Source organism: Oncorhynchus mykiss, chromosome 4 (genome assembly GCF_057628025.1).
Source record: "Oncorhynchus mykiss isolate SJ-2025 chromosome 4, ASM5762802v1, whole genome shotgun sequence".
Taxonomy (NCBI): Eukaryota; Metazoa; Chordata; class Actinopteri; order Salmoniformes; family Salmonidae; genus Oncorhynchus; species Oncorhynchus mykiss.
The window spans coordinates 11,884,771-12,002,443 of record NC_143025.1 but is presented as its reverse complement, the minus strand read 5'-3'; the positions used below and the strand labels follow the sequence as shown (position 1 = coordinate 12,002,443).

Genomic DNA, 117,673 nt, shown 5'->3' with positions numbered 1-117,673 from the left:
TCAACAAGCAGCGTTCTATAAACAGAAATGCAAAACCGATAAAACCAAAAATAATAGATGTACTCAGGGGGAAAAAAAGAGTAGGTACATGTGAGTACATTGATAGAATGTGTACGTCTGCTTTGATGGCAGGTTTGAAACCTGTTATCAAAACGGCTATTGTGGGGGTAGTGGACCAACGTTTTCGTTTGGATGAAATAGTGCAGGAGGCTTTGAGAGTGGAATCCAATTCCGCTCACTGCAGGAGGCTTTGAGAGTGGAATCCAATTCCGCTCACTGCAGGAGGCTTTGAGAGTGGAATCCAATTCCGCTCACTGCAGGAGGCTTTGAGAGTGGAATCCAATTCCGCTCACTTTGCAGCCGTGCGGTTAATATGGACACCGTGGTTTTAATGGCCAAAGTAAGACGAAGAAACAGGGAGAGAAAAGAAGCTGAAAAATACCAAAGCATATTCAACAGAAATTGTATTTGAATTCTATAATTTTGCGTTAGGATATTGAATTTTAATTTCATATTTTAGAATTTGTAATGCACAAATTGAATCATAGAATTCATCATTTGAACTTGTATTTCATGATTTGAAACTGAATTGAATTAATATTTCATTCAGTTTTAAAATTCAATTTCAATGTAATTTAATATTTATATATTCTGTTTCAATATGGTAGATATTGCATTCACTGTCTGTGTATCAACTTTACAAGCAACTATTCAAGTTTATCAAAGTTTCATATATTCAACTTCACAGATGCATTCAGATATCTATATTCAGATTCAAAACCAGAGACTTAAAAAGTAAAACCTGTTTTTGCTTTGTCATAATGGGGTATTGTGTGTAGATTGAAGAAAAAAAACGATTGAATCAATTTTAAAATAAATCTGTAACGTAACACAATGTGGAAAAAGTCAATGGGGTCTGAATACTTTCTGAATGCACTGTAGATGTGTCCCAGAGCCATACAAAGAGATGTATCTGTTACGCTGGTTAGGCAGCCTTAGTTGTGGAGCACAGCAGTGCTAGCAGCAGTGCTTTGAGTCAGGTACCAAACCACCATTTCTAATTGAACATCGAAAACCAGATCGAAAGTAATAAGTAGAAATTATAATGGCCCATTATTTGTTAATAACTGTCCTTTTTCTGGCCAGGATGCTCTTGATGGTGAAGCTGTAGAACTTTTGAGGATCTGAGGAACCATGCCAAATCTTTTCAGTCTCCTAAGTTTTGTCGTGCCCTCTTCACGACTGTCTTGGTGTGCTTGGACCATATTCGTTTGTTGGTGATGTGGACACCAAGGAACTTGAAGCTCTCAACCTGCTCCACTACAGCCCTGTTGATGAGAATGGGGACGTGGTCGGCCCTCCTTTTCCTCCAAGTCCACAATCATCTCTTTTGTCTTGATCATGTTGAGGGAGAGGTTGTTGTCCTGGCACCACACGGCCAGGTCTCTGACCTCCTCCCTATAGGCTGTCTCGTCGTTGTTGATGATCAGGCCTACCACTGTTGTGTCATCTGCAAACTTAATGACGGTGTTGGAGTCATGCCTGGCCGTGCAGTCATGAGTGAATAGGGAGTACGGGAGGGAACTGAGCCTGCACCCCTGAGGGGCCTCCGTCTTGAGGATCAGCGTGGCAGATGTGTTGTTACCTACCCTTACCACCTGGGGGATCCAGTTGCAGAGGGAGGTGTTTAGTCCCAGGGCCCTTAGCTTAGTGATAAGCTTTGAGGGCACTATAGTGTTGAATGCTGAGCTGTAGTCAATGAATAGCATTCTCACATAGGTGTTATTTTTGTCCAGGTGAGAAAGGGTAGTGTGGAGTGCAATAGAGATTGCGTCATCTGTGGATCTGTTAGGGCGGTATGCAAACCGGAGTGGGTCTAGGGTTTCTGGGATAATGGTGTTGATGTGAGCCATGACCAGCCTTTCAAAGCACTTTATAGCTACAGACGTGAATGCTACAGGTCGGTAGTCATTTAGGCAGGTTACCTTAGTGTTCTTGGGCACAGGGACTATGGTGGTCTGCTTGAAACATGTTGGTATTACAGACTCAGACAGGGAGAGGTTGAAAATGTTGGTGAAGACACTTGCCAGTTGGTCAGCGCATGCTAGGAGTACACGTCCTGGTAATCCGTCTTGCCCTGCGGCCATGTGAATGTTGACCTGTTTAAACGTCTTACTCACATCAGCTGTGAAGAGCGTGATCACACAGTCATCCGGAACAGCTGGTGTTCTCATGCATGTTTCAGTGTTACTTGCCTTGAAGCGAGATTAGAAATAATTTAGCTTGTCTGGTAGGCTCGTGTCACTGGGCAGCTCTCGGCTGTGCTTCCCTTTGTAGTCTGTAATTAGTTTGCAAGCCCTGCCACATCCAACGAGCGTCAGAGAAGGTGTTGCACGATTCGACCTTTGTCCTGTATTGATGCCTTGCCTGTTTGATGGTTGGTCGGGGGCATAGCGGGATTTCTTATGGACATCTGGGTTGGAGTCCCGCTCCTTAAAAGTGGCAGTTCTACCCTTTAGCTCAGTGCGGATATTGCCTGCAACCCATGGCTTCTGGTTGGGGTATGTACGTACAGTCACTGTGGGGACGACGTCATCAGTGCACTTATTGATGAAGCCAGTGACTGACGTGGTGTACTCCTCAATGCCATCAGAAGGATCATGGAACATATTCCAGTCTGTGCTAGCAAAACAGTCATGTAGCTTAGCATCTGCTTTATCTGACTTGCTTCATTGACATTCATTTTCAGGTTTCTCCAGAGATGTTGGATCGGGTTCAAGTCCGGGCTCTGGCTGTGCCACTCATGGACATTCAAGCACTTGTCCAGAAGCCACTCCTGTGTTGTCTTGGCTGTGTGCTTAGGATCTCTCTGCACTTTGCTCTGTTCATCTTTCCCTTGATCCTGACTAGTCTCCCAGTCCCTGCCGCTGCAAATAATCCCCACAGCATGATGCTGCCACCACCATGCTTAACCAAAGGGATTGTATTGGCCAGGTGATGAGCGGTACTTGGTTTCCTCCAGACATGACCCGTGGCATTCAGGTCAAAGAGTTCAATGTTGGTTTCATCAGACCAGAGAATCTTGTTTCTCATGTTCTGAGAGTCCTTTAGGTGCCTTTTGGCAAAATCCACTCTGGCCACTCTACCATAAATGCCTGATTGGTGGAGTACTGCAGAGATGGTTGTCCTTCTGGAAGGTTCTCACATCTCCACAGCTCTGTCAGAGTGACCATCGGGTTCTTAGTCACCTCTCTGACCAAGGCCCTTCTCCCCCGATTGCTCAGTTTGGCCGGGGGGCCAGCTCTAGGAAAAGTCTTGTTGGTTATAAACTTTTTTTAAGAGTGATGGAGGCCTGTGTTCTGTGTTTTTGGGGACCTTCAATGCTGCAGAATATTTTTGGTACACTTTCCCCAGATCTGTGCCTCAACACAATCCTGTCTCTGACCTCTACGGGCAATTCCTTCGACCTCTTAGCTTGGTTTTTGCTCTGACATGCACTGTCAACTGTGGGACTTTATATAGACAGGTGTGTCCCTTTCCAAATCATGTCCAATCAATTGAATTTACCACAGGTGGACTCCAATCAAGTTGTAGAAACATCTCAAGGATGATCAATGAAACAGGATTCACCTGAGCTCAATTTCGAGTCTCATAGCAAAAGGGTCTGAATACTTCATTTCTTAAACATGTTTTCACTTTGTCATTATGGGGTATTTTGTGTAGATTAATGAAGAAAAAATATAATTTAATCAATTTTAGAATAAGGCTGTAATGTAACAAAATGTGAAGAACGTTAGGGTGTCTGAATACTTTCTGAAGGCACTCCTATATACAGTGTGGCTCTGGGTGTAATGATGGATATTGTGTTGGTTTCAGTCTGTAAAGGGTTGGGTGGACCAGAGATTGGTCAGACCTGTTTGTTTCAGTCTGTAAAGGATTGGATGGATCAGAGAATGGCCAGACCTGTTGGTTTCAGTCTGTAAAGGATTGGATGGATCAGAGAATGGTCAGACCTGTGGACAGAAGCTACTGTAGTCAGACATGCAACTAGGAATAATGTAGAAGAATATCCACGGTATTTGGTATAGTAGAAAATATCCATGCTATTAAGCATAGAAGAATATCCATGGTATTAAGTATAGAAGAATATCCATGGTATTAAGTATAGAAGAATATCCATGGTATTAAGTATATCCATGGTATTAAGTATAGAATAATATGCATGGTATTAAGTATATCCATGGTATTAAGCATAGAAGAATATCCATGGTTTTAAGTATAGAAGAATATGCATGGTATTAAGTATAGAAGAATATGCATGGTATTAAGTATATCCATGGCATCAAGTATAGTAGAATATACATGGTATTAAGTATAGAAGAATATCCATGGTATTAAGTATAATAGAATATCCATGGTATTAAGTATAGAAGAATATCCATGATATTAAGTATAATAGAATATCCATGGTATTAAGTATATCCATGGTATTAAGTATAGAAGAATATCCATGGTATTAAGTATAATAGAATATCCATGGTATTAAGTATAGTAGAATATACATGGAATTAAGTCTAGAAGAATATCCATGGTATTAAGTATAATAGAATATCCATGGTATTAAGTATAGAAGAATATCCATGATATTATGTAAGTCCATGGTATTAAGTATAGAAGAATATGCATGGTATTAAGTATATCCATGGTGTTTAGTATATCCATGGTATTAAGTATAGTAGAATATACATGGTATTAAGTATAATAGAATATACATTGGATTAAGTACAGTATAAGTAGAAAATATCCATGGTATTAAGCATAGAAGAATATCCATGGTATTAAGTATAGAAGAATATGCATGGTATTAAGTATAATAGAATATGCATAGTATTAAGTATAGAAGAATATGCATGGTATTAAGTATATCCATGGTATTAAGTATAGTAGAATATACATGGTATTTAGTATAGTAGAATATACATGGTGTTAAGTTTAGTAGAATATCCATGGTATTAAGTATAGTAGAATATCCATGGTATTAAGTATAGTAGAGTATCCATGGTATTACGTATAGAAGAATATCCATGGTATTACGTATAGAAGAATATCCATGGTATTACGTATAGTAGAATATCCATGGTATTAAGTATAGAAGAATATCCATTGAATTGAATTAATTTTGGGTAACAGACATATACAACAAAATGTACAATGTGAACCCAGAGGATATCACTTGAAAGTATTAATTAAAACGCTTGTTTCCAAAGTGGTCCTCGATGGTAAAACAATAACACATATAATGATGAAAAGGCAAGACAAAAGTACGAACAACCATAAATACATACATTTATATTGACATGCTAAAAAGTGGCACTACTCAATGCATTTTCCCCTAACTTTAAAAATCACATTAAAACATTATTTTCATACCTATCATTCAAATAAATACACCTGACATTTAGCGTATACCTGATAACATTTTGCATAACCTGCATTCTCTTTTTCAGCTTTTTTGATAGCCCACTATACCAAGCAGAGCAGCATAATGAAAATGACACTGAATGAAGGTTGAGACAAGCAGTTTCTTGACTTTGATGTTAAAATATCTGGTGTTACCCATATAACAATTAAAATGTGTTCACCATTTTAGCAGCAATCAGGTCTCCAGAAATTGATTGCTCTAGGGACACACCAAGATAAGTCACACTTGTTTTAGATTCAATCTCCTTGCCTGCACAGTTTACCTTTATCTTGTCAGCCCTAAGCAATCTAAGTTTTGTTCCAAACAAAATCAATTCAGTTTTTCCCAAATGTCACAACAATTTGTTGTCAGTCAACGAATCTCTAACAAAATGCAATTCCTTCCTGATGGTCTCCTCTATGTAAATTGTATCCTTCCCTGATACCAGTATGGCTGAGTCGTCAGCATAAAGTAGGAGTTTGCAATTTACTGTATCTGGCAAATCATTAACGTATATAAGAAATGAGAGGCCCTAAAATGGATCCCTGCGGTACTCCACAGGATATTTATTTGGCCTCTGACAGAACATCACCAACATTACATTATTGTGTTCTGTTGGTCAGAGAAGACCTAAACCAATTCACTGCTACATCATTTAGACACTTGCATTTCAGTTTCATTAGGAGAAAATTATGGTTCACAGTGTCAAAAGCTTACTGCAATTCTAACATGACCATACCTGTAGTTCCCCTTCTCACTTTCCTGCTAGATGTGGTCAAAAAGGCAGATAAGCTGTTCTAAAGCCAAATTGGAGTTCATAAAGAAGTTTGTGCTCGAGAAGTTATCCCCAAGATGATTAAAAACTAATCTCTCAACAACTTTGGATAAGGTGCTGAGGATCGTCACAGGCCTGTAGTTTCCTATATTTGTTTTACTGCTCTTCCTGTGGAACGGAACCATGATATTAAGCAGTGGTGGAAAACGTACCCAATTGTAATACTTCAGTGAAAGTAAAGATATATTAATAGAAAATGACTCAAGTAAAAGTTAAAGTCCAAGTAAAATAACACTTGTGTAAAAGTCTACAAGTATTTGGTTTTAAACATACTTAAGTATCAAAAGTTAATGCAATTGATAAAATGTACTTAAGCATCAAAAGTAAAAGTATAAATAATTTCAAATTCCTTATTAAGCAAACCAGACAGCACGTTTTACTTGTTTAAAAAAAAAAATTACAGATAGCCAGGGGCACGCGCCAACACTCACACTATTTACAAATGAAGCATTTGTGTTTAGTGAGTCCGCCAGATCAGGCAGTAGGGATGACCAGGGATGTTCTCTTGATAAGTGTGTGAATTGGATCATGTTCCTGTCCTGCTAAGCATTCAAAATGTAATGAGTACTTTTGGGTGTCAGGAAAACGTATGGAGTAAAAAGTACATTATTTTCTTTAGGAATGTAGTGAAGTAAAAGTTGTCAAAAAAAAAAAAAGTAGAGTAAAGATACCAAAAAAAGCTACTTAAGTAGTACTTTAAATGATTTAAACTTAAGTACTTTACACCACTGGTATTAAGTATAGTAGAATACCCATGGTATTAAGTATAGTAGAATACCCATGGTATTAAGTATAGATCTGTGGTATTAATGTTGAATATCCATGGTATTACCTCACAAATCCATGGATTTTGTTCCTAATCTGTGATCCTCGTACTTACTCTCACACAAAGACAAGCACTCACACACAAATACAGTAAACAGACAGTCACCACTAAGATAAATGAAATGCCAATACTACTATTGTCAGTATCAACCACAATGGAATAAATAACATTTACAGTCCACATCAACAGGGTGTTTTTGTTCAAAGAGGAAGAATGGCAGTTTATGGCAGGTTAAAAAAAGGTGGCCAATATTGAATTACAGTTCAATAATAGTTTCTTAATTAACAAAATCCAATTAAAACGAATGTAATACTGAAAATAACTATTTATGCCTTCATTGCCATTGATGTGAAGCCAATAGGAGTCTATCTGTGTATGGGCAATTATTAATGTAAGGAATGAATCGGCAAGGCTATTTATTATCAAGGTAAATTTTAACTTATTGAGGTTGACATACTATCAAGCAGCATGTCAAAATAGGCATTCATTTGACCTTTATTTTCCCACCTCTGTAAACTATTCAACCAAATGTATTTTAAACATGTTTCTCCAAAGAAGCGATGCCACCGGGTAGCCTACCTAACTAGGTAGAAAACGAAATACTGCACACATTCTGCTAATATTCAGGAACAAAAACTCTTCCCACTTCTCCCAAAGCACATCCCATCTAGAACTGTGCCGTGGTTGTCAATAGGTTATAATGAACTAATAACGAAGAGTGGATTGTCCACAGAATGTCTGGTTCAGATTCTTTCAAGTCTTGTCGGTTGTGCTGGCTGCTCCTGTCAGCTACAGAATGCCACAACTAGAAGTGGGTCAAAATCAAAAGGCTACATTCTAATTGGATTAGCTATTGTCCGGAAATTGTTGGACTGGGTGTGTGTTGGGAAATCCGGAGGTCTGACAACACATTAAAACAGACTAAAACTGATTCACTGCAAGATTTATATATACACACACGCAAACACACAGATCCACACACAGAAAAAGCTTCCGGGCCTGCTAAGAGCGTGCAGGTAAGTGTTGCTGGTGACCGGGGGGTAGAGGTAGGCTGTCTCCTGGTAGTACTGGCAATGCTTGACCTCCAGGGGGCACTGCTACTGTAGCGCCGCCATCTAAAGACAAGTTAACACATCATCCCCGTGTTTGAAACAGATAGGGGCAAATCCTAACTTCCTCTTCAGTCAAATGTTGACTTGGTCTCCCATTGACATCAATGCATGACTACTGAAGTGGAAGTTGGGATTCGACCAATAGTTATTATTAATGATGGTAATACCAGTCTATGAAAGAGGATATTATAACTGAAGGCAACTTGAACTAACCTTTAACCTCAATGGCGGCGTTTGCTTTTTCCGATTTTATTATCTGCATGTGTTCCACAGCCTGAGGAGAAGACAGACAAGAGAAGAAGTTATCCACCAACAACATGGGAGAGTGATGACTCAGTTCAATTTTTTTTTACAATTAACAAAATTGTAGATGAAACAGCTCTCTTTTGTTGAGGGTGAGCCAATGTCACACAATAAACAGTCAAATTACAAGTCACTTATTTATTAAGTTGGTTACCCCTCTAATACTGAAGGTACTTGATTCTACTGTGTCAAAGCTCTGCTGCTGTGTGCTGCAGATGCATTTTGTGTCAAACTGGTACGTTAGTTGTTAATGGATTGTTAGCTGTTTATGCTAACATTTTGTAAATGAAAACATTGCTATGTGCTACTGTTTTATGTTACCTGCTGCAGCTCAGCTTTCTGGGCATTGAGCTTCTCCTGCTGCCTCTCCAGCTCCTCCTTCTGTTTCTGCAGATCTGAGTTCTTCTGGTTGAGGTTGCTCTCCTCCTGGGCCAGCTGCTCCTCAAACAACTTCATCTCCTCGTCAGTGTACGCGGGAGCCTGCTCCAGAGTCTGAGGAGGAGACGAGAGGAGAGGGTAGAAGCTCCATTACTGCATAGCCTCTCAGAGTTAGGATCAACGACATGTCTGTACTCTTGACCACCTCAGGTGGCAGCAGGTGGTGGCGGCCTATCTCTTACCTCCCAGCTGTCTGGCTCTAAGAACTCTTTCTTGTTTGTGGACATCAGGAACTCCTCCAGGGAGACCAGTCTGTCCTTGTTGGTGTCTACCTGAGTACAGACGAAAGGAAGTCAATGTCAGCAAGTAGGTTGACTGAAGAAGCAGTGGGGTAAAATCCGGAAAACTGTTGGCTGTGTGAATGACTCAGTGACCCCATCATACCTCACCCCTCGTATCAGCTCACCTCATTCATGACGTGTTCCCTCATGCGCAGTCTCTCCTCCTCCATCTCTGTCATGTCATCCTCATCTAGATTGGGTCTGTACATCTTCTCCAGCTACAAAACACAACACACATATTTCAAAACTAGGCCTGCTCCAGCCACACACACACACACACACACACACACACCTCTTTAGTGAACAGGGCTTCAAGCTCCTGCTCATCAATGTAGCTGTCTCCATTGGTGTCTGCAAGACATAATTTCTCAATAGGGTTCATTGTGGTTGGTGTGTCATTTGAGAATGTGAGACAATATTATTTTATTATACTTTTGTTCTGTGTTTTCAAGCTGTGAATAGCTTCTGGTGAGGACTTACCATGGAGTTTGAAGAAGGTCTTGGGGTCAAAGTCATTTGGGTCCAAACCATCTGACTCCTTCCAGACCTCTTTCAGCTGGTCCTGACTGCCCTACACACACACACAATTTGTAGCCTGGTCCCAGATCGGTTTGTGCTGTGAAGCCAACTCTTATGGTTGGCTACAGGTCTACAGCACAAAAAGATCTGAGACCAGGCTAATGAATTTGGGGTTTAATGTCACTGAAATGTCTGGGGGGGGGGGGTTGATTATCAAGGTAAATGCCTCACAGGGTGGTGGATTTTGGGTTTAGTTACAGTATCAAGGCAAACGTCTTACAGGGTGGTTGATTTTAGGATGGTCTGCGTGTTTCTTCCTCAGCTCTTCATAGTGCTGCTCCTCGTCTTTGCGATGCTCCTCGTCAAGGTTCTTCAAGTGCTCCTTCCTCTCGTGCTCCTTCATCATCTCGTACCTCTTAAACTCCTCGTGACGCTTCTGGTCATAGTTCTCCAAGTCATTAGTAGCCTATATATATCAACCAGAAAAAAATAAAGCATTCTTATTCTTCCTATAGCAACCCTAATTTTACCAGGTAAGTGAACATTTTGATAGATCTGTGTAATGAGAAATGATTTGATTAATTATTTTCCAGTATTTGATTTACTGGGATCTGAATTGATATGTAATAAATCAAAAGCAGCCGGTGGCACCCTAATTGGGGAGGACAGGCTCATAGTAACGGTTAGAACGGAACAAATGGAATGGTATTGAACTCAAAACACATGGTTTCTATGGTTTCATTCCATTTACTCCATTCCAGACATTAGTAAGAGTCCTTCTCCCCTCCGCAGCCTCCTATGTAATAAACATGATTTTATGTTCGGGGAGACGCATACAGATACATTCTCTTGGGCAGGGAAACAGGACTTAACCATGTACATTTAAGTACCATATTTAATTAGGTCGTTTTCACTTGTGAGTCTACAATTATCTGTTGTAACTATGTATGCATGTTCTTACCTTTGACCCGTTTTAACTGCCTGTATCAAATGTGTGTCAGTGTTGAATGTTTGATAGTGATTGATGCCAGAGCTGCAGAAGGTACACTGAAAATATCTCTGTGACACAGTGTGATCCTGTAGTCGCTGATGTTGTGACTTTGTACAAGTCTCTCGGGCTGATGTTTACAGAATATTTGGTACGGTCTGATTAATATAGGTGCCTTCTCAGAGGACTGTTAGACGTGTTCTATGCTTGTGTTCTGGAGGGGTCTCCCTGAATTATTGTATTAAACTGGATTGACTTCCTCAACGACTGCTCTCCTTTTTGTTCACCTGAAAATTGGAATTTAAATAAATACTATACAAGCCCACTGTTCAGTGTCAGAGACCAATAACAACTGGGGAACGAGACCATTAGAGAAGAGAGTGAGAAAGACATGTTCCTGGTGATTAGTTTTAAGTGCAAATGATGGTCCTCTAAACGTTTGTTTTTTCTCACCAGGTGTAGCACATGTACGTGGTGTGCATGGTTAGGGTGAACTTTCCAATACAGCCTCTATTCAAACACAGCAAGTTAGCTTTAAGGCTACAACCCCTTTGGGCTGTTGGCTCAAAATGGATGTCCTCGTTCACCAGAGAGTTGCTTATTCATTCAAGAGACAAGTGCAGAGCAAACATTTTGGTTGTAAGGCCATTGTCAGTGTGTGAACTTTTAAAACTATTTTTCAGTATAGAACCTGGTTTAATTTTGGTACATGCACCACAAGTTCTGAGCACGGTGGTTTTAAGAACCGTTGTGCGGCCATTTTAAATCATTGTATCATGGTGTAGTGCAAAATGGTGTAGTGCTGGCGAAATCAGCTCCAAGGGATTTTCATTTTGGGAAATCTGTTCCCAAGTATTCACACGCATAATAGAGAGGCATGATGTTATACAAATGTAAGCAAGGTTTGAAATTATGCTTTAGTCAAATATATATATATATATATATATATAGTCAACATGGTCTTGCGGTCAATTTGCAGTCTACAAATTATATGTAATTATGTTCCGGTCCTTCGACCATCCACTCAAGAAAAAAAATTGTCCCGAGACTGAATCTAGTTGATGATCCCTGGTGTAGTGCGCATGGACAACATCCCTACCGATTGAATAAGCTTATCCAGGTCCTCCACTTCAAAGGTGTGTGGGTTCATGTGGTTCATGTACTCAAACTGCTTGAGCAGCGCCTTGTGGTTCATTTCTGAGGGGAAAGAGTAGAGAAGGCTCTAATTAGGAGGGAAACTAATACTATACGAGTTAAGTGGTTACAAGTCCCTTGCTGAAAACTGCTGACAAAATGGAGGCTGTATATGATGAGGTAATTGTGTAGTTACAGCTGACGTTTATCCGCAATTCAAATCCTTGTAATTAATGATAGTGACCTTTTCTCTGAAATGTTCCATATTAAAATCCCCTCTTAATAATTAACTAGTCACACCATGTTGACTGATGACACCAAGCAGTTACTGACATTGTGGACATTTGTAGTGCAACGCTAAAAGAATGTGCTAACATTTCACAGGCAGTTGAGAGTTTTTTGATGGCCGACTCAACTGCACGTTAGCTTTGGCAGTGACCACAGCCAAGTATTTCTGGCAGTTCCAATGTAAGCACGGTCTTGGTTGAGTGCAAGACCATGCTCGGTAGTAGAACCTCAACCCCTCTTCGCAAATGTGTCAATATAGACATTTCACAACATGTGACTTTCCTATTTACTTGCACAATAGCCTCAAGGCACTTCCACTTTCCTATGTGACACACTATAGCAATCTTAGGATGTTGGTGGTGCACTGCATCATGTCCTGTCAACTGGACAAACATTCCTGCTCATAGGATGGCAGCCATTTAGACAGGAAATTACATTTTGAATAACAGATACACCAGCGCACCATGCCCTCCCTCAGCGTCTTGTTTGGCTTTGATGAGCGTCCTTAGCCTGTTCACCTCCTGCCTCTTCAGCTCGTCCAGTTTGGTCCTCACTTGATGGCCGACAAAGTCCAGCTCTTTGGCCAGCTTGCCTTGCTGCTCAGAAACAAGAGCAGCCAGACATTTTAGGGCCAATAACAATCAAAGGAAACCGACCAGGCCAGCTGGATCGTGTTCATTAGGGCATGGAACGAACAACAGCTGAAAATGTTTTGCAACAGGAAAATAAAATGAGCATTTCTTATTGGACGAGTACAGGTAGCCCATCTCTGTTTCAGTACGTTTAAAAATATATATTTGGTGTCTAATGAACACAGCCCTGCAAATGCTATAGCTAATGGGGTACCTTAATGTCCTCCATGTCTGTATTGTGGAGCTTCTCTCTGAAATGCTGGTCCTTCTCCAGGAAATCAATGACTTCCCTGAGGTAGCGGTCATAGTGAAGCCCGGTGTCCTGAAAAAAAAAAAAAATCTAAATCCACATTGTAGTAAGTAAGTGGAAAGGGGAGAGGTTTACATTGGATTCACATGTGGCCTATGATATGTCTAGACCTCCTTCCATTTTCTGCAGTGGTGTATTTCTTTAAGAGCCTTTCCTCTTTCTGACTCATTATTCATGCTCCAAGTGCGTACAAAAACAAATCACGACAGCTGTGACGGAAACAGGTAGTTTCGGTACAATTTTATAAATGCCGACAGATGATGTTCGTTCGACATGGTGGGATCTTTTTGAGTCTGTAAAATGTAGTATGCGACAAATGGCGGTGGGAATGCCTTTATGCACAAATATTAATATAATAACCATCCTATCGAAGTAAACTTGGAGTCATGCAATGACACAACTGTAATAAATTATGATGAACTTCACAAAAAATAAAAATCTCGATCTACACACAATGCACCATAACGACAAAGCAAAATCAAGTTTCTAGCAATTTTTGCAACAAAAAAAATAAGAAAACGGAAATATCACATTTACATAAGTAGTTACAACCTTTACTCAGTGCTTTGTCCGGGCCACTCAAGGACATTCAGAGACTTGTCCCGAAGCCACTCCTGCGTTGTCTTGGCTGCGTGCTAAGGGCCGTTGTCCTGTTGGAAGGTGAACCTTAGCCCCAATCTGAGGTCCTGAGCGCTCTGGAGCAGGTTTTCATCAAGGATCTCTCTGCACTCTGCTCCGTTTATCTTTCCCCTCAATCCTGACTAGGCTCCCCAGTCCCTGCCGCTGAAAAACACCCCCACAGCATGATGCTGCCACCACCATGCTTAACCTGGCACCATCCCTACGGTGTTCTTCAGACGTGACGCTTGGCATTCAGGCCAAAGAGTTCAATCTTGGTTTCATCAGATTAGAGAATGTTATTTCTCATGGTCAGAGACTTTAGGTGCCTTTTGGCAAACTCCAAGCGGGCTGTCATGTGCCTTTCCAGAGGATTGGCTTTCGTCTGGCCACTCTACCAGAAAGGCCTGATTGGTGGAGTGCTGCAAAGATGATTGTCCTTCTGGAAGGTTCTCTCATCTCCACAGAGGAACTCTAGAACTCTATCAAAGTGACCAACAGGTTCTTGGTCACCACCCTGACCAAGGCCCTTCTCCCCCGATTGCTCAGTTTGTCCAGCTGTAGGAAGGGTCTAGGTGGTTCCAAACTTCTTCCATTTAAGAATGATGGAGACCACTGTGTTCTTAGGGTCCTTCAATGCTGCAGACATTTTTGGTACACTTCCGCAGGTCTGAGCCTCGACACAATCCTGTCTCAGAGCTCATGGTTTGGTTTTTGCTCTGACACGCACTGTCAACTGTGGGACCTTATATAGACAGGTGTGTGCCTATCCAAATCATGTCCAATCAATTGAATTTACAACAGGTGGACTCCAATCAAGTTGTAGAAACATCTCAAGAATGATCATCTGAATACTTTCCGAATGCACTCCTATATACAGTATGGCTCTGGGTGTAATGATGGATATTGTGTTGGTTTCAGTCTGTAAAGAACAGGGTGGACCAGAGAATGGACAGACCTGTTGGTTTCAGTCTGTAAAGGATTGTGTGGACCAAGGGTCTGAACACTTATGTAAATACGTTTGTTGTTGTTTTGTTATTATAAATGTGGGAAAAAAATCTCCAAACCTGTTTTCGCTTTGTCATTATGGGGTACGGTGTACATTGAATACATTTTAGAATAAGGCTTTAACGTAGCAAAATGTGGAGAAAAAAAATCAAGGGGTCTGAATACTTTCCGAAGGCAATGTAGGTACTGCAACACACACACTCCACTATCCACTCACTACACTCTGTGGTGCCTCCAGTTTCTCCTCTGGGGTTTCCACTTCAGTCTTGTCCACAGCGATGGGCACTGCTTCCACACAGAACCACAGGCTCAGGAGGAGCACAGTGTAGTGGCAGAAGGCTTTACTCCACAACATCTGTGTACAGAGGAGAACATCACATAGCTGAGGTTAATCATTGACTACATAAACAGCTGCTTCAAGAGAAACTATGAGAAATGGCTAATGGTCAAATAGACACATTTCACGGTTGGTTAAATGAACTGACACTAATCTACTATTTCACAGACAGAATGGCAAGATATACAGCATCTATTCGAGCCTATAGGTAAGTCATTGATATTGTGTGTTGCCAAACGATCTCTTCATATATATAGGGCATATTAAATTCCTAAATGTTTCATAGGTAACATGAAGAAACAGGGTTATACTGCATTGTTCTTCAGTAAACATCACCCTCTTACAGTAAACTCACTGGCCTGGGAAATGTGGCCGATGCTTTTGGAACCAGTGAACCCCCACCTCACTATTGACCAACGTGTTGACAAATTAAACTAGTTTAATCTTAATCCCCACAGTAACCTCAACCAGAATAAAACCGTGGTGACTGTGCCACTCCCTTGTCTATGGGATAAAAGGGGTGTTCAGCAGGACACGTTTTGGAACGTTCAGATATGTTATGCAGAACAAAAGTGCCTCTCTGACATGTAGAACAAGAAATCATGTTGGTTGCATTTCTATCTGCAGTGTTCAACAACGTTTAGCAACTGAACATAGCCCAGTTCTCTTGGGCTTTGACACCTGAAAGAGAACCCTGTCAACCTGTTTAGGTGTAACATCATGACCACATCAGCAGTAGCAGTCAATAGTGTTGCACTTGTTCTGTTACATATGTTATCCAGCCATCTAATTTTACCAGGTTCATATTGTGGTTCTTTTTTGATAATATTCTAATGAACTCTGGATATATTTGGAAGATATACAGGTAGCAGCATAATAACTATCTAGCTAGGTACTGAAGTGTTGAACAAGTAGGGTGTGGATAGAGCACGCACGATCTCCAACTACTGAAATGTAATTTGTCCATAATAGTATGATACTACATTTAATTGAAAAGCTAAAAGAAACAGAAACTTACTTTGACAGTGCCCACCTTTTCAGTTTTTTATTTTTATTTTTTACGTTTGCTATAATTCATCCAACCCTGGAGACAATTCGAAAAGACTGGAGTCTGTTTACAGATGTCATGCACTTTACACTGGCCAGCCTCTTCCTAGTAAGACCAACCGAACGGCTAATTGCCATGGTAACGCCCCGCCCCCAACCATCCTCATTGGGTAGAAATGTTCTCTTTGCTCTGTGAAAAAGTCGCGTTGGCAGCCAGTTGGGCAGAAGTAGTCAGTCAAATTGTTTTCTTGAAATTGTTGGTCAAGGTGCTGTGAAGCAAGATGTACGTGGCGTTTACAAACCTGTGTAAAGCAAGTGGGCGGAGTTACATCAGAGCCAAAGAGATGCTGAATTGGGACGTGGTCCAACCCATTCCAGTCTCAACTGTTGCCTGTATTTGAGTCATTCTGGGAGTCAAGAATTACAATAGTAATTTGAATGCAAATGTAAATGTCTTAGAATTTCTCATGCCGTGTGTCTTGAGGTTAAGATGATACAGCTATTGTTTTATTTTATTTGAATAAGCTGTTCTGTTTGTTGTTTTTCTCATAGTAGTTAACTCTCAAGCTAAGTAAAAACATCTGACTACAAATGGAGCATACAAAATAAAATTACTAGCTGTTCATATTGTTTGTGATCCTGAGGACAGTGACACCAAATAGCCAATCACGCATAAATAAACAAATTATAATCAGAGATTCAGATAACATCAACATTGTCCAAAGATTTTCCAGTATTATTTTTCCTTGTCATCTTTCTGTTTTGTGGCACATGGTGACGCTATTTCCCAATTTTGTATGATTTTGGTGAAACGTGATCAAACCAAACTACCTCAACAGGAACTGACGTTGTGTCTGCGCGAGCGAGTGGATGGATAAAAATTGCAGCTTCAGAAAAATGGCTACAAACATCGTACCGCTAAAAGGTGAGAAATTATATTTATTTACTGATAATATATGTATGGAAAAGTTAAGATACCGATAACTATATTTGGCCAAAATGTGTCAGGTATTCGGGCTTTGCTCGCGCTCAAATTCCTGCGTTTCTTCCTTGTTGTTTAACTTTGTTGGCAGGTCACGGAGTGCTTTAAATTATTGAATCAGTGTTGTGCAAAATTCTGATCAACGAAGATAAACGTTTGACGCCTCCAGAGCACATTATTCCAAGACAAATGACACGTAGTTATGCCACCGTCGCGTACCAAAATTTATTCGATGTTTAAATTGATTTCTCACTCTGTCTGGCTATTTGAAGTTAGTCACTGTAGCCAAACTATATTGACAAGTTTATTCTCTGAATTATCTCTAACTAGTTAATCAACTCTAAATTATTCATTTCAATTTGTGAAATCCTACTTGACACGTGTGCATATCAAAGTACGAATTGTATTTGTGGCAACAGTAATAGGATCGGCTTCAAAGTTCAGCTCGAGTCAGGTGTTACAGTTACAAAAAATATTTATTTACCTAGGCAAGTCCTTTTAACCTGTATACACACTGTATATAGAATTTCTGTTTTTCAATTGTGTTATTAACTGTACGTTTTTATTCCATGTATAAATCTGTTGTTTGTGTCGCACTGCTTTGCTTTATCTTGGCCTGGTCGCAGTTGTAATTGAGAACTTGGTTTCAACTAGCTTACCTGGTTAAATAAATGTGAAATAAAAATAAATAAAGAGATCTATGACAGCAACACAACATGACAACACAGCATGACAGCAACATGGCAGAAGCACATTGTAGCGGTACAGACAACAGCACAAAGGGCAAGAAGGTAGAGACAACAATACATCACACAAAGCAGCCACAACTGTCAGTAAGCGTGTCCATGATTGAGTCTTTGAATAAAGACTGTCCAGTTTGAGTTTGTTTGCAGCTGGTTCCAGTGAACCGAAAAGATGAGACCCAGGCATGTGTGTGCTTTGGGGACCTTTAACAGAATGTGACTGGCAGAACGGGTGTTGTATGTGGAGGGTGAGGGCTGCTGTAGATATCTCATATAGGGGGGAGTGAGGTCTAAGAGGGTTTTATAAATAAGCATCAACCAGTGGGTCTTGCGACAGGTATACAGAGATGACCAGTTTACAGAGGAGTATAGAGTGCAGTGATGTGTCCTATAAGGAGCAGGAGGATTTTAAAATTAAAGTCGTTGTTCAACTGCATAGCAAGTATCTTGGTGTTAAAGATGATCATTATGGTTTTGTTAAACTTAGCCTAGTTACAGCAGAACAGTTGGTAATGTTACTACAGAAAGACTGGAGAAGCAGGTGCTCCTTTGATTGTCCAATAACTATTTGCCCAGTCATCAGAAATGTTTCCCCGAAGGAAAGGCAGGATCTGTGTCTAGCTAGTTTTCCATCCAATTGGCGACAGATTTTCATGTGACTATTTAAAATATCTGCACAAAAAAAATAAGCCCATTTTCCCACCAGTGGTGTTTCCACGCAACAGACTTGTTGTGGATAAAAATCAGTGCATGATGACATAGTACACCCACTGTACTTTTTTCACTTAAGTTTTCATGTACCGAATACAAATCTAAAGTTCAATGTGTTTCCATCACATCTTCAACTCTACCGATTAGTTTTGTCACAAACTGTTGTGTTGAATAGCAAATATGCCTACTCTGACACGTGCTCTCTAGCCAATAGCTTGCAGATACAGTGTGGGTAGGCTAGTCCACATGAGGAGATTAAGGATAAGAGCAATTCATATTTTTATTTGTCTAACGGCCGTCAAGCATCGATCATGTCACCAGAATAAGACCCTCGATATTTATTGGAAAAGAACATCAAGATCACTGTGCACTTTCACCACCCAGTGAAGGTCTTCATAACTTGTTTAATCTATAGCCTAGTAAACTGCTTGCTTTCTCAAGTCATATGGTGGTTACTATAGTAATATTTGCGCATAAAGGCATTTCCACCATTTCTTGCGTAATAAACTGTAAGACACAAAGTTCCCACCGCGTCGAATGAATAAATTGTCTGCATTTATAAAACTGTAGCAAAACTACCCGTTTCCATCACAGCTGTGATATTTATTTATACAGTATGACTTTATTCGAGTAACTGTGGATGGAAATGTTGCTTGTGGCAGAGTTTGCGTGTGGGAACCATGAGTATCGAAGTGCACATGTACTGAGGTTATGAACTGACATTTTGAGTTAGGCTATTGCCACTTTGTTGCATACTTTTACCTCTCAAATCTCATCTATGTCAATAATATGTGACATTGTAGTTGTGTAAAGGGTATTGAGACTCTACTTTTAAGCGTGGACTCTAAAGTCATGTCAATGTGTTTCTTTCTTGTTGCACCAGCTCTCTGTTGGACCCAAAGCAGCAGGAAGCTCAGCATTTTAGATTTAGCCCAGCCATCACTGTACAAACTGACCTGGTTACTCATTCCTTTCTTAAAGATGTTGTTTTGTACTTTGATCTGCTGCCCAGTAGATTCTTAGCTTACATTTTTATTAGGCAATTTGAAATGTAAAAGAGGCTATTCTACTCAATCGAGTGAACAAATGATCTCTGGAAGTTCCAAACTCAGAATGTAATTTGGTGCCGTGACCCCTCCATTCTTCATAAATGATTCTAGTCAAACAGACATTTCCCTAGTAGTAGGTAGCTTCGAGTATCGTTTGTCTTTTTAACACGTTTTACTTTAATACGTCATTAGGGAATTTAGCCTAACATCGTTTACAGCACCACAGATACGTTTTACTTTAATATGTCATTAGGGAATTTAGCCCAACATCGTTTACAGCACCACAGATATGTTTTACTTTGAGCCTATTCTCCAACTGCTTTTTTATTTTAATTTCACCCTTTCCCTTTTAAGTGCTTCTAAAACATGATGCCCATCTCCGGTCATCTTTTGTTCTGTAGGTTTAGCCTGCCTTCCTGCAGCCCCACATAGTAGCCTAATGTGGAGGCTAAATGTAAGAGACATTTGGGTACATTCTGTTTACAAACTTTTTTTTTTTGCGATTCATGTCCATCCATTTATATTAGAGAATGTCCGATGTGTATTTTTTTTTAGGGGGCTTATCATTGAATTAGAAAATGTTGATGACAATTTTCCAGGCAGCCATTTATGCATTACTGCATCAATTTTAATATCGAACAATAAATTGTACTTAGATTGGTAAAAACAAACAACGTAATGGTAATAATTGTTATATGAATGGCAAATCTCTTGATAAACGGGGTAAATTAAGATGGCATTGGCCTACAATACAGGTGAATGCATATTCAATAGGAGTGTGTGCGTGCATTGAGTTATTGAGCTTGTTTTGGCTGATCAGTGGAGTCTATGGTGCCACAGATGATTAACAATCTGTTTGCCTTCCATTGGACTTCCATTAGCCTACTAATCAACAACATTTCCATAGAAACATCACTCTAGCATTTCACCCCTGTGTGGAAGGACGTCATATACTGTAGGCACTGCTGTTAGTTTGAGAATATAAAATAACATCTATTCAATGCAGATGCTTTCAACGTAATGTCATGATTTGTGCTCATGGATGCTTATTTAGTGTTTTTATTTCACCTTTTATTTAACCAGGTAGGCCAGTTGAGAACAAGTTCTCATTTACAACTGCGACCTGGTCAAGATAAAGCAAAGCAGTGCGACAAAAACAACAGAGTTACACATAAAGAAACATACAGTCAATAACACAATAGAAAAATCTATGTATAGCGTGTGCAAATGTAGAAGAGTAGGGAGGTAAGGCAATAAATAGGCCATAGATAAATAATTACAATTTAGCATTAACAGTTGAGTGATAGATGTGCAGATGATGATGTGCAAGTAGAGATACTGGGGTGCAAGAGGGTAAGTAATAATATGGGGATGAGGTAGTTGTGTGTGCTATTTACAGATGGGCTGTGTACAGTGATTGGTAAGCTGCTCAGACAGCTGATGCTTGAAGTTATAGGGAGATCTAAGGCTTCAGTGATATTTGCAATTCGTTCCAGTCATTGGCAGCAGAGAAATGGAAGGAAAGGCGGCCAAAGGAAGTGTTGGCTTTGGGAATGACCAATGAAATATACCTGCTGGAGCACGTGCTACGGGTGGGTGTTGCTATGGTGACCAGTGAGCTGAGATAAACCATATTCCGTGCTCTGGGGAGAGAGAGGGAGATATCAATCTATATAGATATGTGTTTCTGTTAGGACACATCTCTAAACAACTTGGCTGCCAGGACGAAATGACTAAATTGGCTAGTTCAGCTATCTGTCAAGAAATGGGCAGGTTGAACAGTGTTTTTGGAAAGTATTCAGACCCCTTTTTCCACATTTTGTTATGTTACAGCCTTATTTTTAAATTATTTTTATTATTCCCTTGTCAATCTACACACAACCTTTTTTTGCTTTGTCATTATGGGGTTTACAGTTTTTGTAAATATAAAAAAAAAATAACATTACTTTGTTTAAGCACCTTTGGCAGTCGTCTTGGGTATGGCGCTACAAGCTTGGCACACATGTATTTGGTAAGTTTCTCACGTTCTCCTCTGCAGATCCTCTCAAGCTCTGTCAGGTTGGATGGGGAATGTGGCTGTACAGCTATTTTCAGTTCTATACAGAGATGTTAGATCGTGGTCAAGTCCGGGCTCTGGCTGGGCCACTCAGGACATTCAGAGACTTGTCCCCAAAGCCAGTCATGTGTTGTTTTGGCTGTGTGCTAAAGGTCATTGTCCTGTTGGAAGGTGAACCTTCGCCCCAGTCTGAAGTCCTGAGCACTCTGGAGCAGGTTTTCTTGAAGGATCTCTCTGCACCTTGCTCCGTTCATCTTTCCCTCAATCCTGACTAGTCTCCCTGTCCCTGCCGCTGAAAAACATCCCCACAGCATGATGGTGCCACCACCATGCTTCACCGTAGGGATGGTGCAAGGTTTCCTCCAGATGTGACGCTTGGCATTCAGAGTTCAATCTTGGTTTCATCAGACCAGAGAATGTTGTTTCTCATGGTCTGAGTCCTTTGGATACCTTTTTGACAAACTCCAAGCAGGCTGTCATGTGCCTTTTTACTAAGGAGTGGCTTCTGTCTGGCCACTCTACCATAATGGCCTGATTGGTGGAGTGCTGCAAACATGGTTGTCCTTCTGGAAGGTTCTTGTGACCATTGGGTTCTTGGTCACCTCCCTGACAAAGGCTCTTCTCCCTCGATTGCTCAGTTTGGCCGGGCGGCCAAGAAGAATCTTGGTTCTAAACTTCATCTATTTAAGAATGATGGAGGCCAATGTGTTCTTTGGGACATTCAATGCTGCAGAGATGTTTTGATACCCTTCCCCAGATCTGTGCCTCGACATAAGTTGTAGAAACATCTCAAGGATGACCAATGGAAACAGGATGCACCTGAGATCAATTTTGAGTCTCATAGCAAGGGGTCTGAATACTTAAATGAAATGCGTTATATTTTTTATAAATTTGCAAACATTTCTGAACCTATTCTCGCTTTGTCATTATGGGGTCTTGTGTGTAGATCGCTGAAGGGGGAAAAAAAATGTAATACATTTTTGAACAATGTTGTAATTTAACAAAATGTGGAAAAAGTCAAAGGTTCTGAATACTCTCCGAATGCACTGTATCTTGATCCTTCTGCTACGATTGGATAGAGCTAGGCTGTAACTCTGCTCCTTTTCATATCTCTCTCCGTCACTCATATCACTTGCTGCAGTTTACTGCTACTATGAGAACTCCCTCAATGGCGATGACTTTTGCTACCAAGCCATAAATGTGCTTAATATCTGACAAGGAGAGTGAGGTTAGGGAAGAATATGAAGCGACGATGCCTGTTCTGTCTGAATGACTCAAATCTGCCCATAGTTTGAGAAGGGTGAACGCACGAGCGCCGATCTTCAGCTTTCTTGGTGCATAAACATGCAGGAAGATTCTTAGGAAGCTAAACCTATTGCTAACCTTTTTATTTAAACATTTTTAAAACACTGTTCCATATCACAACAATAATGTAATGCGACTACTAACTGTCAATTTCTGGATAAGATTGCAGTTGGTCAGATCAGCACACCAGCGAATAGCTAACGTTGCACCACAAGTCAGATGGCTCGTTGCCGAAAATGGTGCAAGTTCAAAATGATAACCGGCTAATGTTAGCTAGCTACGTTGGCTATTAGCTCCTATCTGATATCTTAGCTCCATGTTTATCTAGCTAGCTAACATAGTAGCTAATATAGCTAGCTAACACAGTTCTTGTGATCTTTGCTAACAGTTCACATAGCTAGCTTGCTATTGCATGCATGTCTGGGTGGGCATGTTGACACAAGCCTTTATTGGTCAATTAACTAAACTAATATTTGCAATAGGAGTTTGGTTTTGGTCACTGGATAATGGGCTAGCTTGTTGCTTGCTGCTGATTGTCTCAGACACTCCTCGGCATTGTGCAGTGCTCGTGGCTCAGGCGGTGAGTGGGAGGTACAATAGCAGCAGCTTTACTATCGGCAAAGACTACAAAAGGACTATCGACCCGATAATTCAGCTCGGCCTATTATCCGTCGTTCTGTCATTTATATTGCATATAGTCTTGCATTCGCTCATTCTTCCTCCGTGACCCTTACTTTGAATGTCATTGGCAGTCCTTCTGCAAAGCTTCAAGATAAATGTATATAGGCCTGATCCCTTACTGCAGCCCTTTCGATTCAAACCTCTCCTCGGGGACCCTCAGCCGTTCCATATGTTTGAACTATTCCAGAGCTAGTACACCTGATTCAACGTGTCAACTAACTGTCAAGCCCTTGATTGAGGTGAGCTATTTTAATGCTACAACAAAACTATCAAATGTTTGAAAACCACTGGCCTAGCCTATAGCATGAACAGATGCCATGGCCCACTGCATCTACTCCAAGTATAGGCTACTTTTTAAAAGGAAGACTGAGGGCAAAACTTAACAAACTGCATATTCTAGGCTACATGATGTTGAGTCAAAATAAAAATCATCCAGTACCACCACTCTGCCTTCCTGTTTTCTTTACCCAGATCAAACTCGGTCGATGTCTGTCTGGCAGAGCTGTCTGTCTCACAAAGCTGCTAGACAAATGTTTGAGTGCTGTTCCCTCCGTTGGTTTGCCACCGCTGGAATCTCTGCCCAGGATCTGATATTAGTACAGCTGATAAGACACACTTGGGCCGTAGCATACAGAGAGAAAGAGACCCGTCTGGCTGCCTTTCATGCCAAATTCCTCACGTACAATGGCGCTAGGCTAGCTGGAGATCCCATGCACAGCTAGCCTTCACTACTATGGGAGGGGAGCTCAGGAAAGGGCTGTGTTGCCTGGGGGGAGAACTCTGACTGAGGGCCTGGGTAGTGAGGAGAATAGGAGCGCTGTGTCGTTTTGAGGATCTCAATGAATGCACACGTTGCAGCCAGGGAGATGTTTTTATCACAACACATAGGCCTGTTAATGTTCTGCACCATACTGCTGAGATTTGTTACAGAAGACAACAAATACAAAAAACAGGCACTGTAATATCATGGTATTATCATTTAGCCTGTCTATGAAACATTTTATACGACATCATTTAACTACCTACCTATATCATGGTTGTCAATTTTCAGGAAGAAGTAAGCCTCTGATAACATGGCTATTGCTTGCTGCTGTATGAGACAGACAATCAATTTCAATGAAAAGGGCATGCAGTAGATGTGTTGGCCTGATTCTCAACTCTTCACTCCAATAACACACACAAGCCAAATAACAGTCACTTATGACATTGATCCGTACTGTAGCTACACTCAGTGAAATCAGTAAGAAAGATGGTTTATTTTGAAGCACATTGTACTATAGTGTGAAACCCATGTGACAGTCCTTGTGCTAGTCAGGCGCAGTAAACTTTAACAGGACTTTTATGGTCTCCACCTTGACCCTGACTGTGCATCATTGTGTATGTGGGGCTGTCAGGGATTTTCTCTCTGCTGTCTCTACATGTTGAACAACTTCGATACTTCAGGATGTCAGTAAGCCTCTTGCTCTGTTTTACAAGTCACAGTCAAAGGTCCCGTGTGATTATAGCTGATAAATCTTGGTAATACATTGTTCCCTTACAGCTAGGCTATTTAAAATGTAACGGCATTAGGATCGACTAGTTTTTTTTGTCTTGCAGACTTTACTATTGGCTATGGAAATGGCTCCCTAAATGCAGAACAGATGCCTCTGTCGGACCCTGTCGTGGTTGTAGACTGTTCCTGGTGATGGCTGTATTGTGTTGTGTTGTGTATTGGGGCGGCAGGGTAGCCTAGTGGTTAGAGCGTTGGACTAGTAACTGGAAGGTTGCAAGTTCAAACCCCCGAGCTGACAAGGTACAAATCTGTCGTTCTGCCCCTGAACAAGGCAGTTAACCCACTGTTCCTAGGCCGTCATTGAAAATAAGAATTTGTTCTTAACTGACTTGCCTAGTTAAATAAAGGTAAAGGTAAAAAAAAAAGGTAAAAAAAATATATATATATAAATAAATATATATAAATAAATAAATATATATATTGTGACTTGCTCTCTTTTCTCGTCCTTTCCCAGGTGTTTGAATAAACAAATCTCCCGTCTCCCGTCCCATTTGTCACCCGTGCTGACTACAATCTCGACTTACATGGCACCCTCAAATTGACATCATGGCCCAGATATCCAGTGGTAATGGGTTCAAGCTGGACGTGACCCAGCCCATGGGGGTTGTGGGTAAGGAGGAGGCCCTTCGCATGGAAGCGGAGGCCTTAGCGAAACTACAAAGGGAGAAGAGACACACGCTCCCGGCGACCACTGCCGCTCCAAAGCCCACTCTTTCCTCCAGCAGCCGACCAGAGAAGGACCTCATAGTCTTCCCCGATGCCAAGAAGCAGGCGGAGAATGACAAGTTCCAGGACATCGACGTAGACAAGCTGACCAATGAGGAGCTGGAGAAGCTCCTGCTGGACGACAGCTTCGGGGCCAACAGCGGCAAGGCCTCGCGGCCCTCCTCGCTGCTGGGATTCAACCTCAGCGCCTCCTACCCGGGGGGCCAAGCTACCTCTCCCTTCCCCAACGGCCAGTGGACGCCTTCCATCCTCTCCACCGGCTCCGGCGTGTCCACACCAACCCACCATCAGGCTCCCATGTTCCCCTCTGCTCCGTTCTCCAAGCCCCAGACCTGCTCCTTCCAGAATGGCTTTTCTCCAGCCATGCCGCCCTACATGGGCTTGCCTGGCCCGCAGACCTCCTTCATGGCCTTCACTCCTATCCAGCAGCCCGGAGCCATGGTGTTCCATCAGCCCACCGTCACCCCGGAGATGGCCAAGCTCTTCCACAAGATCCACAGCACCTCGGAATACTTGAAGAACGGCAGGTCAGCCAGTACTGACCTGGATGCTGCCCCGACCTGTGCCGTGTCACTGGCGCCCAACCCACCGCCACCTGCCGTGGAACCACTTGCCGTCAGCCGCTTCGAGTGGCTGGACCTGGACCCGCTCAACAGGTGCAAAGCTGAGGGTGATGAGGGCACCTCACCGGCACCGAGCGGCACCGTGACTGTAGTGGGAGGGCCAGCCGGCGGGGACCCCTGGGACGCCGTGCTGCTAGATGAGACTGAGGGAGGGGCTGGCGGCAGCAGTCCACCAACTGAGGTGAAGGGTCATCTCGCAAGTCGCTCTCAGCCTCGGCAGTTGTCGGTAGGGGCGGGGGTCACCAGGAGCCACTCCCTCACCATCCCAGATTCCGCTTCCCAGCACAAGCCAAACAATCAGGTATGTCTAGTACTCTACTTGCATAAGACGATCATAAAAACTCTGAAACTGAAACCTCTATTTTTGTCCCTAAAGCAAATACCACTAGCCAAGCAATCAGTAATGGTTGCGATGCCCATTGCCCACACAATGGCTGTGTTTAGACAGGCAGCCCAATTCACTAATTGTGTCTCTTGACCAATCAGATCAGCTCTGAAAAATATCTAATGTGAAAAGGTCTGATGTGATTTGTCAAAAGGCCAATAAGTGGAAAAATATATCAGAATTGGGCTGACTGTCTAAATGTAGCCCTTGTGACAAGCCAAAACAAATGGGTAAGATTCTAGCACAATAAAATAATTTTAAAGGGGTTCAACAAAGCCCAGCCAAAACAGCTAGGTAACAAGTCCCACATCATACCAGCACTGCCAAAACATACATTTTGGCTCCCAAAGCATGTAGCCGAGTAGTCTGGAATGGTTGCCCACACTTTGTGAAGACTTGACCTCCTATACTTCCACTTTTTTAAAATCCTTTTTGAGAGGAAAGATGCTCTTTCTACTCCAAATCGGTCTCTTTTTAATCAACATTTCTGAGATTTGGGACAGGACCGAAGGCATGTGGCGCAAAATACCATTCGCCTCCATTTTCCTATAAGTGAGCAACCATCTGTCTGAAGCATTTGTCAGTGGGTTTGAGCTCAACTGAAGGGAGGCCACAACAATTCTAACTTCTCTATATACACAATGACTCGTCTATCACTTTTTATTTACCGTGTCTCTTCCCTTTTAGTCTGGTTTAGTCAGAAAAGAGATTTCGTAATGAGAGAATAAATGAGTAGTAAGGAATAAAGGCGTTGCCTGTATGTGTGTGGCGTTCCCAGAAAGCCCACTTCCTGTCTCATTGTGTTTCTCTGTGTCGGAACAGGACAATTGGCTGCTGTCACATTCTTCCCACAGAAAGACCATAATTTCCGTTCTGCATGAGATGATTGTCTTAAATATAAACAGCGTCATTTGTTTATTTCCCCCACTGTCTTGGAGGCATAGTAAGCAGGACACCTGCTTTGTTTACTGTACATTGACTATGATGGTCCAAAGTAGTGCACTATGAAGTGAATAGGGGGACTTTTGGGATAGCACCTTTTATGAACCTCTTGATGTCTATTTACCACCACAAACCGATGCTGGCACTAACACCGCACTCAACGAGCTGTATAAGGCCACAATCAAAGAAGAAAATGCTCATCCAGATGTGGTGCTCCTAGTGGCCGGGGATTTTAATGCAGGGAAACTTAAATCCGTTTCAACTTATTTCCACCAGTATGTCTCCTGTGCAAATAGGGAAAAAACTCTAGACCACCTCTACACGCAGAGACACATACAAATCTCACCCTCCATTTGGCAAATCTGACTTAATCCATCCTATTAATTCCTGTTTACAAGCAAAAACTCAAACAGGAAGTACCAGTGATGCGCTCAATATAGAAGTGGTCAAATAACGCGGATGCAAAGCTACAGGACAGTTTCGCTAGCACAGATTGGAATATATGACTAATCCCATGGCATTGAGGAGTTTACCACATAAGTCACCGGCTTCATTAAGTGCATGGATGATGTCGTCCCCACAGTGGCAATACGTACATATCGTAACCAGAAGCCATGGAGTACAGGCAACAGCCTTACTGAGCTAAAGGCTAGAGCTGACGCTTTCAAGGAGCGGGGCACAAATCTGGACACTTATAAAAATAAATCCTGCTACACCCTCCGAACTATCAAACAGGCAAAGCATCAGTACAGGACGCAGATCAAATCCTACTACACTGGCTCTGACGCTCGTCAGATGTGTCAGGTCTTGCAAACTATCACAGATTACAAAGGGAAACCCAGCCACAAGCTGCCCAGTGATGCAAACCTGTCAGACAAGCTGAATGCCTTCTCTAAGCTCTCTTCGAGGCAAGGAACACTGAACCTTGCATGAGCGCACCAGCTGTTCCCGGACAATGTGAGTAAAAACCTTTTAAACAGGGTAACATTCACAAGACCGATTGCCAGGCCGCATACTCCGAGCATGTGCTGACCACCTAGTGCTGACCTTCACTGACATCAACCTCTCCTTGACCCTGTCTGTAATACCCACGTTTCAAGCAGACAACCATAGTCCCAGTGTCCAAGCTTGCCAAGGTTAGTTCCTTAGTGTCCACATAACTAAGGACCTATTATGGTCCAAACACACCAAGACAGTCGTGAAGAGGGCATGACAACGCCTCTTCCCCCTCTGGAGACTGAAAAGATTTGGCATGTGCCCTCAGATCCTCAGTTCTACAGCTGCACCACTGAGAGGATCTTGACTGGTTGCATCACTGCTTGGTATGGCACCTGTTCGGCATTTGACGGCAAAGCGTTAGAGGGCAGTGTGTATGCCCCAGTACATCACTGGGGCAGAGCTCCCTGCCATCCAGGACCTCTATACCAGGCGGTGTCAGAGGAAGGCCCTAAATATTGTCAGATTCCGGCCACCCAAGTCAGTCTGTTCTCTCTGCTACCACACGGCAAGCGGTAGCAGTCTCTAAGACCAAAAGGCTCCTGAACAGCTTCTAGCCAAAAGCCATTAAACTGCTGAACAGTTAAACAGTTTCTGCTTACCTTTACCTACATGTACATACACTCAGCAACAAACAAAAAACGTCCCTTTTTCAGGACCCTGTCTTTCAAAGATAATTCCTAAAAATCCAAATAACTTCACAGATCTTCTTTGTAAATGGTTTAAACACTGTTTCCCATGCTTGTTCAATGAACATACACCTGTGGAATGGTCGTTAAGACGCTAACAGCTTACAGACGGTAGGCAATTAAGGTCACAGTTATGAAAACGTAGGACACTAAAAGAGGCCTTTCTACTAACTCTGGAAAAACACCAAAAGAAAGATGTCACAGTTGACATGAGAAGACATTTCTTTTTTTTGATGAGGTTGGTAGTACAAACCAAACCTACATATTACCTCGATCAATCACTGCAACTACCTCGTGCCCCAGTACACTGACTCGGTACCGTTACTCCTTGTATGTAGCTCATTATAATTTTATTTTGTTACTATTATCTTTTCATCTATTAGTGTGTAAGTAAGCATTTCACTGTAAAATCTACACTTTTAGTATTCGGCACGTGACAAATAAAATTTGATTTAACAAATATCTGTGAAATGTCAGATTTACCTAAAACCCTTTCAATGTGTCTGTCACCAACTGTATACCATTAGTTGAGAACTAGGTCCAGTTCACTCTGCTGTCTGTTTTTCTGTGAACGTTTATGGCTGCCTGTCCTATGTCTGTATGTTAAACATACTACTGTTACATAACGTGTCGTCTGGATGTGTGCATTCATGTCGATCTGTACATGCTTTCGCCTTAACAGTGCGTTGCCCTAGTTTGCTAACCTAGCTGCCAGGCAGCAGTAATGTTGGTATAGCCTAAACGGGGACAAGCCCATACAGCTCCCCACCATGCCCCACTGCAGACTCATCTGACAAGCCCCAGAGCGGCCCAGCGTTGCCATGGCAGCAGGCGCTCTCATGTAGGCCGAGTGTGTAATACTGTGAGAGTGCTGGTGGGCAAAGCACTACTCTCAACCAGCATGGCACAGTGGTGTAGTGTTGTTACCTTCTACAGACCAAGACACCCCATATCGGTTTCCAGACCCATAGTAATCTGGCCCACAACCTATCACAGTCAACTCCCTACTCGAGCCAGAGTGCTATTTTGTTACCTTCCAGATTAACAGGTTGGGTGTAAGGAAGCCTGTTGTTGTTAACACTACAAGGGCTGGCATCAAATGTTGCAAAGCAGGTGGAGTTTGTTTCTGTGGTAATGTTTGCTCTTGTATTAAATTAAACAAGTGCGCTTAGTTCAGGAGGTAACAATTGTATTTACATCTGCCTGTTTTTTTTGTTGTTTGTTTTTTCTCTCTTTGACAACCTGTGGTAGCTAAGCCCAGGACCGGGCCCTTGTATTGAAGAACCAAAGTCAAGCAAACAACATTAACTGCTCAAACAACGGATATGTCTCAGATTTAAAAAAAACATTTAGTCAGGCCAGCTCCCCCTGCAGTTTGTATTGGAAAGCCGAGAGGACTTCCCAGCATGCTGTAAGCCCAGGGGACATCACCACCTGCAACAGAGCACTGAAGTGCACCATAGAGTTCAGTCATTGCGAAGTCAAGACTTTTGTACGCACAGAACGCCTGTGTCGTCACAGCAGAGTACTAGCTAGGACTTGCCTGTTACGACAGGCTATGGTGCTTGTTTCTGTGTGTGGGGACAGTGGATCAATGGGCACAGTTGATGAATGGACACATTTCAGTTGTACAACTGACTAGGTCAGTATATCCCTTTCCCAATATGTAACTTTTTGGGTGACCCGACCTCATTCACATACAAATTTGAGTTATATATCTGTCATTCTCATTGAAAGCAAGTCTAAGAAGCAGTAGATTGGTGCTGTGTGTGTTATTTCTATTGTTCCCATTCTTTAGTTTTTTAAAAATATTTTTACTTTCAGTTTTGTACACCAGCTGAAAATACAATATTTTTGGTTATGGGAAAACATATTTCACAGCGGTTTAAATGGCACAATGATTTGCTACACTATACTTGCTTATTTTGTGACATATAAACTGAAATTAGGCAAACTATTAGAATTTTAGAAACCAGGAAATGGCAGAGCAGTTATGACTAAATTATAATTCTCGTGCTGCATACTGATCTCGTCCATACGCCCTGTGTGGTGGTGTATCGATGGGCCTACAGAGTGACGATGGATACAAGTGAACTCTGTGTCTTCACCTCTCACCCGGTTTTACTTTCAACAAACAGGAAGTACATCGTGGGTAAAAATTGTGGGTGAGGGAAACAACACCAATGGCATCCTCTGAAATAGCTGGTGAAGTCCTAGCTAGACAACAACTGCAACTTTTGTTGAAAAATTTGATTTCTATAATTCCTCAGTGGAAGTTTAAACTAGAGAGAAATCATTGACTTCCTCTTTCAAATCAGGAAGTTAGACTTCATTTGGTCAGCTGGTTCTCTTGACCTAGTTAACCAGGGCCAACCAAGAATGGTGAAGAGGTTGAGGAAAGTACAATAGAAAGAAGGAAAGTACAATACTAAACCACTAATAACCTGGGCTAGTGAAGTAGGTACCATTCTAGGACTGCTACAGGCAGCAAAACTGGACAAGCCTGGGACAATAAAGTGGTTTACTGTTTACTCTTAAGACTGACCTAAGACGGAGGAGCTGTAAAGCAGACTGGACCTGACTTAGAACAGTAGGGTGGACTAAAGCAAACCACATTAGATTAATGATCTGTGAGTCACATGGGCCTTACCCATCCTCTCTCTCACTCACTTACTCACCCCTGTCAGACAATGAAACAGAGAATACAAAGACAGGCCTGTCTAACATCCCGGTGTCTGTCCTGAGGTGGGATGTGAGTGAACACACCGCTCACAATGCCTCATTGGATTATCTTTGAACGTTTGTTTTCAATGAATGGATTGTGTATAAAAACACACACTGCTAATCCCTCACTCCTTTCTTGCCTGGCTAGATGGGATGTACAAGGTGCTTGGTGAGAGCGAGAGATTGGGGTCTCAGCCAAGTCGACGCTACTAGCACACTGCTTTGTAAATGTTTCATTTTAATACTATTTCGGGTCAAAACCATGTTTGTCTCTGTAAAAGTTCTCCGCAACAAATACTTAAACTTTTTTTTTTTTTTTTTCAACGGAAAGCTAAAATAAGCATTTTCTTATTGGACAAGTCCAGGTAGTCTTTCCATATTCCAGTCGGTTGTCTTCCGTTTGGCACCTAATGAACACGACCCTGATGCCACTTCTAGGTTCAGTCACATTTCATGTCCGAGTTGTTGGTTTTGCTTGTGTGAAGTTTTTAAGAACCGCTGAGCAAAGTGAGCATTATTTTATGAGCTAATCTGCTCTGTTCTTCACCCGCTGAATGACCAACATGAAGAAGGCAGACTCTTATGTTGCAGTACAGCATTACCATTGTACTACTCATTTCATCAGTTACAGATAGACAGCCATAACATCCTGTTATTATAAACAACTGGAAAGATGGGACCTTCTCTATAAACAAAACTGACATTACCTTGCTGGCCATTAAGTGTGCGTGTTTAGATTTTGGAAGTGTAGAATCAAATTTTATTTCACATGCTTTGTAGACAACAGCGAGTAGAATGTAGGGAGTAGAAAATAACATGGCTATATACAGGAAGTACCAGTACCAAGTCAGTGTGCAGGGGTATGATGTAATTGTGGTAGCGATGTACTGTACATATAGGTAAGGGTAAAGTTACTAGGCAACAGGATAGATAATAGACAGACAGTAGTAGTAGCAGCAGCGTGTGTGTGTGGGTGCCATCTTAACTATGGTTAAGATGGTGCCCGACAGAGGGGCTCCGATAAAACATTGGAGGTTTCTTTTTTTTTTTTTTTTACCTCAAATGTTCTTAATCAGTTTGTTTTCATGCATTACTACATACACCCAGGTATTGGGATACGAAATAAAAACAATGAATTATAATATTTTGATAAAACAATATACAGTGCATTCTGAAATTATTCAGACCCCTTGACTTTTTCCACATTTTGTTACATTACAGCCTTATTCTAAAATATATTTATATATAAATGTTTATGTTCCCTCATCAATCCACACACACTACCCCATAATGGCAGCAAAAACAGGTTTTTAGAAACTGGAAATATCACATTTACGTAAGTATTCAGACCCTTTACTCAGTACTTTGAAGCACCTTTGGTAGCGATTACATCCTTGAGTCTTCTTGGTTATGATGATACAAGCTTGGCACACCTGTATTTTGGGAGTTTCTCGCTTTCTCTGCAGATCCTCTCAAGCTTTGTCAGGTTGGATAGGGAGCGTCGCTGCACAGCTATTTTCAGAACTCATATGTTTGCTCGTGTTCAAGTCCGAGCTCTGGCTGGGCCACTCAAGGACATTCAGAGGACATTCAGAGCGATGAAGCCACTCCTTTGTTTGCTTGGCTGTGTGCTTAGGGTCATTGTCCTGTTGGAAAGTGAACCTTCACCCCAGTCTAAGGTCCTGAGTGCTCTGGAGCAGGTTTTAATCAAGGATCTCTCTATCTTTCCCTCGATCCTGACCAGTCTCCCAGTCCCTGCTGTGAGAAAAATATCCCCACAGCATGATGCTACCACCACCATGCTTCACCGTATGGATGGTGCCAGGTTTCCTCCAGACGTGACGCCTGGCATTCAGGCCAAAGAGTTCAATCTTAGTTTCATCAGACCAGAGAATCTTGTTTCTCATGGTCTGAGAGTCTTTCAGTGCCTCTTGGCAAACTCCAAGCAGGCTGTCATGTGCCTTTTGCCGAGAAGTGAATTCCGTCTTGCGACTCTACCATAAACGCCTAATTAGTGGAGTGCTACAGAGATGATTGTCTTTCTTGAAGGTTCTCCCATCTCCACAGGTGGCCAGCTCTATAAAGAGACTTGGTGGTTCCAAACAGAGGCCACTGTGTTCTTGACGAACTTCAATGCTGCAGAACATTTTTTGGTACTCTTCCCCAGATCTGTGCCTCAACACAATCCTGTCTTGGCGCTCTATGGACAATTCCTTCCAACTCATGGCTTGGTTTTTCTGTTTTTAATACATTTTCTAAAAGCTGTTTTCATTATGGGACATTGTATGGGGGGGGGAGTATTAAATTCATTTTAGAATAAGGCTGTAACGTAACCATGTGGGAAAAGTCTAGGGGTCTGAATACTTTCTGAATGCACCAACGATACCAGCCCACAGAATGACATGGATGGAATGGGCGATTAAGACGTTGATTTTCATTTAGAACAACAATAGTGTAATGTTTGTTATGCCTCTTTATCAGAATTGGCGCTCATATTAATAATTTGACCGTGTGCCTTGCGAATTGATGCCATTCTCTTATGTTTATCTTTTGTAAAAAGAAGCTGTTACAGGACTGTTATTGACTGTAACTCTATCACTAATCAAATGTATTGTAAGGGAAACGAAAATATGCTATGTGTTGCATTAGGCCTTCAGAATAATACAAAACATATCCTTGACTCGATCAAAGTTGATGAGCAGGAAAGGAACAATGCCAGTCAGGCCCACCACAACTATGCCTACATTTTTTAAAATTTATTTTACCTTTATTTAACTAGGCAAGTCGGTTAAGAACAAGTTCATTATTTTCAATGACGGCCTAGGAACAGTGGGTTAACTGTGGTGTTCAGGGGCAGAACGACAGATTTGTACCTTGTCAGCTCGGGGATTTGAACTTGCAACCTACCGGTTACTAGTCTAACGCTCTAACCAATAGGCTGTTAACCTGTTAACCTATAGACTATATATAGATAGATTATTGTCCATTTATATTAAAAAAAAACTGAGTGACTTAGGCCTAGCAGTTTGTACAGGAAGAGATGTAATTTACAGATGCCTGGAAAGGAGCATCACTTTATCAAATCCTCCTTCAGAGTCACATGCATGTAAGACATTTTAATTTCTATATAGTATCAGAAAGAACCAGCAGTAGTGTATTAGTGTCATATAACTCTCAATTGAAGAGGTGCAGCTCTATTTCCAACTGTCACTTTTTCCAAGAATATCCGTGCTGTTCATGCATTCAGAACATGACCACTTGCAACAAAACATAAAAGCAAAAACCAATAACATACAATTAAAATATGCTATTCTGTCATCGATGAATGGGCAATAGACACCTGACAAACTGATAATGGTGCATGTGACTTCAATGAACTGAATGAGGAAGAGGGTGATTGAATTTGATCTGAATTCTGAGGGTGAAGAGGATGATTGAATTTAGAACAATAGTGTAATGATGAAGAGTCGTGGGCGGTCTTATTTTATTATGAAAGATTGATATGACTCAGGAAATGATATACCATTTTATAGACGCTGAGTACAACCATACAATAGCAAGCCCAACCAAACAAACGGATGCACTGACAGCATTGCAAATGTTGCAGAATTTAGATGAGTTGGATGGTGGGTTGGCTATTGAACTTGAAATCGACGTTGCTGATGAAAAGTAATCTGATTCTGATGTTTACTTCGAGCCTCTGCCTCCGATGCCTGAGTCTCGCCGCAGAAAAACAACAGAGCCAATAGACGTTAATCCCAACTGCCACGGTGAGACAGGAGTCTGGGAGGGATATCACGGTTTGGGTAGAAAGGAGTGATGAGTTTGACATGCAGATGTTGCAGCATATCAGATTGTACTGTTGCTTATGTGCACAGAAAAGGAAACCGTACATGAGACATGTTTATGGATGAACTCAAAGAATTTATTGTACTCTTGTGTGTCCGCGGAATGTTCGAGTCATTTTGGTATGATCGGTATGGGGTGGACCTTTTTCCCCAGAGACCATGCCACACAACCTCTTTAGAGAGGCCATGCCACACGTGCGTTATGTGCACACAAAACAAGGCCCGTAAACTGAAGTTCAATCAATTTTGTTTGTGGGGCTTGCTCGCACAAAGCCCCGAAAAATGTGTACCGACTGTGGCCACGAAGCATAAAGAGAAGACTAGATTGATTCATGTGAAAAGGCACGCGTATAAGGCCACAATACAGTTTCCAATACGATCAACAAATTACTTTATATCTTGTCATTAATTTTTTTTAATGGAATTCATCCTTTATGATTGTTCATGCGCTGGTGCTTTTGTTTAGGCAAATCATTGCACCTGGGGTTGTTTTATTATTTATTATTATCATCTTTTTAATTTCTACTTTGTAAAACAGAGCTGTAACTGGACTTTTCCTATTAACTCTATTACTAATCGAATCTACAAATAAAGTTTATCAAATGGATTACATTAGTGTTTTTATTGTAAAGGAAACTAAAATAGGCTATAGGATTACATTTTATTGTAAAGGAAACAAAACAAAAAAAATCCTGATATATTTCTTCGTGCAATAAATCCTCTACAATAGTTTACACTGTTAATCAAGTGTTGGTGCTTATGTTTGAGCACCGCCCGGCAATGTTCTCTAGCGCAGGGGATCCCAAACTTTTTCACTCTGGGGGAAGGCCCCCCTTCCAGCATTGGCGAACAACCCAGATGTGAGTGCTATGGGGTGATATTCATTTTAGACAAGTTACCTTAGCGTTCTTGGGCACAGGGACAATGGTGGTCTTGTTGAAACATGTTGGTATTACAGACTGGGTTGAGGATGGGTTGAAAATGTCAGTGAAGACTTGCCAGCTCACTCGTCAGTGCATGCTCGGAGTACGCGTCTTTGGTAATTCATCTGGCCCTGTGGTCTTCTGAATGTTAACCTGTTTAAAGGTTTTCCATCGGCTACAGAGAACGTGATTGGCTCTCCAGGTGCAATTACTTTGCTAGTGGAATGTTGTTCAGTGTAAAGCTGTGCTCTGATGCCACTTTTAGTCCGTGTCCTAGAAATCACACATTTGTGTTTTTTGGTTTAAAATGTAACACACATGGAACAACACACGAAAGGGACTCTGCATACCAGGCATTTTTGTTACCCTCCCCAATTCCCTCTGAGCAGAATCAGTCATTCTCTTTCATGCATCGGGATGTCACTGAATTCCAGCGCTCCTCTGTGTGCATCGTGATGTCACTAAATTCCAACACACCTCTTGTGCGGTTGTGCCAAATCACAGTAGACGATGAAGAGGAGGCGGGACTTTTGCTGGTAATTTCCTGTTGCACAGGAAAGGAAACGCATTCTTAGATGGCTAGTTTGTAAAATTATGGGGCGTACTTCCTGCCAGTTCCCGGCAGCTTTCACACTACATCCAGGAATCCCAGAACTCAATTTCTAGGGGGGTCCTTTTAGTGTGTGTGTGTGTGTGTGTGTGTGTGTAGCTTTTTGCCCCAGTCTCTGCCCTTCCTGACTTGCTGTTTATTCACTCGATGGGATTCAATGCGTTCATATCAAAATGTCTCCTCATTATTTAAGCCGTCAGCATACACCTCTCCTAAACACCTCAGTTACTTTGGGGAAAATGCACAAGACTAAATGAATAGAGCCTCAGTCAGTTTGTATAATGTGTAAATGTATTCGTGGATTGGTCCAATTTAGTGTTAGGGTGCTCATTTGTATTTCCTGTCTTTACTGCAAGTTTTTGTGTGTTAATCTGTTTACAATACATGCATACATACACACATACACACATACACACATACATACATACATACATACATACATACATACATGACTAACCGAACACCAATTAAATTCCAAATGAAATGAACACCAGTAAACATATACACCATCACAATGGAGGTTGAAATGTGTGTTTTGGCCCATGTACCGTTTTTCTGGTTGCTTACTGTTGTGTTGTGTGTCGTTGTCTCGCAGCACGATAAGAGACCTGTGAGAGTACTGTACACCGCCCTGGAGGAGAAGGAAGCCCAGAACCTAGAAGTTGTAGCCTTCTGTGAAGACGTAGCAACGTAAGCCACCGTGTGTGTGTGTGTGTGCTATAATGTTTGAATGATTCGGTATGCAGCCTCACTCCAGTCCTTTCAGGGTGCAGTGATGAATATCTGTGCTCTGGGAATCACTCTGACATGATGAACACCTGCATTACACTACACACACACACACACACACACACACTATTCAATAAACACAGATATGCAACAAATATCAGCAAAGCAGAAGAGTTTTTGAAGTTCTTTGGATCCCATAAGGAAGTACGGGGCCGTAAAAGTGCGCCAGGTAGCCTAGTGGTTTGCGCGTTGGGCCAGTAACTGAAAGGTCGCTGGTTCGAATACCTGAGCCGACATGGTGAAAATCTGCTGATGTGTCCTTAAGCAAGGCACTTAATCTGCTCCAGGGGCGGCATATGTCTGTCTGACCCTGTAAAACAACACACTAGATAGGTACAGTGAAATGTATGTGAAAATACATGTTTTATTTTTTTTTATGGGAAGTTAAGTAGGAGAATGGATCATAAATGGATTATCTACTAGTTTATGGGTGTATAACTTCTAGATAAGCTAATTTAAGGAAATACAAATAAGATAATTAAGGATATGAAGTTTATGAACGGTAAAGATGACATACTGGCTTCTTTTTTTTCAGCCTGAGGTCAAAGTTCACCCATGATGACCTCCACACCAACCCGGGGTATGTGCTGAGTGCAGTCATCCCTCAGAGGGACGGGGGCGGGGACAATGGCTGTAGCGTCAAGGTGTCCATCGAGATCTCCGAGTCCCAAGAGCCTGTCACCTTCACCTGCGATGGTAAGGACAATAACACAATACACCTACTAACATTGCTAAATCCCATAAACGTTCTCAAAATTCCCAGGTTTTCCAGAAATCCCGAGAGGAGAGTTCCCGGGAATCAGGAGGGGAAACAGAATCCTCCAAACGGGATTTCTGGAAAACCTGGGAATTTTAGGAACGTTTCTTTGCAACCCTGACCCAAACACAGGTGCTCCGTGGTCCCCGATCCTGAGTGTGCAGGCTTCGTGGTGGACACCTTTATACCCATAAAAGTATGCAATGACATCAATTGGCCTCTTTTTTTTAATTTTTTTATTTTAATTTAACATTTTTAGAATGGAGCTCTTCCAGGTTTCAATAACCCAACTCCAATTAATTTGACTTTTCTATTTGTATCTGAGGCATTTCCCTTTTTAAGACTGATAGAAGATAAGAACACTGGATGAGAGGTCTGAAGGAGGAAGCAGCATTCGGGATCAGCCAGTTTACTATTATCATTTTTTTAAATATGTTTTGTTGTTGTGGGAATATGCCACATTCCCTCTCCTCACATAAAAGGTTGGGCCCCTGCCCCAAAGGCCTTCTCTATACCCTTGTCCCTGTGTTGCACCAAAGGCCTTCTCTGTATCCTTGTCCCTGTGTCACCCCAAGGCCTTCTCTATACCCTTGTCCTGCAGTAGTTACTGTATAAGGCCTTCTCTATACCCCTGTCCTGCAGTAGTTACTGTATAAGGCCTTCTCTATACCCCTGTCCTGCAGTAGTTACTGTATAAGGCCTTCTCTATACACTTGTCCTGCAGTAGTTACTGTATAAGGCCTTCTCTATATTATCTTCTCATTCATCCAAAGGGCTTTTCGTTTACTCTCTGGGGGTGCGTTGTCATTGGCTGACCCCAGGTTTGTAGCTCCGCCTCCGAGGCAACCCCTCCAAAGCCGACCCTTTCCCAGACAACTCTTTCCCAGACAACTCTTTCCCAGACAACTCTTTCCCCAACTGCTACTGTTGCAGCTTCTCTGCTCTCCGCTGACACTCTTACTGTATTTAACAGCCAATCAGAGCCGAGCTGGCTTCTGTTACCGGGGAGATAATGACTTCTTTCTTAGGCTAGAATCTCCAACAGCAAGATTTAGGTTAGTGATACCCTGGTGTGGGGAGAGGGGAAACCCTGGGAACTGGCTGAGGTGGATGTCTTGTGGCTTTGAGTGTTGGATGCCACCTTAATCAAACCATCTCTTTTTAACTCTGCTGCAGTTCTCTGAAATGCACTGGCCATCATACTCTCTCTCTCTCTTATTATCTTCTGGTATGTTCTTTCTCTCACTTGTTATGTTCTCCTTTTGCCTAGCATCCTGCTGTGTTGCTAGACTAGTACTGTAATCATAGACACCAATCCGGCTTTAGACCAGACCAACCCCCTAACACCCATGTTGGTGTGTGTGACCTTGCACGTCTCAAACATTCCAGCACAATGTGTGAGTTTGTAGAGTCTTTTTTATTTTTTTTATTTTATCAACACACACCCTCGGAAATGCCAGCCTGGTCCCAGATCTGTTTGTGCTGTCTTGCCTCCTCCTATGACCAGGAGGCAAGGCAGCACCAGCAGATCTGGGAACAGGCTACCAAAAGGCCCCCCTCTTCGGTCGTTGATGATTTTAGCCTCCCAAGTATCCCTAGAAAGCCACCTCACAGCACCCACCCACTACCAAGGCGTGACCAATCAAAACACGCTCTGAATCCCTCTAGTATTGGTACCTTAATCCGGTCCATTCCTCAGTGGGTGTGGGGTTGTTATTGCTGGAGAGCCCGGGGTGATTTTTCGTGTGTGTGTTGGCATCAAACGGAGAAGGCAGTAACCCCCCGCCAGAAGTGGCAGATCTGTTGTGTGTCAGGTTTCACACACACACACACACACACACACACACACACACACACATATTTCCTAGAAGGAGACATGCTGACATGTGTTTTCCAATAACAGAGTACTGTAGCATCTTGAGATCTGGATTCGGTTAACTGTTTTTATTGAATAAGGGAAAATGGTAATAGAATATGAATTAGCCTGGTCCTAGATCTGTTTATGATATCTTGACAACTCCTATACGGTCATTATCATGACTATAGAAGTTGGCAAGACAGGTCTGGGAACAGGTTAAGTATGAGTATAATCCATCCAAGAGGCCCTCCATGGTATTAAAAAAAAAATTAAACTTCTGTCGGGCCAATTATTGACTGTTTTTACATGAGTGATCGTTTCGGACATAGTTCCATTGAGCCTCTTGGACTTGGAATCTTCACTTATTGCGTGGATCACTAGATCTATCCTCCTCCTTTAATTAAAATCTGCTCCCCTCCTACCTGTGACTAGACATAGACAAAGGCCATCTTGCTTTATGCCTGATGCCCCTTAGTAGTGTGAGATGCAGCCTATGACCCTGTACAAATTCTTTACATGTGCATTCTTCCTTTCTCCCTTTCTTGTGTTCACTGATTACAAATGAGTAGACCATTGAAAGCCCTGTGGTGGAGGGCTGGCGCTCACCAATCATGTCTAATCAGTGATTACTTCAAAGAAGGGAAAAGGGAAGGATACACTTTACAGGTCTGTGTATGCAATTATGCTTGTTTTAACCATCCTTCCTCTCCCCCCCTTTTCTCTCTCCCCTCTTTTAATCTCTCTCTCTCCCGCCTCTTTCTCTCGCTCTCCCGCCTCTTTCTCTCTCTCCTCGCTCTCTCTCCCACCCACCACCTTCTACCCCATAGTGAGTTCTCCTGTGGAACTCCTCATCATGCAGGCCCTATGTTGGGTTCATGACGACCTCAACCAGGTGGATATTGGCAGCTACGTCCTCAAGGTCTGCGGCCAGGAGGAGGTGCTGCAAAAGTGAGTTCTGTACATACTCAGAAACCTCACTGACCCCTGCGTTTCCCACAATCCCGCCTCAATGTCCCCTGGCAGAGAGAGGGGAGTGAGATAAAAAGAAGGATATCAATAAGATCACTGCCAACATTCCACAAGCAGGGAGCTATTTGTCTTTTAATTGTGTTAGGAAAATGTTTCCTTTTGGCCATTTTGCAGAGGATGCTTTTACTAATAAACAACGGAGGGGTTGCGCAATAGCAGGTCTTAGGCACATTGTGTGTATACTTATACGTGCGCACATTTTGAGTGCTTTGTGTCTCGCTACAAGTTCGTGCGTGTGTGTGTGTGTTATCAAGACTCTCCCAGCCTTGTCTGGTCTTGGCAAGCCCTCAGAAAGTGATGGAATTAGACTCCGCCGATGTTTCCATTGTTCCCTGCTAAGCATAGCATCTCAAGTCAGGTCCCCCTCTCACTCTTTAGATTCATGGAAACTCTAACTTTTAAGTGGGTGTTAAGTGTTTAGCCTCTTTGGGCTAGGGGGTGGTATTTTGTCTTCCTGATGAAAAGCGTGCCCAAAGTAAACTGCCTGCTACTCAGGCCCAGAAGCTAGGATATGCATATAATTGGATTTGGATAGAAAACACTCTAAAGTTTCTAAAACTGTTAAAATAATGTCTGTGAGTATAACAGAACTGAAATGGCAGGCGAAACCCAGAGGACAACCCCCCCCCCCCCCTCATCATACCACTGATTTCAATGGCTGGTACTTTAATAATAGGGCGAAATCGTGCCTGATTGCAGTTCCTAGGGCTTCCAGTAGATGTCAAGTCTTTAGAAAGAGTTTCAGGCTGGTTTTTGGAAGAAAAAAAAAAAATTTCTAGGTGGCTTCCATTTTGGCTGTAGTGTTTTCAAGCGCGTGAATTAGAGCTCGTTCTTTGGTATTTATCTCTGGTAAAGACAATAACGATTCTCCGTCTTAAATTGTATCATTTATTTGCGTATTAGGGTACCTAAAGTTTGATTATAAACGTTGATAGACGTAATTTTGTATATATTTTTATATATTTTGAAGGAAGGAAACCGAGTGGATTATTAACTGAAGCTCGCGCGCCAGCTAAACTGAGTTTTTATGGATATAAAGAAAGACATTATCGATCAAAATGACCATTTTGTAATGTAACTGGGACCTTTAGGAGTGCCAACAGAAGAAGATCTTCAACAGTAAGGCATATATTATATCGCTATTTCTGACTTTCATGTCGCAACTCCCTGGTTGAAAATGATTTGTTATGCATTTGTGTGCTGGGTGTTGTCCTCAGATAATCACATGGTTTGCTTTTGCCGTAAAGCCTTTTTGAAATCTGACATGGCGGCTAGATTAACAACAAGTTAACTTTTTATGGCTGCAGGGGCAGTATTGAGTAGCTTGGATGAAAAGGTGCCCATTGTAAACGACCAGCTCCTCAGTCTCAGTTGCTAATATATGCATATTATTATTAGTATTGGATAGAAAACACTCAAGTTTCCAAAACTGTCAAAATATTGTCTGTGAGTATAACAGAACTGATATTGCAGGCGAAACCCTGAGGAAAATCAAAACAGGAATTGGCTTCTATTTTGAAAACTCCATGTTCCATAGCCTCCCGTTGCTGGATTTAAAGGGATATGAACCAGATTCCTTTTCCTATCGCTTCCTCAAGGTGTCAACAGTCTTCAGACATAGTTTCAGGCTTTTATTTTGAAAAATGAGCCAGAACGATAACATCGCGTCAAGTGGTCACGTGAGTTTTGCTTGCGCAACAGAATTTGGATAGCTATTGCTTTTCCCTCTCCTACTGTGAAAGACATTTGCGGTTGATATATTATCGATTATATATTTTTAAAACAACCTGAGGATTGATTATAAAAATGTTTGACATGTTTCTGTGGACATTATGGAAACTATTTGGAATTTTTGTCTGCGGTGTCGTGACCACTCTTTCCTGTGGATTTCTGAACATAACGAGACAAACAAACGGAGGTATTTTGGATCTAAAAATAATCTAAAGATCAAAAGGAACATCTGTTGTGTAACTGGGAGTCTCGTGAGTGAAAACATCCGAAGATCATCAAAGGTAAACGATTAATTTGATTACTTTTCTGATTTTCGTGACCGAGCTACCTGAATCTAAGTGTACTTAATGTTTATCGTGCGATCGATAAACTTACACAAACGCTTGGATTGCTTTCGCTGTAAAGTAAATTTCAAAATCTGACACGACAGATGGATTAACAAAAGGCTTAACTGTGTTTTCCTATATTGCACTTGTGATTTCATGAATATAAATATTTATAGTAATATTTATTGTATGTAGTGCTATGCTATTCAGCGGTTGTTGATGACACTTATACCGATATCAGGATTGCAGCCATAACAAGTTAAGCTTTATTTTGATGTATTGCACATGTGATTTCATGAAAGTTTAATATTTATTAATTTTAATTTTACCGGATGTTGTCGAAATGGGACGGTAGCGTCTCACTGATCCGCAAGAAGTTAAACAAGATGCTGGAAGTCCCACTGTAGCCTATAGGATGTCTAGGTGGATCCACCATCATTATTTTGCTGACATCATTCCATCGTTTGATCTATATATGTCAAAAGGAGAGGTGGTAAGGGCTAGGGCCTGAAGGCTAAAATGGAACTGGGCCCGTGCCTCACAATTGTTTGAGCATAAGGATATTACTGCCGGGTGTTGTTCATTTGAGCAGGCAACAGGAAACATTTAAAAATGGATTGAAAAGACAGAAGAACATGAGTGTTTCTTTTTGGACCAAGGTAATCCCTGATGTTTTTTTCCGATTGGTGCCATGATATCATATTGACCTTTGACCCCTATGGTCCTGTGTCCTCTCCATAGTAAACACAGCCTGGGCAGCCACGAGTATGTACAGAGCTGCAGGAAGTGGGAAGCAGAGATCAAGCTCCAGCTGCTCTCCCAGAGCACCATGAGAAGGGATCTGGCACGATCGGTAAGACCCAAACCAACAAACCAATCAGCGACGTATCACTTTGGTGAGTGTGCGTTTGTCACAAAGAAAGACCAGCTAGAGGTCAGAGGCCTGGAGGAAGGTCAATGAAACAGACAGACGTCCAGAAAGACAAACTTTCAGACTTGCGGAGAGAGAGACCGACGGGTAGACTTGCGGAGAGAGAGACCGACGGGTAGACTTGCGGAGAGAGAGACCGACGGGTAGACTTGCGGAGAGAGAGACCGACGGGTAGACTTGCGGAGAGAGAGACCGACGGGTAGACTTGCGGAGAGAGAGACCGACGGGTAGACTTGCGGAGAGAGAGACCGACGGGTAGACTTGCGGAGAGAGAGACCGACGGGTAGACTTGCGGAGAGAGAGACCGACGGGTAGACTTGCGGAGAGCGAGACCGACGGGTAGACTTGCGGAGTGAGAGACCGACGGGTAGACTTGCGGAGAGAGAGACCGACGGGCAGACTTGCAGAGAGAGAAAGATATCTCACATCAATAGCTAGAGAAACTGCAGTCCAAACTCGGTCCTCAGCCCTTAAATGTGCCTTGCCCAAGCGAGGGAAAGTAATGATCGGAGAGACAACGTTCTTGGTGGAAATCTTGAAGTTGAGCTTAAAAACAACCAACCTAAAGCTATTAATGTACCTAGTAAGCTAACATAGCTAGATATAACTCCTGTCAGGTAGCTTGCTAGTTACAGTTACCCATAGCTGGCCAGCTAATTTTATTGTTTGGTCATTTATTCCAATACATTTCAGAATTGCCAAAAATATGTTAATGAAGCTAGCTACGTTTTTATAGGCTACTCACTACAAGACTAAGCCAATTTGCCAATGCTAAATTCATCTACATACATATATTTTAGCAAGCTCGTGTTATCATTTTGTCTTGTCGAAAATGCAGCTGTGTTGATTAAATATGAAACTTCGTGGCCACCAGTGTATGACACGTGACTACAGTTTGTGTTGAATTGTGGGTCATGTCAACCACGTGACCATGTCACTTGCTCCCTTGAGCTAAATCGAGGACCGAGGGTGGCTACGTTATTGAATTGGACCTCCATTTAAGATGGCAATCAAACTCCATCCGGTTACAATGGGGATTCCCCCAAGGGAAAGTGGCTAGCTGAGGGGGCTGAGGGGGTAAAAATAATGTGTTTGGACTGCAGCCATTGAGGACCTAGTGAGACTGGAGTGAGATCACAGTGAGATCTCATTGTTTCATGCTTTGTGTGCATGCAGGCGGAAGATGACTCCTCTCCGGTGGACTTGGAGAGGCACCTGAGCCAAGTGGAGAGGCTGTTTAAGGAAAAGGTCACCAGGTAGGAACTTTCTTTCTGCTTCTTATCGCATCATCTTCACCATTGTCTGGATCCAAATAAGGCCATCTGGAATTCCCAATAACTATCTGTTGATTCTCTCGCCCCCCCCCCCCCCCCCCCCCCCAGGCAAGGCTTGGCCGACTATCTGGAAGGCTATCACAATCAAGTCAACATCTGCCTGCAGAATGAGGTAATTTATGAAGTTAATTCACCTCTTTGATGCAGCATTGAAGGCCTTAAACATGTATGGTGGGGTTGTGGTGCAGAATTGCTATCAGGCGTTGAATGGGGGTTGTGCGTTGCGTGGGTAGTTCACACACAATTGCGAAAGGCCTATAGATTCCTGGAAGACGTGCTGTTTCAAGAGTCACTTGCATTGTTGAGTAACTCAATAGAGATTGCTCTCACACACACTCTGAACAATGACTTTGTTCCACCACAGAGTACCCAGTATAAGACTGTGGATGGGGTGGTTCAGATGGTGAAGAACCTGTGCTGTGCCCTGGATGAGGTAGAGACCCAGGCCATCACGGAGGCAGTCAAGAAAGTCAAACGCTCAGTCAACCTCCCCAGGACACGCTCGCCAGAGGTATGTTCAACGATGCATAAACATCATATGAATATATTATATATTATATTAATATATTAATGTATGGGTTGTTCACGTCTCTACTACTGGGCACCGACTAACAAAACCTTTTGATGTAGCCATTCATTTCAATGACTATTTCACCTAGTAAAGTGCACAAAATGAGAAGTGAAGTGACAACAGTGAACCATCATATTTGTCTATTGAAGATCTAATAATGAAAGAGAAGGATTTCTGTTTTGAATTTGGTCAAGTTTAGAAGAGATCCCTATTAGTTCCTGCCATGGCAGCAGCTGCTCTTCCTGGGGTTTATTAGGGATCCCCATTAGCTGTTGCCATGGCAGCAGGACCTCTTCCTGGGGTTTATTAGGGATCCCCATTAGTTCCTGCCCTGGCAGCAGCTACTCTTCCTGGGGTTTATTAGTGATCCCCATTAGCTGTTGCCATGGCAGCAGGAACGCTTCCTGGGGTTTATTAGGGATCCCTATTAGTTCCTGCCATGGCAGCAGCTACTCTTCTTGGGGTTTATTAGGGATCCCTATTAGTTCCTGCCCTGGCAGCAGCTACTCTTCCTGGGGTTTATTAGTGATCCCCATTAGCTGTTGCCATGGCAGCAGGAAAGCTTCCTGGGGTTTATTAGGGATCCCTATTAGTTCCTGCCATGGCAGCAGCTACTCTTCCTGGGGTTTATTAGGGATCCCTATTAGTTCCTGCCAAGGCAGCAGCTACTCTTTACTCTTCCTGGGGTTTATTAGGGATCCCTATTAGTTCCTGCCATGGCAGCAGCTACTCTTCTTGGTTTATTAGGAATCCCTATTAGTTCCTGCCATGGCAGCAGCTACTCTTCCTGGTTTATTAGGGATCCCTATTAGTTCCTGCCATGGCAGCAGCTACTCTTCTTGGGGTTTATTAGGAATCCCTATTAGTTCCTGCCATGGCAGCAGCTACTCTTCCTGGGGTTCATGAAGATAATATTATAATAATATTAATCATATAACATTATTACACCACTACATATCTATAATACAAAATGTATAATACCACCATACAACATTATTTCAATGTACGTGTGTAGAGTGCTAGCGTGTGTGTGCGTTTGTGTGCGTATGCGTTTGTGTGTGTGTGTGTGTGTGTGTGTGTGTGCGTATGCGTATGCGTGTCTTCCCAGACCCTGCTGTTCCATAAGGTGTATTTGTTTTATGTTTTTTTATCTGATTCTACTGCTTGCATCAGTTACTTGTAGCACTGTGTGCCTCCCATAGAAAATGCCTAACCACTTGTTTAATCTATTTGCATACACTTCAAGCAGACATGCATACCCCACCAGACATGCCACTGTGGGTTTCTTCAAAGTACCCAAACCAAAAACAGATTTAATGGGTCACAGTTATGAATAGAGCCATGTAATCGTGGAAGGCTCCGCCACCAGAGGAAAGAAAGTTTAGCTTTAAAAAAATATATAAAAAACGATATTGTCACAGCACCTCTCCTCTCTCTAGAGATCTGATTTAACTCTACTGTATATAAGTGTGTAAATAGTAATTATGTTCTGTTTACAATATATCACTGTTGTTTATTTTGTCTCTAACAGTTCTGTACTTTGTCATGTGTTTATGTTTTATGGAACAAATAAAGTGTCTGCTGTATGTGCGGTTGCTAACGGGGATCCTAATAAACTAAACTAACAGCGCTCTGAACTGAAGAGATAGGACAGGACTGGATTTCTATGCCCATCATTCATATCTGTTTTACGTTTCTGTCTCAGGTGGGCTCCAAATCCTTAGGTGGCTCGGCAAATGGTGAGTGCTACAACAACCAGTCACATTTTTAAAAAAAACACACATTTAAAAGTTTGACTCAGCAAGACTATGATCCGAATATCATCACACACAGTGGAGCAACTTCCTGCTTACAGAAATCAACAAAAAATAGTTCAAATCGTTTGAGTTAACATGACCCTCTCCATACCCGTTGACTCCTCCAGGTCACCTCAGCCCCGTAGAGGAGAGCATGTGCTTCCTGACGGATGCCGTCTATGACCTGGCCAAGCTCTACCTGCGCTCCTTCTGCCCCGCCTCCTCTTCCTCTAGCTCCTCCTCTGACTCCTCCTTATCCATCTCCCAGCATGCCGAGGGGGAGTCTCCTGTGGAGGGGCGTAGCTGTAAGGAGGCCTCGGGCACCACTGACCACCTGCAGTTCACCCTGTTCGCCATGCATGGCATCCCTGCCGCTTGGGTCAGTAGGTGAGTGTACCAGGCACCACCTATTGGCTTGACATGGTAGTGCAGCTAGCTAGCGGTTTACTAACACATTGTTTTGCTATTAGCTACTTTTTGGGGGATGGTTTGATAATAATAAAAATAAACAGGAAAGATCTCTCCCACCTATGCCCCATACTCACCTAGCAGTCCAATAATTAACTAAATACAATATGGCACTTTACAAAGTTTGGATGCTATGCTACACATCTGTCTTATTTATCCTCAAACATGTTCGGTAGCGAATGTCAGAGGTAGGACCAAGTCACTATTATTCTAGTCAGAAGCAAGTCACAAGGTCCGAGTCTCAAGTCGAGTCCCAAGTAGAACGGGTCAAGACTAGTGTCAAGTCCAAGTCGTGCATTCTAAGAGCAAGTAAAGTCTCAAGTCAAGTAAAAAAAAATCTATCCATGCAACAACTTGTTCAACTACAAATCTTTGTCTGTTCATTGAGACTATCAGACAGCCCTTTTCATGATTTTGTCTACAACACATGTTGATGATGAAATGGTGAAATGGGGACCATGTAGCAGTCGTAAGGACATGAGCAGGTCATCAGCAGGTTGACGTGCTCAGAGTGATTTATTTACAGGTCTTGGTGATCCAATGGTGAAAGCACTATATCATATAAAATATACCAGTGCATTTACCAAATATACAGTGTATTCGGAAAGTATTCAGACCCCTTGACTTTTTCAACATTTTGTTACGCTACATCCTTATTCTTAAATTGATTACTTTTTTTTCCTCATCAATCTATACACAATACCTCATAATGACAAAGAAAAAAAACTGGTTTTTAGACATTTTTGCAAATGTATTAAAAATAAAAAACGGAAATATTACATTTACATAAGTAGTCAGACCCTTTACTCTGTACTTTGTTGAAGCAGCTTTGGCAGCGATTACAGCCTCAAGTCTTCTTGGGTGTGACGCTGCAATCTTGGCACACCTATATTTGGGGAGTTTCTCCCATTCTTCTCTACCGATCCTGTCAAATCAAATATGTCAGGTTAGATGAGGAGTGTTGCTGCATAGCTATTTTCCAAGTCTCTTCAGAAATGTTAGATCGGGTTCAGGTCCAGGCTCTGGCTGTGCCACTCAAGGACATTCAGAGACTTGTCCCAAAGCCAGTCCTGGCTGTGTGCTTAGGGTCGTTGTCATGTTGGAAGGTGAGCCTTTGCACCAGTTTGACGTCCTGAGCTCTCTGGAGCAGGTTTTCATCAAGGATCTCTCTGTACTTTGCTCTGTTCATCTTTCCCTTGATCAGGACTAGTCTCCCAGTCCCTGAAAAACACCCACACAGCATGATTCTGCCACCACCATGCCTCTCCGTAGGTTTGGTGCCAGGTTTCCTCCAGATGTGACTCTTGACATTCAGGCCAAAGAGTTCGATCTTGGTTTCATCAGATTAGAGAATCTTGTTTCTCATGGTCTGAGTCCTTCAAGTGCCTTTTGGTCAACTCCAAGCTGGCTGTTATGTGCCTTTTACTGAGGAGTGGCTTCCGTCTGGCCACTCTACCAGAAAGGCCTGATTGGTGGAGTGCTGCGGAGATTGTTTGTACTTCTGGAAGGTTCTCCCATCTCCACAGAGGAACTCTGGAGCTATGTCAGACTGACCATTGGGTTCTTGGTCACCTCCCTGACCAAGGCCTTTCTTCTCTGATTGCTCAGTTTGGCCGGGGGGCGAGCTCTGGGAAGAGTCTCTTGGGGGTTCCATTTAGGGGTCCCATTTAAGAATGATGGAGACTACTGTGTTTTTGGGGCCCTTCAATGCTGCAGACATTTTTTGGTACCCTTCCCCAGATCTGTGCTTCGATACACTCCTATCTCTGACCATTCCTTCAACCTCATGGCTTGGTTTTTGCTCTGACATCCACTCTCAACTGTGGGACCTTATATAGACAGGCGAGTGCCTTTCCAAATTATGTCCAATCAATTGAATTTACCACAGGTGGACTCCAAGCAAGTTGTAAAAACATCTCAAGAATGATCAATGGAAACAGGATGCATCTGAGCTCCAGTTTGAGTCTCATAGCAACGGGTCTGAATACTTATGTAAATAAGCTATTTCTGTTTTTTATTTTGTATAAATTTGCAAATATTTCTAACAACCAGTTTTAGCTTTGCCATTATGGGTTATTGTGCTTAGATTTGATTTTTTTTAAATGTATACTTTTTTAATCAATTTTAGAATAAGGCTGTAACGTAACAAAATATGGAAAAAGTCAAGGGGTCTAAAGTCCTTCTGAAGGAACTGTACACAGGCAATAGCCCAAAAGAATTAGCCTCTGTATCAGACTTAAAGACATGCTCCGGTACTTTGTGACTACTGGCTAAAATGTATACAAATGTACCTGAGAATCCTTTTAACCTGTCCTATCTGAATGGACACTGGTAGAGGGCAAGGCTGTACAGCCTCCCCTTGAGAAACCAAATGGAATCTGTCTAACAGGTCGTCTAAAAGGTAGGCCTCCACAACATAAGCACTTGGCCTCCAGGACCATACGATTACCACCAATCAACGGCTTCTACAATGTGAAACTTTATTTCCACATACTTTTGTCTTAATCAGACTTAATTATTATTCATGAGATTTCAACACATGCATACATGGAACAATTTTATCTCATTCAACGTTCTGACTCCAAAGCCTGGAGCTCAGGCCACGTAGCCAATTTCTATGTGCACTGAGGCACGCACGTTCCTATTATACACAATCAGAATGACCGAGACACAGACACACGGAACTCAGACGTAACCCGGGAAATATGAACAAAGGAAACCATACAATTAATAAAAATAAATACACAGAACTTCTACCTCGTGAGTTTTGTTAACGTGCATGTGCACAATAAACATCGCGCCACTCAGAGGGTAAGAAATGGTTGGCTAAATGAAAATGTATCGGAAGCCTATCAAACATGAAACGAATGTCTACGTGTTGCAATGAAAGGTTCGGGGATGGAATGATGAAATGCTAGCATTTATTGTAGTATTAGACGGAATAGAGATTTACCACATAGGGCCTATTCATTTAAACGTGAAAACAACAGCATACATTTCAACAAGAGAAACTCCACTGACGGGAGTTTGAAGAGGGCAAGTGAAGAGCCACGCCTAAGGTGCGTCCTCACCACAGTAATAATTCATTTTAAACAAATTCCAAATGCAAAATTCATAACTAAATTAAACATGTCAAGCAATTGTTACATACCAGTAGGCCTATGCTAGTAATTGTTGCATACCAGTAGGCCTATGCTAGTAATTGTTACATACCAGTAGGCCTATGCTAGTAATTGTTACATACCAGTAGGCCTATGCTAGTAATTGTTACATACCAGTAGGCCTATGCTAGTAATTGTTGCATACCAGTAGGCCTATGCTAGTAATTGTTACATACCAGTAGGCCTATGCTAGTAATTGTTACATACCAGTAGGCTTATGCTAGTAATTATTACATACCAGTAGGCCTATGCTAGTAATTGTTGCATACCAGTAGGCCTATGCTAGTAATTGTTACATACCAGTAGGCCTATGCTAGTAATTGTTACATACCAGTAGGCCTATGCTAGTAATTGTTACATACCAGTAGGCCTATGCTAGTAATTGTTACATACCAGTAGGCCTATGCTAGTAATTGTTGCATACCAGTAGGCCTATGCTAGTAATTGTTACATACCAGTAGGCCTATGCTAGTAATTGTTACATACCAGTAGGCCTATGCTAGTAATTGTTACATACCAGTAGGCCTATGCTAGTAATTGTTACATACCAGTAGGCCTATGCTAGTAATTGTTACATACCAGTAGGCCTATGCTAGTAATTGTTACATACCAGTAGGCCTATGCTAGTAATTGTTGCATACCAGTAGGCCTATGCTAGTAATTGTTACATACCAGTAGGCCTATGCTAGTAATTATTACATACCAGTAGGCCTATGCTAGTAATTGTTGCATACCAGTAGGCCTATGCTAGTAATTATTACATACCAGTAGGCCTATGCTAGTAATTGTTGCATACCAGTAGGCCTATGCTGGTAATTATTGCATACCAGTAGGCCTATGCTGGTAATTGTTGCATACCAGTAGGCCTATGCTAGTAATTGTTGCATACCAGTAGGCCTATGCTAGTAATTGTTACATACCAGTAGGCCTATGCTAGTAATTGTTGCATACCAGTAGGCCTATGCTAGTAATTGTTGCATACCAGTAGGCCTATGCTAGTAATTGTTGCATACCAGTAGGCCTATGCTAGTAATTGTTGCATACCAGTAGGCCTATGCTAGTAATTGTTGCATACCAGTAGGCCTATGCTAGTAATTGTTGCATACCAGTAGGCCTATGCTAGTAATTGTTACATACCAGTAGGCCTATGCTAGTAATTGTTACATACCAGTAGGCCTATAGTAGGCCTATGCTAGTAATTGTTACATACCAGTAGGCCTATAGTAGGCCTATGCTAGTAATTGTTACATACCAGTAGGCCTATGCTAGTAATTGTTGCCCCATTATTGCTGATGAGCTTGCAAAGTATTCTTGATCACCAAACCATTTTTGGAGCTGCTTGTTTTCCATAATAAATCATCTTCTCTTCCTATAATTTGATGTTTGTGCTGCACCCTATAGCGGTACAGCAAATCAGCAATGTGTATGCTAGCTCACCACCCGGCCTGTTTGTCAGTTCGCTGGCACAATCAGAGTGCCGAGTGTGCGTTTCACTAGCCAAACTGTTGCAGGTTTTTTTTGCAAGGGCGATGCTACGGTCTCTGGCTGTGGGTAGAGTAATCCCCGTAGACTCTGTGCCACAAAATGAGAGAGAACGCATTAGAAAACATGGCCAGATAATTTCTCAAGTCAAAGTTGAGTCTTGAGGCTCTGAGTCAAGTTTCATTATTTTATTTTCTGTTGAGTCTCAAGTCATGAAATTTGTGACTCGAGTCCACAACTCTGGTGAATGTTGCGTGAGGCTGGAATGTCTGCTAGGTGCTGTTGCTCGGTAATTGGACAGTGACTCTTCTGTTGTTGCAGATGTGCACAGTTGCACACCCAGGAACGTATGTTATGAACTGAGCCAAGAAAGAGAAACCCCCTGTAAAAAAAATATATATTCTTTACTCCTGGTTACTTACCAGTCCCATCGTAATAGTCACTTTCTGTTTGCCCATTTCTGAATGGACCTTTCATTTGGTATAACTTTCACTTTTTGCACCACACCTTTATTGCCCTGGTCAAGTTCTTTTGAACATATTTTAGTTCAATATAAAATTTTAAAAAAGTGCCTTCATTTGAAGTGGACTTAATTGCATTAAGGAAGACACTAGAAACGATAGTTTCCACCTCTAAGAAGGACTTGGCCCTAGAACTGATACCTTTGATCTCTTGCACCTCTTGTTTCTCTCCACATCTCATTTTCCACAACAGTATCCGTGGCTCTATTGTATCTATATCCATCTTTCTTCCTGGAACAGACGTGAGCCAACCTTTCCATTCAGTGAGCACAATCTTGCACGGCAGTGGAGACTTGGAGTGGCACATTTTGACTGTCTCACTCAAGGGTTGTGTTCATTATGGCACACAATGGAAAATGTTTTAAAACACTGGCAGTGACCGTTTTGGTCACTGTTCTTCCGTTTGATGCCTAATGAACACAACCCAGGCTTGGTGGGAGGGAGGCAGGTCCAAAATGCCACTGGAAAATGTGTTCCGGACGCCTGTGCCTTTGTGTTTGGCCAACGAGGGTTAAAAAAAAGAGAGGCACTGGTAATCGCAGGCTATTTCCTTCTGCCCGTCATCCATAGGGCATCGTCCAAGAGCTAGCACTACATGACCAAAAGTATGTGGACACCTGTTTGTCATGCTGAACATGAAAGGGCCTTCCCCAAACTGTTGTCACAATGTTGGAAGTACAAAATCATCTAGAATGTCATTGTATGCTTTGGCGTTAAGATTTCCCTTCACTGGAACTAAGGGGCCTGAACCATGAAACAGCCCCAGACCATTTTCCCTCCTCCACCAAACTTTACAGTTGGCACTATACATTGGAGCAAGTAGCGTTCTCTTGGCATCCACCAAACCCAGATTTGTCCGTCAGACTGCCAGATGGTGAAGCGTGATTCATCACTCCAGACAACGTGTTTTCACTGCTCCAGTGCCCAGTGGCGGCAAGCTTTACACCACTCTAGCCGATGCTTGGCATTGTGCATGATCTTAGACTTGTGTGCAGTTGCTCGACCATGGGAACCCATTTCATGACACTCTCTCGACGAACAGTTTTTGTGCTGACGTTGCTTCGAGGCAGTTTGGAACTCTGTAGTGACTGTTGCAACCGAGGACGGACTATTTATTTCGCACTTCAGCACTCGGCAGTCCGTTCTGTGAGCTTGTGTTGCTTACCACTTCACAGCTCAGCCACTGTTGCTCCTAGATGTGTCCAATTCACAATAACAGCACTTACAGTTGACCGGGGCAGCTCTAGCAGGGCAGAAATTTGACGAACTGACTTGTTGGAAAGGTGCCGTCCTATGATGGTGCCACATTTTAAAGTCACTGAGCTCTTCAGTAAGGCCATTCTGCTGCCAATGTTTGTCTATGGAGATTTCATGGCTGTGTGCTCAATTTTATTCACCTGTCCGCAACGGGTGTGGGTGAAGTAGTTTTGAAGGGGTGTCCACATACTTTTGTGTATACATATAGTGCATTTTTAGGAGGCATGGAAAACCTTTCTGAGCACCATATCAATGGAACTCTGAACATTTTAATCCCGTAACACGACGAGAAATGAGGCCCGGAAATATTTAGCCTTGAACTAACAGTTACTCCAACGTTATGGCATGGCTGGAATCGTCTCATCATTAAGGAGGGACTGTTCTGATCTGTTGTGGCTAGCGTATTACACACAGACACACACACACACACACACACACACCATCTGTAGGCACAGTGATGCATCATGTCACCAGCAACAGTGAACGCATGCACACCGTGCTGTGTTGAAGCACAAGACAGATGGCGTTGAGTAATAGGAAATCTTTTGGAATCCTAAATGGTTCACTGCCTGGTTTTCTCATTGGAGCTTATGGATTGTCAGGTCTTTCATAATGTCAAAAATGTCTTGCATCAAAAATGTGAACTGTGAAAATAAACAGAGCCAACTTAACACCATTTTTTTTTTTCTCTCTATAGAATGATGGATTTTAACTCCAGAATAATTAGTTCCTTCCTTTCTTTCTTTTGCAGCTATGAGAAGTACTACCTGATGTGTGCTCTGACACACAATGGCCGGAACCTGTTCAAGCCTATCCAGTCCAAGAAAGTCGGCACCTACAAGAGCTTCTTCTACCACATCAAATGGGACGAACTGTACGTCACTACTGCCCTCTACCCATAGAAATACAATACCGTTAGACAAGACATTATACATAACACAACCATATGAATTTTCATTGTATATTGTTCTGTTTTTATGTGTACATGATCACGAAGCAACTGAACAAACCAATAATAGTTGACCTAATCTATAATATTGTTGTATTGAATTTTGTGCCTATACCAATCTTGAGTTTCCCATTTAGGGTCAGATGTCAACTAGTGTCAAATTTCCTTAGCATCTGTTGCACAGGCCCAGTCACAAACACCACAAACATAGCAGGACAATAATACAAACTGATAAGACATGACAACATTTAAAGGATTGTTACCTTGTAATACATGTATAATTTAGTCAACTGCTGGATACAATTACCAGTAATAATTACAGATTCCACATAACAAACACTTTTTATCCAAAGAACCTAAAGGGTACAGTCAGTGAATACATGTTTAGTATGTGATCGTTGAACCCTCTTATCAACTCACACACACACTACCATTACATATCACAGACGATGCACATTCATACTTACGCTATTGTGTGTGTGAGAGGAACTATATGTAGTCAGACTGCGCAGAATCACTGATCTATAAAAATTACCTTACGTCCCACAAATAACTACTCATTATGTGATCAGGATAAGCGATGCTGCGCCTTGCTTTGCTCAAACTGATCTCTCTCTCTCTGTCTCTCTCTCTCTCTGTCTCTCTCTCTCTGTCTCTCTCTCTAGGATCAACTTCCCAATGGCGGTGGCCCTGCTTCCATTGGAGTCCATGCTGACTCTCTCTCTCTTCGGGGTCCTGAACCAGAACGCCAGCGGCTCCCCAGACTCCAACAAACAACGCAAAGGACCAGAGCTGCTGGGCAAAGTCTCCCTGCCCCTATTTGACTTTCGACGGTATTGCACAACCACATATACATTTTAGCAGTGTGGTTGTGTAATTTCTGTGTGTCTGTTGTGTTGTATGGCATAGTCTTGTGGTCTATTTCAAGAGTTAATTGTGTGTAATCGCTGTCTATTGGGGATTCAGAGTGTTGTGTGTAGGGGGGTGGCGTGTTTGTGTGTAGGGGGGTGGCGTGTTTGTGTATAGGGGGGTGGCGTGTTTGTGTGTAGGGGGGTGGCGTGTTTGTGTGTAGGGGGGTGGCGTGTTTGTGTATAGGGGGGTGGCGTGTTTGTGTAAAGGGGGGTGGCGTGTTTGTGTGTAGGGGGGTGGCGTGTTTGTGTGTAGGGGGGTGACGTGTGCGTGTGTGTGTGTGTAGGGGGGCGGCGTGTGTGTGTGTAGGGGGGCGGCGTGTGTGTGTGTAGGGGGGTGGCGTGTGTGTGTAGGGGGGCGGCGTGTGTGTGTGTAGGGGGGTGGCGTGTGTGTGTGTAGGGGGGTGTGCGGGTGGCGTGTGTGTAGGGTGTGTGTGTGTAGGGTGGCGTGTGTGTAGGTTGGCGTGTGTAGAGTGGTGTGTGTGTTTTTAGAGTGGTGGGTGGGGTGTGTGTGGGTATAGAGTGGTGGGTTGGGGGTGTGTGGGTATAGAGTGGTGGGTTGGGTGTGTGTAGAGGGGGGGTGTGTGGGTATAGAGTGGTGGGTTTGGGTGTGTGTGTGGGTATAGAGTGGTGGGTGGGGTGTGTGGGTATAGAGTGGTGGGCGGGGTGGGTGGGTATAGAGTGGTGGGTGTGTGTAGAGGGGGGTGTGTGGGTATAGAGTGGTGTGGGTGTGGTGTGTGGGTATAGAGTGGTGGGTGGGTATAGAGTGATGGGTGGGTATAGAGTGATGGGTGGGGTGTGTGTAGAGGGGGGTGTGTGTAGAGGGGGGGGTGTGGGTATAGAGTGGTGGGTGTGTGTGTGTGTGTAGGGGGTTGGCGTGTGTGTGTGTAGGGGGGTGGCGTGTGTGTGTGTGTGTAGGGGGGTGGCGTGTGTGTGTGTGTGTGTGTGTAGGGGGGTGGCGTGTGTGTAGGGGGGTGTGCGGGTGGCGTGTGTGTAGGGTTGCGTGTGTGTGTGTAGGTTGGCGTGTGTAGAGTGGTGTGTGTGTTTTAGAGTGGTGGGTGGGGTGTGTGTGGGTATAGAGTGGTGGGTTGGGTGTGTGTGGGTATAGAGTGGTGGGTTGGGGGGGTGTGGGTATAGAGTGGTGGGTTGGGTGTGTGTAGAGGGGGGGTGTGGGTATAGAGTGGTGGGTGGGTGGGGTGTGTGTGGGTATAGAGTGGTGGGTGGGTATAGAGTGGTGGGTGGGTGAGTGGGTATAGAGTGGTGGGTGGGGTGTGTGGGTATAGAGTGGTGGGTGGGTATAGACTGGTGGGTGGGGTGGGTATAGAGTGGTGGGTGGGGTGGGTATAGAGTGGTGTGTGGGTATAGAGTGATGAGAGTGGTGTGTGGGTATAGACTGGTGGGTGGGGTGGGTATAGAGTGGTGGGTGGGGTGGGTATAGAGTGGTGAGTGGGGTGTGTGTAGAGGGGGGTGTGTGGGTATAGAGTGGTGAGAGTGGTGGGTGTGGTGGGTGGGCGTGTGTGTGTAGGGGGGTGGCGTGTGTGTGTAGGGGGGTGGCGTGTGTGTGTAGGGGGGTGGCGTGTGTGTGTAGGGGGGTGGCGTGTGTGTGTGTAGGGGGGTGGCATGTGTGTGTAGGGGGGTGTAGGGTGGTGTGCGGGAGGCGTGTGTAGGGCGGCGTGTGTGTGTGTGTAGGTTGGCGTGTGTAGAGTAGTGTGTGTGTTTTAGAGTGGTGGGTGGGGTGTGTGTGGGTATAGAGTGGTGGGTTGGGGGTGTGTGGGTATAGAGTGGTGGGTTGGGTGTGTGTAGAGGGGGGGGTGTGTGGGTATAGAGTGGTGGGTTTGGGTGTGTGTGGGTATAGAGTGGTGGGTGGGGTGTGTGTGGGTATAGAGTGGTGGGTGTGTATAGAGTGGTGTGTGGGTGGGTATAGAGTGGTGGGTGGGTATAGAGTGGTGGGTGGGGTGTGTGTAGATGGGGGGGGGGGTGTGTAGAGGGGGGGGGTGGGTATAGAGTGGTGGGTGGGTATAGAGTGGTGGGTGTGGTGGGTGGGTATAGAGTGGTGGGTGGGGTGGGTGGGTATAGAGTGGTGGGTGGGTATAGAGTGGTGGGTGGATATAGAGTGGTGTGTGTGACTATGTGTGTTAATACTTAGGTGTGTGTTTCAGGGTGCTGATGAGTGGGACCAAGCTGCTGTGTCTGTGGACGTCTCCTCAGCCTTCCTCTGCTGCAGCCGGGAGCCGGAGGAAGAACCTGGCTGAGAGGATCATACTGCAGGTGACCACACCACTCTACACACACACACACCACACACACACACACACACACACACACCACTCTACACACACCACTCTACACACACCACTCTACACACACACACACCACTCTACACACACACACCACTCTACACACACACACCACTCTACACACACACCACTCTACACACACACACACACACACTCACACCACTCTACACACACACACTACTTGCCTAGTTAAATAAATAAAATACACAAACACCACACACACACGGGAATACCCATATAAATGTGAAATTTTACAACCAATATAATTGGGAATTACTGGAATGGCCTTTGACTTTAATGGTAATCTTCGGCAATATTGTAATGTACAGGCACTGTTTAAATGCACACTTCCTCAAAGCAATCAGTGATTCTGCCATTGGAAAGCAAGCACCTGTTCAGTCATGTTAGATCTGTTTTTACCTCAAGAAAATGGAAGATGCTTATTTGTTATTATATATTGGTTATTGTTAAGTATTTAGGACCAAGGTCTTGCTCACACACTCCCCTTACACAAACATATTTCCTCTTCTGTGGCGACCTAATAAGTGTGTGTCTACCTAGAGCTTACCGTATGCTTTCCAGTCCAAACAGTTTGAGCATATATTACGACAATATTTTGTGACGTTATTGTTAGTTTTGGTGTTCAGCAGTATTGACTATTTTTTTTCCCCGGCTGTTCGAGCACACAACTATTTTTCTTGTGGCACCCGAAGTTCTGCAGCTGATGTCTACGCCCCCACTCGTTGATTATTGGTCAAGAGTAGGGATTCTTCAATTAAGTGTTTGTTGTCCAATGAGAGACGACTGGTTTGAGAAACACGGCACAACATCTTAGCTAGATGCAAAAACGTACACATGTATGACAGATTTCTTGATTTGGCTTAGATTGATTCTACCTATGTTGTTGCTATGGCGTCTCAAAAAGGTGACAAACAGTAATATTACTGCTTTCTTCAATTTTTTCAACCAAATGTATTTTTAAGGGTGTATACAAGGCACAGACATTCGCTTCGCCTAGTCAAATTCTGCTAGGAACAAACCAAAACTAGTATGCGGATGCCTTAACCATTCCATGACCTCTGACTCCCTTCAGGTGGACTTCCCCAGCCCAGCGGTGGATGTGCTGTACGTGGGACCCCAGGAGAGACCCAGCCCTGATCCAAACACCCTGGAGGAGCTTGACCCTGACCTGCGTCGCCAGGTGGACAAACTCTGCAGCCGAGCCTCCACCTTCGGGTACGTATGAGTTACTGGGGCACTTCAGTAAGGCCAACCCCCCCCCTAACTTGAGATCCGCTTATGTAACAGGCTAGAACTTTACCGAAATCCTGATCGATATCAATTAGAGAAACATTTGACTTACGGGCGTGTGTATCGCATAATGATTTTGTGTTGGTCTGTTCCGCTGTTGGACTGTTCAGCGGTTGCTTAGAGTTCTTATTTTTGGGATTGGCCTGTCTACAAGGTAACAGCTAAGTTTTAAAGACACTATTGTATTGTGTAGCTTTTTTCTTTGTTTTAGATGATTACATCATCACTGTCTACGTTCTAATGAGATCCAGCCAAGGTTTTAAGGTATTCCCCAAAAATTGGGCACATGCAAATGTTCCTATGCTTAAGACTTAATACACAAAGATTACGTTATGTCCCAGCCGTAGGGCATTTGTTTATCAAGGGCAGGTTTGGTGAATTAGGTGCTAAGCCAAAGTAAACACAGCCTACAACAGGACAAATTAAGGTGGCACTGACTGTGGTGACTACTGACACCAAATATACTCATGAATCAAGGCAAAGACCCTAGCTAGTTGGCAAGGCATTATGCAAGGGTGTTAGCATCTTAGATGGGTCTGATTTCATAAGCTGATACTAGCTGCCATGACAACTGTTACAATTATAGTAGTGTTATGTAGGGCCTTATGATGGATGTTTCTTAACAGTTTGTCATCATAACTGTTGCGTCTGTTGTCATAAGCTGATACCTGCTGCCGTGACATATCTTTACTTTACCTGCTGCCGTGACATATCTTTACTTTACCTGCTGCCGTGACGTATCTTTACTTTACCTGCTGCCGTGACATATCTTTACTTTACCTGCTGCCGTGACATATCTTTACTTTACCTGCTGCCGTGACGTATCTTTACTTTACCTGCTGCCGTGACATATCTTTACTTTACCTGCTGCCGTGACGTATCTTTACTTTACCTGCTGCCGTGACGTATCTTTACTTTACCTGCTGCCGTGACGTATCTTTACTTTACCTGCTGCCGTGACATATCTTTACTTTACCTGCTGCCGTGACGTATCTTTACTTTACCTGCTGCCGTGACATATCTTTACTTTACCTGCTGCCGTGACGTATCTTTACTTTACCTGCTGCCGTGACGTATCTTTACTTTACCTGCTGCCGTGACGTATCTTTACTTTACCTGCTGCCGTGACATATCTTTACTTTACCTGCTGCCGTGACGTATCTTTACTTTACCTGCTGCCGTGACATATCTTTACTTTACCTGCTGCCGTGACATATCTTTACTGGCTTTATTTTCCACGTTTAAAATGGAATTAAGAAAAGGAGACAACAAATTCAGGACCGTTATATACATTATATATTAACCCCAGCTGTTTAGTAGAGATGTCACACCTTACTGGGTGGCTAGGGACATTAACCCCAGCTGTTTAGGAGAGATATCACACCTTACTGGGTGGCTAGGGACATTAATCCCAGCTGTTTAGGAGAGATATCACACCTGGCACAAATGATTGTCTAGTTGTGTTTTTCATGCAGGCTGGTGCCCTATACCTGCACCCAGAGAGTAGTTCCAAGTCCAGGTTTATAGCAACAAATTTCGTATTATAACACTCTTATGTAGGATGTTATGATGGAAGTTTCAAGTCTTCATGCCCAAATGACTCGCCAGTCCTCCCAGACCATAGACCATAGATCTGTTCTCATTCCAGGGTGTCTGTTCCCCCAGACGTTTAATTGTGGGCATATAAATGCCCACTTAAACCCACTGCCAACCTCTGCCAGGCTGCCAGCCAGATCCATTAGCTTTTTTCAGCCTCCACAGAGAGTCATTTCTTCTGAGGCACTAATCCCTTTGACTTTCTCTGAGCGTTCTCTCATTTACTCCCATGTTAACCTTCTGTGGTTTGAACTTCTTCTTTTGCCATCTGTTTTGTTAGGGCGTATTTCCGAGTCATTAAGATTCTCTTAGAACAAGAGACTTCAGCTAGTGTGCACTTGTTCAGTTCCCTTCACTGATCTGAAAGGAAATGGCTGGTATGGTCTCTAGATGACCAAGTTACAAAGGACGTACTAACATGTGCAATAAAGGGTATATCATCAGAGGGTACGTTGCCAACTAGTAGATGGCTTTAGACTGGGTAAGGTTGAAGAATTTTGGCATTGGTAGCGATAATGTCGCACTGCTGTCCATCCTATTGCCAGATAGTGATGACCCTGTCAGCAGTGGTCTTTTTTGACCCATCCTATGACTCACCTACTGCCATTGAGCAAGGCACTTAACTAGAGGTCGACCGACTATGATTTTTCAACGCCGATACCGATTAATCTGCCGTTATCTTTTTTTTTTTTACATTTATTTTTAATAATGACAATTACAACACTGAATTAACACTTATTTTAACTTAATATAATACATCAATAAAAATCAATTTAGCTTCAAATAAAATAAAACATGTTCAATTTGGTTTAAATAATGCAAAAACAAAGTGTTGTTGGAGAGGAAAGTAAAAGTGCAATATGTGCCATGTAAAAAAGCTAACGTTTCAGTTCCTTGCTCAGAACATGAGAACTTCTGGTGGTTCCTTTTAACATGAGTCTTCAATATTCCCAGGTAAGAAGTTTTAGGTTGTAGTTATTATAGGAATTATAGGACAATTTCTCTCCTATACGATTTGTTTTTCATATACCTTTGACTATTGGAAGTTCTTATAGGCACTTTGGTATTGCCAGTGTAACAGTATAGCTTCCGTCCCTCTCCTCGCCCCTACCTGGGGTCGAACCAGGAACACATCAACAACAGCCAGCCTCGAAGCAGCGTGACCCATCGCTCCATAAAAGCTGTGGTCCTTTCAGAGCAAGGGGTACAACCACTCCAAGTCTCAGAGCGAGTGACGTTTCAAATGCTATTAGCGCACTAGCTAGCCATTTCACATCGGTTACACCAGCCTAATCTCGGGAGTTGATAGGTTTGAAGTCATAAACAGCTCAATGCTTGAAGCACAGCGACGAGCTGCTGGCAAAACGCACTAAAGTGCTGTTTGAATGAATGCTTACAAGCCTGCTGGCGCCTACCATCGCTCAGTCAGACTGCTCTATCAAATCGTAGACTTAATTATAACATAATAACACAGAAATACGAGCCTTAGTTTCCGGATTCAACCATGTTAATGACCTATCATCTCGAAAACAAGGCGTTTATTCTTTCAGTGAAATACGGAACCTTTCCATATTTTATCTAATGGGTGGCAAGTCTAAATATTCCTGTTACATTGCACAACCTTCAATGTTATGTCATAATTACGTAAAAAATTCTGGCAAATTAGGCAGCCCAAACTATTGCATATACACTGACTGCGTGCAATGAACGCAAGAGAAGTGACACAATTTCACCTGGCTAATATTGCCTGCTAACCTGGATTTCGTTTAGCAAAATATGCAGGTTTAAAAATATATACTTCTGTGGATTGATTTTAAGAAAGGCATTGATGTTTATGGTTAGGTACAGTCGTGCAACGATTGTGCTTTTTTCGCAAATGCGCTTTTGTTAAATCATCCCCAGTTTGTCGAAGTTGGCTGTCTTTGTTCGGAAGAAATGGTCTTCACAGAGTTCGCAACGAGCCAGGTTAACAGGCAATATTAACTAAATATGCAGGTATACTTGTGTATTGATTTTAAGAAAGGCATTGATGTTTATGGTTAGGTACACATTGGAGCAAGACGGTCCTTTTTCGCGAATACGCTCCGCATCGATTATATGCAACGCAGGACACGCTAGATAAACTAGTAATATCATCAACCATGTGATCGTCAACTAGTGATTATGATTGATTGATTGTTTTATATAAGATAAGTTTAATGCTAGCTAGCAACTTACCTTGGCTTCTTACTGCATTCGCGTAACAGCGTTGGACTAGTTAACTGTAAGGTTGCAAGATTGAATCCCCGAGCTGACAAGGTAAAAATCTGTTGTTCTGCCCCTGAACAAGGCAGTTAACCCACCGTTCCTCGTTGAAAATAAGAATGTGTTCTTAACTGACTTGCCTAGTTAAATAAAGGATAAATAAAGGTGTAAAAAAAAAAGAAATCTGCCAAATCGGTGTCCAAAAACACAGATTTCCGATTGTTATGAAAACCGATACCGATTAATCGGTCGACCTCTATACTTAACCCCTAACCTCCTCTGTGCTGCTCCCAGCATAACCCCTAACCTGCTCTGTGCTGCTCCCAGCCTACCCCCTAACCTCCTCTGTGCTGCTCCCAGCCTACCCCCTAACCTCCTCTGTGCTGCTCCCAGCCTAACCTCTAACCTCCTCTGTGCTGCTCCCAGCCTAACCCCTAACCTCCTCTGTGCTGTCCGGTTTAGGGGAGGGTTTGGCCCAGCGTTGTCCGGGTTATGGGAGGGTTTGGCCCAGCGTTGTCTGGGTTAGGGGAGGGTTTGGCCCATTGTTGTCCGGGTTAGGGGAGGGTTTGGCCCAGCGTTGTCCGGGTTAGGGGAGGGTTTGGCCCAGCGTTGTCCGGGTTAGAGGAGGGTTTGGCCCAGCGTTGTCCGGGTTAGAGGAGGGTTTGGCCCAGCGTTGTCCGGCTTAGAGGAGGGTTTGGCCCAGCGTTGTCCGGCTTAGAGGAGGGTTTGGCCCAGCGTTGTCCGGCTTAGAGGAGGGTTTGGCCCAGCGTTGTCCGGGTTAGAGGAGGGTTTGGCCCAGCGTTGTCCGGGTTAGGGGAGGGTTTGGCCCAGCGTTGTCCGGGTTAGGGGAGGGTTTGGCCCAGCGTTGTCTGGGTTAGGGGAGGGTTTGGCCCAGCGTTGTCCGGGTTAGGGGAGGGTTTGGCCCAGCGTTGTCCGGGTTAGGGGAGGGTTTGGCCCAGCATTGTCCGGGTTAGAGGAGGGTTTGGCCGACAGGGATGTCCTTGTCCCATCACGCACTAGCGACTCCTGTAGCAGGCCGGGCACAGTGCATGCTGACACGGTCGTCGCCAGGTGTACGGTGTTTCCTCCGACACATTGGTGCAGCTGGCTTCCGGGTTAAGTGGGCATTGTGTCAAGAAGCAGCGCGGCTTGGTTGGGTTGTGTTTTGGAGGACGCGCGGCTCTCGACCTTCGCTTCTCCTGAGTCCGTACGGGAGTTGCGGCGATAAGACAAGACTATAACTACCAATCGGATACCATGAAATTGGGGAGAAAAAAAAAGTGTTAAAAAAATACAAATAAAAAAAAGGTTGATTTTGTTTATGCCTCTCCCTCTTCCCTCCCTCTTCCAGGTTGACGCGGGCCGACCGCCAGCTGCTGTGGGATCAGCGGCACCACTGCCGGGCCTACACCCATAGCCTGCCTAAGGTGCTGGCCAGCGCCCCCAGCTGGGACTGGGGCAGCATGGCTGAGATCCACTCCCTCCTCCATCACTGGCCCTCGCTTCAACCAGTCTGTGCCCTGGAGCTGCTTCACTCTAAGTACGTGTGGCGTACACATACACACAGATTCTCTTGAACACTTGATACACTTTTTTTGAAATGTTGAGAGAAGTTGTTTGAGAGAGCTCGAGTTTGATTCATTGGCAATAGAAAAAAGTTTGATTTGTAAAATGGGAGGTGCAAGTTGATATCACCGGAGTCTTTTATATTTCTGTGTGTGTTAGCTTGAGAGCTAAGAGAATGTAACCTATACTACTTAAATCACCTGTTTGACTATAGTTCAATAAATGGTAGACAGTCAGATTGTACTTTACTGTAAGGAACATAGGTTGAAGGTCACTCTGTCGGTCTTTGTTTCTGTCCTGCAGGTTTGCTGACACAGAGGTGAGGAGTGTGGCTGTCAGCTGGATCGAATCCAGCAGTGATGACGAGTTGGCCGACTACCTGCCTCAGCTAGTGCAGGTAGACAGTGTGTATATACACACACACACACACACACACACAGGAAATCATTTTGTTAGTGACTCTGAATGCTTTCCTCACCCCATCTCCTTGTCCCTGTTCTTTTGGCTCTCTCAGGCCCTGAAGTTTGAGTGTCACCTAAAGAATGCCTTGGTCATGTTCCTACTGTCCAGAGCACAGGGCAACGTCAGTATCGCCCACTACCTGTACTGGTGAGTCTCCACCCACTGAACTAGTAGCATAGTATATAATATGGTGTATATAACATAGCATATCATATTATAAACTGGGTGGTTCAAGCCCTGAATGCTGATTGGCTGACAGCTTTGGTATATCAGACCGTATACCACGGGTATGACAAAACACTTATTTTTACTGCTCTTATTACATTGGTAAACAGTTTATAATAGCAATAAGGCACCTCGGGGGTTTGTGGTATATGGCCAATATACCATGGCTAAGGGCTGTGTCCAGGCACTCTGCGTTGCGTCGTGCGTAAGAACAGCCCTTAGTCGTGATATATTGGCCATATACCACACCCCCACGGGCCTTATTTATTAAGTATAATATATAGCATAATATATTGTGTAGCATAGTATATAGATATACATGGCCTCTGCTAAGTGGTCTGGACCTTTATGGAACAGGAGGTAGTGTGCTTGTCCCGGACACCCAAAACAGATCATTTTAAGTCAGTATCTAGGCTGGGAACTGTCGTAGGACTACATGTAGTATCTAAAAAGCCACAGTAATCTCTACAGAGCTATTAGCGATATCAACAGCTTTGTCTGATCCCATTGTACTCGGATCCTCTCTCCCCCACCAGGCTACTGAGAGATGCAGTTCTAGACCCTGCGTTTGGCCGGAGGTATGACCAAGTGCTGGGGTCCCTGCTGTGTCTGTGTGGGGCCGGCCTCCGGGATGAGCTGGACAAACAGACCCGCCTGGTCACTCTGCTGGGGGAGCTGGCCGAGAAGGTCCGGCAGGCCGGGGGCTCCACACGACAGGTGATGGGGCTAGGAAACACTACTAGAATGTCCAACCTATACCTCAGGGAGCCTCTAAAAGGGCTTGTTGATACTTTATTTTACAGTCAGCTGTTCATCTTGTATTTAATTATGGTAGGGATGTCCTGTTAACCCAATGAGTCCCGCCCCTGTGATTTAGGACCTCAAACCCCTTTTCAACATTGTGAGTTTGAGCTATAGAACTCGTCTATTTCTTCGGCATCCGTTGGTACCAACCAACCGTCTGTGTAATTTACCGGGGCTGAGCTAGAGCGGTGTTTGTGAGACGAGGGCGGATCTCGGATGGGACCCGGGGCCAGAATGGTTTGAATTACAAACTACTAAAAGCTATCTATGAAAAGCTGAGACTCTATCGAACATGCACATGTAACATGTTTTGCTCTATGACGCTCACAAGCTACATAAAAGTTGTTAGAAAGTACGAGGTTCTTCTACGTAGAAGATAAAAGGAAATCCCTGGACATAGTGTCTATAATAGTTTAATAAGTTCACATAGAGTTGTTACTGACTAGTTGGATATTAATTTCCCACTCAGCAAACAATTTCTGTGTTTACAGCATTCATGTAAATTCATTTTGAGCAGACTTTATTTTGTTTATTGACATTTGTCAATAAAACTCATGAATGCAACTGTTTGTCAAATAGGGTTGTGTTCTACTTTTAGCCCTGGTTGGTTGTCCTGAAAGGGAAATGATAAAACACTTCATTGTGAAGCTAAATATAAGGGCTGGACATGCAGCTAACTGAAAGTCAGATAAATTCAAATAGGATTTTTGCTGGGGTCTCGGGACTGAAATGGTTAAAATCACTTTTATTTCATTTGGTACCAGTTATTTAAAAATAGTTTAAGTTTCCAATTTTTACCTTGTAATTCTGTTGTAAATATCAGCTAAACGATGAAATAAAGCGCTGTCAAACGTTAATTGGTTGACAGTAATTCAACTATTTGTATGTGTCTCCAGGTGGTGCTCCAGGAGGGTCTGGAGAGGATGCAGTCATTCTTCCAGAGGAACAGCTGCAGGCTGCCCCTCAGCCCCAGCCTGGAGGCCAAACAACTCAATATCAAGGTAAGGCCATTGTCCACCAATGGAAAGAGTGACCCAAAGCTTGACCATTCACTCTGCAAATGCCCATTTGACCATCAAAATAATTTTTACCATCTCAACAACATATGGACTATGACCCATACCAGGGTTTCTGTTAGCCAGCTTTTGGCTGATTTTTAAATAAAAATAAATAAATAGTTGCCCGCGAAATTGCCCGAAAAAATCCATTGCAATTGTGTGTCCGCCTAGAGGGGATTCTTTCTTCAAAACAGAGTAAAGACAGCCTCCAGATCGCTCCTTATTGAGTACAAGGTAACAAGGCTGATGTGCATCAAGCTGCTCCAAGGAGTTGGACAGTTTTGATTTCCCAACAGCAGCAGCTCACTTTGAGCAGGCCAATGTCCTCTGCAAACGCAAGTAAATTAGAGGCAAATTGTGTTCCTCAGGCCCTTTTCTAGCAGTTCTGCTGCCGCCCTAGGCAAGACCAACATATGCCACCCCTGTCTCATGTATAGTTTAAAGATTTGGAATGGATTGATAGACTAGAGCAGGGCTGCCCAACCCTTTTCCTGGAGATCTACTGTGCTGTAGGTTTTCAGTCCAACCCTCTTCCTGGAGATCTACTGTCCTGTAGGTTTTCAGTCCAACCCTCTTCCTGGAGATCAACTGTCCTGTAGGTTTTCAGTCCAACCCTCTTCCTGGAGATCTACTGTCCTGTAGGTTTTCAGTCCAACCCTAATTTAGCATATCTGATTCAGCTAGTTAAGGTCTTGTTGAACAGCTAATTAGTAGAATCAGGTGTGTTAAATAAGGGTTGGACTGAAAACCCACAGGACGGTAGATCTCCAGGAAGAGGGTTGGACAGAACCCACAGGACAGTAGATCTCCAGGAAGAGGGTTGGACAGAACCTACAGGACAGTAGATCTCCAGGAAGAGAGTTGGGCAACAGGCAATGTTTTGCTTAGGATAATTTATCTTCTGCTAAGACTAATTACAATCATGTAAATATGATTTTGAGCCCTGTGGGTAGCCGCCCTAATGTGTTTCGCACCCAATGCATATGGATGTTCGGTAAACCCTGACACATAATGTAGTCGTCCTAGTGACTGGTGACGTCACCATAACCTCTACCATCCAAACGCTGACTGGCACTTCATCTACAGGTCACTTCAGTTACCCCCACCACCTCTGTTGTAAGAGGCCGTTGACTAGAATAGTGTGTGTGTGTGTGCTGTCCCCGATTGCTCCTCTTTTCCTGTCTGAGTGTTTTGCTCCATTCTCACGGCCATGTTTCTCACCGCTGGGCAAGTGTGTTTGTATATGAGAGGTCGTATTTGTTGTTGGAGTATGTGTTTTGCTCAGAGGTGTATCTGACCACAATCTCGTACCAGACAAGCCTAGGCGATGCCCCCTCATTGAATAAAATCCGCCCTTTGTCTCCCTAAAGCAGGCTAGTGCTCCCAGGGGCCAAGGAAGGCTTGTATAACTAACCACAGGGGCTCTCTCTTTGTGTGTGTGTTTGCGCACGTGTGTATGTACAGTCGTGCTCTTTTTTCAACTCCAACGCGGTGCCCTTGAAGCTGGCCCTGGTGAACTCCGACCCTCTGGGAGAGGAGATCAACGTCATGTTCAAGGTGGGTGGCTGGGACACGCTGATCCTAGATCAGCATTCCTACTTTAAACACTCCTGGGATATATTTAGTGCTGATCTAGGACCAGTTTTGCCTTGTAAATTGCTGAACCTATATTAACACTCCTATTCTGGCCACGTTTTGTGAATGGGGGTCCAAACATAGCTATTTATATCAGATTAGACGACTAGATTATATTTCTATGGCGCCAGAGTCTCTGAAAAGATGCAAAATTCCATAGACAAGCAATTTATCTCAAATGTAATACTAAGTAATCCATGAAATACCTTGACACGTTCTAGAACACATTCTCTGCATGACTTACAGCAGACTTCACCATTCCTTCTGGAGTATTTGAAGCTTGAAGGAATGCAGGAATACATTCTAAAGAGTTCCCTTTGTGTTTTGATGCTATAACAGCTTAATATCAACGCTGCCTTGTCCATTATCTTCTCCATAGGGAAGAGATCAGTTACTGCACTCGTTTGCATTGTCTTTCATAGTTGAAACGGCACCACCTGGTGGCATAATATAACACCAGACCCTGACGATAGAATGTGTTCGGGAGTCTTTGTTTGACCAGACTTGCAGACACACAGATGGAATGAAACTCCTTAATGAGAATATTGTAATACGTATCTGTGGATGGTAACTAATGTGTGTGTGGTCTACTAGGTGGGAGAGGACCTGAGGCAGGACATGCTGGCTCTGCAGATGATCCGGGTCATGGACCGCATCTGGCTTCAGGAGGGACTGGACCTGCGCATCGTCAACTTCAAATGCATTTCCACCGGGAAAGACAACGGTACTACACACACAGACTAGAACTCACACTCAAATCACCAGCTAAATCATTCTGATTTGATTGAAACTTACTGAAACCTGTTTGTCCTCATCACAACACGACCTCTGTGGCTCTGATTCTACCATTCTGGCCATTATAAAACTAGCTCAAAGTGGATGCCACTGCACCGTCTCAGACAGATTTCATTGGGTGATTGTTAGATGATTGCTGATGAACTTGGTTCTCTGCGTCATATTACATCCGGTTTACTAATTTATAAATGTGTACTCATGCCATGCCTGCAGTTTTGACGTGGTTCTGTATGTGTGTTGCCAGGAATGGTGGAGCTGGTGCCGTCCTCCGACACCCTGAGGAAGATCCAGGCGGAGTACGGGGTGACGGGCTCCTTTAAGGACAAGCCCCTGGCGGAGTGGCTCCGCAAGTACAACCCCGCTGAGGACGAGTACGACAAGGTAACTGTCTGACCCCGAAACTTTACCCTCTGACCTTTGAACCCTAACACAGACTCTTACAGAGGGTGAGGTTGGGACTGATGATGACTTCTACGCTTTATTTCTTGTCTGTATTCAATATGCATAAATGTTACACACTGATTTGTCCTTGATATCAATGCATGATTCAGCTGAAAGTCCCAATTTACGTATGCAGATCTCTATTGAGCATTAGCTCAGAGTTCCGAGTTCCTTTTGGATTGAGGACAAGATACTGTAGGGCTTTTCACACTGAGCTGAATGGCTCCAAGTCCAGCTGTTCTGAGCTGCCCTGGTTACACGTCCACCATAGTTGCTGGAACAGTGCTGAAGAGGGCAATGTGAACCAAAGAAATCCAATCCAGCACAGTTTGGTTTGGCTCGGCATGATAGTGTGAAAATGTTGTGTATCTGACGACGACTCTCTGCCCCTCTCTGTGTGTGTCCAGGCTTCGGAGAACTTCATTTACTCGTGTGCGGGCTGCTGCGTGGCCACCTACGTGCTGGGTATCTGCGACCGCCACAACGACAACATCATGCTGCGCTCCACCGGTCACATGTTCCACATCGACTTTGGCAAGTTTCTGGGCCACGCCCAGATGTTCGGCAGCTTCAAAAGGTAAGAATGTTACCTGCGGTGGTCTAAGCTGCTTCTTTACAACACATGTAACAGTGTTCAGCATGGGTAACCTGCTTCCTCCAGAACACACGTTGTAACAGTGTTAGCATGGGTAACCTGCTTCCTCCAGAACACACGTTGTAACAGTGTTAGCATGGGTAACCTGCTTCCTCCAGAACACACGTTGTAACAGTGTTAACATGGGTAACCTGCTTCCTGCAGAACACACGTTGTAACATGGGTAACCTGCTTCCTCCAGAACACACGTTGTAACAGTGTTAGCATGGGTAACCTGCTTCCTCCAGAACACACGTTGTAACAGTGTTAGCATGGGTAACCTGCTTCCTCCAGAACAAACGTTGTAACAGTGTTCAGCATGGGTAACCTGCTTCCTCCAGAACACACGTTGTAACAGTGTTAGCATGGGTAACCTGCTTCCTCCAGAACACACGTTGTAACAGTGTTAGCATGGGTAACCTGCTTCCTCCAGAACAAACGTTGTAACAGTGTTCAGCATGGGTAACCTGCTTCCTCCAGAACACACGTTGTAACAGTGTTAACATGGGTAACCTGCTTCCTGCAGAACACACGTTGTAACAGTGTTAACATGGGTAACCTGCTTCCTGCAGAACACACGTTGTAACATGGGTAACCTGCTTCCTGCAGAACACACGTTGTAACAGTGTTAGCATGGGTAACCTGCTTCCTCCAGAACACACGTTGTAACAGTGTTAGCATGGGTAACCTGCTTCCTGCAGAACACACGTTGTAACAGTGTTAGCATGGGTAACCTGCTTCCTCCAGAACACATGTTGTAACAGTGTTAGCATGGGTAACCTGCTTCCTGCAGAACACACGTTGTAACAGTGTTAACATGGGTAACCTGCTTCCTCCAGAGCACATGCAACAGTGCTAACAAATCTGACACACTACTCTTCTAGCACACTCCCTCACTCCCTCCCCCCTAACTTTTACTGTTTCTTCCCACTCCTTAGTAAAAGTCAATTGTGTGCTTAGTTAAAATACTAGAAGTAAAGGTTTATTGACAACAAGGACGTGTGCTCTGAGAACCATTTGCACTCCAGATGGGGCCTGAGTGTTCTTTCTCTGACTTAGACCTGGGAAACCAGAAAGTAGGTTGTTCTCAGCTGTCCATACAAAATGACATGTAGGCCCAGCTTGGTTGAAGATGGACTCTGCAGTGGGTGGAAACAGTGTCCGCCCCAACACTGTTGTTTTGGTTTTGTTGACAAAGTGGAGGTGAGGAGTGTCGTGGTATAAACATGTGCAGTAGATATTCTGCTGTTCTATCGCACGTCAAAGTCTGAGGGAAGAGAACTTAGTTTGTGGTTTGTAGTAACTTTGCAAACAGACGTGGCAGTTTCACCATTAAGGATTCCAGCTTTAAACCAGACTGAACGCTATGCACACCATTTAACCAGGTTACATGCGTCCCATGTTTTATTGAGTCCTTCTCTCCCTCCCCTTCTCCCAGGGACCGTGCTCCATTCGTGCTTACCTCTGACATGGCCTACGTGATCAACGGGGGAGAGAGGCCCACCAGTCGCTTCCAGCTGTTTGTGGACCTGTGCTCCCAGGCCTACAACCTCATCCGCAAACACTCAGGCCTCATCCTCAACCTGCTCTCCCTGGTAATAACTAAAACTCTACTCTCAAGTTCCAGTTCTATCCTGGTCCCAGATCAGCATGTACTGTATAGCCTACTCCTATGGTTGTTGTCATGCCAAACATTTAACGTGACAACGACCAGAGGAGTCGGAAATGGAACAAAACCAGATCTGGGACCAGACTAGTTAAGACCAAGTTCAAGTCGTATAACTACATTGGCCTTTTATAGGAATTTACCTGGCATTCCTTGAGTTTGCATGATAAATAATTTACACCAATGGAGGGGAGGCCAAGGTGCACAGGACAGCTGAAAGATAGATCAGTCGCAGGACCACTGAAGGATGGATGGGTCACAAAGAGACTGCTTCATGAAATAAGTGTTTTTAAAAGTGTGATGCCAGCCTAGTATATAACTGGTAATGATTACTCTCCTGATTACTCCTCCTTGCCTGGGTATTTTATTTTTTGTTTGGCCGTGGTGATGGCCCAAGGAATTTCTTGAGTGTTATCTTAGGGATTCAAATGCTCTACTCTAGCCTCGAATCAAACCTTGCTGGCTACAGTATTACCTTCCTCAAATCATTGGTTCTTATAGTCTTTTGTTACTAAATCATTTTGTTGTACATTATAATGTATTGCATTTGCAATTATAAAACCGTTTTTTACTGTCTCAAAGCAAAACAAATTTGTGTGTGTGTGTGTGTGTGTGTGTGTGATTGACAGATGACGTTGTCAGGCCTACCAGAGCTGACGGGAAATCAGGACCTGAAGTATGTATACGACGCTCTGCAGCCCCAGACCACCGACGCAGAGGCCACCATCTTCTTCACCAGGTACATAGAGACACATATTACCATATATTAACGATCAACTGCCCCTTATGAACCAACTTATCTGGTTTAAACAGCCTATGTGGCATCGATATAGTCAAAAACAGGGGTTGGAACCAAACCGGAAAATAACGTAATATTTTGAGGAACAGAATCAAAACCAGGGAATGACTGTGATCTATACTGTTTCGGAACAGAAGCATTATTTTAAAAGGATGGGAAACGGTCATTCATGTTATTTTACGTTCTGGGCATTTTTTTAGTCACACAAAAAATGCAACAAAGCGCCTATGCAAAGACCTCAAACTAATCCAGTGTCTGCCTGCCAGTTGAAAACCTTTGCCTCTGTGAGCTTCCTGCCCCTCCCCCTCTACTAGAATAATACTGACGTTACAAGTGTGACTCAGAAATTGTGGAGAGATATTTTTAATTAGAGAATGGATTAACTTTTTCAAAGCTAGTTAAGGATACTAAAGTTCACATTTCACATTGGATTTATTAACTTCAAAAAGGTAAGACGTGTTTTTATTTTATTATTCTGGTGCCGCTCTACAGAAAAGCTTGCTAGCTAGCTAGTTTTGGTCCAACAAAGACATTCAACGTTCCTCCATAGAAGCCGGTCCTCCGTAGGTATAATTCTTTGGGCCTTATTCAGATAATGCATGTCATAACAAGAAGATTCCCAGCGCTTCAAGCCAAGCCGTCCTCCTCCACCCTCCTTCACACTCTCCCCACCTGCAAAATTTCAGTTGCATCTTGCGTCCTACACTTGTCTGTCCAATGCATGTAAATAACGTGCCCACGCCATAGCAAGCTGCTCTATCCACAAAGTTTGGTTAAGTAACTTAGTGTCAAGCCCCGCCCCCCCCCACAAAAAAAAGGTACAGAAAGGAAGGATATAAACTTAATTTTGAACCAGTTCAGAACTTTATTTAGCTGTTCTGAAGAGTGGAACAGAATGAAAAAAATAGTGGTTCTGTTCAGAACTAAATGATTGGAAAATAATTTGGGTTCCAACCCCTGGTCAGAAACATGTGTTAATAGGATTGTTTTGGTCATAAAGTCTCTCGCACAAAACACTTTTTTTGTGTGACTGTGTTACAATTTACTGAGGTATTGGGTATGGGTTACGATCATGCCCACTTGCCCAGTAACAGCTGCATGTGCTCTATCCAATCATATAGCAGACAGAACCTCCTGAGAGTGAGACAGACCTGCCCATTACGCAGACCCTCTGACTTGTTTACCTAAGACAACACGTCGCCCGCCAATGTCATGTTGAAATAACCCTTGGCGCTAAACCCTTCATGGGTTGGCCACGGGCTGATTGACTCTAGTGTCAATCACTTGAGAAATGAAACAATCAGAACACACCTAACTGCAACTTGTCAATATTCCAAAACCCATTTGCGAACATGTTGTTTTTCCCCCAACCTGATATGGAACTCTGCCAGACAGACGCATACTCAGTTATTAATAGATAGTGAGAAAGTTGTAAAAAACAAAATGGCACTGAAGCACACGTCGCCACTCGCCAGGGACTTGACAAGCTGATTGTGGTCTGGCTGCTCAATGTGCTTGCTAGCTACTATTTGCTAGCTTCATTAACAGACACGGAGTTGGAACTTAGCTTGCCAGCTAGTGATTTTGGGCACTGATAAACATCATGTAGCTTGTAGTAGTAGTATTTACGATACTTTGACCGCTGATGAGGAAGTTGTAGACATGTTATTGTTCTCAGCAATCAGTCTTGAGCGTGCAGACAGATTTTCCCGACTCGATTGACTATATGCAGTGCACCGTCTAGTTTTTCCTGCAAATGTTTTCACTTGAGAAATACTGCACCAAAAACATTAGCTAGATGTAAAATTGTGCGACTAAGACCTCTTCAAAAATGTCTAAATTAATTACATTTAAAACATTTTTTTATCGTAGTTTAATTCTAAGTGACTATTTTCAGAACGTTGCTACGGTGACTTAGGGTTGCTTATTCCCTCCTGATTCCGGGAATCCTCCAACCAGGATCTCGGGACAACCAGCAAATTTATTGAAAGGTCCAGGAATTTTGCAACAGTACTCAGGAGGGACAAACAACAGTACCTCCCAGTGCAAACATAACACAACCTCAAGACAACTCGTTTGGCTTGAGTCATGGCCGCTAGCATTTCTTAATGAGCAGTCTTCAAAAGAAGGCCAAATAGGAAGCGCAATCTACCTTCAACATAATATATTAGAGGCCACCATCTTCACCAGGTGCTGTCTGTTAAGTGTTTGTTTTCCCACAAACTCTCTGGTGATTATCTTGAAACAAGTTGCACTGTTCCACTTTGAGCCTCTGTCACAGCCATTGTTCTGCCTTACAGTGCAAAATGCACCTGAACTCTTACTCTGTTTAGGAGCTTGAATTAGTTTCACTTGAAAAAAGCAAACCGTAGTCTCAAATAAAATCTAACTTGGCTGAAATGGAATAGTGGGAAACTGTGGACTTTCCCCACAATGCCCAGCTGGTGGCAGCATAACAAGGATGTATATAAACCCTGGACTGCAACCAATCCTCCGTCATTAACACAATGGAAAGGTCCAATTCTTTATCCAAGTGTTGAAAGTGTGTGGGCGATGTATAGAAACATTATGGTGTGTTTTGACACCATGTGGCGGAGAGTAATGCGGGCCTTGGAGAAGGGTTGTGAGAAATAAATCACTATTTACCTGATTTGTTTAATATTAATAGTTAACAATAACATGCTTAACAAATTGTAAAGACGTATCTTTAGTGCCAATGCTGTGCTTCTGAGAGAGGATGGTTCTTCTCTTCCACGTTCACTCCCCACAGCTGGTCTTGTAGTCAAGGACATGATAGAGATAAGCTTGAGGAACAGATAGACCTGTATTGTTTCAAGGTCTCTGCTTCTGAGTAACCTGATCACACGGCAAATGACCAAGAGCCTCTGAGAAGTGACCACAGTTCTTCAGCCCATCCTTTTCATTTACTATCTTCCAAGGGCACAGCTGTGGGGAGATGGAAGAGAACGGAGGCTAGCTTGGAGAAGGGAGTAAACGGAACTGCCCTTATCACTTGTTTGTCCACTATGACCCGATACACCGGGCCACAAGAAGAAAACAAGGAAGCTTATGATGCCTTGATTTGCTGGGGAGGGGTGGAACCAACCAAGACTAAGCAGTTATTGTGTCTCTGTATTCTTCAAGCACTCTATTCACCCTGTGTGTGTTGTATTGACCTGCTCCCTCATTAATAAGTGAGTAAAGATTTAGTTGAAGTGTAAACTTGTGTGATAAGTTTCTCTCCTCATTTGATAATACAGAAATAACCACCACAGGGTCTGGGCAGGTGTGATGTAGTTCATGTTTGTGTGATGTCTTTGTATGTTCTGTTTTGTTAAATGGTTTTATAAAATAATAATGTAATGATACCTGGATTGCTGATACTATGTATTGGCTAATGAGAGGCTTTGAAGCCAGTGTTGCGGTCCCCCATAGGAATGAATTGAATTCTATAGTATTTCATTTAAATGTTTCGAGGACAAAATGACTTGTATATAAATACTTTTTTGTTCTAGTGAGGACAGTAACATTAGTACTTTCTAAAAATTGTTACTTTAACCCTTAGCCTTTTCGTGGTTGCTTCCCCCTCAGAAATCTAACATAATAATAAAATCCCCATACAAATCCGTCCGTTTAAGCTAGAGAGATGCATGGGCTGTGTATCAATCCACCGATATCACCCTTCCGCATCTGCGGTGAAAAGTGGCAGAGCTAGAGCGGTGTTTGTCAGATCATGAGACATCCTGATATTCAGTCTCTCACGAAAATGTCTGCAGCGTCCGTCTGCAGCGTCCATCAAACTATTTGAAAGCTGAGACTTACGAACACGATGGTGTTCTCCGTTTTGCTCTAGGACACTCACTAGACTCGTCTGACTTCTGTCTGATCGGTTTGGGCTACACACTAATATGATCCCTCTGTGGAAAGCTGAGACTCTCTGACATGATGGGACGCCCACAAGACCCACCTGAATATCCCCAGTGCCAGTTTTAAAAAATGAATGGAAGTGTATATATGGAGAAAGTTTAGTACCTAAAATAAGGGATAAATAATGTTTTTCCTGATCTTTCTTATATCTCTCAGATTGTTCTGAAGTGTCTGTCCTAACTTCCTTTAGATTTTTTTGGGGGGACTGTTGTTCCATGTAGGGAATCTGTTATTCAGTGTGTTTCTATAGCAGGAATGTGAAATTCAATGTTTCATCCAGAAAATGTTTTATATATTTTTAGATTTCTTAAGAATAAACGTGGCAAAAACACATGTAGACTAATATATTTTTATAGCGTCCCAAATAGTTTTTTACAATGATGGTGGAGTACCAAGATGGATTTACAGTGGCTTCAAAACAGCACCCCCTGTTAGTATTCTAGTGTATATATACATCACCGCAACATAACATTATGAACGCCTTAGAACTCCCAGTTACTAGCCTAAAACATTGATGTGAAATGCTGCTATTAGCCATGTTATATCTACCATTTACCTCCTGTCTCTCTTCTTCCTCTGTGTAATAGATTAATTCAACAACATACTCCCTTTTGTCTGAAGTTTAACCTTCTTTCCCTCCCTCCAGGTTGATCGAATCCAGCCTGGGCAGCGTGGCCACCAAGTTCAACTTCTTCATCCACAACCTGGCCCAGCTGCGCTTCTCTGGCCTACCGTCCAACGACGAGCCCATCCTGTCCTTCTCCCCCAAGACCTACACGCTGAAGCAGGAGGGGCGCATCCGCGATGCCTCCATCTTCTCCTTCCAGAAGAGATACAACCCCGACAAGCACTACGTGAGTCTCCAACCAGAGACGTACATATATTCATGTCTACTGATGTGTTTTCATATACCATGGTCTCACTGTTCCTTCACTGACAGGGCCTAGTTTTCCTATAGGATGCCAGAAGAACACATATCTGGCATACACAGTTCTTTGTGTAAATCAAACTATATAGAGAAGTCACAACATTAATGGAATTCTGACTAAGATGAGCTCAAATTCCTCCTCTTCCTCCTCCCCCTCCGCTCCCTCCTCCTCCTGCAGACGTATGTGGTGAGGCTCCTGCGCGAGGGGCAGAGCGAGGCCCAGTTTCTCTTCCGCACCTTCGATGAGTTCCAGGAGCTCCACAACAAGCTCTGCATCCTCTTCCCTCTGTGGAAGCTGCCAGGGTACACACAGACACACACAAACTGACAGACACACGTGGAGAAGGTTGAAAGTCTGCCTTATTGGACCTTAGAAAGCCAAAGTGGGAGATACACCAAAGGGAGCTCCCACTTGTACCACAGATGCACCCTTCTTGTTAGTGCACTAATCTTTCCCCATCTCCTCCCTAGGTTCCCTAATAGGATGGTGCTGGGCCGTACCCACATCAAGGACGTGGCGGCCAAGAGGAAGATTGAGCTCAACGGTTATGTTCAAAACCTGTTGAGGAGTTCCACAGAGGTCACACAGGTGACTTACACACACACACACACCCACCCACCTTACCATCTAACCACCACATCCATCTATCCATCCACACACACACACACCCACCTTACCATCCACCCACCTAACCACCACATCCATCTATCCATCCATCCACACACACACACACACACACACACACACACACACACACACACACACACACACACACACACACACACACACACAAGTAAAAAGCCCAACGCACTCAATTTTCACTGATCATTTTCTCTCTATCAGTGTGATCTTATCTACACATTCTTCCATCCGATCGCGAGAGACGACAAGACGGAAGGATTGGAGACGACGGCCAGAGCACCAGGTAAACCTGAGCCCACGCTCTCTATGTATGACCATTGTCGCCACTACAGTTTTTAACGAGGGATTTGTTCTGCAGATAAGCCACCGTTGAGTCCCACCTCCGGCAGAGTGGAGGGGGAGGTGAAGCTGTCCGTGTCCTACAGGAACAGCACACTCTTTATCATGGTCATGCACATCCGGGACCTGGTGAGTACAGTGGCTCACAGGGCCCAATCCTAACTAGCGCACCACTCAAAACTTTTAGCATTTTTATAATGAATTTATACTGTTTATCCTCAGCCTTACAGATGGGGCTAAGGCAGCGTGGTGGTTCATTTACCATTAAACATATCTCAAGGGACATTTATTTGCCCCTGATGGGATGAATAAAGTTGTATTGGATTGAATTACGAACGTGAATCCTCAGTTTGGCCTTAGCTAATGCTCCACTAACTAACTGCTCATAGGTATCTGAGGAGGGGACAGACCCTAACCCCTATGTGAAAACCTACCTGCTCCCAGACCCCCACAAAACCTCCAAGCGCAAAACAAAGATATCCAGGAAGACCAGGAATCCCACTTTCAACGAAATGGTGAGTGAAATCGGTGTAGCATGTTGGTCATTTCCATTAGGGCCCTGTAGCAAATTGTCATAGTTAACGACTTTGTGTCCTGACCTGCTGTGTCACTTTTTTAAATGTATTTTTATTTTACCTTTATTTAACTAGGCAAGTCAGTTAAGAACAAATTCTTATTTTCAATGACGGCCTGGGAACAGTGGGTTAACTGCCGTGTTCAGGGGCAGAACGACAGATTTGTACCTTGTCAGCTCGGGGGTTTGAACTATTAACCTTCCGGTTACTAGTCCAACGCTCTAACCACTAGGCTACCCTGCCACTGTTCTCCTGATCTGCTTGTGTGACTGATCTAACTTATACAAACTGCTGCTAACTAGTCTGACTACCTCCACCTCCTCAGCTGGTGTACAGTGGCTACAGCAAGGAGACCCTGGGGCTGCGGGAGCTACAACTGAGCGTGCTCAGTGCCGAGTCGCTGAGAGAGAACTGCTACCTAGGCGGCGTCACGCTCACACTCAAAGACTTCGACCTCAGCAAGGAGACGATCAAGTGGTACAAGCTGACTGCCGTGCCCTACTTCTAGATGACTCCACCTGAGAAAAACGCTGCTTATCAAGAAAACTCGAGATACACCTATTACAGGCAGCGGAACACCCCAGGGTGGTGCCTCAAATCCTCCCCCTTCCTCCTCAAGCTCAAGACCCTGTCCAGAAACCACCCCTAGCCCCTTTAGGACCTGTCCAGAAACCACCCCTAGCCCCTTTAGGCCCTGTCCAGAAACCACCCCTAGCCCCTTTAGGCCCTGTCCAGAAACCACCCCTAGCCCCTTTAGGCCCTGTCCAGAAACCACCCCTAGCCCCTTTAGGACCTGTCCAGAAACCACCCCTAGCCCCTTTAGGCCCTGTCCAGAAACCACCCCTAGCCCCTTTAGGCCCTGTCCAGAAACCACCCCTTACCCCTTTAGGCCCTGTCCAGAAACCACCCCTAGCCCCTTAACCCTTTTGTTAGATATCAAAGAATGATAAGCAATATGGTTGTAGCACCGACCTTTCAGCTCTACACAAGTGCCTAGATAGATGGGGGCTAGGGGTTTATTCTGGGTGGGGCCATTCTCTCTCTCCCCCTCACTAATCAAGGTTTTTTCTCATTGTTTGCTACAATCTCCACTTATTTAGTTTGTCCTAAACTATAACACGAGAGCTGTAATGTTTTGTACATTTTGACATTCGAGGACCAAAACATCTTACCTTCAGAAGAGTATATATAGATTGACACTTTTTAAAAAATTTTTTTTATAGTGGCTCATTTTTACAACAAAATAATAATTATACGTAAACAAATAGGAAGCGTCTGGTTTCCTGCTAAACTAGCTGAGAACGTCTGGGAATGTGCCCATCACAAACCAGACTCCAGGAAAGAGTGTTCTTGTGTTTCCCAATCACATGCCAAAAGAACAGATGATGGCAAACCACTCTCCCAAAGGGGAACTGATCATGGTGCCTTGTTTGTGTTCACAATCTCTTATACACTCCACTTTAGCTTATTGCAATGTATTTTATTTTAAAAAATTTGATATTCCAATTGAAAAAAATAAATATATTCTGTCAAATAATGTCAACAGTTCTCAGTGTGAGCAGGGTTGTGGACAAGCATCAGAAGGTGTTGGAACGGTCACCTCCCACTTGTATGCACACTACCATATATTTAATATGGTAAAAACTTGACTTTTCACGGCACACTTTTGGGGAAGACAAGTTGCCTCAACGCTGATCCAATGCCAGTTTTTATTTCACCTCTTATTGGTTTTAAGGGTAGAATTTAGAGTGGGGTAAACTGATCGTAAACTTGTGCTCGAGGTAACTGGACAAAAAAAGGGAACGCCATCCAGGTCAGGAGATACACTGCTTCCTCTGAGCTGCTTACAAACCTAAAGATGAAATAATGAATTCATCCAGGAGGGGTTTCAAGAGAATGTCAACAAAGACAATTATGATGAGCGACTTGATCTCCTATTTTAATGACTGTATGAGTTTCTATTAACATGGCCAGTTATTTATTCTTAATTGGTTACCTTAACCCGAATGAATCGGTGTGTACTGTAATCCCTCTTTCCTAAAGCAAATTAAATGTTTTTTGAACAAAGATTGTGACATTGTTTTTTATGATTTCTTTTGATATTGTGATTCTTGTGATATTGACTCTCATTGAGAGAAAGGTCTATATTTCCATAGCCCATTCAACCGGATGTCCCGTTTTTCAGGGGAAATTAAAAAAGCCTGTGACTTCTACTTTTAGATGTTAGCAAGGCGACACTCCATTTTAACTCCTCCACATTCAGTTTTTCACAATTCCTGAAATTTAATCCAAGTAAACATGCTCTGTTTTAGGTCAGTTAGGATCACCACTTTATTTTAAGAATGTGAAATGTCAGAATAATAGTAGAGTGATTTCAGCTTTTATTTCTTTCATCACATTCCCAGTGGGTCAGAAGTTTACATACACTCAATTAGTATTTGGTAGCATTGACTTTTAAATTGTTCAACTTGAGGCAAACGTTTCGGGTGGCCTTCCACAAGCTTCCCACAATAAATTGGGTGAATTTTGGCCCATTCCTCCTGACAGAGCTGGTGTAATGGAGTCAGGTTTGTAGGCCTCCTTGCTCACACACGCCTTTTCCGTTCTGCCCACAAATGTCCTATAGGATTGAGGTCAGGGCTTTGATGTCCACTCCAATACCTTGACTTTGTTGTCCTTAAAGCCATTTTGCCACAACTTTGGAAGTGTGCTTTGGGTCATTGTCCATTTGGAAGACCCATTTGCGACCAAGCTTTAACTTCCTGACTGATGTCTTGAGGTGTTTAAATATATCCACAACATTTTCCGTCCTCATGTTGCCATCTATTTTGTGAAGTGCACCAGTCCCTCCTGCAGCAAAGCACCCCCACAACATGATGCTGCCACCCCCGTGCTTCGCGGTTGGGATGGTGTTATTCGGCTTGCAAGCCTCACCCTTTTTCCTCCAAACATAACGATGATCATTATGGCCAAACAGTTCTATTTTTGTTTCATCAGACCAGAGGACATTTCTCCAAAAAGTACGATCTTTGTCCCCATGTGCAGTTGCAAACCGTAGTCTGGCTTTTTTATGGCAGTTTTGGAGCAGTGGCTTCTTCTGCGTTGAGTAGGCTTTTAGGGCAATATAGGACTCGTTATACTGTGGATATAGATACTTTTGTACCTGTTTCCTCCAGCATCTTCACAAGGTCCTTTGCTGTTGTTCTGGGATTGATTTGCACTTTTCGTACAAAAGTACGTTCATCTCTAGGAGACAGAACGAACACGTCTCCTTCCTGAGCTGTATGGTGAATGTGTGGTCCCATGGTGTTTATATTTGTGTACTATTGTTTGTACAGATGAATGCGGTACCTTCAGGTGTTTGGAAATTGCTCCTAAGGATGAACCAGACTTGTTTTCTACAAAAGAAAAATCTGAGGTCTTGACTGATTTCTTTTGATTTTCCCATGATGTCAAGCAAAGAGGGGCTGAGTTTGAAGGTAGGCCTTGAAATAAATCCGGAGGTACACCTCCAATTGACTCAAATTACAGTGCCTTGCGAAAGTATTCGGCCCCCTTGAACTTTGTGACCTTTTGCCACATTTCAGGCTTCAAACATAAAGATATAAAACTATTTTTTTGTGAAGAATCAACAACAAGTGGGACACAATCATGAAGTGGAACGGCATTTATTGGATATTTCAAACTTTTTTAACAAATCAAAAACTGAAAAATTGGGCGTGCAAAATTATTCAGCCCCTTTACTTTCAGTGCAGCAAACTCTCCAGAAGTTCAGTGAGGATCTCTGAATGATCCAATGTTGACCTAAATGACTAATGATGATAAATACAATCCACCTGTGTGTAATCAAGTCTCCGTATAAATGCACCTGCACTGTGATAGTCTCAGAGGTCCGTCAAAAGCGCAGAGAGCATCATGAAGAACAAGGAACACACCAGGCAGGTCCGAGATACTGTTGTGAAGAAGTTTAAAGCCGGATTTGGATACAAAAAGATTTCCCAAGCGTTAAACATCCCAAGGAGCACTGTGCAAGCGATAATATTAAAATGGAAGGAGTATCAGACCACTGCAAATCTACCAAGACCTGGCTGTCCCTCTAAACTTTCAGCTCATACAAGGAGAAGACTGATCAGAGATGCAGCCAAGAGGCCCATGATCACTCTGGATGAACTGCAGAGATCTACAGCTGAGGTGGGAGACTCTGTCCATAGGACAACAATCAGTCGTATATTGCACAAATCGGGCCTTTATTGAAGAGTGGCAAGAAGAAAGCCATTTCTTAAAGATATCCATAAAAAGTGTTGTTTAAAGTTTGCCACACCAAACATGTGGAAGAAGGTGCTCTGGTCAGATGAAACCAAAATTGAACTTTTTGGCAACAATGCAAAACGTTATGTTTGGCGTAAAAGCAACACAGCTGAACACACCATCCCCACTGTCAAACATGGTGGTGGCAGCATCATGGTTTGGGCCTGCTTTTCTTCAGCAGGGACAGGGAAGATGTTTAAAATTGATGGGAAGATGGATGGAGCCAAATACAGGACCATTCTGGAAGAAAACCTGATGGAGTCTGCAAAAGACCTGAGACTGGGACGGAGATTTGTCTTCCAACAAGACAATGATCCAAAACATAAAGCAAAATCTACAATGGAATGGTTCAAAAATAAACATATCCAGGTGTTAGAATGGCCAAGTCAAAGTCCAGACCTGAATCCAATCGAGAATCTGTGGAAAGAACTGAAAACTGCTGTTCACAAATGCTCTCCATCCAACCTCACTGAGCTCGAGCTGTTTTGCAAGGAGGAATGGTAAAAAATGTCAGTCTCTCGATGTGCAAAACTGATAGAGACATACCCCAAGCGACTTACAGCTGTAATCTAGCAAAAGGTGGCGCTACAAAGTATTAACTTAAGGGGGCTGAATAATGTTGCATGCCCAATTTTTCAGTTTTTGATTTGTTAAAAAAGTTTGAAATATCCAATAAATGTCGTTCCACTTCATGATTGTGTCCCACTTGTTGTTGATTCTTCACAAAAAAAATACAGTTTTATATCTTTATGTTTGAAGCCTGAAATGTGGCAAAAGGTCGCAAAGTTCAAGGGGGCCGAATACTTTCGCAAGGCACTATGTCAATTAGCCTACCAGAAGCTTCTAAAGCCATTGCATAATTTTCTGGAATTTTCCAAGCTGTTTAAAAGGCACAGTCAACTTAGTGTATGTAAACTTCTGACCCACTGGGATTGTGACACAGTGAATTATAAGTGAAATAATCCGTCTGTAAACAATTGTTGGAAAAATTACTTGTCATGCACAAAATAGATGTCCTAACCAACTTGCCAAAACTTTAGTTTGTTAACAAGAAATTTGTGGAGTGGTTGAAAAATGAGTTTTAATGATTCCAACCTAAGTGTATGTAAACTTCCGACTGTAGGTAAGGGTAAAATGACTATGCAAAGATAAAACAGTGAGTAGCAGCAGTGTAAAAACAAAGGGGGTGGGGGGTCAATGCAAATAGTCCGGGTGGCCATTTGATTAATTGTTAAGTCTTATGGCTTGGGGGTAGAAGGTAAGGAAACTTTTGGACCTAGACTTGGCACTCCGGTACTGCTTGCCATGCGGTAGCAGAGAGAACAGTCTATGACTTGGGTGACTGGAGTCGTGGACGTGTTCGTCCCTCCTTTTCCTGTAGTCCACGATCATCACCTTTGTCTTGCTCACATTGAAGGAGAGGTTGTCCTGGCACCACACTGCCAGGTCTCTGACCTCCTCCCTATGGGCTGTCTCATCGTTGTCGGTGATCAGGCCTACCACAGTTGTGTTGGTCAGCAAACTTAATGATAGTGTTTGAGTCGTGCTTGGCCACGCAGTCGTGGGTGAACAGGGAGTACAGGGCAGGACCAAGCACGCACCCCTGAGGGGCCCCCGTGTTAAGAATCAGCGTGGCAGATGTGTTGTTGCCTACACTTAGCACCTGGGGGCGGCCTATCAGGAAGTCCAGGATCCAGTTGTAGAGGGAGGTGTTTAGTCCCAGGGTCCTTAGCTTAGTGATGAGCTTTGTGGGCACTATGGTATTGAATGCTGAGCTGTACTCAAGGAACAGCATTCTCACGTAGGTGTTCCTTTTGTCCATTTGGGAAAGGGGAGTGTGATTGAGATTGCATCCTCTGAATCTGTTGGTGCGGTATGCTAATTGGAGTGGGTCTGGCTACCTTTGCTTTCTTGGGCACAGGGACTATGGTGGTAGGAATTAGACTCGGTCAGGAAGAGGTTGAAAATGTCAATGAAGACACTTGCCGGTTGTGCCACACATGCTCTGGGTACACATCCTTCTGGCCCTGCGGCCTTGTGAATGTTGACCTGTTTAAAGGTCTTGCTCACATCAGCTACGGAGAGCACGATCACAAAGTTGTCCGGAACAGCTGGTGTTCTCATGCATGCTTCAGTGCTGCTTGCCTCAAAGCGAGCATAAGTAATTTTGCCAATCTGATAGGCTCGAATCACTGGGCAGCTCACGGCTGGGTTTCCCTTTGTAGTCTGTAATAGTTTGCAAGCCCTGCCACATCTGACGAGTGTCAGAGCCAGTGTAGTAGGATTCAATCTTAGTCCTGTATTGATGTTTGATTGTTCATCTGAGTACATAGCAGGGTTTCTTATAAGCGTCTGGATTAGTGTCCCGCTCCTTGAAAGCGGCAGCTCTAGCCTTTTAGCTTGGTGTGGATGTTGCCTGTAATCCATGGCTTCTGGTTGGGGTATTACGTCATCGATGCACTTATTGATGAAGCCGATGACTGAGGTGGTATACTCCTCATGCCCTTGGATGAATCCCAAAACATATTCCAGTCTGTGCTAGCAAAACAGTCCTTAAGCGTGGCATCCGCATCATCTCACCACTTCCGTATTGAGCGAGTCACTGGTACTTCCTGCTTTAGTTTTTGAGAATACAATTATGGCTAAATTTGAAAAATGGGGGGTGAGGGAGAGCTTTGTACCCATCTCTGTGTGCCGAGTAAAGGTGGTCAAGAGTTTTGTGACATGCTGGTAGAAATGAGGTCAAACTGATTTAAGTTTGCCTGCATTAAAGTCCCTGGCCACTAGGAGCATCGCTACTTGAATTTATTTTTATTAGGATCGCTTTTTAGTCCTCATTTGGACTAATCTTCCAGAGACCTTCAAACATTAAAATACAATTTATAGTACAATCACATTTTCACATAACATACTGTTTCAAACACATAATACACTGTTACAAACAGACATAATACACTGTTACAAACAGACATAATACACGGGCATATTGACCAGATAAATACTCTTAACAGTCTAAAAAGATAGATTGATTCTTTATCTACCATAGTCCAGCACAACTTTCCTATGTATTTATTTGAATTTATATATTGAAAGGTTTCTGGTTTGCTCAGATAAATTATTCAATTTCTTTATTGCTCTAAATCTAAATGTTATTTTGCCTATTTCTCTTTTCTGTCTGGATAATATATAGATGGTGCACAAACTAATCCTAGTATTTACTGAATGTCTGTCTCTTACCAACTGAATACTGTTGTGAAGAAAGTTTGGCTGTTTTAAATGGTGTATATTATGAAATAAAATAAGCATTTTTTAAAAACTTTTTTTTTTTAATTATCTTGTTGGTTGATGAGCATTTTCTTGTTTGCTTATACTGCTTCTTCGGTGCCGTCTTAGTGCCACCGTCGGTTTGTGATGGTAAATAGATGTCTACGAAAAATATACAGTGTGATCTACAGCTTATCTTGAGGTACTCTACCTCAGGCGTGCAATGCACCAAGACTAATTTAATATTAGACACCTGTTATTCGCAAGTAGACAAACACCCCTACCCTTCGTCTTACCGGACGTAGCTGTTCTGTCCTGGTGATGTATATTATCCGTGTTGTCGTTCAGCCACAACTGTGTGACGCGTAGGATAGTCTTGAACGGAGCTCATCCAGTTTATTCTCCAGTGATTGCACATTGGCCAATAGAACAGATGGTAGGGTTACCCACTCGATGAATTCTCATATAGGCACCCTGATCTGCACCCCCTGTATTTTCAGCCATTTCTTTAACGCCTGCAATGTTGGGCTAGTATTTCAATGCACCTGATTATCTCTTGGGGATTTAAAGGGCCAGGCAACCCTTGGGTTCTCATTCGAAGCGTTAACCACAGCGCACTATAGTCCTGCCTGTCTAATTGCAGCCTTAATGTGTGTCGTTTTTAACAGATTCCCACAGAGGTATTTTTTTGCATGGCACATTTACCTGAACTATGGGAACTCAGAAAAAATGTTGGCTCGAAGCTGTTCTACAAAACCTCAGTGGAAATCGGTGCTAAAACAGCTAACAGTAAGTGTACCTTTTTGTATTTGTCAATTTCTTTAAATTATATTTAAGTTGAGTGTTCAAGGTTTTCAAAACTGTATTGCAATCCAGGATCAATTGTTTTTGGATACAATTTACTCCAGTCAATTGTTTAAAGCTTTGATCAATTCCCCTCGGGTAATCCAAGAGCGATTCAATGACTCCAATCAATCAATGTAATGCATTGGAGTCGGGCAGACTGGGATCAGAAATCGGCCCTGGCATTTAACACATCGGACCATTTTCTTTCCTCTGCCCCCATTATTAGCCAGACAATTCTCATTTTGCAGTAAAAACCTAAATTAGACAGGCCCACTGGCCTAAAACATTTTATTAAATGCAATATGCAACCATTTAAGATTTATAAGGAAAGTCAATTGAAATAAATTCCTTAGGTCCAAAGCTATGGATTTCACATGACGGGGAATAAAGATATGCATCTGTTAGTCACAGATACCTTCTTTTTTTTTAAAGTAGCGGCGTGGTTAAGAAATCCAGTATCTGCTGTGACCACCATTTGCATCATGCAGCGTGATACATCTCCTTCACATAGAGTTGACCCGGATGTTGATTGTGGCCTGTGGAATGTTGTCCCACTCCTTCAATGGCTGTGCAAAGTTGCTGGATATTGGAGGGAACTGAAACACGCTGTTGTACCCTTCATTCCAGAGTATCCCAAACATGCTCAATGGGTGGCAACATGTCTGGTGAGTATGCAGGCCATGGAAGAACTGGGACATTTTCAGCTTCCAGGAATTGTGTGCAGAAATCTGATGAGCTTCCCTGAGCTGGTTTCTGACAGTTTGTGCGAACACAGTTTGATCAGCTGTCCGGTGGCTGGTCTCAGACAATCCCGGATGTGAAGAAGCTGGATGTGGAATTCCTGGACTGGCGTGGTTACACGTGATCTGCGGTTGTGAGGCCGGTTGGACGTACTGACAAATTCTCTAAAACGACGTTGGAGGCGGCTTATGGTAGTGAAATTAACATTCTCTGGCAACTGTTCTGCTGGACATTCCTGCAGTCAGCATGTCAATCGCATGCTCCCTCGAGACATCTGTGGCATTGTGTTGTGTGGCAAAACTGTGCATTTTAGAGTGGCCTTTTATTGTCCCCAGCACAAGGTGCACATGTGTAATACTCATGCTGTTTAATCAGCTTCTTGATGTGCCACACCTGTCAGGGGGACGCAATATCTTGGGAAAGGTGAAATGCTCAATAACAGGGATATAAAACAAATTTGTGCACAACATTTGAGAGAAGTAAGCTTTTTTGGCTTATGGGAAATGTCTGGGATCTTTTATTTCAGCTCATGAAACATGTTTATATTTTTGTTGAGTATAGATAGACAAGCATTCTTTCCATATTACAGCCCAAAAATAAAATTATACTACTCATCTGACCAAAAATAGGGTTGATTTGAGAGTGGATCTACCTCCAGCTCCATCCCTCAGCTTTACAGCTAAACAAGTTGCGGTGCTGCGGTTCATTTAGCTGAGAAAGAAATGCAGGAATAAAAAAATGTAAAGTTTTTTTAAAAATTATATATATTTTTTTTAACGTAAGACATCACTACATGTATATTTTTATGAAAAAAACATAAAATAGCATTAAAAGTTTAAAAAACAAACAATTTAAATCACAAGAATTGACTTTAAAAAGTTAAAGTTCCTAAAAGAAAATAAAAAAAAACAAGGATAAAAAGCCAGGGGTTACAGTTGTATAAACTTATGGAAGAGTTGTAAGAATACAGTGTTTTTGGTTGTCGTTATTGACAAAAATAAATATTTGAAATCTGTCCCTAAATGCAACATATTTTTACTTGAAATCCAATATCTATTATGAAATTCAGGATTGTGGCTATCTACTCAAGAACATCTGACGTCATTTCCCCACACAGACACAAAGTAGTCCTTTCAGTCGGCTGGAAGTCCTCTCTTCCTCTACCGCCATTATGGGTCGCATGCACGCTCCAGGGTAAGCTTTATTTTCTAGGTACTAAAGTGTCTAAATTACATGTATTTACCATTTATACAATGGGAAAGTATTGTGTACACATGACATCCACATTGAAACGTCGAAATTTCCCCAGTTCCAATTAATTGGTTTGAACAAGCTACCCAGCAATAAGCTAGTTGCCGCTAGCCTATGTTAGTTAGCCAACAAACTTCACTGCTTTCATAATCATGTCGGATGTAAAGTTGACAAGCTAAAGGATCCACAACGCAATTTGTATCACTGGTTTATTAATGAGTTAGTCAGGCCTACGCCCTGGTTACATTTTTTTTGTCGTATTGTCTAAAATAGATCCATTGGTTAGTTAGTATTTGACAGATTTAGCTATCTCGCTATTGCCACGTCAGTTGGTTCATTTATTTTGTAGCCAATGAATTGCACCGCACTCAACTTCTTTGCAACTTTTTTTTTACAGTCACAGTTTACTTATACATTTAACATAATTATTGTTGCAGAAAGGGCTTGTCCCAGTCGGCGTTGCCTTACAGGCGAAGTGTCCCCACTGTAAGTATAACGGTTCATCAATATTGTTGGGTCAATATTGGTCTGCTGTTTACTATACCAGTGGATGTAGGCAACTAGTGTCTACTATCTACATAAGACGGGTAAGTAAGAAGGTGACTGGACATCTACCTGTTGCAGTCCAATTTAATCAGATTTGAACTTTGCGATACTTTTTGAATTCTCGCCATCTCTTCTCATAGATCAAGGTGGGTGTATTCATTCGTGGCACACCGTAGCATAACGTTTTACAATGGAAACCGTTTACTCCAATTGCTTTGAAACATGACGTAAAAAGGTTTTAGTTCTAGTTTCGTGGCAGTTTTAGTTTCGTGGCAGTTAATTATTTTGAAGCAGGGCAGCAGAGCGATGCCGATTAACTACAACTACTGTTTAAGAACATAACGGAACTCAACCGCTTTTATGTCAAGTTGCAAAGTGTTTTCTGTGACACGGTTTCGTTATGGTGTGCCACAAATGAGTCCAACCCAAAGTACTGCATGTCACAGTGCTACTTGGATTATGAGTCGTTACCTGCTCCTCTTGATCAACGAGATGATATTTGGGAAAGACGATGGCAGTGTTTTTTTGGGGGGCAGCAGGTAGTCTAGCGGTTAAGAGTGTTAGGCAAGAAACCGAAAGGTTGCTTGTTGGAATCTCAGACCCGAGAAGGTGAAAGATCTGTCATTGTGCCCTTGAGCAAGGCGCAGAACTCTAATTGCTTTTGTAAGTCACTCTGGATAAGCCCATCTTCTAAATTACTAAAATGTCATTTGTGCATGGTGCAAAAAAAATTCATGAAATGACTCAGAGGATTTTCTGACTGCCTGGTTATCATGGGCAGCTAGCCACAGGAGTTTAAGCCACTTTCCAAAACTAGAATGAAGTATCGACAAGTTAAGTTTGGTTGAAATGCATCTGTATTTGGTGAGTATGTAGCCAATAGCAATATGTAACCTATGTAACTGTGTGTGCGAACACCACATACCTGGTTAGTGTGGCTAGGTGTTACTGTCGTCATTTCCTGATCTGCTCGCTGGACACTGACTCCAAATGGATATGAAAAGGTTCCTCAGTCCCGGGGGGGTATTCAATAGTCGCGCATTGTTGCAAAATGCTTTAGAACAGTGCAACAAAAAGCGGCAAATAAATTATAAAAAATATGCCTAGTTCTTTTTCTTTCTTTTTTACGCTGCATTCCAACTGCAAGCTAGGTAGCTAAAGCAGCCTGCCCATTGTATTCCAAGACTCCTACGGCAGCTTTTCATCCCAACAATATGTGTCACACTTTGGATTCCATTGGCCTGCTTTAGCATTAGCTTGGAGATGGAAAGCTGTTTTTTATGAATAAACTAAATGTGTTTTGCTACATTTTATTTAAAATAATAATCGGGAATAGCCTTTTCTGACTCAAGTCCTGGATTGAGGAACATTTTCATATCCGTTTTGAGTTTGGGTTGTGTGAGGTGATCATCGGCCGTAATACTCTTATGGTCTTCTCTTACAGTGGCTGAAGCTGGCCTCTGATGATGTCAAGGAACAGATCTTCAAGCTGGCCAAAAAGGGATTGACCCCCTCTCAGATTGGTAAGGTTAAGTACTCCACAGTGTAATAGGAATTAACAGAAGTAGAGCTGTCATTGATTTTTGTATTGATATTATCAATCTGGTTTAATTCAAGGAGAACACCTCCAGCACAGAATTACATAAAATGTCTAACTGGGCTCTTGGAGACAGGTGCTTTATATTCTAATTAGGTTAGAGAACATTTTGTACAAACATTTACGTTCAAGTCATTTAGCAGACGCTCTTATCCAGAGCAACTCTTACAGTAAGAACACTGGAAATCATGCATACAGAAAGGGGAAATGTATAAACATGCTAAGCATTGTGTTAATCACTCTTAAAGCTGCAGTGTGTAACTTTTTGGGGGACATGACCAAATTCATATAGAAATGAGTTACAGATCTGTCATTGAAAGCAAGTCTTAAGAAGCAGTAGATTGGTTCCAAGTGCGCAATTTCTATTCGGCGTCCTTTGGTTTTGTACATTGGCTTCAAACAGCTGAAAATACAATATTTTTCGTAATGGAAAATATATTTCCCAGCGATTTCGATGGTACACTGATTCTCAACACTATACTTGCTTATTTTGTCACAAACTGAAATTAGGCAAACTATTTGAATTTTAGCAACCAGGAAATGGAGGAGCGATTTCTGCATAGTGGGCCTTTAACTGAATATCAGCTAGGCTGGTTATCTGTAGAGAATTGTCATATTAACTCAGCTTTGTCTGTTCTATAGAGTTATTATCTATAGACTCAGCCCCCAGGTACTATTATTATTTTACTTATATTAGAGATGTCTACCAATACAGCACCAGAGACTCTTAATATATTCAAGAGTATCTAAAAACCCTTTTTATATACCGGCGCTGTTGAGTGGAACAAATGATCACATCAACTCAAAGCCCATGTTGATCATAATGTAGTTACAAATATAGAAATATATTTATATTTTAACCTGTATTTAACTAGGCAAGTCAGTTAAGAACAAATTATTTTTTACAATGACGGCCTAGCCCGGGCGATGCTGGGCCAATTTTGCGCCGCGCTATGGGACTCATTAAAAGAACAACTAATCTAATCCAGTTCTGGGACCACACTGGTAATACGTCAGACTTTTTTTGTGATATCCCTGTCATGTTTTTAAATTATTAATTTTTTTACTAGCAAATACACTGAACAAAAATATATAAACGCAACAGCTTACAATTCATATTACAGTCAATTTAAATAAATTCATTAGGGCCTTTTATATGGATTTCACATGACTGGGAATATACAGATATGCATCTGTTGATCACAGATGCCTGGATCAGAAAACCAGTCTCCTTCACATAGAGTTGATCGGGATGTTGATTCTGGCCTGTGGAATGTTGTAGCACTCCTCTTCAATGGCTGTACGAAGTTGCTGCATATTGGCGGGAACTGCAACATGCCGTGGTACATGTCGATCCAGGGCATCCCCCACATGCTCAATGTGTGACATGTCAGGTGAGTATGCAGGAATGGGACATTTTCAACTTCCAGGAATTGTGTCCAGATCCTTGCGACATGAGGCCATGTATTATCATGCTGAACTGAAGTGGTGGTGGGGGATGAATGGCGCGTCAATGGGCCTCAGGATCTCATCACGGTGTCGCTGCATTCAAATTGCCGTCGATAAAATACAATTATGTTCGTTGTCCATAGCTTATGCTTGCCCATACCATAACCCCACCACCACCATGGGGCACTCTGTTCAATCATTGACATCTGCAAACCACTCGCCCACATGACTCCATACACGCAGTCTGCCATCTTCCTGGTACAGTTGAAACCGGGATTCGTCCATGAAGAGCACACTTCTCCCGAGTGCCAGTGGCCATCGAAGGTGAGCATTTGTCCACTGAAGTCTGTTACGACGCCAAACTGCAGTCAGTGTGGATGACGAGCGCACAGATAAGCTCCCTTGAGTCAGTTCCTGATGATTTGTAACTAAATTATTCAGTTGTGCAAAGCCACAATTTCATTAGCTGTCCGGGTGGCTGGTCTCATGATCCCACAAGTGAAGAAGCTGGATGTGAAGGTCTTTAGCTGGCATGGTTACACGTAGTCTCCGGTTGGATGTACTGCCAAATTCTCTAAAATGATGTTGTAGGCAGCTTATGGTAGAGAAATTATTATTCAATTCTCTGGCAGCAGCTCTTCAGTCAGCTTGCCAATTGCACACTACATCAAAACTTGAGACATCTGTGGCATTGTGTTGTGTCAAAATTGCACATTTTAGTGGCCTTTTATTGTCCCCAGCACAAGGTGCACCTGTGTAATGATCGTGCTGTTTAATCAGCTTCTTGATATGCCACACCTTTTTATGCGTATTTAAAAAAAAAAATAATAAAAAAAAATGGCATCTCATGAAACATGCATGTTGCGTTTTTATATTTTTGTTCAATATAAAATCTATCAATACTAAGTATTCATGTTAGTAACAGCAAAAATGTTCCTCTAGCAGATGGTCCATGAATGAGAGCGATTAATATCTATTTGTTGTTAAGCTGGATTTTGTCTAGCTCCGGTGCCTGTCTGTTTCTTCATAGGCAGACGCCATTGTTATGCCAGACAGGCATCCAGCCTTGATATAGGTCATTTCTCTTGACTGTCCAGTTGACTGACCTTTCCTTCCTCCCCCTCTGTGTCCAGGTGTCATTCTAAGGGACTCCCACGGTGTGGCCCAGGTGCGCTTTGTCACCGGCAACAAGATTTTGAGGATCCTCAAGACCAAGGGCCTGGCCCCAGACCTCCCAGAGGACCTGTATCACCTCATCAAGAAGGCTGTGGCTGTCAGGAAGCATCTGGAGAGGAACAGAAAGGTGAGCAGGCTCACATAACATTAAAAAAGTGTCCTTCCTTGTAGGCTAATGGCTGATCAAATATGGCTTGATTTCACAGTAAGGTGAACATACTTGTTGTATTTGAAAACGTTTGAATTGATGGGTGAAATCTAGTCATGACCGATCAGTTTTTACTACAAGGGTTTGTAGGTTTGTTTTTACTTATGCTGCATTGTATTCAGATAGCTGTCCCTTCAAGTCACTCCATCGATCTGATAGAAGTGAACGTTATGGGGTAGAAACTACTAGATGGTGCTCTTGCCTACGTCTATGGAAGAGAAAAGGGACACATTTTTGGGAATGAGCTACACAAGACATGTATCCAGATGTCAAGCAGGTTTTTTGAAAGAACCAGAATGCATGTGTTGCATTCATTGCACACACAAGCATAGATTTTGAAACGAAACGGGTACTACTGAAGCTTTTTCACTTTCTGTTCCAAATGATTTCCCCCATTTTGAGTCTAACAAACAATACCCAGGTTAATGTAATGTATTGTATACATTATTATTTCTCTGAACCAAATATTGTGTGCTGCACTAGCTAGCTACTCTAACATCCGATAGTCGATGTGACCCCCATCTCACAATCGGCAAAGTAGGCCAACCGATGTAAACATGTTTTTCTGTCACAAGATACACTACATAAACAAAAGTATGTGGACACTTGCTTGTCAAATATCTAATTCCAAAATCATGAGCATTAATATGAAGTTGGTCACTAGAACATTCTGCCCTGGATATTGGAACGTCACTGCGGGGACTTGCTTCCATTCAGCCTCGAGCATTAGTAAGGTTGGGCACTGATGTTGGTCGATGGGGCGTTCCAATTCATCCCAAAGGTGTTTGATGGTATTGAGGTCAGGACTCTGTGCAGGCCAGTAAAGTTCTTCCACACCAATCTTGACAAACCATTTCTGTATGGACCTCGCTTTGTGCATTGTCATGCTGATACAGGTAAGGGCCTTCCCCAAACTGTTGCCACAAAGTTAGAAGCACAGAATCATCTAGAATGTCATTGTGTGCTGTGGCGTTAAGATTACCCTACACTGGAACTAAGGGGCCTAGCCCGAACCATGGAAAAACAGCCCCAGAGCATTATTCCTCCTCCACCAAACTTTACAGTTGGCACTATACTTTTGAGCAGGTAGGTTTCTCCTGGCATCCTCCAAACCCAGATTCAACCATCAAACTTCCAGATGGTGACGCGTGATTCATCACTCCAGGCAATGCTTTTCCAGTGTCCAATGGCGGCAAGCTTTACACCACTGCAGCCAACTCTTGGCATTGCGCATGATCGTAGGCTTGTGCGGCTGCTTGACCATGGAAACCCATTATACGAAGCTCCCGATGAACCGTTATAGCGCTGATGTTGATTCCAGAGGCAGTTTGGAACTTGTTAGTGAGTGTTGCAACTGAGGACAGACGATTTTTCTGAGCTTACAGTCGACCGGGTAGCTCGAACAGGGCAAAAATTTAATGAACTAACTTGTTGGAAAGGTGGTATCCTATGATGGTGCCACGTTGAAAGTCACTGAGCTCTCCAGTAAGGCCAATGTTTGTCTGTGGAGATTGCATGGCTGTGTGCTTAATTTTATACACCTGTCAGCAACGGTTGTGGCTGAATCCACTAATATGAAAGGGTGTCCACATACTTTTGTGTGTGTGTGTATATACACTCTATCTATGTTGATTAAAGCATATTTTGAGCCATATCATGGACTGCACACTCCCTTCTTGGCCGGGTGTTTTTGTACTGCATGTGGGGAGGAGTCATGTTCACACTCTTCAAGAATCGATTGTCAAGATTTTTGTTTCTAGATATGCTAATATCTGTACCGGTGTTCTTTGCAGGACAAGGATGCCAAGTTCCGCCTGATCCTCACCGAGAGCAGGATCCACAGGCTGGCCCGTTACTATAAGACCAGGAGAGTAGTTGCTCCCAACTGGAAGTAGTATGTACCCAAAACCTCTGCCAGGGAAATGTTTTACCCCTGATAAATCACATTATATTACTGTATCAAGCCACTGTCTATGCCATTCATCCTGCACAATTCACATTTTAAAGTAAAGCCTTGAAATTAAAGTGTGGTTTCCTGGATTAATGTTGGGTATTGAAATGCAAAGCAGTTATGTATTTTCCTCATGGTGGTTTTGTGTTAAACTTTTGGTTTATAAAAGTAGACTTGTGTTTTCCTATTTCTAATAATTTCCATCTGTTTCTGTTCTACAGTGAGTCGTCAACAGCTTCTGCTCTGGTGGCATAATCATCACGTTTTGGAGAAATAAAGAATTTGGATTCAAATATTAATTTGTCTTTATTTGAAGAGGAAATGTTTGAGAATAGTTTGTTTGGCTTTATGAAGCCCACCATTGAATAACACTTCGGCATGAAATGGATAGTGAAAGCGTCTGTCTTTGTTATTGTGCTGTCTTCAATTTAAATTCACACTGACCGAAAGGGGTAAACGGGAATTTACGGGCACTTTCAGTGCGTCACTAAAAGAGGCAGTTTCTACAATGGGGTACTTGGGTGTAACTGACACTTACTTGGTCCAATCACATGTTTTTACGACACGACTTGTTTGTCCAATCACATCATGTTATGACGACACGACTTGTTTATAGTAGGGCAGTTTCGCAATCGTTTGACATTCACTCTACTAGCTACAACAAGAACGACTGGAAATATGGCGCCACTAATCAACATTTGAGATTTTATATAGGTGGAAAGAAATACATTCTGGTGAAAATGAAGCCTTTTCGTATTGTACGACAACTGACGACGGAGAATAATCTATTTGTTTTGGACGAGGAATATCAGAATACGTGAGGATCATGGACATCGCTCAAGAAAAAATGGCATCAAGTGTTGATTTTAGGAAGGGTTCTCATCGAACTGCGATGGAGAGGTTTGGCGACGGGGGTATGGCGCTTCTACCGTGGACCAAGCACGTACTGACCGTACTGTGGGAACAACTACGGGTGTTGGTCCATGTCATTTACTACAGCTTCTTGGCAGGTAATTTGATGCAACAGAAACCTCAGTGTTTATTTTGTATGTGTGGTAAATGTGACCCTGGTCAGACTGCTAACTTGTGTTTTGTTACAGTACAACAGACCCAGTTTGTAAACCCTGCTGTACTATCTTTAGTAACTTATATCGGTGGCTTACGTTTTAGAACACGGACAGAATGTACTAGTGACGTTACAAAGTAACATGCCGGATTTGGAACTACTGTTGCCATAATATTGTCATATTTTTGTTAATTGTTAAATCCATAGTCTGGTTTAATAGGGCAAAAAGAGGGCACATTTTTTGTGAATTTATTGTGAGCCTAATCTTTTTGTTTTGTTCTTTTTAACAGTTTTCCAAATGTTCAGGTTTGAAGTTCACCTGAGAATCACGGATGAAACTGGTCAACACGTCCAGCACATGACCACGGCATCAAATCCAGCCGACTCCTTCCTCTTCTCCTCATTGTTTGACAGTGAAGAAAGTGTCATGCTTGCTGGCTCTAACCCCCTATCGAATTTCTGTGGGGACGTGGGTGATTCTTTCTCTGGGAATCCCCACGCAGGGTCCCTTCTGTCCAGCCTACGGGCTGAGGAGCTGTGCTGCGGATTGGTGGACGACTTTGTGTCCCGCGCCACAATGGATAGCGAAGATGGACTTTGCCTTGGACTCCACCCCAGCTGGAAACTGGGCTTTCCAGGTGACTGGAACCTGTTTATGAGCAGCACTGACAGCAGCTCCAGCTCAGATGAAATGTGTTGCAAGAACAAGGAGAAAGTGTTTGGCTTCAAACCCAAACATGACACCACTGAAGATGATATGGATCTTAACTGGGGAAAGGAGGCTGACCGAAACATGGGTGAGTTTGACAGCGAGGACAGTAAAGCACTTTGGGAGTCCTTGTCCATCTCCAGCGACCCCTACAACCCTCTATCTTTCTCCGCCTGCATTTCAAGCTGCTCCAATATGGGGGAAAGAAAAAATGAAGATTGTGTTGGGAGCCGCCTCGAATGTAACTTATCCAGCAGGCCCGGCGAAGATCTTCAAGAGACCTGCAGTGGCGTGAACTTCTGGAGCAGCCGTTCAGATAGTGAAAGCAGCTGGGGCAGTTCTGAAGGTTCGTGCGCAGACCTGGACAAAGAGGAGAGTGAGAGGCTCTGGGAGCTCTTCACCAGCCCCACCGACCCATATAACCCCCTGTGCTTCACGGCATCTGTAGTCAGCTCAGTCCCTCACACAGACAAAACACTTACACACTTCCAGGAGGCTGAAGGGGCCTCCGTCATGACCTCATGTTCTTCTGACACAGAGAGGGAGAGTGTGGGCCATTCCTCTTCTGAGGATGATGAGGAGCAGCATCTATGGATGTCCCTCTCCCAAAACGACGACCTTTACCACCCTCTGAACTTCCGTGCCTGCTTCCAGAGATCCCCGAAAACCACAGAACCACCTGCCTTCAGCACTAAAGACCCACTTACTCCACATAGCTGCCCCACAGAGACACCACTCGGCCAGGCTAAGCAGAGGGGGACCAAAAAACCCCAAACAACCAGGCCCACAAAGCCTTGTCTACTCAAGAGACCGCGGAAGCAGCATTGCCACCCAGCTACTACACTGGTGCCCTGGAGGAGACCTGAAGCTAAAGTAACACAGGAAGACAAGGACATCCATCCTCTAAAAAAGGTTATTATAGTTCTCCGTGTTCTACATCCCTCAGTCTATAGTCCTAGTTCTAGCGTTACCACCTTAAACATGATGTACCACTATCACATCCTCCATATAAACATACACAACTAAACATGGGCTATTTATAGCTCAAACTTGACATATTAGCCAAACAATGAACACACAAGAAATCCAGTTCACACTACTTGAATATTAGGAACTGAATGTTAGGATGGTAGAACCACTAATTTACTCAGAAAAACTTGGTTTTAACAACCAATGTATGTGATTATAAATAGGTCATGTCACTTATAGTATTGTTTATGGTGAGGTCAGTCAATATGACACTTCTGCCTCATAAGCACTCACCCAAGCCCTTGTTTATGGTTGGTTAGCAACAACAGAGGTTGTCATGACTAACCCTGTCATGTGATACGAGTCAGCAGAGAGTTCATTTCCAGTTAATTGGTGTTGTGCGAGTCAGTCTGACACTCCAGTCAAATGCTCTTTTTAACACAACTGGATTAGAATATTTAAATGGAACTAAAACTGCCCATTCTGTTATATTCTTAACTACAATAATGTGCGATTGAAGAAGACCTTATCTGACTCTGACACCTGTTTTGTATGTTTTAGGTGCGGTTCTCACCACTTGTTCAGGTCCACGTGATGCGTACTTGGCCCTTCGCTAGGCATGTGTCTCGCAAAGGACCCTGGGAGGAGCTAGCCCGAGACCGAGGCCGGTTCCGAAGGAGGATCCAGGAAGCAGAGCAGACCATTGACTACTGCTTCAGTCAGTCTCACAGAGAGAAGATCTGGGCCAATCTGCTTAGCATTTCAACATCAGCCACACCTCTGGTCCAAGAGCTCCGAACATAAATGTTTTTCCATCATTTTCTATTAGACTTTTGACTGGTTGCAATGCAACACATGTTTTTAGGTCCATTAGAACAAAGGCCAATAGGATTTGGCATCAAATGTTACCTGCACTGTACCTCAAAACACTCAAGTGACTGTTGCACTGATTTTATATTTATTAGTTTTTAATCTTGTATGTAATGTACTTTTGTATGCCTTACTCATTGATCCAGCTATGTAATTTATTCATGCCCTATGGAGCTTGTTTTTATTGTGAATGTTTTAAGTGTTTGAATTGTATCAGTTTTTAAATGTTCGTCTTTATTCAGGTATGTGGTGTATTTAGAACTCTATTATTATTAGCAGATGGTATTTGTGATCATACCGTAGTTAATAAATAAAACCTTGTTTCACACCATAATCATAATGGACTGTCTATATTCATCTAAACACATTCTGCAAAAAAGTTACAAATTAATTATTTGAAGATTGTGAATTTGTTCACTGCAGAAACGGTAAATAGAGGGGAGAGCGCTTCATTCTGGTCCACGCTTATTTTTGCAGTACGTAAAAAAACACTTTGTTGCAGGCTATCTAATCATTTGACAATGTAAAAATGTATTTGATCGTGCATGTCATGATCTGACACAATTGTAGCTTTTCTTTTTGGGCATTACATTAGAGCTTTTCAATGTTGTCATGGATCTTGTCATAGAATTACGAGTTAGATCCTATTACTGTTTTATGTGTTCTAGGTGGTTAATGATGAGCCGAGTCAAATGATGCAACTCATCCAAAATACTTTTAAAATGCACATCACTAAACTTTTGGGAAGAATATGTTATGAGACTACCTAAAGCATCTAAACTGGTACAACCATTCCAATAAGGGGTGCAATAAGCCCAAGTAACAGATTGGATTAGTTTAGAAAAATGTATGTTATTTATATTTGAATGGTACAAGATTAATTCATCAAACAATGTACATTCAAAAACATAGATATTGAAACAAACATCTCTAAAAATCAATTTACAATAGAGCATGCTGGGAAATATGTTGATGAAAGTGGTTTTGGTTCAACTCTGGTTATTAACATCAACAATGGGGTTAATTTACCACTGTGTTAATTTAACACCTGAATCAACACTATAAATGTAACACTGAAAATCAACACTAGGTAACACTGGCCAATTTGCTGTGTAGCTACAATATTAGGAGTATATACTTTGACTCTCTTGTGTGGGGTCAACCAAACCTATATGTCTGTCATTGTATTACACAGAAGTCACTTCATGTCAATAACTTCAATGACTAATGATATGGACTTTGGGTTGGATTCAATCTGTATCGCTGAAGTTCAGCGTTAAAGCGTGATTGAAATTTAAAGGCAACGTTCCTCTGTTAGCGGAGACTGCGTTCACGGTAAACGCTGCATATGTCGGCTCAATCAGAAATTACTTTTAAATTTCGATCATGCAATATATAACGCTTCAGTGATACAGATTGAGTCCAGCCCTTTGTCACATTTAGATTCAATGCCTTTTTGTTGGCACAGCCATTACATGTAAAACCATTAGGCTTTTTGTCTCCGCCTTAGCATTGTGAAGTGCTTACAAAGCAGGCACTGTGTGGTCACCTGGGGTGTGTTCAGTGGAGTGAAAGTTCACAACGCTGGAGATAAAAATGTAATTTATAGAACTCGCATGAGTCAGTGACAGAGAAACATGTCAGTTTTAACCTACACCATACCAGCATGTCTGTATTTTCTGTATAATGTTGCACCTTCCTGAATAACTCACTGTACTCCCTTAAAAATTCTCCACAATTCACATCTAAACCTAGTCACCTATCTACACTACATGATCAAAAGTATGTGGACACATGCTTGTCGAACATCTCATTCCAAAATCATGTGCATTAATATGGAGTTGGTCCCCCCTTTTCTGCTATAACAGCCTCCACTCTTCTGGGAAGGCTTTCCACACGATGTTGGAACATTGCTGCGGGGACTTGCTTCCATTCAGCCTCGAGCATTAGTGAGGTCGGACACTGATGTTTGGCAATTAGGCCTGGCTCGCAATCGGCATTCCAATTCATCCCAAAGGTGTTCGATAGGGTTGAGCTCAGGGCTCTGTGCAGGCCAGTCAAGTTTGTTCCACACCAATCTTGACAAACCATTTCTGTATGGACCTGGCTTTGTGCACTGGGGCATTGTCATGCTGAAACAGGAAAGGGCCTTCCCCAAACTGTTGCCACAAAGTTAGAAGCACAGAATCATCTAGAATGTCATTGTATGCTGTAGCGTTAAGATTTCCGTTCACTGGAACTAAGGGGCCTAGCCCGAACCATGAAAAACAGCCCCAGAACATTATTCCACCTCCACCAAACTTTACAGTTGGCACTATGCATTCGGCCAGGTAGCGTTCTCCTGGCATCCGCCAAACACAGATTTGTCCGTTAGACTGCCAGATGGTCAAGTGTGATTCATCACTCCAGAGAACGCATTTCCACTGGCGGCTAGCTTTACACCACTTCAGCCGACGCTTGGCAATGTGCATGGTGATCTTAGTCTTATGTATGGCTGCTCAGCCATGGAAACCCATTTTGTGAAGGTCCCAACAAACAGTAATTGTGCTGACGTTGCTTCCAGAGGCAGTTGAAACTCGGTAGTGAGTGTTGCAACCGAGGACAGACGATTTTTACTCGCTACCCACTTCAGCACTCGGTGGTCCTGTTCTCTGAGCTTTTGTGGCCTACCACTTCGCAGCTGAGCTCACTCCTAGATTTACTCACTCTCATTTCCAGGGAAGATCCCTTCGAGACGGCATCCATGCTCAGAGAGAGGGTACTGCAAGCATTGTGTAAGACAAGAGTTAAAAACAAAAGTATGATGAAATTACTTCCCTGGAGAAGAAATCAGTTAGCATGTCCCCTTGACACACACACTCACACTACATGAAGCCACCAGCAGGATGGTGTAAAGGTGTGCAATTGCTGACATGACTTTGCAATGCTTCCCAGCAGGTGACTCATGTGACCGATGCTTCGGTGAAATGTTTTCTTGTTGAGTGTTTTGATGTGTTGCACTCAGTCAGCACCACACCAAACCCAGTCGTACTGCCTAATGTATCCCCCGTTGCTCTTAGACGCAGTTCTGCTGAGAAGCTTATAAGGAGCTACAGATCCATCAGATTAGAGGATAGGCTTCCTTGTATGTCACTAATGAATGCTCAATTCTACTCTATCCTACCTTACGTCAACTAGTCACTTAAATGAACCTTTTATCTACTGTTGCAGTGAGGTGTTGTTTTGGGTAGCAGATCGTGATGAAGATATGTAGTCTCCTGCTGTCATTCTCATGTGAGTGATGCTGAGGAAAAGAGAGAGTGGTGCTGAGTGAGAAACAACAAGAGTGGGAGAGAGAATGACAGAGAGGATAGATAATGACAGAGAGGATAGATAATGACATTGTCCCTCTTTCATTCTCTCTCTTGTTGTTTCTCAATCAGCACCACTCTCTCTCTCTTCCTCAGCATCTCTCGCTCTTATCCTCCTACCTCCCATGCATCACTCTTTCAGGGTATCTGTAGCCATGGTGGTCTTTGACCCCTGTTTCTAGGCAACGGCAGGCAACGGGGGCGCATGGCGGAGTGGTGAAAGGATTGCAGGGGATTGCAGCATGTCTGCTGCTATTGCTTCTTGCGTGGTAGAGTGGCATCTCTGGGGTCCTAATTATCCTCCTACCTCCCATGCCTGACGCAACATAGCAGAAGCTATTGTGTCTGATACAGACAGATACACAGACAGAGGCATGGGCAGGCGAGCCTCATGGTGTTTTAATGTAATAAACATCCATGTATGTTGTTACAGTGTTACATGAGGTGTCTGTTTTAGCTCAGTGACTGACATGCACCTTTCATTTTTTACGAAGTTAATCATTGTTTTGATAAATTATGACGCAGTTATGAGCATATAGTTATGAACCATCATAATGTTTTACAATCATCTCATAGCGACCCTAAATACCAGTCAGTTGACCTTTAGATACAGTAACAGTCAGTTGACCTTTAGATACAGTACCAGTCAAAAGTTTGGACACTACTCATTCAAGATTTGTCTTAATTTGTACTATTATATAGAATAATAGTGAAGACATCAAAACTATGAAATAACACATGGAATCATGTAGTAACCAAAAAAGTGTTAAACAAATCAAAATATATTTAATATTTTAGATTCTTCGAAGTAGCCATGCCTTGATGACAGCTTTGCATTCTCTCAACCAGCTTCATGAGGTAGTCACCTGGAATGCTTTTCAAACAGTCTTGAAGGTGTTCTCACACATGCTGAGCACTTGTTGGCTGCTTTTCCTGCACTCTGCAGTCCAACTCATCGCAAACCATCTCCATTGGCTGAGGTCGGGTGATTGTGGAGGCCAGGTCATCTGATGCAGCATCCCATCACTCTCCTTCTTGGTCAAATAGCCCTTACACAGCCTGGAGGTGTGTTTTGTGTCATTGTCCTGTTGAAAAATAAATGATAGTCCCACTAAGCACAACCCAGATGGGATGGCGTATCGCTGCAGAATCCTGTGGTAGCCATGCTGGTTAAGTGTGCCTTGAATTCAAAATAAATCACTGACAGTGTCACCATCAAAGCACCATCACACCTCCTCCTCCATGCTTCATGCTGGGAGCCACACATGCAGAGATCATCCGTTGACCTACTCTGCATGAACAGATGGCACGGCGGTTGGAAACCAAAAATCTCAAATTTAGACTAGATCAAAGGACAGATTTCCACCGGTCTAATGTCCATTGCTAGTGTTTCTTGGCCCAAGCAAGTCTCTTCTTCTTATTGCTGTCCTTTAGTAGTGGTTTCTTTGAAGCGATTTGACCATGAAGGTCTGATTCACGCAGCCTCCTCTGAACAGTTGATGTTGAGATGTGTTTGTTACTTGAACTCTGTGAGGTGCAATCTGAGGGGCAGTTAATTGACCATTTCTGAGGCTGGTAACTCTAATGAGCTTATCCTCTGTGGCAGAGGTAACTCTGGGTCTTCCTTTCCTGTGGCGGTCCTCATGAGAGCCAGTTTCATCATAACTCATGATGGTTTGTGCGACTGCACTTGTTGAAACTTTCAAAGTTCTTGAAATTTTCCGGATTGACTGACCTTCATGTCTTAAAGTAATGATGGACTGTCGTTTCTCTTTGATTATTTGAGCTGTTCTTGCCATAATATGGACTTGGTATTTTACCAAATAGGGCTATCTTCTGTATACCACCCCCCTACCTTGTCACAACACAACTGCTTGGCTCAAACACATTAAGAAGGAATGAAATTACACAAATGAACTTTTAACAAGGCACACCTGCTAACTGAAATGCATTCCAGGTGACTACCTCACAAAGCTGGTTGAGAGAATGCCAAGAGTGTGCAAAGCTGTCGTCAAGGTAGCTACTTTGAAGATTTGATTCCAGAATGGAATGAGTAGGTGTGTTCAAACTTTTGACTGGTACTGTACATCAAGAGACATAACCTTTATTATAAGATTAAATGTATGTTCTAAATAGGTTGTTTTTACATTGACAGTACAGAGGCATTATCCAGAGTCAGTCCATATCTCAAAACTGTTTCTTGTGTCTCAATCACTTTGAGTTTCTTACAGACATCAACCTTGTTCTCACACAGTTCCATCACAACAATTCAGGCTCAGATTTACATTGGGAGTCACACAGCACATGTTTTCTGGCAAATGTTGACTTTATAAATGAAACGTTTGATAAGATGCATTTGATTTCCTCATCTGACAGATTTTAATTTCACTGAAATCTATTGTTAGATGATGCTATGATGTAAAGCCTTTAGAATGTGTATTTATTGCCACTTTGATATATTATATATTATGAAAAAAATATTTAACCTTTATTTAACTAGGCAAGTCGGTTAAGTACATTCTTATTTCCAATGACGGCCTACCAAAAGGCCTCGTGCGGGGACGGGGGCAGGGATTGAATATAAAAATATATAAAAAGTATAGGACAAAACACACATCACAACAAGAGAGACAACACAACATTACAGTACATAAAGAGAGACCTAAGACAAGAGAGCAAGGCAACAACACATGACAGCATGGTAGCAACACAACATGGGTGTTTGTTGAGTGTTTGTTGCAGCTCGTTCCAGTCGCTAGCTCCAGCGAACTGATAAGAGGAGTGACCCAGGGATATGTGTGCTTTGGGGACCTTTAACAGAATGTGACTGGCAGAACGGGTGTTGTATGTGGAGGGTGAGGGCTGCTGTAGATATCTCAGATAGGGGGGAGTGAGGTCTAAGAGGGTTTTATAAATAAGCATCAACCAGTTGGTTTTGCGACAGGTATACAGAGATGACCAGTTTACAGAGGAGTATAGAGTGCAGTGATGTGTCCTATAAGGAGCATTGGTGGCAAATCTGATGGCCGAATGGTAAAGAACATCTAGCCACCCAAGACCACCCTTACCTGCCGATCTATAAATAACGTCTCCGAAATCTAGCATGGGTAGGATGGTCATCTGAATCAAGGTTAGTTTGGCAGCTGGGGTGAAAGAGGAGCAATTATGATGGAGGAAACCAAGTCTAGATTTAACTTTAGACTGCAGCTTTGATATGTGCTGAGAGAAGGATAGTGTACCGTCTAGCCATACTCCCACGTACTTGTATGAGGTGACTACCTCAAGCTCTAAACCCTCAGAGGTAGTAATCACACCTGTGGGGAGAGGGGCATTCTTCTTGCCAAACCATATGACCTTTGTTTTGGAGGTGTTCAGAATAAGGTTTAGGGTGGAGAAAGCTTGTTGGACACTAAGAAAGCTTTGTTGTAGTGCGTTTGACACAAAATCCGGGGAGGGGCCAGCTGAGTATAAGACTGTATCATCTGCATATGAATGGATGAGCGAGCTTCCTACTGCCTGAGCTGTTGTTGTTGATGTAAATTGAGAAGTGTGGGGCCTAGGATTGAGCCTTGGGGTACTCCCTTGGTGACAGGCAGTGGCTAAGACAGCAGATGTTCTGACTTCATACAGTGCACTCTTTGAGAGAGGTAGTTAGCAAACCAGGCCAAAGACCCCTCAGAGACACCAATACTCCTTAGCCGGCCCACAAGAATGGAATGGTCAACCGTATCAAAAGCTTTGGCCAAGTCAATAAAAATAGCAGCACAACATTATTAAGGGCAATGGTGACATCATTGAGGACCTTTAAGGTTGCAGTGACACATCCATAACCTGAGCGGAAACCAGATTGCATACCAGAGAAAATACTAGAGACATCAAGAAAGCCAGTCAGTTGATTGTTGACAAGTTTTTCCAACACTTTTGATGAAATAGGCCTATAACAGTTAGGATCAGCTTGAGGCCCCATTAAATAAAGGACAGACCGTGGCTGCCTTCCATGCAATCGGAACCACTCCAGAGAGGAGAGAAAGGTTAAAAAGGTCAGAGAATACGCTTGGCTATGATGGGGGCAGCAACCTTAAAGAAAAAAGAGTCTAAACCATCTGATCCAGATGGTTTTTGGGGTCAAGTTTCAGGAGCTCCTTTAGCACCTCGGACTCAGTGACCGCCTGCAGGGAGAAACTTTGTAGCGGGGTAGGGGAAAAAGACAAATTGCATCTACATGGAGGTGGCCAAATCCTTAACCACCTGTAGAGGGAACATTTTTGTGCTGCTCTTCTGTCCCAGTTAGTATTTAACTGGTAGTTTATCTATTGTCAATTAATATAATGCCACGACTGAATTTCTGTAGTTCAATGCCTCCCTTGTCTCCCTCTTCTGGCTATTTGGGTGAAATACAGTGTTTCAAAATGAATATGGCAAATGAGCGATTCTGAATAAAATGAACAAACTTATAAAGAGGGAAAGACGTAGGAGTCCCGTCCTAAACTGGTTTAGACGTGATTCTTCCGCCCCACTGGCGGAGTATAGAGAGAAATATGGTGTCTCCTATTGCCCTGGATGAGGTGGTCTTCACTGATATATCCCTTAAACAATGTACATTATGCATTGGTCCTCTTATTGCTCACTATGCTGTGGTTCAATTATTGTTGACACAATCTGTATTTGGTGATAAATTGATAAACAATGTAACTGGGAATCAAAACGACATGTCCGTACTCCAATATTTACCAATAATGTCTTGTGATCTGAAGGGCAGCCTTTTGCATCCCTCAAATGGTCCAAATGTGGAATCCGTAACCTTAACGATGTCATGGACTAATGGTTTTAGAATATTCCAAGATTTGAAAGACACACATTACCAGGCAACTCCTTTTTATATATTTACAATGTATCTATGCTGGGAACCCCAACTACAGAACCATCCAATGATGGGATTTATAAATAACTTATCTGGGCTCCCAACAGGACTGATCTCTATAATATGTAAACAACTATTGGAAAGCTCATAATCTGAGCTAGACATTAAAATAGTATGGTCCACAAATCTAAGCGAATATGAACAATTATGGGATACCAAGGTAAAAAAAAACATTACCTTGACATCCCATAATCTGAACCATCAAGTTATACATTGGACATTTGTTCACAGACTGTGTCCTCCAAATCAGATAAGCACATTCCTTCATATGATGTGGGAGTGCCCTGCAGGTGAATGCTTCTGGGACTAAGTTACAAAATTCATTTAGAAGGTCATGAATGTAAAATATTCAATGCTTCCCATCTACTATGTTACTTAATGATGACAGCTCCTTGAATCTATTTATAAATCAGACGATTACTGACGCAAAAAAAGGGGACTGACAAGAAACCCTTGTTGCTAGGGGGGGTGGGAAGATGTGGATAAAGACTTGGACAAAAAAATAAAATAATATAATAACATCGATATGCCAACATATCAAGTAGATCATCTTTGACCATAAATAGATATGCTAATTTATATAGAAAAATGTTATATAAAAAAACACTGGTGAGTTTGTTGAAATGAAAACACAGAACATCACAAAGGCGAGTCACCGTTAATACATGAGTTTGAGTTACTAGCCAGTATCGAGCTGACAAAAATGTATGGCGGGCACTAGGCTGTTTAAACTTTATCGATTAAAAAAACTACACCTGTACTTTTTTATTTATTACTAGAAACCATAGATTTGACATATGGCTGGTTTCAGCTCGCTGCTGTTCTTCCAATGGGGTGCATTATACTGCCATCCAGTGGATCTAAGTGGTACTACACTGCCTAGTTTCAGAAGCGTGCCTGCTAAATTGCCATTGGCTCAGAGAGGCTCATGTGATGTCGACAGTTACAAACTTTCGTGCGAGATAAGGTGAACTGCTTTCTGTTATTCCACCTTGGTTGCTCCCTCAGCCAGTAATAGATCTAGGGTACTTGAGAGGGTACGAGCTGTTGAGGAAGGCCTAGATTCAGTTGTAAGTGAACTTTAAGAACACAATAATACTATGCTTTCTTGAGTATTCACAGATGGATCTAAGGACCCTAAAACAGGAAGAACAGGAGCAGCTTTTAGTGTTGCTGAGTTTAAGGTGGTAGTGGCAAAAAGAGCAACAGATCATTCATCTGTTTACACAATGGCGTTGATGGTCAAACTCTTGGCTGCAGAGTGGGTGGAGGAGGTGAGGCCAGACAGAGTAGTTATCTGCTCTGACTCCTGTGCAGCACTGATGTGCTTAAAATTATTTTGTGTTTTGGAGCAGACAGGATGTATTGTATGAGGTTTTGCAGTGTTTGTATTTGGTGATAGATGGGGTATTTGTGATGAATATCAGCTCATGTGGGAGTAGAGGGGAATGAGGAGGTGGATGTCATCGCCGAGCAGGCTCTTAAACATCCTAATGTTGAGATGGAATTGTCCATCAGCAAAGCAGAAGCCAAGGGGTTTATAAAAACAGTGGTTAAAAACAAATGGCAAGAGTTGTGGGAAAGGGAAGACACCTGTATAAGATTCGGGGAAAGGTGGGGGCAGGGAGGTCGACAGGCCGAGAGAGAAGGGAGGAAGGGAGGAAATTGTAATCACAAGGCTGAGACTGGGACACACAAGGCTCAATAGTACATTGAAATTGGTGTGAACCATCCGACTGGGAGGTGTGATCAGTGTCAGGAGGAGATGGAGACAGTGGAACATGTTCTATTTCAGTAGCAGACATATGTAAGAGAAAGGGAGCGATTGTTATTAGATTTGAGGAGTCATGTGGTTGAAGAGCCAAGATTAAGTGACCTGCTGGGGAAATCTTCAGGGGATGTAGTATTTAATTATGTATTTAGTTTCCTTAGGGAGATGAAAATATTGGGTAGGATTTAGACCTTCCCTGTATCTGGTCCACACTCCAGTCCATTTGGTGGAAGTAATGCACATTAAAGTTGGTTGCCAACCGCCATAAAAAATCCACAGAAGAAGAAGTAAATTGAACTGGTACCATTAAATGCGTCTCGACCGGGGCAATCCAAAAACATGTTGTTTTTATTATATATATATATAGCCTAGTGGTTAGAGTGTTGGACTGGTAACCGGAAGGTTGCAAGTTCAAACCCCTGAGCTGACAAGGTACAAATCTGTCGTTCTGCCCCTGAACAGGCAGTTAACCCACTAGGCCGTCATTGAAAATAAGAATTTGTTCTTAACTGACTAGTTAAATAAAGGTAAAATAAATAAATATAAATTAGTTTAATAGTCATATGTAAAAGGTTGCAGATGTAATTACAGGGTACAGTGAAATTATAGAGCTCTGAGCTCCAACAATGCAGTAAAATAAAAACATTTATAATAAAAAAAAAAATAAGATACATATTAACAACTCTGGCAATGATAAACCATTTCAGCTCCTCGGAGATGTGTACACAGAGGAACTTCACGTTTTTGACCATCTCCAAAGCAGCCCCGTTGATGAGGATGGGGGCGTGCCCAGCCTGGATCCTCCTGAAGTCCACAATCAGCACCTTTGTTTTGCTGACGTAGAGGGAGAAGTTGTTTACCTGGCTGCCTACCTCCCCGTGTTGAGAATCAGTGTTGAGGAGGTAATGTTGTCTACCTTCATCCCCTGGGGGCGGCCCTTCAGGAAGTCCAGGATCCAGTTGCATAGGGAGGAGTTCAGTCCCAGGGCCGTGAGCTTTGTGGTGAGCTTAGAGGGCACTATGGTATTGAAGTCCAAGCTGTAGTTGATGAACAGCATCCTCACATATGCATTCCCTTTGTCCAGGTGGGTGAGGGCAGTGTGTAGTGCAATGGTGATTGCATCATCCGTGGATCTGTCAGGGCGGTAGGCAAATTGGAGAGGGTTGAGTGTGTCAGGGAGGAGGTGATGTAGTATTTGACTAGCCTCTCGAATCACTTCATGATGATGGACGTGAGTACTACGGGTCGGTAGTCATTCAGTTCAGTTACTTTCCGTTTCTTGGCACGGGGAAGATTGTGGACATCTATAAGCAGGTGGGGATCGTCTCCGTAGGACTTGACATCCGCCACCTAGACGTCTTAAAATCTAAAATACAAGAACATTTGCAATAAATATCATATGGACACAAGTTGTACCAAGAGAAGCGCCTGGGCCTTGTGAGTTGTATGGTATATTGTTTGTCCGTGTCGGTCAGAGGGAGCCAACGCTAGTGTTATGAGAATTTATGGGAATGAGATGTATAATTTTTTACAATTACGCATAGCTTCCCAATACATTAGAACAGTAAGAGACAAATAATCCTTCATGTCATGAACCCTCTGTTTGAAACAATATTTGTAAAGCATTCTAAAGGGTGAATAATTATATTAATCATTTATATAATGTTTTATTTGATACAAGGTTTTTATAGGGCGAAAGAAAACAGATTTTTAGGATGTATTTGGGCTTGTGATGTGCCAATTCAATAAAGGTGTCCGCAGGCTTGGATCCGTTTGTTCCTAACAGAATCCGGCTAGGTGGAAGATAGCCCAAGAATGGACACACAACACCCCATAATAACAAATTGAAAACATGTTTAGAAATGTTTGCAAATTTATTGAAAATGAAGTACAGGATTATCTAATTGACATACAGTGCCAGTCAAAAGTTTGGACACACCTACTCATTCAAGGGGGTTTTCTTTATTTAGACTATTTTCTACATTGTAGAGTAATAGTGAAGACATCAAAACAATGAAATAGTTGACAAAGATGGAGTGCTGCATCAGATGACCTGGCCTCCACAATCACCTGACCTCAACCCAATTGAGATGCTTTGAGATGAGTTGGAATGCAGAGTGAAGGAAAAGTAGCCGAGTACTCAGCATATGTTGGAACTCCTTCAAGACTGGTGGAAAGCATTCCAGGTGAAGCTGATTGAGACAATGCCAAGAGTGTGCAAAGCTGTCATCAAGGCAAAGGGTGGTTACTGTGAAGAATCTGAAATATATTTTGATTTAACACTTTTTGGTTTGCTACATGATCCCATATGTGTTATTTCATAGTTCTGATGTCTTCACTGTTATTCTATATTGTAGAAAATTGTCAAAATAAAGACAAACCCTTGAATGAGTAGGTGTGTCCAAACTTTTAACTGGTACTGTAAGTATTCACAGCCCTGAGTCAATACTTTGTAGAAGCACCTTTGGAAGTCTTTATGGGTAAGTCTCAAACAGCCTCCCACCACTGGATTGTGCAACATTTGCCCCTTATTGTTTTCACAATTCTTAAACTCTGTAAAATTGGTTGTTGATCATTGCTAGGCAACCATTTTCAGGTCTTGCCATAGATTTCCAAGCAGATTTAAGTAAAAACTGTAACTCAGTCACTCAGGAACATTCACTGTTTTCTTGCTAAGCAACTCCAGTGTAGATTTGGCTTCGTTTTATTTTATCGTTCTGCTGAAAGGTGAATCCATCTCCTAGTGTGGAAAACAGACTGAACCAGTTGGCGCTCTAGGATTTTGCCTGTGCGTAGCTCCATTATGTTTATTTTTTTATCCTGAAAATCTCCCCAGTCCTTAACAATCACAAGCATACCTATAACATGATGCAGCCACCACTATGCTTGAAAATGTGTAAAGGAAAGGGGATACCGAGTCAGTTGTACAACTGAATGCATTCAACTGAAATGTGTCTTCCGCATTTAACTCAACCCCTCTGAATCAGAGATTCATGATTCAAAAATCATGTTTTGAACTTGCTGTAACCCAGGCAAACCAAATCTGAGTTTTAAATGCCCCCTAAAGCAAAGCTGTTGATGAGTTGGGCAGCGTTGATCTGTCCCAATCCAACGGACAGATGTTAAGCTCAGCTCCGCGGCCCCATGGAAGACTGGACACTCGCAAGGTGAAGGAGGTCGGGAAGGCAGTCTGACCACCCATCTATCCGAGAAGATCCAATCCAGCTACCAAACAGCTTTGCCCCGCTTGAGACAGACCTACCAGCCCCAGGAATCAACACGGATCCTGGGTGTATACCAACAGCTGGCGGCCGCCCAGTGGCACCCTCCTCCTCAGCCACCAGGTTCCCCCCCCATCAGATTCCATCACTAGCACCATCATTGTGGGCAGCTCGATGGTGAGAGATTTTGGCCTGCCGAATAAGGTCCACTGTCACTCAGGAGCCTGTGTCCATGACATCAACTTTCTCCTGCCTACGGTTCGTCACTCACGTAGATTTTAACAACCTTCGTTTTAGGCGACCTTCCAGAACTGAGGGAGGACTACAACATTTTTTTAAAACTCTCACTTGCACAGGGAATATGATAATTAGCTCTGGCCCCTTCCCATGCTACCGAAGGGGTTCAGAACGTTTCAGACGACTCTTTACCCTAAATGAATACCTGAAGAAACTTTGCAAGGACAGGAATGTCTTTGGTTTGCTGTGGGAGCAAACAGCACCTTTTAAAAGAGATGGGATTCACCCTAATCGCAGGGGTTCCAGGATTATTTCCAGTAACATCGCAAACTGTTTTAGAGACTGACAGACAGGGTCTTGGAGTGCTCCAGTTCTCCCTGTAAGAATAAGCAACAGAGGACTTGGAAACCACATGAACTCCTATAGAAATGGCACTATGGTTATTGTGCATAACCTAATTTATGTTCCTTTAACTCTGCCTTCTAGTGAGTTTATACAAACTGTCATCCAACCATTCTGATCAATTGGAGACTGTCAGAAAACGTGGTTGTAATGTTAATAATTTGGTTGTTATTCCATTGCTTACCTCTAGGCAGATACCAGAGTGCCCAAACTTATTGAATATGGCACTTTTAAAATGTTAGAGCAATCACTTGTAAAAACCTTTTTCGTGAATGACCTCATTACTGATCGCAAAGTTGATTGCATGTTTCTAAACGGTCTTTAGACTGTAGCGTCGCTCTTATTGAAGTCTCCCCCCCGACTACAGCTTTTCATACTCTGTTAGAGAAGGGGAAAAGGGTGGGGGGAAAGGCCTCTATTTTTACTAATGCTCTCAGCTGTAATTTGGCAACTTTGGATCTTTTGAGCATCATGCTATACTGTTTAAATGTCAGCCACCACTTTATATACTGATTTCTCTGAACTATTGTCCTTGAGAAGAATGATAAAAAATCATTGTGCTGGGTGATTTTAATATTCATGTGGACAAAGAGGTCATAGAATTTCTGTATCTTTTGAGCTCTATGGACTTTATCCAACATGTTGCTGGGCCCACCCATAACCGCAGCCATACTCTGGTCCTGATTATTACCAAGGGGTTTTCTATTGGCATTTTCTCTATTGTTGATGTTGCGTTATTTGAACACCACTGTGTATTTGTCACTACCTTGTTGCCCATAGCACTGTGTAATACTGAACACATTATTAAGAAATGATATCTGACCTCTGAAGTTGCTACAGATTTTATTGAGCGTATGAACAGTACTCCGTCACCTTATCTGCCTTCCTCTTGCGATGATTTAGTCGAGTTAACTTTTAATAGCAAATTAAGGGCAACCATTGATGCCATAGCTCCAGTAAAGTTGAAAAAGGCCACATCCAAACAGAGTGAGGATGCGGATGAGTGAGTAAACTAATCAATTAAAGAGAAATTGCAGAGAGGCAGAGAGGAAGGGGAGAAAGTCAGTTGCAGGGTCCATTATGATATTCTGAGAGAGCAACTTGGCATATATAACAAGGCAATTAGAAATGCCAGATGGGCTCATTTTTGTAACTTGATCACTAATAATCCAAATAATTATTCTCGACCAATGATGGCCTGATAAATCCTACCCCGGCAAACCTATGTGAACTTTCCTCCACATCTAAATGTGATGAGTTTGCGGAAAATTTCAGAGATAAAACATTAGGCTGGGTATCAGTCTAGCAAGACCTGATGAGAAGTT

The 117,673-nt window shown here is 42.8% G+C and overlaps 4 protein-coding genes across 10 annotated transcripts; 3 read left to right on the top strand and 1 right to left on the bottom strand.

The window, feature by feature from the left end:
* Positions 1-6,649: 6,649 nt before the first annotated feature.
* nucb2b (nucleobindin 2b) lies at positions 6,650-16,408 on the bottom strand. Of its 6 annotated transcripts, none has more exons than XR_016495094.1 (13): positions 16,109-16,266; positions 14,971-15,108; positions 13,032-13,139; positions 12,649-12,781; positions 11,863-11,960; positions 10,056-10,241; positions 9,737-9,827; positions 9,549-9,607; positions 9,382-9,474; positions 9,158-9,243; positions 8,859-9,029; positions 8,448-8,508; positions 6,650-8,237 (listed from the first exon to the last, which is right to left on the bottom strand). XR_016495094.1 is itself a non-coding variant. In XM_021598752.3 (13 exons), the coding sequence occupies exons 2-13, from the start codon at positions 15,106-15,108 to the stop codon at positions 8,125-8,127; spliced, it is 1,341 nt and encodes a 446-aa protein (XP_021454427.1). In that variant the 5' UTR covers positions 16,109-16,408; the 3' UTR covers positions 6,650-8,124. The 6 variants fall into 6 exon arrangements, 3 of the variants coding, with proteins under 3 accessions (XP_021454427.1, XP_090087254.1, XP_090087255.1); XR_016495095.1 differs by having other exon boundaries at positions 16,124-16,245; XM_021598752.3 differs by having other exon boundaries at positions 9,158-9,247; positions 16,109-16,408.
* A 551-nt stretch (positions 16,409-16,959) lies between these two features.
* On the top strand, positions 16,960-83,562 carry LOC110522731 (phosphatidylinositol 4-phosphate 3-kinase C2 domain-containing subunit alpha). The gene is made up of 33 exons (XM_036969413.2): positions 16,960-17,062; positions 25,671-26,866; positions 38,278-38,372; positions 39,007-39,167; positions 41,914-42,034; positions 44,914-45,025; positions 46,280-46,359; positions 46,486-46,549; positions 46,802-46,948; positions 48,714-48,747; positions 48,933-49,191; positions 56,445-56,567; positions 57,308-57,475; positions 59,710-59,818; positions 60,941-61,083; positions 66,350-66,538; positions 66,868-66,961; positions 67,079-67,173; positions 67,788-67,968; positions 68,952-69,056; positions 70,578-70,670; positions 71,343-71,472; positions 71,788-71,924; positions 72,392-72,561; positions 74,057-74,213; positions 74,914-75,023; positions 79,657-79,864; positions 80,117-80,241; positions 80,410-80,527; positions 80,783-80,864; positions 80,940-81,049; positions 81,310-81,435; positions 81,821-83,562. Exons 2-33 carry the CDS (start codon positions 25,763-25,765, stop codon positions 82,001-82,003), a joined length of 5,133 nt encoding a protein of 1,710 aa, XP_036825308.2. The 5' UTR covers positions 16,960-17,062; positions 25,671-25,762; the 3' UTR covers positions 82,004-83,562.
* A 7,126-nt stretch (positions 83,563-90,688) lies between these two features.
* Positions 90,689-99,125, top strand: rs13 (40S ribosomal protein S13). 2 transcript variants are annotated; one of them, XM_090230768.1, is made up of 7 exons: positions 90,689-90,845; positions 91,772-91,848; positions 92,343-92,391; positions 93,896-93,974; positions 96,631-96,800; positions 98,675-98,775; positions 99,054-99,125. In XM_090230768.1, the coding sequence occupies exons 1-7, from the start codon at positions 90,843-90,845 to the stop codon at positions 99,085-99,087; spliced, it is 513 nt and encodes a 170-aa protein (XP_090086894.1). In that variant the 5' UTR covers positions 90,689-90,842; the 3' UTR covers positions 99,088-99,125.
* A 295-nt stretch (positions 99,126-99,420) lies between these two features.
* Positions 99,421-102,780, top strand: LOC149983907 (uncharacterized). The gene is made up of 3 exons (XM_090231127.1): positions 99,421-99,842; positions 100,189-101,519; positions 102,138-102,780. Exons 1-3 carry the CDS (start codon positions 99,659-99,661, stop codon positions 102,378-102,380), a joined length of 1,758 nt encoding a protein of 585 aa, XP_090087253.1. The 5' UTR covers positions 99,421-99,658; the 3' UTR covers positions 102,381-102,780.
* Positions 102,781-117,673: the final 14,893 nt, after the last annotated feature.

Coding starts and splice junctions, on each gene's coding strand:
- LOC149983907 (XM_090231127.1), top strand. CDS start 99,659: ATGGACATCGCTCAAGAAAAAATGGCATCAAGTGTTGATTTTAGGAAG. Junction 99,843..100,188: donor TTACTACAGCTTCTTGGCAG/GTAATTTGATGC, acceptor TCTTTTTAACAG/TTTTCCAAATGTTCAGGTTT. Junction 101,520..102,137: donor ACATCCATCCTCTAAAAAAG/GTTATTATAGTT, acceptor TGTATGTTTTAG/GTGCGGTTCTCACCACTTGT.
- LOC110522731 (XM_036969413.2), top strand. CDS start 25,763: ATGGCCCAGATATCCAGTGGTAATGGGTTCAAGCTGGACGTGACCCAG. Junction 70,671..71,342: donor AGATCAACGTCATGTTCAAG/GTGGGTGGCTGG, acceptor GTGGTCTACTAG/GTGGGAGAGGACCTGAGGCA. Junction 71,925..72,391: donor CTGAGGACGAGTACGACAAG/GTAACTGTCTGA, acceptor GTGTGTGTCCAG/GCTTCGGAGAACTTCATTTA.
- rs13 (XM_090230768.1), top strand. Junction 92,392..93,895: donor ACAGGCGAAGTGTCCCCACT/GTAAGTATAACG, acceptor CTTCTCTTACAG/TGGCTGAAGCTGGCCTCTGA. Junction 98,776..99,053: donor GTTGCTCCCAACTGGAAGTA/GTATGTACCCAA, acceptor TCTGTTCTACAG/TGAGTCGTCAACAGCTTCTG.
- nucb2b (XM_021598752.3), bottom strand. CDS start 15,108: ATGTTGTGGAGTAAAGCCTTCTGCCACTACACTGTGCTCCTCCTGAGC. Junction 9,475..9,548: donor AAGCCCTGTTCACTAAAGAG/GTGTGTGTGTGT, acceptor TGTGTTTTGTAG/CTGGAGAAGATGTACAGACC. Junction 9,030..9,157: donor TAGAGCCAGACAGCTGGGAG/GTAAGAGATAGG, acceptor TCTCCTCCTCAG/ACTCTGGAGCAGGCTCCCGC.